Raw genomic sequence first — 144,179 nt, 5'->3', positions numbered from 1 at the left:
ATTGCTAAACAATTTGAAAGAGTATGATGAGATTTCAGCCACTCTCAATTTTTGTTTTATAAATGGAAGTTGTTGGGTTTTTTTTTTTTTTTTTTTTTTTTTTTAACATATATATATAAAAAAACATTGCTATCAACTGTGTAAGATGGTTTCATACTCCAACTCTGAAACAGAAAATTTGCTTTTTATTATAAATGAAGTCTCAACTCAATCTGAATTTAGTAATTTTTATAAAAGAAATATTTATAAAGGGTATAAAAGGCAAGTAAACAGCACTGGGTGTGCGGGGAGTCTGTGCTCTACCAACACGCACACATGAACATTGAACATTCTAAATATACAGAACATTGCTTTACATACTACACCTGAGGGCACCTATACATACGTACAATCAGGAAAGGTAACAAACAATCCTGACAATTCCATGACTTAACAGTCTGCATTTTCCATTCCTTTTCTTAATTACAAAAAAGTCTCCATTTTCCATTCCTTTTGAACAATATAACTTACTTTAAGTTGTCAAGCAACTTGGCCTTCGGGCCTTATGTATCCTGTTCTTCCCAGATCGAAGAAAAGCACATCCATCTCCTTTTCAAGGCCAATAGGCCTGGGTCAAAAGGCACGCTCAGGTCAACAGGGGGCGTAACAGCAAAGGCCCGCGATGGCTGTAGCGGTGGGGGGGCCCATAGCGTAGCAGTCGGATCAGTAAAGGAGCCCGCAGCTCCCTCACTATCTGGCAAACCACATGTTTCTGACTGTGATCCCACATGGCTCTTTAAGGCCTCAGAGATTGCTTGCCAGGTGCCGAGCAATCCCACTGCCACCTTGTCATTTTTAGTTGCAGAGCCACACATCTTGACCTCAGTTTGGTCCCATGTTTCAGGATCATAAACTGTCTGACTGTTAATAAGGAGAATAAGCTGTAAGGTTACCAGGACAGTCTTTGTTTCCAAGGACATATGATTCCCCATAATGCGCAGCTGCTTACCAGCGAGGGGCAGTTGTGTGCACAGGTCCGCTTCTCTCAGCTCGGGCTTCTCTCCAGCTCCAGTGCGCCCATTTCCAGCGACTTTCTGTACGAGCTTCTCTGAGTGGTTTGCTGTGTTTGGCAAAACTCACCTATCTTGATGAGGCAATCAGTGTGCCTGTTCCCGTCCTGGTCTCTGTTCTGCCAGCCTGTTCCTTTTCATTCCTTCTTTTTACTTCATTAATGACATAATTTCATCGTGTTGCCTTCTTTTTTTATCTTGCAGGCAGGCTCCCCTCTTATACCCTTCTCTGCACAGCAGTTCTTTTCAAAACAACTTTTCATTGGTCAAACAACTTTGAATGTAACAACAACAGCAAACACCCAGACACTTCCATGCCTTAACTGGAGAGGGCATGGCATTTCCTGAATCACCCTTCTTTGGAAGGTTGAGAGGAGTGAGGAGTTTCCCTCTAAAACTCCTCTTTAGAGGAGTTTCCCTCTAAACTCCTTTACATTCCTGATGGCCTCATCCTTAAGAGTCTAATGTTATCATCAACCATGGGGCTTGCCGACCCCTATGGCCACACTCCCAAATCTCCTTTATTAATATCGACCATTTTCTTGACACAAATTACCACTCCATACATAACACTTTTGATTTTAGAACTTAATTTGCACAAACTAATGACTACTCTGCTTTAAAAAGCTGATCATTATTAACAATTTTAACTTTTCTGCAGATTAACTGATTTCAGAAAAAGCTCATTAGAAATAGTTATTTCATATCAATATTGCATGTGCTTAATCCAAACACTCTGACATCATTCCCTAGTAAAAAAAAAAAAAATTCCTCTTACTGATAATTACTATGTCTTGGTATGGCTTAACACTGATAACACCACATAACATTGGATGAAGTAAATATGCATGCAGACCCAGTATAACTGTTTAAATAATTCATTCAATTCTGTTACCTTCTTCATTATCTCTCCATTTAGCTGCTGAAAAACACTAATATTAACATTTGTTTTCAAAAACAACCTGTATACGTCCAGATATAAGAAACAAAGCCATGCCACAAAGAATGAAGAGCAGTTCTATGGCTCTAATTAGTGCAGCCTATAAAACTAAAAGCCCTGCTTTTTAGGGCAACTTCAGAACCACCAGCACAACCATTTGCAGTGCAAAGGAGCTGCTAAAGGGGGTTTCAGACTCAGACTGTTATTAGAGCTTTATGGGAACATCAGAGGTACTGGTGCCACCTACCATCTTAACTGATGATACATGCTTTAAGTCAGTTTTATATTAACAGCATTTATTGTACTTACCTCCTCTCTGGGTTTGTTAAGTACATATGACGCTGTTGTGTATGAATGACATCAATATAACAGATTTTCACACATCTTTGAGAAATTATTTTGCTGTCTCTCCTCCAGCATGGCATTTTTGGGACATCCCTGAAGTACTGTTCTTGGAAGCAATGTCTCAGTGACCATAACCAAACACCAAGCAAAGAACATTTCAAAACATTTCATTAAATGCTGTTTCACTACTCCCCAAGCAAAGAGCTTACACAGAATGTTTTTCAAATGTTGAAAAACAAACAAACAAACAAACAAACAAACAAACAAAAAAAAAAAAAAAAAAAAAAACACCATACATTAACACTGACAGACCGACTAGGCTGAGTTCCATAAAACAACCCAAGGAAGAAAAGAAGTTAAAATTAGTAAAAAAAAAAAAAAAAAAAAAAAAAAAAAAAGTAAAAAAAACATAGAAAAAAATAGGAAAAAAAATAGAAAAAAAATTAGAAAAAATTAGAAATCTGACAACAGAGGGAGTCTGTTGGAGGGCCCCCGAGGTCCTCGGGGCCTGGAGGGGGGACGGCCTCAGGCTGAAGCTCCTTGCCATGGCAACACAGCCATGTTTGGCTACAGGTGTGGACCATCATCGCAGTGGCCATTACAGCAACCTGTCTGTGTCATAGTTGTCACCACCATCGTTGCCTTTCCGTCTGGGCCCTATAAATACAGGAGCCTCACCGCTGGCTTGCCACTTGCGAGGCGTCGGGGCTTTCTAACGCCAAGCATACACGGAAGCAACAGAAAGCATAGCAGGAAGACAGGTGGCTGCCCATCTTGGAGGGAAGTGACAACATGTTGTCAACATGCAACAAGATGAGAAGGCTGTGTTGTGGGTAGACAAAGCAGAACGAGAAGAGGAAGACCTGCTTCGTCACAAGAGCGATGGCCGGCATTCGTATCACCAGTGGCATGCAGAGCACGGCTGTGAAGACAACAGTGAGCAGCACGAGGCCGCAACGTGTCTTTTGGCTAAAGAATGGTGTGGGACCATGGCATGCCAAGCGTCGTGCGAAGCACTGGGGACACAGGCACGCCCATCTGCCAAACAACAGGGAAGAGCCCATGGAATTGGATCCACCATGAGATGAGGAACAGCCCATGGAGGTGGATCCACGAGCAGAGGAGGAAGAATGCATGGAGGTGGATCTACCACTGACAGGGCAGGCATGGAGCTACCCTGGTGTGTCTTTGACGACTGCCATGCGAGAACGACAAGCTCATCGCAGAAGTGCCCGGCCAGCTCCCTATGCACAGCGTAGCCTCCATGCCCACCATTTACTTGGACAGGACCACTGCTATGGACGTCTCATGGGCTCGCCTGCAAGACATTGCAGACATAAATAATTCATTTGTTGATTTGTTGATTTGTTGATTGTCCTGTGACACCAGTACACCGCTGCTGTACTGGTGTCACAGGAGGTGTCCCTCAGAGGGCCACCATGGGCCTGGGGAGGGGGGATGCTGGGAGGTGTCTCAGTCTGGGGATGAGAAGGCTAAAGAGAGGGTGCTTGAAGATGCAGCCAGAACCCCCGTGGCAGTGCCCAAAGCATAGCAGCAGACTGAGCACGGAAGCGAGAAGGGCAGCAGTTCCTCTGGAGAAGGAAAAAGCTTCGGTCTGCCAGGAAAGAGTGCTGGAATTCAGGGTTGGGGTCCCTTTGAGATGCTTCATGAGGAGCTCCTCCCAAGATGGGGCAATCTGCAAGAAAAAAAAAAAAAAAAAAAACAAAAAACACCACCTGGTAAAAATGCTCTCCTCTCCTATTTGGCTCTTTGGGGACTACATGCAGGCTCATCTCCCCTTCTGACTGTGGGAGCCCTGCTGTGCCATCCACCAGCCCTCCTGAAGAAGTGGCATCTTGTACTGGTTTTGGCTGGGATATTGGTAATTTTTTTCACAGTGGCTGGTGTGGTGCTTTGTTTTGGATTTTGGATGAGAATAATGCTGACAACACCCCAGTGGTTTAGTTGTGGCAGAGCAGTGCATACCCAGAGCCAAGGACTTGCCAGCTTCTTGTGCTGCCCTGCCAGCAAGGAGGCTGGGGGTGCAGCAGGAGCTGGGAGGAATCCCCCCCTCATCACCTGGTCCTGCATGGGCTCCTCTCCATGGGCCACAATGTGGAAATACACTCTGTCATGCTGTGGTGGTTCTGCTCGAGTGGGCAGCTGAGCTCCACCACAGCCGCTCTCTCACTCCCCCCTCCTCAAAGAGAAACGGGGAGAAAATATGGTGAAAAGGGCTCAAAGGTTGAAATAAGGACAAGAAGATCACGCAGTAATTATTGTAACGGGCAAAACAGACCTGGCATAGGGAGATAGTAAGATTTATTGCTTACAACAAGCTAGAGAAGTGAGAAACAAAGGAAAGCAACCAAAAGCACCTTCCCCCCCATCCACCCTCTTCCACCTCCTCCCCCCGAGCGGCGCAGGGGAATGGGGCAATGGGGGTCATGGTCAGTCTACAGCGCTTCTTCTTTGCCTCTCCTTTTTGGTCACTCTTGTCCCCTGTGCTGTGGGGTCCCACCCACGGGATGCAGTCCTTGATGATCTGATCCGGCGTGGGCTTCCCACAGGCAGCAGCTCTTCCAGAACTGCTCCAGATATGGGTCCGTACCACGGGGTCCATCCCTCAGGAGAAAACTGCTCCAACCTGGCTCCCCCACGGGCAGCAGCTCCTGCCAGGTCACCTGCTCCTGCGTGGTCTCCTCTCCCCAGGCTACAGGCCCAGAATCTGCTTGGGCAGGGGTCTTCCACAGGCAGCAGCCTCCGTCGGTGCAGGGCCACCTGCTCCACCGTGGTACTCCATGGGCTGCAGGGGGACATCCTGCTTCACCATGGTCCTCACCACAGGCCGCAGGGGACATCTGCTCCGGCGCCTGGAGCACCTCTCCCCCTCCTTCTGCACTGACCTTGGCTCCTGCAAGGCCGTTCCTCACTCCTCTCACTCTCCCAACTGCTGTGTGGCGCAGCGTTTTTTTCCCTGTCTTAAATATGCTCTCACAGAGGCGCAAAACAACATCGCTTATTGACTCGGCTCTGGTCAGCAGTGGGGCCCTTACCTAACATGGGGCAGCTTCTAGATCCTTCTCACAGAAACCACCCATATGGCCTCCTGCTACCAAAACCTTGCCACGTAAACCCACTACACATGGTACACCACGGGCTGCGGGGGAGACAATCTGCTCCGCCTGGGTCTTCTTCACGGGCCGTGGGGGGATTTGGCTCCAGGAACTGGAGCGCCTACTCCCCCCCTTCTTCATTGACCTTTGTGTCTGCAGGGAGGTTTCTCACTCCTCACTCTCCCAGCCAGTGTTGTGCAGCAGGTTTTGTTGTTGTTGTTGTTTGGTTGGTTGGTTGGTTGTTGTTTTCATGGATGTGCTCTCATGGAGGTATAAACTGTGTTGCTCATGGCTGGGCTCTTAGCAGTGGTGGACTGCTTTGAAGCCGGCTGAAACTGTCCCTTATCTGCCACGGCGCAGCTGCTGGATTCTTCTCACGGAGGCCACCACTGCAGGCTCCCCCCACTACCAGAACCTTGCCACATGAACCAAACACACTAGGGCAGCTAGTTCATTGCTGGCCCATAAAGTATCAGGACTTAAATTAACTAATGACACCTTAAATGTTGTGGGGGGAGGGTTGGGTGGAGGGACGTGGAAAGAGGGTTTGAAGAGACTGGGATAACAATAACAGTGCTACTTTTGGGGGACACCTAGTTGAGACTAGGGTTAAAATGATCACTGGGCACTTACTGTATGTACCCAAGGCAGGGACTAACTTGTTGGGAAGGGATTTGATGATGAAATTGGGCATTCAAATAGTAAATTGTTAGATCGGAGTAATGGTGTTATTAACGGAGTGCTCTCAGATCCCGAGACAAATATATATTTACCTTTGACTGGAAAGACCCTGAAATGGGGCGGAAACAACAATACAGGTGGACAGTTTTACCTCAGGGGTTTACAGGGCCACTGAATTTATTGGGGCAACTGTTTTACATCAAGGGAGTCACTGGGAAATTTAAGCAATGTATGATGCTGTGCTATGAAAATATGTATGTGTAGGAATAAATATACTCATTTAAAGAGTATGTAGGAGTTGTGTAGTGTGCCAAAAGGTAAATAGGAAAATTATCTGCAGTCAGCCCAAAGGGGGACGAGAACCAGGAATTCAACCCTTCCAAAATGTACAGGTAGATTTTACAGAACTCCTTAGAGTAGATAGATTTAAATACTTGTTATTCTTGGTTGATCATTTGTCAGGGTGGGTGGAAACTTTCCCTTCAGTATCTGCTACTGCAGTAGCTAAGGTAATTCTAGAACAAATAATTCCCATTATTGAAAATACTGACTCTGAGCAAGGAAGTCACTTTACTTCACAAATATTACAAGGGCTAAGATGGACTCTAGGAACTAAAAGGGAATTTCATGCTCCTTGGCATCCTTCCTCTCCTGGAAGAGTAGAGTGAATGGATCAGATAATAATTAAAAATAAATAAATAAATAAATAAATAAATACATGAATAAATTTAGTTCTGGAGACTTGACTCTCCTGGACAAAATGTTTACATTTAGTGCTTCTACAAACTCTAACAGCATCAAGAAAATATATGTGATTATCATCATATGAAATATTATTTGAATTGCCATACCTGGGCAGAGCAAAATTACCTCAATTCAAGACAAAAGATGCTTTTCTTAAAAACTACATACTCGGGCTGTTGTCCTCTTTATCATCTCTCCAACCCCACCCTTGGAAGTCCCGATCCATCAATTCCAAGCAGGAGATTGGGTACAGACATGGAGAGAACTGAAGCTGCAGCCTGAGTGGCATGACTCTTCCAAGTGCTCCTGACTACTGAGACGACACTAAGAACAGCTGAGAAAGGTTGGACTCATTATACCTGGGTAAAAGTATCAGTTAACCCTGAAACCCAAGAGACTGTCTTAACTAAGACTTTTAAGGCTGAAACTGTTAAAACTAACTATTGTAAACCTTTAACTTAACCTCAGAAGAATTCTTAATGAATTAATGAGTAAAAGGGATTGGATTACACAGCATTAGATTGTTTACAGGGAACACTCCCTGGAAGTGGGAGAAAAAGAAGGGGGGGGCATTTGATCCCACCAGAAGAATCCTTATTAGTTTGCAATTTTTATTGTTTTTATTAATTATCATTTTAAAATTATTATAGGGGCATGTATAGAGAGAGATGATGTATTTTAAGCTTATCTTAGTAATATCTGTTTTCAATGGATTAGTGATAGGATGGGGGAAAATCAGCATTTCCAATTAATCCAGAACTTCTCTCAATTTTATCTCAAAATAATTGTTGGATTTGCTCCCAGATGCCTAGAAATACTGAAAAGGCCCTGTCTCTGATTGCTATTCTGTTATCCGCGGCAACTGTGTCTGGATTCTCTAGATTTCTAAAAATGACAGAGCATACTTAGTCCCAGGAGGGAGCAGACTTTGAAGTTGAGCTCCCTACACATAATCCTGGCTACAGTATAACATGTTATCAAAGGTGCCTTTTAAACAACATTGATGTAAAACTCAGGGACAATACTACTGATCCTGGGTGTGGAAATATTATCCATGAAGTAGGGAATTATCCATACTGTACCAAATATGGTGGCGACAGGAATGCTAATATACATAATGCACGCCAGATACAACATGGGAATCCTGTAACCAGATGGCCTGTCCTGAATGGAAAGAGGTGGTATTAGCTACATAGCAATAAAACCATGAAGGTGTTGCCCTTATGATGGAAGGGATCTTGCACCCTGGGGGCAATAATTCCAAATGTAACTTTTATTGAAGACCCACAGAGCCAAAGCCCCCTTGAGACCCGACATAGAATAAAGAGGCCTTCCAATAACCCTGTAGTAAAAAGCAACAAGGCATTTTACAGTTTTGCAAGGTGTTTTTTACCTTGGTTAGGGGTGAGTGAATTAGAAAAAGCTATTGTAAATATCTCAGCTAAAATTGAAGAACTAGAAAATAACACTCTGGATACAGTCCAGGCACTACAAGAGGAGGTAACAAGTTGTTCAAAAATAATACTCCAGAATTGAATGGTATTAGATTTATTACTAGCCTCATAAGGAGGAGTGTGCACTGTAATTAATGCTAGTTGCTGTATGCAGATCAGACAGGACAAATTGAGACTGATCTCAAAAATACTTGGAAAAAAAACAAAAAAAAACAAACAAGATCCTACATAAAGTGGCTCAAGATGACACTTCCTGAGATTTGGAAACATTTGGGAGAAAATAACTTCTTGGTTACCTGAATGGAATTGGCTCAAGCAACTTTTTGTTGATATTATAATAATGATGATATTGTGTATCTGTCATGCCCCATGACATCAAAAGATAAATATTGCACCCTAATGTCGGAAAAAATCAAGAATGGGGGATGTGAAGAGGTGTGAAAACAACAATAGGAGTAAGAAAAGAAGAGGGGGAGACTGTGAGAAACAAAGTTGTGTTTTTACAGTAAAATATGTTTTTTCAGTGGAAAATTCCACTAACCTTGCATATTAAAAAGTGATTGTGCAGGCATGACAGTGGCACAGCAGTGGGGAATATGTTAAGCAGATAAGTGGAAGGTCCCAATGTCCCAAAATAAGGAGGATAGCTAAGAAAAACAGGATGAGCAGTGTGAAAACAGTAAAAACAAAAAATCACAGGCCCTCTAGTCATAAGAGAAGGAAAAAAAAAAAAAAAGGAAAAGGAGAAATTAATGGTTGGTCAAATAAAATTGTATGAAGAAACAGGGGAGGAATCCAGTATTGGGTAATAGGGAATATAAGGTTATGATATACTTTTACTGTGCGCTCCTGCTTGCAGGACACCCACTATAGCAATCGTGAATAAAATAGTTTCACATCCATAGTTTTTCATTCTGTCTGAAAAAAATTATTGAGATTTTTCTCACATAACTAAACCTATATTTGTTAACTGGACAAATGATAACTTATGCTAGATTTTGGTTAGGCTAATAGTAAAATCTTAGTTTCATGCATAAGATTTAATGCTTTTTGCTCTAAGCATAATTTTGAGTGTAATAATTTGTAATAGAATATTCTTTCTCAAAATAACTCTATTTAAATACATTTGTCTTTGGCTTTAATTTATATAAACCCAGCTAAAACAGAGGTTTTCTTTCCTGGCTTGCTTTTTACTATTAGGTTTGTATTTAATCACTTCAGTATATTTTTGTAACCAGTAATATATCTTTCCATAACAGCAGCAAGTTTATTTCTATATTTTTTTCCCAATGGCAGTTAAGGGGGTTAGAAATAATTAAAGTAACCTTGTCCTATGACTATCAGTATGGATGATTACAATATAAAGGTGCTAGGGTACGTGCAATAAGAGAGAGAAACCAGTAATTTCCGAAGACTGTACAAGATATACCTAAAATATATCATTCAGAAGGAAGAATAAACTGTTTACAGCGATGCTACACCTGCATCTTACAGAATGATATAGAGATAAGCCTTGTAAAAGGGTGTGTCTTTGGGGCCTCTGACAGTACAGACAAAAAATGGAAATACATTCATAGATAATTCAGATTGGCCTCAAAGTTGGTACTACAAAAAGGTTATCTAAGTTGCAAGGTCAAGGTGTCAATTTATCGGTACATTTAACAGCAACAACTGATTACTTAGTTGTAATCCAACTGATCATAAAGAAATTCACAGCTCATCATCAGACTGAAATAAAGAAGTGGAATACTACCTGCTGTGACAAACTGCTCTGAATCTACTTCCTACAAATATGAGGCCTTTTAGTCCCAAAATTTTCAGTAAATGTAGAAATCTGTATTTCTCATCTGAGATCTGTATTTCTGATCTGAGACCATCTCAGCATTTAAACAACATAAAAAGTCTCCGGAGACCATCTCAGCATTTAAACAACATAAAAAGTTCATTACTAGAAGCTGAATAAAGCAACTTCATAGAAAAATAACAGCTACCGTAAGAAAATAAGAATTCAAGAAAGAGTTGTTCATTTTTCCTATAGATTGGGCTTGCTATATGTATACCATGGAAGACCTTAGCAATAGAGACTAGATCTGAGACCACTGCAGTTCCTTGTGCAATGGCTTATGCTAGAACTTAACATCCCTTCTCCTACTGCAGTACAAGCCACGTTTCGTGAAGATGGCATATGCCATTTTCAAGCAATTATCCAACCACCATACCTTGACTAACCATGCAGGGCATCACAATACACAGTGGTTTGAAAAGGGTTTTTGGCAAATGGTCATCAGTTGGCTTTCCCAATGGTACCTGCTGTAGTTTTGGTGAGAACACTAGTCACAGAAGGTCCCTATTTCCAGTTGCAATGCCGTTTTTATTGTTTTATTTTACCTGATTTATTCATCACCACATTTTCTGAGCTGTAAAACGATGGTTGCGAGGGGATCAATACTACGCTGCAGGCCCGGGATAGCCAAGTGATCTTAGAATTTTATATTAAATATTTATATTTATATAAATTTTATATTTATATACTTCAGTATAGATAGTGACAATTACACTCAGAATGATGTGGCCACCTTCATTTGGAACCTCACTACCTCCAGATCTCATTAACTAGATGAGTATACTCTGATCACGTGTCATATGGGAAAGACTCCTTTATATACTAATGATATTTCTCAATCCTTATGGCATATTAGTGGAAGGCGTTGTAAAAATTGGATTCTCAATTTTCAATTTTCTGTAAGGCCTTTAAACATTGCTGACATTTGATCACCAAATACAATTAACAGCTCTCATGCCAACAAAAAAGCCCAACTGTCTGTGGTGCAAGACAATGTAGAGGCTGATAGAGGACTGCAGACATATTTGACATGCATCTGCACACATAGCAGATTGCATCCAGTAAAATTCAGGCTCAGGCAGCAATCAACACTGTATGGAGCCTTGCCAGTGCTTCCATGTCATGACACTCCACAAGCAGTGGCCTTTCTGACCATATAAATGCAAGAGAACTGCCTCTACAGAAATATCTCTAATTTAGGAGTAAGAAAACATGCTGTACACTTTCAGAAAAGATAAAAAAAGACCAAGAAAAGTAAATATGAGAAAATTAAGCAAAACAGGGCATGTAGAGTTTATATTCAGATTAAATTAATGTATGTGGAATGAGATAGGTTCGATGTCTTCGGTGGATTTCTCTATGGGTCTGACCTTGCAGGGATGCTAGCATTCCATCTTTACTACTTGCAAGCCTATGGGCCAAACATTTCAATTGCCAGATCCTAATTTTACTGCAATTCCCATGTTGTATGAACTTTAAGCTCCAGTTCCCCCAGCCCTGTAACTAGAAGAAAATCTGTGCGTCATTTTAGAAGTTCCCAGCTCTCACAGATTTGAAGAAAGGACGAAGAAATGTAACTCAAATGTGCCCTAAAACATCTGAGGCCATAAAACAAAACCAAATACAATTTGTTTGAAAATCATTGTATTTAAGTCAGTCATTATTTTTGCCTGTGCCACACTTGGTTTTATAAGCTTTGTATTCTACACAGGAAATTTTAATCTGTGCCCTGGAGAGCTTTGAAACTGCTAGACTATAAACAGAAATATCTGTACCTCACATACCCTATGTAGGTACGATGTGCAGACTCCTTGCACCTTCTACGCTTTTCTTTACAAGAACAGTTACCTGATTATTGAGGATTACAGCTTAGAAGAAAAGCAACACAAAACCTTCCTCCACAAAGTTATTTGGTTTCCTTCTTTTCAGTCATTTAGAATTTTAGAACAAATATTACATTTGTTTTCTAACTATTCCAGGAAAACATATTTTTACTTCAATGATGTACAGAGTTTGAATATATACATCCACACATATAAGCCACTTCTTTGTCTCCAGAGTAAAATTTGGATTATAAGCTCCTATTTCTGTGCATTCTGAAACCATAGGCTATTTTTCACATCAGAATTAAAAATAGACTTGACTTTGTTTTCTCTTCTCACCTTGAATGTGCTATTTTAGTTAAGGGAACAGTACATTTAGAAGAAAGACACAGCCTAATATGATTGCCCTTGATAGAAGCTGTCTCCTCAATGAGAAGCTGAGTTTACACACCTAGCTTTAATTATAATGCTAACGTGAATAAAAAAGAATCTTAACAAGTTACTTTTTTTCTATTTTTTTTAATATTTTACTTCTTAAAGCCAAGAATTTTCTTCTTTTTTGCAGAATGAATATATGTTAGAGTAGCATTACTGGTTTTGTTCTTAATAGTTACTTTTCTTTTTCTCTTTTTTTTGTATTGCTATCATCTCTTTCTTCCATCCAACTTGAAAGTATTTGAACCTCTATTTCACACTGTGATTAGCATGGAAATAACAGAATCTCTGGGATTACTGTTTGTCTTTCTCTTCTCCGCAGGTTAGTAAAATAGACATTGACCACCAGATTTTTGCCTGTAGCTTCGCACCATGGCACTAGTACCTGTTTTTCATTATAACAGATTAAAAGAACCTGGGAAAAGTCCTTTTCACAATAAAAACAGACTTCTTAGGTGGTCTTTTGCTGTTGCATAGAAATAAGTAATTTTATTAGCTTAAATTTGGGGTCTGCTGAAGTGAATTTCATCATGGAAATCTGTCACAGATCTTAATCTTGGGCAGCCTTAGCATCTGCCACTAATCCTCTATTTTATTGTTTCAGTTTTATCTTCCCTGACCTTGGCATTGAGAGGGTTTACACTGCACACTGAAGACACTTATTTTGAACTTACTCCAGTGTTTTTAGAGCTGAGCCCGGCTGCTGGTAATTCTCTGCTAATACTCCCAAAAGCATTACTGTGGACACTGACATTAGGCATGCTCCCAAAGAAGAACAGATGTTCTTGTAACTCAAAAATACAAAAATGCGGATTTGATTCCAACTGAAAGCTAAGATTTTCAAATTAAAATCATAGGAAACAATTCCAGACCATTTGCAATAATTACTTTCTTTTAATTGCTGCCTTCATAAGCTACAGTTTTCATCAAGATCCCCAAATAATTTTCATACAGCTGTTGTTGTATATGTGGACCTGAGTCCACATAGTGATATCACTAGTGTACAAGTGATAAGGAAAGTTTATTATGGTAGATGTAAACTTAGCCTTTTATAGTGCACTGTCTCATTTAGATGGATCTGCAAACCTTCCAAGCATGAGTGGTAAACATGGATCTAACACAAATGATGTAAAATCAGGCATGAGCTTCTTGAATCCTTACTACCAACATCTCACGTAGTTTACCTGCATTGACCTTGATCACACTTTCTCCCATAGTATTATTCCTTGCAGACATTTTGGACATCATTGTGAAAGTCATTGGTTCAGGTTTAATCTATTCTGTCATCAGTCATAAGTTTGCTATTTTTATTTCTGCTTCCTGTGATTTTTCAAACTACTTTAAAGATCTTCTTAACAACCCATAGAAAACTTCTATGTTGTTTCACAAGTTTTTAACTAAACATTTTAAGCACTTATCTATATAGGCAAGCTAAGCTAACACAGGTGGATGTAAGTCAACGTCTGAGTTAATGAATGCTGTGTCAAGCCTCATATGTGAAGTCCTGCTAAAAGCTTAAATTAATCTCAAGACCACACTAATGATAACATGCACAGCCTGAAAATTGGATCTGTCTCACAGCTGGCCTGTTCAGTGCCTACGAGGAAGTTTCTACCATTGTTCGTTGGGGACTACACATGGCAGCAAAGGAACAACCCAGTGCAATAACTGTGATGCTCACATCACAACTATACATAATAGCTGCATTCACAAAATGAACTGAGTTACTCTGTCAGTTCTTCAGAGTATCTAAATCTACAAATAAACAATTCTTTAGGGCATATTCTGAGAATCTGGTAGACTGATGTACATTAAAGTCTGAAAAGTGTTAGTCCATTCACCTTATGGCCTAACAATAGCGAAAAAGGCATTAAACAGGTCCAGAGCCTATTAAGTAACAGATCAAATTCCTAGACAGAAATCCAGAAGACCTATTCTCCATAATTTCCTAACTCTCTGAAGCGTCTAAAATGAATAATTGCCTTCATGTTCTGACAAATTCTTTGTTCACTTAAATCTCCTCATCTGAGATCTTTCATTTCCTCAGTGCTTTAACTGCAAATGGATATGCCAAAGAATACCACCACTGCCATTGCAGCTGCATGCCCCATTCTTTTCAGTGCTTCTCATCCATCCAGGGAAAGGTGGAGCACATTGAATGTTGGGAAACAGAAGGAGCAAGATAGGATCTGGTGCTTACATTTTCCTGTCAGAACCTTGCTCAGTACTCAGGCTTTCTAACTTGTCTTTTTGGGATATCTTTCCTGTTGACAGTAGATAGCAGATGATTCAAATGAATCTTCATACTGAATTTAAGAAACCTATTTCAGTGTGCTGGATCTGTCTCTATTATTTTTTGTAGGAAAAGATGTTCTTGTGTTTTTGTTTGTTTTGTTTTCTTTTTTACACATCCATACTTTCTGTACTCCCTGATAGGAAATTATGTTCAGTGTGCCCAATAATACTTGCAGAGATTGACAAATTATAAATGGCCATATTTTGTCCCTTCCTCCCCCCCCCCCCTTTTTTTTTTAAACAAAGTTATTTTGTTATTGTGGTGGGTTGACCAACTATGGCCAACAGCCAAGCATATACACAAACCTACTTGCTCCCACCACCACTGCCCCACTGGATGGGAAAGAAAATCGGAAGAGCAAAAGTAGGAAAACTGGTGGGTAAAGATAAAAAACAGTTTAATAGGTGAAAAAAAAAGAAGGAAAAAAAACAATGCAAATTACTCACCACCTCCCACAAGCAGACTCATGCTCAGCCATTCTTCAAGCAACGGACACTTTCGAAGCCAAACCTCTGCGTTTTTCCTTCCTCTGCCTCAGTTTTTGTTAGTGAGCACAACATCGTATGTTATGGAATATCGCTTTCATCAATTCAGTTCACCTGTTTTGGTGTGTCCCTTCCCAGACTCTTGCCCACCCCAAGTATATTCATTGGAGGCGCGGAGAGGGAAAAAGAGAAAGCTCGATGATGTGCAGGCACTGTTCAGCAATAGCCAAAACAGCAATGTGTTATGAACAGTCTTAGCCACAAATGCAAACCACAGGATCAGACAGGCTGCTATGAACAAAGTTAACTTCATTCCGTCCAGCCCCAAGACAGTTATTAAAAATGTCCGGCAAATGTATATTTTGGAAAACTCATTCACTGAAATTAATTAGTTTTACTATAAATGCTAACATACTTGTGCCTGGGAATTTTGATTTTCTCGTTTGTATTTTATAGCTTTTATAATCTACATGTTGTCAGCTCCTTTTCGATTGCACCCATGTATCTTGAGAGAAGCTAGCCACTGTTTGTAGACTACTTTTTAATTTTCAGAGTATTCAAAATTCATAATATAATCTAGTACAGTACAAAGAATAATATGGTAGCCAACAGATCTGACATTGTCGGACTAAAAAATCACTTTACGCTCATCTGCTGAAAAGGGGGCTCACAGATCAGTGTATAGCTCCATGTTTCAAAACTCTCTATCATGTCAGCAATTGTCAGGCAGTGCCTGGGAAACCAGGCACCAGGTGTTTCAAATGCAACTCAACGAAAACTAGAAGTAATGATCACTTGCCACTGGATGGTGTTTAGCTTGGGTTTTGTTTGCTGTCATTTGCACAATTATGGCGGTGGAAGGAAAAGTCAATAGTATATAATTCCTAATGGAAGGTTTAGCTTGTTTTTAACTATTGTATTTCCAAAGATGTTGTAAAGAATGACTGGGTGAAATGGAGGAACTGAGACAATGAATAGCATGGCATGCCATTTCTCATTTTTTCTCCTTTAGTAAAATGAGCTATGTTCTAAAAATTCCTCTTTCTGCTCTTCTCTGTTCATATCCACACTAGTTATAACAGGGTTGTTTGTTTGGTTGGTTGGTTGGTTGGTTTTTCTATTATTTATTTTAATCACCTAATTGCATACATGTTTTTCCACAGGAATCTAAAGAGTAATATCATATGAAATTTTGTAGCCAAAAATACAGTGGCTCCACATGAAATTGTTTTTTGATAAGATAGCTTCTATCTGTTCAGTCCACAGGAAATTATGTTAGCAGAAATTCTCTTAGGATAGAGAACCATTTTTTGTAACTTATACTAAACAATGTCTTGTGCTTATTTTAATAGGCAATTATATCAAATACATAAATCCTGACTTATTAGTGTTCACAGTTCCTGTGCAATAAAAATGTCCTAACTAAATTTTACACTGTTTTAGAAAGGGTATTTCTCAGGTGGCATATTTTCATTTCAAGCAAGTCTGGCTCTTGCACTCAATCAGCCATGGCCCTGAAAACTCTCCTGTTGCCGTAATACAATGTCCTATAAATCCACAATGGTAAACTAGTTAAAGCAGACTAGACGCTGTGCTACTTCCAGAATTTTTATTCTGCTATCTCATAAATTCTAACCATTCAGATTACAGCCTAATAAGAAACCGAATTACATTAAAGTCTAGATTGGTAACTAAATCATGCAGGGAAGAAAAAAAAAAAAAAGAAAAAAAAAAAAGGAGAAATTCTGGCTGGTTTAAAGAAGTAGAAACTGTAATTAAGCTACATCTGTTTTATAGATCTCATAGGCAGAGAAAACAATAAGAATATGAAAGGTTATAATAGTAAATACATCAACAAAAAGGACAATTTGTTACAAGATTTGATTAGCTAACATTAGTAAGTCACCGATCTCTCTCACTCTGCATACTGGATGTTTTATCAAAAATCAGACACCAACCAAATATTCTAAGATGTCTTCAGCTACTCAAGGCTTAAAGGCACCTTTCAGTATGTGCATTAATGCAGGAAGAGTACATCTACACCCTCTACATTTTGAAGCACAATTTGTATTGAAATGCTCCAATTCTTACTGGAGGAAGAGGCCAGGATAATTCTCATAATTCAGTTCACATTTGATGTCTGGAAGAAAGGGAAAAGAGCATCATGACTTCAAATGTACGTTTTTATTGGATAGCCTTGGGTAAAATGAGCAAAGGACATGATAGAAGCAAGTTTTGTGTGGAGGCAGGAAGTTATGATGCTTGAGGTCTCCTGAATATCAGCTACTGGGAAATGGCTAAAATTAAGATGGCTAAGAAGTTTTTACAGGATGACCAAGTTACTAATGAATCTCTATCAATAGAACTTAAGCCATTGTGTTTTCAATTCTAACCACTGTTATGAAGTAGGGACTGCCTTAAGCAAGTGCAAGTGCAATATTGAATATTCTACTAAAATTCATGTGCTACACCCTGTCAAATCCATTTTTCTGTTATTTGGCAGCTAGAGGAAAACTGCACACTCTCTGCAGTTTAAAACAAAACGTCATGTAAGAATATGAACATACATATAGAGATTATGGAGTAGAGAGTCAGTTGCCTTCGAGATAATTTGCAATTGTTTTCAATATCTTCAAGAAACTGTCAGATGGGTAGATCAATTATGTATCTGCTTTGAAATTAAATTTTGTTTAGAGACTGCTTCCTGACTTGAAGGATTTCAAAATCATTTTACGGGCACTTTTTTAATTAGTGAGAGTGTGAAAAAGACAAAGTAATAAACAAGTGTGATGCTGGCATGTAAAAACAAACAAAAAAAAAGTAATGCTTACCTTGTTCTCTGCTAAGGTTTTACTCTATACAGTACATGTATGTTTTCACATAAACCAATCCAAGAAAAATATACCTTCACTTCCACAGACAAAAGAATAAACGTACAGGCACTAAAGCACTGTGGGGTGTCTGTGGTGCATATTTTTGTTTCTTTGCTGGGGGCCAAGGGGGTGTAGTGGGCTACATTGTGATCTATCATTACTCCATTCTTTTAGCCCCTCTTATTTTGTAAATACAGGTACAAGAAATAGCTAAGAGGCAGTATGTACCCTAATTAAAATTAAAGTAGTTTCAATAAACTTCTTTCAACAAATATGTAAATACATAACCTAGATTTATCTACAATAGCATGTTTCCCTTCCTTAGTGTGGTCTAAGTGAGAAACAAAATAAATAAATAAATAAATAAATAATAACAAAGAAGTTTTAAATTCCACACATCCAGTTATGTAATTAATGTTTTGATGCCCTAAGGAAAAGGGTTCGTGCTGTTAAGTTCTGGCAGTGATGTGCAACACTAGGTTGCAATATTCATCATTCTTTCATCAACCACTAAACACAACGAATTTCAAGAAAAAAAATCTTATAATGCACTTATTTTACTTACAATTTATATCACATAATTGTTATTCTCTTCCTCAGTTCATCTGAGGACTCTATATGGGAATACACCATCATATCCAAATAGAGATACTAGTTCTAGTCACACTATAATGAAAAAAACACTCTTGCTTCCTTTTAAGTGAAATAGCCATATTTTCTCCTTTACTCAGCAGAATGAGCAGGTTTATTGCCAAAGCAAGCCTTTATCATGTTAAAAAAAAATCAAGGAAGAGTATATTAAGTCTTCTCTATAATTAAAGTTCAGGCAGTTTAAATCTAAAGCGTGAAGGAAAAAGCTAACATTAGGATTTAGAAATGTACTCAGTAACATTTTTTTCTGAGTCTTCACCAGCAAGTGCTCTAATCACACAACCCAGTTCCCAGAAGGCAAAGGCAGGGACTGGGAGAATGAAGAACCACTGTAGGAGATCAGGTTTGAGACCATCCAAGCAACCTGAAGATGAAGAAGCCCATGGGACCTGATGAGATGCACCTGAGGGTTCCGAGGGAACTGGTGGATGAAGTTGATATGCCACTGTCCATCATATTTGAGAAGTCATGGCAGTCTGATAAAGTTCTCACTGACTAGGAGAGGGGAAACATAATCCCCATTTTTAAAACGGGAAAGAAGAATTACCTGAGGAACTACAGGCCAGCCAGTCTCACCTCTGTGCCCAGAAAGATCATGGAGCAGATCCTCTTGGAAACTATGCTAAGGCACAAAGAGGTGATTCATTGCTTCACAAAGGGCAAATCATGCCTGAAGAATTTTTTGGCCTTTTACAACAGGGTTACAGCACTGACGGAGGTCGAGAGGTTGAGGGATATCAGGGAGTGTGAGCAGGAGATAGACTGGTGGAGCAACTCCCTTCAGGGCCTGAAGGACAGCTACCGGGTGAGACACCCCAAATGGGGGTGGACCCCCTACCCTGTTGCTGTCGGGCAGAGGGAGGGGACCTGGGAGTTGAGGAGGAATGGAAACAGGTCCCTGCTTGACATCACAGGCGATGCCCCCCCTACCGGCCTCACTTTCCCAGGTGCCCTTACTCAACAGGTTTGAGGCCCTGGAGCTTGAGAGACGGGTAGCTGAGGAGGAGGTAGAAAGCCTACCCAGGAGGATGCCTAGGGCAAGGAAGTCAACTCCACACCTCAGGACTGCCTCCACCTGGACAGAAAGAAGGGTGATTGTTGTGGGAGACTCCCTTCTCAGGGGAACAGAGGGCCCTATTTGTCAGCCTGACCCTACCCGTAGGAAGTCTGCTGCCTCCCTGGGGCCAAGGTCAGGGACGTTGCCAGGATGCTTCCCAATCTGGTACGCCCCTCTGATTATTATCCTCTTTTGATAGTCCAGGCAGGTAGTGACGACATTGAAGAGAGAAGCCTGAAGGCTATCAAACGAGACTTCAGGGGACTGGGACGATTAGTGGATGGAGCGGGAGTGCAGGTGGTGTTTTCATCCATCCCTACGGTGGCAGGGAGGGGTACAGAGAGGACACGGAAAACCCACCTGATAAACACATGGCTCAGAGACTGGTGCCAACACAGAAATTTTGTTTTTTTTTGACCATGGGGCGCTTTACTCGGCACCCGGCCTGATGGCCGCAGACGGGTCCCTGTCTTTTAGGGGAAAATGGATCCTGGGCCAGGAGCTGGCGGGGCTCATTGAGAGGGCTTTAAACTAGGTGAGATGGGGGATGGGGCTGAAACAAGGCTTGTTGGAGCTGTGCCAGGGGTAGTAATGGCAAGGCTGGGAGAGAAGGCAATGGCCCAGCTGAAGTTCATCTACACCAATGCACGCAGCATGGGTAACAGGAGCTGGAAGCCATCGTGAAGCAGGCAGGCTACGACTTGGTTGCCATCAGGGACACGTGGTGGGACCAGTCTCATGACTGGAGTGCTGCAATGTCTGGCTATAGGCTCTTCAGAAGGGACAGGCAGCACAGAAGGGGTGGTGGTGTGACTCTCAGAGAGAGTTTTCATGTCATGGAACTTGAGGATAGGAATGATAAGGTTGAGTCCCTATGGGTTAGGATCGGTGGGAAGGCCAACAAGGCAAGCATCCTGGTCGGGGTCTGTTACAGACTGCTGAACCAGGATGAGGAGACTGATAAGGAGCTCTACAGGCAGCTGACAGAAGTTGTGAAAACATCAGCACTTGTTCTTGTGGGGGACTTCAACTTCCCTGACATATCCTGGAAGCACAACACAGGCCAGAGAAAGGAGTCTAGGAAGTTTCTGGAGAGCGTGGAAGATAGCTTCCTGATGCAGCTGGTTAGTGAGCCTACCAGGGGTGGTGCCCCGCTAGACCTTCTCTTCACAAACAGAGAAGGACTGGTGGAGGATGCGGTGGTCGGGAGCTGTCGTGGGCAGAGTGACCACGAAATGGTGGAGTTCTCTATTCTTGGCGAGGCCAGGAAGGGGACCAGTAAAACCGCTGTATTGGACTTCTGGAGGGCTGACTTTTAACTGCTCAGGACACTGGTTGGCAGAGTCCCTTGGAAAGTGGTTCTGAAGGGCAGAGGAGTCCAGGAAGGCTGGGCGCTCTTCAAGAGGGAAATCTTAATGGCACAGGAGCGGTCCATCCCCATGTGCCCAAAAACGAGCCGGCATGGAAGAAGACCGGCCTGGCTCAACAGAGTTGCAGCTTGAGCTTAGGAGAAAAAAGAGGGTTTATAATCTTTGGAAAAGAGGGCAAGCCACTAGGGAGGACTATAAGGATGTTGCGAGGCTGTGCAGGGACAAAATTAGACAGGCCAAAGCTCATCTGGAGCTCAATCCGGCTACTGCTGTTAAAGACAACAAAAAATGTTTTTACAAATACATCAACGCAAAATGGAGGACTAAGGAGAATCTCAATCCTTTACTGGATGCAGGGGGAAACTTAGTTACAAGAGATGAGGAAAAGGCGGAGGTGCTTAATGCCTTTTTCACCTTAATCTTTAGCAGCAAAACCAGTTGTTCTCTGGATACCCAGAACCCTGAGCTGGCAGAAGGGGATGGGGAGCAGAATGTGACCCTCACTATCCATGAGGAAATGCTTGGTGACCTGGTATGGCACTTGGATGTACACAAGTCGATGGGGCTGGATGGGATCCACCCAAGGGTACTGAGAGAACTGGCGGAGGAGCTGGCCAAGCCACTTTCCATCATTTATCAACAGTCCTGGCTATCGGGGGAGGTCCCAGTCGACTGGAGGCTAGCAAATGTGACGCCCGTCTACAAGAAGGGCCGGAGGGTAGATCCAGGGAGCTATAGGCCTGTCAGTTTGACCTCAGTGCCAGGGAAGCTCATGGAGCAGATTATATTGAGTGTTATCATGCAGCACCTGTATGTCAACTGTATGAAGTTGGCCTTTAACAAGGCCAAGTGCCGGGTCCTGCACCTGGGGTGCAATAACCCCAAGCAGAGCTACAGGCTGGGAGATGAGTGGTTGGAAAGCTGCCTGGCAGAGAAGGACCTGGGAGTATTGGTTGATAGTAGGCTGAACGTGAGCCAGCAGTGTGCTCAGGTGGCCAAGAAGGCCAACAGCATCCTGGCTTGTATAAGAAGCAGTGTAGCCAGCAGGGCTAGGGAAGTGATTGTCCCCCTGTACTCAGCTCTGGTGAGGCCGCACCTCGAGTACTGTGTTCAGTTTTGGGCCCCTCACTACAAGAAGGACTTTGAGGTGCTCGAGCGAGTCCACTGAAGGGTGACAAAGCTGGTGAGGGGTCTGGAGAACAAGTCTTATGAGGAGTGGCTGAGGGAGCCGCGCTTGTTTAGCCTGGAGAAAAGGAGGCTCAGGGGTGACCTTATCGCTCTTGATAAGTACATTAGAGGAGGCTGTAGCGAGGTGGGGGTTGCTCTATTCTCCCATGTTCCTGGTGACAGGATGAGGGGAATGGGCTAAAGTTGTGCCACGGGACATTTAGGTTGGATATTAGGAAAAACTGCTTTACTGAGAAGGTTGTTAGGCATTGGAATGGGCTGCCCAGGGAAGTGGTGGAGTCACCATCCCTGGAGGTTTTAAAAGATGTTTAGATATTGAGCTTAGTGATATGGTTTAGTGGAGGACTTGTTAGTGTTAGGTCAGAGGTTGGACTCAATGATCTTCAGGGCTCTTCCAACCTAGATGATTCTGTGATTCTGGATAAGAGTAACTGACATCATCTACCTGGACTTGTGCAAAGCATTTGACATTGTCCTGCACTACATCCTTGTCTGTAAGTTGAAGAGACATGGATTTGATGGATGGACCATGAGGTAGGTAAGAAAATGGCTGCATGTTCGCACTCAAAGAGTTGTGGTCAACTGCTTGATGTCCCAGTGGAGACCGGTGAAAAGTGACACTCCTCAGGGGTTAGTATTGGGAGCAGCAGTATTTAATATCTTTGTTGGCAATGTGGACAGTGAGAGTGAATGCACCAGCAAGTTTGCCAATGACACCAAGCTGTGTGGTGTAATTGACACATTGAAGGGAAGAGATGCCAGCCAGAGAGACCTGCACAGGCTTAAGAGGTGGGTCCATTTATACCTTATGACACGTGCAAGGCCATGTATAAGGTCCTGCACCTGGGCTGGTGGAATCCGAAGCACAAATGAAAGTTGAATGGTGAATGGATTGAGAGCAGACCTGAGGAGAAGGACCTGGATGTGGTGGTTGCTGAGAAGCTTGACATGAATCAGCAATGTGTGCTTGCAGCCCAGAAAGCCAACTGTATCCTGGGCTGCATCAAAAGAAGCATGGCCAGCAGGTTGAGGGAGGTGATTCTCTCCCTCTGCTCTGCTCTCGTGAGACCCCACCTGGAGCACTGCATTGAACTTTGAAGCCTGTAGCATAAGAAAGACAGGAACTTGCTAGAGTGGGTCCAGAGGAGGACCATGAAGATGATGAGAGGGCTGAAGCACCTCTCCTATGAAGACAGGCTGAGAGAGTTGGGTTTGTTCAGCCTGGAGAAGAGAAGGCTCTGAGGAGACTTAACAGTAACCTTCCAGTACCTAAAGGGGGCCTACAGGAAAGATGGGGAGGGACCAGGGAGTGCAGTGATAGGAAAAGAGGTAACAGTTTTAAACAAAAAATGAATAGGTCTAGATTAGCTATTCAGAAGAAATTCTTCACTATGTGGGTCGTTAGGCATCAGATCTGGTCGCTTGGAGAAGCTGTAGATGCTCCCGTCTTAGAAGTGCTCAAGGTCAGGCTGGCAGGGGCTTTGGGCAACCTGATCTAGCAGAGTAAAGTAGGTGGAACTAGATTATCTTTAAGGTCCCTCACAACCCAAACTATTCTATGAAACAAATTCTTAGTCACTTTATTTTCTTCTGTTTTGAACTATGTTCAAACAATAAAAAATAAATTTAAAAAAGCCAAAATAAAGCCCTTAAGTAATAAATAAAATACTGTTCTTCTAAGATTATATTCTAAAAAAGCAGGTATAAGGAAATGTAGCGTATCTATATAAGTTATTTTCACTCTTACATGGTGCTGTGGGCATGGTTTGTGTTGTAAACTACTCAAGGCCAATATGTGCAGCTTCAACTTCAGACCATGTGCAGACTTCTAGCATCACTGAATTTCACCAAAGTAGTCACAGATCAGGTTTGAATCACAGCCTGTGTTACAATCAAATTTTGCTGTAAGCATCTTTACCTTGTCACTATAGTACCTTCATATTAAATCCAGCATTTATTTTATTGGGAAATAAAAAAGAAAAATGCACTCTTTGCCTTTGAACTGGTAAAATACTGTTTACCTGAGTTACTGATGCCAAAATACTTTCAGCCTCTCAAAATATTTTGTCTGCTTCCTAGTGTCTTGGGGAGCATGTATTCTTTCCTGTTTTGCAATGATTAAAATGAAAAATTTTCAGTGCCATTCCTGAAGCATACATTAATGTGCATGGAAGTAGCATCCTTTTATGAGTTACAGAGGTTTCCAGACACATTGTTAGCCATGCCATTAAGTAAACCTATGCTAATAATGAGCATGCATTGTTTTGTTAATTCATGGATTGTCTGATAGCTGGGCATTAGTAAACTTGTACTAAACATGTAGTTTATATTAGTAAACAAGTCAACTGCCATTGACCTCAGCAATGGTGAAATCATTATATCTGTTGCCAATGACCAGAGCACTCTATAGGATGTTCCTTACTATGAAGTAGCACAGAACTGGTATATGCTCGCAGTAAATTATGAAAATCAAAATACTAACATATAACAGCCCACTAGTTTTAGTTGGAAAGTAGAACTGGTATATTAAAAACAGTCTTCTTCTACTGTAATTGTATGTCCTGGGCAGGTCAGAACCCCTTGACTAATTAAGGAAAGATAATTTACCTGGGAAACATACTGCTTACTTCCTCTGTTTTCCTCTGGTTGTATCAAAGTTTTTATTCCACAGAAAACAGATTTTCATCTGTCCAGTTCACCAAATAAAGAAAATTCAAAACCTAACCCAAATATATAAATATATAGGATAGGATAGGATAGGATAGGATAGGATAGGATAGGATAGGATAGGATAGGATAGGATAGGATAGGATAGAACAGAATATATATATAACATATAAAGTTCCAACCGCTCAATCCTCATAATCTTTCAGAGCCTTGAAATAACTCCAGGTGCACCCAGCCTCCAACCTACTTTGACTGCTCCTAATTTATTCCAGATGCTTGCAAATAATATTTTCTTTCGTCCATCTTCTTTCCTTCACATTCAAGAAAAGGGGTTGGGGAAAGAAACCACTGCATTATGCCCATTGAGATCCCACAAGGAGAATACTAAAATGCTGACAAGACTCTAGATGCTTTAATATGCTGACTCAAACATTCGCCACACTTGCTGATGAAGACAGTTTCAGAAGACAAAGTAATCATTACAACATTCACATGGCAGGTAATCTGTTTCAAGTTTTATAACATGCATGGCATTGTTTTCATTCTGGCAAGTCAGTTGAGCTTCTAACAAATTTATGACTTGTTTGTTGATCTCAATTGCTCAGAGCTTGTGATTAATTTTGTGCTTGTGTAGCCTTTCTTAGTCTTAAAACCACATGAATATAGAACATTTAAACACTTGACATATACTGGTGTATTCATTTCCTTCCTCTTTTTGACTGGTTTTATCATGTGAGAAAACATTTGAAACCATTATGATGAACTATTACAAGACTTTAAAAAGTGATTTAGAACACCATTTTCCTTTTGCTTCAAAATTATTTATCAGCAAAAAAAGGGGCAATGGTACTTCATTGGATCACAGGGCTACTCTAAAGTATATAAGCATATGAACCTGTGGACCCTTATGGAATTTAATTAAGGTTCCACAGAACATGGACATTTTACCAAAGGCTTCCTGTAGCAAAGTTGCTATGACAGGTTTCAGCAGGACTTACTCAACTGTGGAAAAGCTGGATCAGACTTTGTATGAAAATTTAAACCTAGCTTAAGTCACTAAGAATGTTTGTATCATCTTCAAAAAGGTCCAGTAGAGAAATGAAATCCAGTGCATGTCTCTCTCGAGTGGTACAAAGATATAAATACTGTATTTCATTTCAGAAAATAAAAGTAAAGGTGATTCCATCTGTAAGACAGAAAAATGTACATTGGAGATATATAGGGTGCTATTCTAAACTAATTTTAATAGCAAATCTTATCTGATGTCAGCTCAAAATTTAGGATAAAGAAGTCCATTTCAGCAGCTTGCTGTACTACAAGAATTCTGAACATCAACTCTATGTTGTATGTTTGTTCAGAGAATAAAGTCATGAGAGAACAGAAGTATCTACAAGGGCACAGTTTCTGTATATAAACAACGTCTTTTAAAACCACTTAATATTTACCATCAAAAAACAGCAATGAATTATCATCATGCTTCCATCCAAAAAAAAAAAAAAAATTAAAAAAATCTGCCATGACGGAAGATCTGCAATTAGACTTCATCTGTATTTTGAAGAGAGAGTTGAGACTCTTATAAACAATAGCAAAGAGAAAAGATCTGGGTGGAATAATCTTAAATTATTTCTTTCAAATATGTATGTATTCCACAATAGAAGATTTAAGGTCATTTAATGTTGTGGATTTACTCTAAACTGGAATTAACTGGAATTATTATTATTATTTGTCAGAAGGAGTATTTACACACACACACACACAAAAAAAAAAAAAAAAGCAAAAAATGTAAGATAAAGAACAGTCTCTGCAAAGAAAATGAAATTAAAAGATCTTGAGTGAGTCCTCTTGACTTTTTTACCTGGTTCTAATGGATTAAATTTGTAAGAAAAATAAATTGGCTAGATTTAAATAGTCCAGACTATTCTAATTGCCTGCTCCAAAAATGTGCCCTTCCACTAACGGCTTTGTGTTTATTTTATCTGAGTGTATTTAGTCTTCCCTCTACCTAAATAAGGAAAGAGAAGAGCCATTTTAAGGAAGAAAATCTTAAAAACATAAATGCATAGGAATGAGCAAGTACTAATGAAACCTGCTTCAGGGTTAACCTAAAGTACACACATAACAAGTGAAGCCACTCTACCTCTCTAATTAAATTTTTAAATTGACTAGTCTTAATATATTGGTCAATCCCTTAAGATTTTAAAGTCACCTTCTAACTCTAATTGTGAAGGATCATTTACTCTGTTTCTTCCCCTCTGTTTAGAGCATGATAAATTATTCACCTCATAGTCACCACAAAAACGTAGCAAAGGTGATTAAAATCTGGGAAACTGAAGACTTTTCAATGGAATTGCAGTGGAATAGATTACTTCTTTGGGGATAAAAAGCAAGTAAATTGTTGCAATTGCCATTAAAGTATAAATTAGTACCTTATTGTCATTAAAGTATAGATTAGTACTGTATTTAAAGGTTAACTTCAGATTTATTTTTTTTTTCATAAAAAGTATGCAGCTTGGAACTGACTCCCTAATTAGGGCATTAAGACCCCAATGTAGTATGGCATTTCTGTATCTGACATATATTTGGCAATGTATGCATCTGGTCCTAGGCCCTATGGACTGCGATGGAAAGTTGAGGGAGTCAAGAAAATTCTGTACATATCTCAAAATCTAGAAGATTGAAAAGAATATGAAATTATGTAGCTTTTAACAAGAGCATATGATAAAGCCATTTGTAATCAGATATCTGTCATACTTAATTGGATGGTTTTACAACACTACTGAATAAACAGAGCTAGCTCAACACTTCTAAAAAGTGTGGACAAAATTGAAATTTTGCCATACCTACAATTTCACCTTTATCTTTTCAGAGACATCAAAGTAGCTATGGAGAAAGGACTGGCAAGGAGAACCAGCTGAGATTAACATAGTTTTAGTGGGCTATGACATGTTTCAGCGAGATTTGCGTATGCCAGGTGAGTGAGACTCCATTAACATATGATACCTTGCAGTATAAATTCAGGGAGGGTTTTATTCCTAGATCCCTTGCTGGTATTCAGCTTTCTATTCTCTCCTGAGTTTTCTCCAAATGTTCCCACTTCCACGCCCTATGCTCTCTAAGGTAACATCTCAGAGCATCTGTAGCTGTAAGGATCAGTCATGATCCACGTCTTCAGCTACATCGTATGTCCTTTTGACCTTTTCTCTTATTGAAGGTGTAGAGCAGACCTTTCAGAGCTGAACCCAGTCTTGAAGGAGACAACAGGAACTGTGACTGCCTTATCATATTCTGCAGCAATTGTAACATGAAGAACAACAGTTCCAGCTACATCTGGGGATAGACTAGGGACCTTTTAACCACTAACTCCCTAGAAACTCCTTAAGTGCTGACAAGTGTTTTCTTTACATGCTTGTTTAGGTGTACCTTCTGAGGAAGCAAGTGTTCACAGAATGAAAAAAGATGACTTCTTTACAAGTTAAAAAATTGTCCTTGTGCTTCTTTGGTTTCTCTATTTTTATGGGGTGTCACCTGGGAAACTTCAATCACACAAGCAAAATCAAAAAGATTATTTCTCTTAATAACTTGTCCTGGCATTTTGTTATGCCTAACAAATTTTTTAAGCTGCAGCCATGAATGCATTATTTGAATAAATGCGATGCTTTCTCCCAGGGACTGAAATGCTCTGTTTACCTCTAGGACCCATGAGCAACAAAGAGAGCTTTTGGAGAAGACTGGAAGTTGGCTGATTACATACACATACAGTAAGTATTAAAAAGGATGGAAAAGAGAAAGGATGGAAAGAGAATATTTGAAATACCAGACAAAAACCTTTCTGTGGACACTTTTTCAGAAATTGTCCACATTGAAATGGTAGGATACAGCATTTAGTGATCACAGATGCAGGGACTTTTGCTTGTGAGCAAAGACTGAAAGAAGTGGAGTCACTTCTCTAGAAGGCGTGATGATAATTTATAAGCATCAGATACTTCAAAGTAAGGAAATAAATTGTTTTTGTCCCATCTCCAGTAGCATTGTAAATCCTTTCTACTCTTTCAACATGATTATTTGTAAAGTTTTTCTAATGATAAGTAAGCACTGCTGTATGTTGGAACATAGGTATGGAATCTATGTTATCAGAAGCTTTGAAGAATGCTATAGATACAAAACATAAAGATGAGTTCAGCTACTCTGAGGCAAAAAGAAGTAAAGTAGAGAAGATAAAGCTTCCCTAAAAGGCAATATAAAAAAGCTGCTTTTTTTTTTTTTTAGGAAAAAAAAAGCAATATAGCTTCATAATGATGACGATTCTGCATAGAGTTACTGACAGAGATACAGCTGCGGCCATATACGAATCACAGCCAATTTTGCTCAACATCATCACATCTTAAACAGATGGATATTGCTGCTAGATGGTAATTATTTTTCCCACAAATTAAAACACTAGTTTTTCTTTTTAGGGTTTTCAGGATGCTGGTATATAAATAGTTAACTAGGAAAAAATATTCAAGAGAATTACTGTAGGGAAAAAACAAAAAACTTGCAAGCTGCATGAAGTATAGTCTTTTGCAACTACTACAATAGAGAATTTTTTTAAGAATGATCTCTCTCCCTAAAAGTACAATTTCTGTAATACTTCCGAGGACCTTGATACCAAGGACGTTCTGTTTTGAAAGTGAAGCAATGGCCATGGAAGTTAATTCTTGACTGTGGAGAATAAAAGTGGTAGAGGCCCCTAACATAATCACGTCATTCATTTGAAAACAATTGCTTTCAACTGGAGCTAAATATTAGAATAGGTCCCTTTCTCCATTAAGCCTTTTTTATCCCATCAGTCTAATAATAGAAGTGTTCTGGCAGATTCAAGGGATTCTTTTTCCTCCTCAATCCACTGGTGATATGAAGTGCACACATTTCATGGTCAATTATGTTTTTGTAGCTGCTTTTAACCTCAGTGTGCTAGTTCTTTCAATTTACACTAACATAACAGCTTTGGTAGGTCAAACTGGATCATGTTGCATCATACAAGGAGCTGTTATCCCACATATCCAGCCACAACTGTTACAAAAATTCAGTACTTTCTATTCCATGCAATACTTTAAGGAGTACTCAGCCTGCAACAAGGTTAAGAAAGCTAGAGTCCACCATTGCCAAGAAAAGGGAAACAGAAGACAGAAAAAAAATAAGTTTGGGAACTCTGACCCTTATATAATCGGAACCATTACATAAAGGGTTTCAGTATTCTGGTTCTCCTTCATTTATTATGTTTTAATCCAGCATTTCAAAAAAAAAAATATTATATTAGAGTAAGCACAGTAAAACTGTTTTTCCCCTGGAGTATGTACAGCTGTTTTAGTACTTCCATAGGAGATCCGAAGGAATTGTAGGGGCAAAGGATTTATCGTTAGGTTTATGCACAATATCTCCATTGACCTAAATATGGTATATACCTTAGTACAGAATTTATCTATAAAAGCTGACTTCAATTGCATTAATGGAATGAAAAATAAAATAGCATAACTCAGCAGTTGGAGTTATGGAGTTCCCAAGTATCTTTTTCTTGCTGTATCTTTATAATCGACTATATCATTTTTTTTCTTTTTCCTTTCCTTTCCTTTCCTTTCCTTTCCTTTCCTTTCCTCCTTTCTTTTCCTCTCCTTTATTTTTTTTTCCTCTTTTGTGCTAACAAAAGATAGTGTTTTAGGCAAAAGTTGAAATACATAGAAATATGTGTTTGATGATCAGGAGACTGTGTTTATGGACTTAAAACTATAAACCTGACATCACTGTGCCTTATTTTCAAATTCAAGTTTCCTCTTTTGACATACATGTATTTGCTCCCAGTGCAACATAATTAGTGCCAACACATAAAATTGTTTGAAATTAACCTTAACCTTTTCCTGTTCTCAATTATGGAAAGTGCTCTTTAGCAAGAGAAGCACTCTGCATTTGTCCCCCCTTTTGGCATATATTTTCCACTCATTTAGAAGAAGATAATGTCATTGTCAGAAAAGGTAATAACTGTAACAGAATAAAAATGATGTTAATGTATACACAGCAGTGATCGTTGAATCCTTTAAATCTGCCCAGTTTGTTTCCCAGCTGGATTCTCCTGCTAGAATATACAGCCATGCAGGACCATAAACCCATATAATTTGTGTCATATTTTCAATTAAAAATGTGCAGGAAATAAGCAGAAATGTTCAAGGAAATATTTAAGAGTTGACAGTTATACCTGGTCCTAGACGTATAAACATTATTTATCTCAAGATGAACTTCACAAAAATCAAAGAACTTCAAGTGTTGGATGATATGTTAAGCATGATGTATCAAATCTGTGGTACTGAAAGACTAAAAATACTCATATACTACAACAACAACTACCATGTGAAGAACTTGATGAGCAAATGGATAATGTTAACAAATCCTTGTTCACGGTAAATTAGTGGTCCCCACACTGACATTTTAGCTAGATTTCCTAGCATTATATAACATTATATATATATATATATTATCATTATTATATATATATATATATGTTTATTACTGGAAGAGATACAATATATTCAAAGTTGTAGCTCAAAAGCAGAAAGTTGCTATACCCTTCTAAGACTGCTTTCTATACAAAAATCATTTTCCTTTAGAAAGAATCACTGTATCAGTGCTGTGCAGAAATTTATTTTTATATAAGAAGTACCCAAGCAGATTAAAGAAATACCAGTATCTAAGATGTTAGCCAGCTGAAGATGTTATATTCATATATATATACAAATACCTACACAGATCCTCCACAGACTTTCACTGACAACTCAGTGTTGCAAAGACCTCATACCGACTGCATTTATATGATTTCTCTCCCTCTCTCATCCAGGATAATCCAGTTGTCTATAGCTGTAACAAAGAAACACTAAAGGAAATAAATTCCAAGTGCAGTTACTCATTATTAATCCACACAATTCCAAAGGCAAAAACAAGTCAGCACTGGACAATAAGAATTTTTAACAAGACTGTCATTCAAAAATTCAGTTTGCAAAACCATAAAGCATGATGGAATGGTCCTGGCTGACTTCCATGTTTCTAACTTTCTTTTTGATATGCTAATGTAAAAAATACAATTATGGACATAAATCACATATTCTGATGATACTATGCCAAAAAGCTAATGCTGGCTTCTGGTCAGCTGGAGGTGGAGGATGGTTTCTTGAGCAGCTTCTGCCAACTTTTGCTGATGCAAAACAGAAATGGAGCAGAAGAATGTGGATTTTCACAGGCTCAGACTTTTTATGTAATTGCCTGTGTAGATTCAGAGAGTAAGTAGCCCAGAAAGTTCACTGCAGATGGAAAATCACTACATTGGTTCTAAACCATAGAAATCATAATATCATATCATGGTATTATGATCATAGTTTCATAACATAGTTGAGGTTGATAGGGGCATCTGGAGAGAATCTAGGCCAACACTTGCTCAAATTATAGTCAGCTACAGCAGGTGTGATCTGCTGCACAAACTGCTGTGTCTCTTGGATAACCCCGTTAGCTTCCGCTAATACATAAATATATAAATATGTTTGATAATCCCTTGCTGAAAAGTAAATGTTACCAATTTGGCCTTTTGTGAAAGCTGACTTTTGAGCTTTATCTTCAGGTAAAAGAATCACCCATGCATATAAGAGCTTTTGAGACATAGATAAAGAATAGAAATAGATGGAAAGAGGATGATAGATTCACTAAATCCATAATGAATTCATATGTTGTATATTACAATACATTAATTTAGCTTTTGTTTTCCAGGGCAGATGCAATTCTAGCACCCATAGTTACAAACTCAAATATATGCACTTAGAAATTTTAGAGTAAGTTTCAAGTTATTCACTACTGGGCTATTTTCCCTTAACATGCAAACCCATTTTCTTAATTTAGCAGGCATAGTTTCACCGTGATTGTTGCTCAAATGCTGCTTTATTCCTGTTAATGAAGTTTAATTTATATAAATGATTTTTGCTGGCATTCAGCAAGCATAATGGCCTTTCTGCTGCTTATAAATTTATACAGGAAAAATACAAGGGAAAGTAGTAAAAAGAATATAGTAGTTAAATTTTAAAAAATGACAACAGTTAAATGTTGCTAAAACTGGAAATTATACAACTCTGATGGGTTGGCTTAAAAAGAGGACAAAAAAGGTTCAAGAACAGGAAACTAGTTTTCAAAATGAATGATCAGGAGCACTCACAGAAATAATCTAGCAAATATCATTAAATACAAATATTGCCTCTGGTTTTACTTGTCCTTGAGCTTCAGAGTGCTGGAGGCTAGGACAGGATACCACAGAGTACTTTTCACAAAGTGTCTGCTAATAAAGAACACTGACAACAGCTTAATGGACTAGATGAACCTTTATACTTAGTACAACTGTGTTTATGGAGGATATATTATGTGAGTGGACAAGCATAGGATCATTTAGATTATACCTGAAAATTGCCTGTTTATGAAATATTTGTACTAAAAAGGATTCTTAGACCTTCTTCATAGGACCCTGCAACAGACTGCATTTCAGATTTATGATTGGTGCAATTCAGATTACGTGTTTGGTGCAAACAACTCACCACAGTAGGCAAAACTGAGAATTAAGGAATGGCTTCCATGAATAAAGTGAACAGACAGAGATTGTTTTGCTATATTTTTCATTTGGTTTGGAAGAAGAGGTGTAATTTTGCCTTTTCCATAACAAAAAATATGTTATCAGAAAATGAAAACGTCAAATAATGGCATTTACAAGTTTTAATGAAAATCTTCATGATTATGATAAAAAGGGGGGGTTTGTGTGTTTGTTTTTCTTATTTTCAGGTCTTTCCTAAAGAAAACATAAATATGGGAGAGAAACTGCATTCTTCTCATTTTAATCATGTTCTCCTGATAGGAGAGCATAGGAGAACAGAGCATAAAAATTAAAATTAGTTTACTGAGTAGTTCTAAATTTAAAACAAGCAGGACAGCTTTATTCACCAAAATATATTTCTGGGCTGTGTCTGACCTGTGTTCCCTGCACTAAGCCTGATCCTGAACCTCACCTATGGGCTGATGTGCTGGCCCAGCCTCAGCCCCATGGACTGCTTGATGGTTACTGGATCTAATCTTAAAATTTAGAGTGACTTCTCATTTTCACTCAAACCTGCCTCATCACTGTGATCTGGACTCTTAGTTGGACCTGGCCATAATGGTCAGGTCTCCTGCTCCCTGTTTGGGGCAGTGGTCATAGAGGGCTACCAGCACCCTGATGAATAAACATGCATAAAATGATCTAAGAAGAAAAAAAAGTGTGTTCACAACTTTTTGTTGCAGAAGATTCTCACTGAACACTGCAAGTATCACGTGTGTTTAATGAGAAGATCCATGTGGACTACCTAATTAAAGTGGAAATGGTTCGTATGGCTATATTCATTTTTTTAATGTAAGAAAGAAAAGTGAGGGAGAAGCGAAGTATCCTCAGCTTCTGAGCCCACTCATCAAAATGTAGAACATGATTGACAATTCTAAATATAAATATTTGTGGATGTAGAAGATGTAGTTGAATAGTCCACTCTAGAGATCACATGTGCCACCAGTGTGATAGAACAGTCTTATGCAGGAAACACCTAGAGGCAAAGAAAAATGCCTGCAGGGGAAATTTAAAAACAAAAAAGTAAACAAACACACACAATAGCATAGGTAAATAGGAAAACAAGCTAACAATGCATAACAAAACCGTTTGCATTACTTAGAGCAACAGAGCAGACAGTAACTAAACAGAGGTGACCTTGTAGTTCCTTACTTTCTGAGATGTTCACATATATATGCACGCAAGCCTGCTGGCATATGAATAGCTCTCTGTTCTGGTGGAACTGAATGCAGTTTCTGCAGAATGATCAATGATATCTCTGCACACCGTTTAGATCTCTGCTTACATTCCACCTCAGAAGATCTAATTAGTACTAAACATGCTTCAATCAAGATTTAGAGACTTTTGCCATGGTTATATCTCTCTTCAAAACACAAGACAGGTTTCAGGCACTGGGTTAAATATGGGCTGCAAGTTTTGTCCAGCACCCAGGAAGGTCTTAGAAATATAAAAAGTCTTCCAGAAAATTCACTATTCCTTACCATTCTCCTAGTTTCCTAATTAATCAATGCATTTCAACACCACGAATCAAAGCCACGAAAAAGAAGTGACATGCGTAACTTACCTCTCAAAAAAAAGAATATACCAAAAGGGCTCACATTGATTTATTATCTTCACCTGTCCATGCAATGCTTGACATGCACACTTACTGACACTAGGGACTAACAAGTTCAAATAAATCGAATCACATGCAGACGTAGCCAGAGTGCTAACCAAGCAGATTGCTTAATGAGTCCTTGGCAGTCCTCTATGGGTGTTTGATGAGGAAGAAGTCTAAATCTCATTCATTGTAAGTTGATACAGGCACATTAGAATATGCTGATTTTGGTCCTGAAAATAAGATGTAGAGTGTGGAGCCATGTGGTGCTTTGACTATGTTACCTCTACAAATTTATGATCAGTTTTAATGTGGCTTTTAGCCCAGGTTCACATATTTTTTTAAAAAAAAAGAAGTCCTAGTGTTATGTTTCCATGCTTTGAAACACCATGTATTTATTCACAGTAAGAGAATTCCATTTTCTTTTTCTTTCTTTCTTTTTCTTTCTTTCTTTTTCTTTCTTTCTTTTCTTTCCTTCCTTCCTTCCCTCCCTCCCTCCCTCCTTTTCTCCTTTCCTTTCTTTCTTCTCTGTTTCTATTTTAGGGCAGATGTCTTTGCAATGAAGACATTTTAAAAGCTTATTTTAGTAGATCTCAATTTTTGATTATTTTCCTACTATCCAGCTTTTCTACATACTCATTTCTCACCTATCTCACACATAGTGGAAGGTGTTGTGAAGTATGCAATTTTTTTCCATCAGCAAAAGCCCCTTCTTCAGCAGCCTATTTCTGTGACACCAAACATGCCTAAACCAAAGAGCTCTAGACTATGTCATGTCAAAATGGCTTAACAAAATAGAGAATCACCTCAAATTGTGCTTGTGCTTCTATGTATGATGGAGAATATTGTTCTGGGAGAAGAATCTAAACTCTGGTGGTAGAACAACATCTGGCTAACGCAGATGTCCCACTGAAAGGATATAATACAATGTTCAAGAACTGAGTAGAAGTAGTTGTTTTCTTTAGATTTAGAAATGGAGGAGAAGAGACCTAAGACTCACAAAGATCCCTTAGAGAAAGGTGTGGAAAAACAAGACCGAACTGCAGAACAGAAAACAGTGCTAGAACTAAGGTAAGTTAGCACAACAATACGAAACTCTCTTCCAAATCTACATGCTCTTTTAGACACAGCCAACTTCGCAAAAAAAAAAAAGCAAACACTAGCACTGGAGCAGAATGAAGATCCACCATAATGAAATATGCCTCTATCACTGTTAGTAAAATCACATCAGAATTATGAGTGAATCCCACACTGGATGTCAACAAAAGGATTGGTTTTGGAAACATTAGATTTTGTTAGTTTCTTGAGGTATCTTTCCCACCTTTGCTACTTGTGAAATGAAAATAACTTTATCATGTAATACGGAAATCCTTAGGCAGAAAAAAGTTTCAATAACATTCCCTCTAGCATGCAAAACCTTTCAATTTCTTGAATATAAGGGAATAGAATATCAATCAGTGGATCACAAAAGTTTCTCTTACACAAAAGGATGAAAATTTGCCTTAGAGGGTGGCTGTTTTTTCTACACAGTTATCTGATAAAAATAAAGGAAAAATCTGTATACATTCATTTTATAAGAAATTTGCCACCAAGTCATTTTTTGTCTTTTCTCACCTTCTCTTAATGATGATTTCTTCAGAAGGAGTTCTGGTTTACTTTTGCATCTGAAATTCTTAGCTCACCGATTCAATATCTTAAATGTGAAATGAAGAAATACTGACACAATAAAGGTTTTTTATGTCAGCAGGCTTCACTGCTTACTATTTTAGACAAGACGTCTACGTGTTTACTTTTCAGTACCCTGTACTTCTGTTACACTGCCACATGATGGCCATTCATAAGGAGAGTATGAAAAGTCATCATGAAAGGAAAGTCTGAGACATGGTCTCCTCGACCAGACACTGGAAAAACAAAGAAGGACAGAATGACCAAACTTAGAATATCAACAGAGTAGGCCAAAAAAGCACATAGTATGTGCAGAAATTTTAGTAATTTAGGAATTCATCTTCATCAAGGATCTCCCTGCTTTCACAGTATCAGCAGTGTACCAGTGTGGTGGTTCCGCTCGAGTGGGCAGCCGAGCTCCACCACAGCCGCTCTCTCACTCCCCCTCCTCAAAGAGGAACGGGGAGAAAATATGGTGAAAAGGGCTCAAAGGTTGAGACAAGGACAAGAAGATCACACAACAGTTATTGTAACGGGCAAAACAGACTCAGCATAGGGAGACAGTAAGATTTATTGCTTATTACTAACAAGCTAGAGAAGTGAGAAACAAAGGAAAGAAACCAAAAGCACCTTCCCCCCCCATCCACCCTCTTCCACCTCCTCCCCCCGAGTGGTGCAGGGGAACAGGGGAATGGGGGTTATGGTCAGTCTACAGCGCTTCTTCTCTGCCGCTCCTTCTCGGTCACTCTCATCCCCTGTGCTGTGGGGTCCCTCCCACGGGATGCAGTCCTTAATGAACTGATCCAGTGTGGGCTTCCCACAGGCAGCAGCTCTTCCAGAACTGCTCCAGATATGGGTCCGTACCACGGGGTCCATCCCTCAGGAGAAAACTGCTCCAACCTGGCTCCCCCACGGGCAGCAGCTCCTGCCAGGTCACCTGCTCCTGCGTGGTCTCCTCTCCCCAGGCTACAGGCCCAGAATCTGCTTGGGCAGGGGTCTTCCACAGGCAGCAGCCTCCGTCGGTGCAGGGCCACCTGCTCCACCGTGGTACTCCATGGGCTGCAGGGGGACATCCTGCTTCACCATGGTCCTCACCACAGGCCGCAGGGGACATCTGCTCCGGCGCCTGGAGCACCTCTCCCCCTCCTTCTGCACTGACCTTGGCTCCTGCAAGGCCGTTCCTCACTCCTCTCACTCTCCCAACTGCTGTGTGGCGCAGCGTTTTTTTCCCTGTCTTAAATATGCTCTCACAGAGGCGCAAAACAACATCGCTTATTGACTCGGCTCTGGTCAGCAGTGGGGCCCTTACCTAACATGGGGCAGCTTCTAGATCCTTCTCACAGAAACCACCCTTATGGCCTCCTGCCACCAAAACCTTGCCATGTAAACCCACTACAACCAGGACTCCCACCTTTACTACTGTAAATGCAGAAATGCCAACAATGGGTTAAACTGTAAAATCCACACCATAACATATGTAGCGGTTTAAAAACTGGATGCTTAGAAAAAGGTATAATAACAGGTCAAACACAGTAATGATTTTTTCTCAGTATACTCTCCCAGCTTTCAAAAAATCAACAAATTTCCTAAGCTACAGATTACATCTGTGTTTAATATGCCTTCAGTAGGCAATCTCTTCCCACTTAGTTTCAGGGTTGAAAAACTCAGCACTGCATTGTGTTTTTTTAAGACTATACCACTATAAATTTTCTTAGTGTAGCAACACAATTTTTTAATTTTTTTTTAGCAGAGCAGTACATATGGTTGGGGTGGTGAACTGGGGGAATAAGGTCCATGACTGGGACAGGGCTGGGACTTCAAGGTGGCTCCCAAGCATTGGCAGGGCTCCCGCTGAGGTGCCTCAAGGCCAGGGAACTGCATTAAGGCCCTCAGCCCAGGCAGCCCAATCCCAGGAGAGTTAGGAGGGGGAGAACCCACCCAGGGCTCTGAAAGCAGCAAAAGGCAGCTGAATTTCTTTGATTCCTCTTGAGGAAAACTCTCACCTGCAGGCATTTGGTTGGAAAAATCTGGAGTGGCAACATGGATGGCATTAATCACTGACATCTAAGTAGTTGTGTAGGTAGCTGCTACTGTAGTGCACCTGTCAATTCTGTCAGTGCCAGCCTTGCAAATAAAATTTGTTCTGTAAGATGCTTGAATTTCATGTTATGTTTCTATAGGTCAGAACAGTGAAGATTAGGTCCTAAAAGGAGAATAAATTCATATCTTGGACAGTCACTAAACCTCAGATCACTCCAGCTGCACAGCACAACCCATATAGCAAACATGCACTGCCATTACACAAGCAGCAAAAAAGCCTCGAAGAAGGCTCAACAGAAGAATTTAAGTTGACTGCCTCTTTCAGTTGAGCTTTTGAGTTCATGAGTGAACAATAAAGTTGCTGTATCGCTTCCAAGTAATTTCTGACCTCGTACAGCACAGCAGTATTTACATAAATGAGTACCATCAATGAGTACCACAAAGTTGACTCCTGCACCACTTTTCATTGACTTGTGAAAGTTTAATTTGTTAGGCGGGTACTTGCAGCATTGTGAAGCAGCAGCCTTTCAGATCACAATCACAACTCATTTCTGAACTGGCACAGTCCTCTCCCTGATGGGGCCTGGCATGAGCATTTCTCTGAAGCTTCAAGTGCAACTCCATGAAGACCTCCTTCCTCAGATCCACACTTGGAATCAGTGCTGAACACCTCATATTGCTACCATCACATGGAACAACCTTGTTCTAACTCTTCCTCACTTGAAATCTGAAGCTATATGAGAAAGTCCAACATGTCAGCATCTTGAATGTAAGAGGTGCTCTCCAGGGAGTCCTCCTACCTCTTCGGTGCGTAAAATGAAGCACTGTCAGCACTCACAGGCTGCTGAATTACAAACATAAGTGGCAAAAATTAACTCTGTTTTGCTGAGATACTATGCAGTAGTGCATTAGGTGAAAAAAATGCCATGAAAAGTTAGGAAGCCTGAGTGTTGCTCTTAGCAAACTGAAACCTCAATATACTCTGCAAATTTATCAAATCTCTAGAAGCTTCTGAAAACATCCTGTTAATATTCTGCTTAATGCAACTGCATTAGAATGTTTTTGTATTATATTCCCAAAATTGCCATGTAAACAGTAATCACTTAATCGGTATTTTTTTGTGTATAATTAGACCAAGTTCTATGGCCCTCCTAATTTTCCTTAGTAAAAGGCTATGTCCTAATCCATAAGAATATTTTCTCATCTTCTGTTCACAGTAACATATCATCTTTTCCCTTCATTTTTCAAATTTCTTATTCTCTTTGTTTTCTTATTTTTACTTCCCCTTTGTTTCTTTCTAACGCTAACAGTTTGGTACTTTACCATGAAACACATAAGTGAGTTTACCTCTGAGGCAAAGGCACTGTTAAGTCCTGGCTGAGCTGTTTTTCTCTCAAGCCGTATATTTCTGAATAAAGTATGAAGAGTTTATTTGGTCTGTACAGATAGAGCATAATTAATTCAACATTATTATTATTATTATTATTATTATTGTACAATTAAACACAAATAGCACAGAATACAGAACCTTCATAAAAGCTTTTCCTAAATCTGACACAGTATTAAACTTGATTATTACATCACATTACATTATTTTGCTTTAAAGTCCCTAGTTGTGAGCACAAATTTGCCAAATCTCAATTTAACCCACACTGATAAATCAGTTTATCTTCAAATTAGATACTCTCATTTCAACTCTCAGTAGCTTTTTGTTATCTGTGATTAAATTCTTAAATTTTGGTATTTTCAAAATGCATTAGGCAAAATCTGTTTTTCCAGTGGCTAGCATGAAACTTGTTTTTGTCTCATGTCCTGATCATAACCACTGTACAAGAGAGGAAGAATGTCCATAAAAAATAAATGACAGAAGAAATAAAATTATTTCCATTTTACTCAAAGATTAATGTAACTTTTCCACACTGACCAAAACAGGAGTGGGGTCTGAAGCAGTATTTTACATGCTACTAACTTATTACATATGTCTGAGTTTTAATGGAAGAATCACATGTGCACGAACAGAAGAAAGGACTTCTGCCTGCTTACCTTCTTTGTGTTTTCACATCTGAAGTCCCCTTGGAAGGTTTCTAGTACGAGGAATCTGCTGAAACTGGTGCATGAAACTTGGAGAGGTGGTGTAAAGCTACATCATGTAGGCTTGATGTAACAGAGATCAGGATGTCACTGTGGAGGGGATCAAGAGAAAAAGTGAGCTAGCCTAGATGACAGCATATAAACATCAACTCCACAATGATGCTTTCAAGTTATACAAATAGGGCAAGATGGTATTAGTGAAGGCTAGAGCGCAGGATGATGATGTTAAAGCACAAGGTAATGAAACTTGCACTGGATTTGTTGTTGTTGTCTTAAAATGATGAAGGGTTCAAGACTCTATCATGAGAAAAATGCTAGAGAAGACATATGGAAAAACAAAACAAAACAAAAAAAAACAAGGAAGAAGGGAAAGGACGTCTGAAGTACAAGGTGAAAGGTGTAAGGAGGAATATCAAGAGACCAGAACATATAAGATCCCAGAAAAGAGGAAATTTAGGGAAAAACAGGTTTAAACCATCTATGTCAATATTGATGAAATAAAAAATAATAATAATAAAAAAAGATACAGTGAGGAGGTAGGAAGGTCAAGGAAAGGTGTTTTTGCCATCATTCTTAGTTTTCTTTCAGAAAAGTCGTGACTATCCCTTTCTGTTGTCTCAGAATTGTGACTCTTATCTTTTAGAAGTCCGTCTCACAATTTATTTATCTAGCAATGTCTTCTGCTGCACCACATTGCATATAGGGCTGTGCCACACTCAGCCTGAAATGTTGTGCAGATACTTGAACTTTCAATTTTTGATTGTTTCCATTATTTTCTCCTCATCTTTAAAGCATGGACTTTGATTAGATCTACAGATGTATTATATATCCTTCCTTCTTCATGGTCTCACTATCCCTTAAATGCTCTGAGTTACCAAATTTTGTCTTCAGATACCACCTAATGCCTCAGAATTATGAACTCGATGTATATGTTAGGGAGACAAATGACAGGTTAAAAAATAGTGTGCATTTTAGGAAACCTGAATTCAATCTTCGCTCGTATACTCTTGCACATTTTGGATGGGTAATGCATTTCCTATCATTTATTGCTAGGCTCTGTTGAAATGATAAGCAGTATTTGGAATATATGATTTTGTAATTCAGTCTAAGGCACTAAATCCAGACACAGTGGTGCAAGAATTGAACACCATAGCAACAGCTTTATGTACCTGCAATTTTTCATCATCTGCTCTGCTGCGCATTTTCACAAAATCAACAACATTGTTTTGGTGGTCACTTTGCCTGCTTCACTGCTGCATATTGGAAGATAAATCCCCATGCCTGCTTTTATTACTGGGTATTTTTAGCTAACTGTGTTGATTTAGCCTTAATTACTTATAAACTGTGTCAGATAGATTAAATATTTCCAGGTGTGTATTTCATTAAGTCTTTTTAATCAATTTTATTAAGGCAGTAACTCACCAAATCAGCATGCTTAATTGGCCAAATAAGTTATACACAGAGTGAGAATGGTGTCACACTCAAATGGAGGGTTGGGTAAAATAAAATCTATACTGCTGATGGACTGTATACTGTGAAAGATGTTGGATGAGTCACCTATACCTAAACCTATACCTTTTACTTTTCTTCTATGTCTTATCCAAAAACTGCTCTCAGATTAATCCTTTTTTTAAGGCTACATTCTTTCAAGCGGCAGGCCAAATGCAGGACTAACCTGTAATGGGTTTCAGTCCAATAGATCTCTTCTGTTCCAGTCACTGTGTCCAAAAGGTTACTGGGCTGGTATCAACCTTTTCTAACCCTACCTTCTAACTTAATGTATAGTATTTAAAGAATTCAACTGTCGTTTATTTGATCTCATGAGGGTTAGCCTACCATGGACAACAGAAAAACCTGGTCTGTGTGCTGATTGCCATTTCTTTTCCTAACTTTGTTGTCTTTGCACAGTTCTCTGGATTTTGAGAGGCCTCATTAGCCTCTTTTATTAGAATTAACACAATTTTGTATAGCATTTGGCTTAAGTTTTAAGTGCTGTTTCAAGCGCTGCGAAACACAGTGCAAGAATGGCTCTGTTCAAAATCATCTCAAGCAACCCTGCCCTCCACTCCATGTTTTTTTTTGCAGGGCATGTTGTGGGGACCCCCAAGCTACCTGTCTGTGGAATGAATTTGCCTGCACTTTTTAGCTTAAACTGAACACCACATGACTGTAATTATGCTTTAACCACATGCTTTGAAAAAATACTACAGTAATTTTATGGCTGTGTTAATAAAGTAGGTTAACTGATACACTGATTACAAAATCAGAATTTTGATGTTAAAAAAAAAAAAATCCATAAAATATATAAGAAAGTATTATGGGTTTCCAAATCAGTCTGTTTTTCATGAATGCAAACATTCTGGAAGTTTACAAACACTTTAATAGCAAACTATGAAATCCAGTATGTTTTCTCAGACTCCTGAAGTGCTCAAATAGCATTCTTGTCCAGAGCTATCAGCCTGATAACAAACATAGTATCTACAAATAAAAATGCTATTGCCGTGTCACATAATGCTGTCATATTATTTCCAGACCTCTAACAGCAGAAATCAGCAGCAGAATTGCAGGCCACTTAATCAGTGAGTAGGAAAGCTCACTGCACGCAGACGCCATCCCCCTGGTATAACTTGCTTTTCTCTCTCCATGCAGACAGATTCTGACACCCCTCAAACAGTATTCAGAATACTCCTACAACATTTACAGTTGCTCAGCGATCTCTCTGTCTCAACAACAGAAGTATCACAAACCAAACAACGTGCAAGAGTAATCTCCTGCACTTGCTGTTCAGATCAATATTCCAGCACCACTGCCTCTACTTAAAACCTGGAATATTAGTGTACATGCAGTAAATACTTCCAATGCTGAATGTGTGATTGATACTCTGATAAATTCTGTTTGTTGTGACACTACTGCCAAGCAGCAGTATTTGTGTTTTGTTCCAGCTTCATCAGAGAGTTTTACACAAACCCTATTTCACAGTCTTATGGAAAAAAGAACAGCACCAGTAATTCATTAAGAATTCCATTCTAATTTAATTTCTGTAAAGATAGACAAATTAGGATGAAGAAATTAATCTTTCCAAGAGACAAGAGTTAAATATACTGCTGAATTCAACAGTTTTATAGCATACTAGGAATGCTTAACTATTTTAACAAACAATACTTGAAATTAGCAGGAAAGGGAGAGGTTTTATTTATTTATTTATTTGCCTCTGGCAGTGCACAGCACCATCTCTGGCCTCTGCTAAGCCATCCATGCCAACTGTGATTCTTCTTGGCTACGGCTGAAGCTGAATGTTTGCCTTTGGAAAACAACACGCTAACCAAAGAGCAAGTTTTATCAAAGTATTATGAAAATAGGGCCAAGGGCTTTCCAATACTTTGAAAATTATGTTTTGCTTATCTAAACCCTTTTTCACTGTAGAGCTTTTAGTGTCATCTACCTGTAGCACAAGACCTTTAATCATAACAATATAGCAGTAATATTAACATTTTTGTCTATTACTCATTGATGTACACAAGCAGAGGGGGGTTGGCAGTAGACAAGCTTGAGTTCATTCCTCCATTTGTTTTATTTATTTTTGCAGTGTATTTTAAATGGATTCTCTCTTGGGCTTCTTGCTCCTGCAAGCAGTAAATCAGGCAGCGGGGCGAAAGAGCACTTGAAAAGATTACTGCACCAGTTGGGCTTAAACAGCTTCATCCCAGCAGGGCAAAGGGGTCAGCTCCACTGTAATGAACCCCGCAGTTAGGAAGCCAGTGTTTTGTGCTTTTTCACATAAATGTTACTTAAATATATGTGATATTATTATTCCTATTATGACTGTGTGATCAGACAAAGGCAATTCTATCCCTCCTGAAAAATGATACTCAATTTATTGTTCTTAATCCAGAATCCAAGGGTGCATGGCTACATAAAACTACAGAATAACTGCCTTCATGTTCATAGGACACTATTGAAGTTGTCCGTCCGTTTGTCTGTGTTCCTCCCAACCCCCACAAATAAAACAAACAAAAAATCAAAACCCGATACCTTTCAGTTTTCACTTACCTACATGGTGAGCCATAACCTCTCTGTAATTATGCTAAATCTAGAGAAGGGAATTCACACTTCTAAGGAACTGGATCAGGGGCACAAACAATGAAGCAAATCGTTCAGCATCACTAGTCACAAGTAAACAATAATGCAGTATTTACAGTCTAAATAATGGAATAGAGACAGCAGCCTATGTTACGTATTTCTCTCTTTAACATAAATTGGCCATATTGTCACCAGGCCAGAGTTCACTGCTCTTGAAATAATTGGATGCAAAGCGTAGATATTGCACCAAATTAAGTAAAACATGTAATGATCGCAGAAGTGGGGGAAATAGTTTGAAAATGCAATTGCAAATAGATTAAAATACTACCTCTGGTTGCAATTTGACATTTGTTACTATAATATTACAACGATATGTCTATCGTGAGTAGCTGGGGCACAAAGCCAGTCACATTTACATGAAAAGTAATATTAGAGTAATGGCTACAATGGGACATGCTAAAAACATCTCCACATCTACTTCTATGATCATCTTTTAGTTTTAAACTATCTACATTCATTTAAAAAGCATAATTATGTTATAATTAGATATTGATCATTACACATAATGCTTTCACACACAGGTGCCTAATTTTTTCTTTTTCTCTCTTTTTTTTTTTTGTTTTGTTTGAAGTTTCGCTCTAGTAAACCTTTAGAGCCAAATTTATCATCTTTATTAGTAGTTTCCCCATAACTACTCAACATCTCAGTTCAACAGATTAGAAAGGAGGCAAGAGGGAAAAAAACAATCACTAATGTGAGTCTAAATGACCAAGCTATCAGTGAATTCAGAATATCAGCTTCCAGAATAGTTTGAAGAAGCCTGTTGATGCTTTTTTAATTTTTTTTTCCATTTTCTTTTTCTGGAAAGCCTGTGAGAGACACGCTACCTGATCAGATGCACTTTTAAGGAGTATTTTTTATTTTCTTGTAATTTTATGACATTACTTCATCATGAACTAAATATATACATATACATATAATAGAAGGAGGCAGGTGAGAAGGACAACATAAAAAGAAAAGCAGCATAAAAATGTGTGCATGAAGCTATAGTGAAAAGACTGAGTATAAAGGAGGGAGATGACAGAAGTCAATAAGCCAATAGTACAAGGCAGAGAAAATTCTGCAGGAACTGTAGAAAAAACTAATCAGATACATAAAGCAGCAAGAAAATGTTTCTGATGATCTAGTTTTTGGCCATCACTCATGCCATTTGCTTTAAGTAAACTATAGGCTGAACTATTCATTTTAGCATTTCACTATGGCTCTCACTATTCAATTTTAAAAGCAGACTTTGAATGAATGACAGTATCATTAACATGTTACAATCAACTGAAAAGGCAGGAGATTTATTCTATTTGAGAAATAGTATGCATATATCTTAATTTAGCTCGTATAAAAGAGATGTTAAATAACATGAAAATAAATGTGAAGACTCATTCAGATTAAAAATCTCTTGTGCTGTATGTTACAATAACATAACCTGATGGATACATTAGAGTAAGAAACAACATGTGATGTACCAGTACCACCACTGCACAGTTAAAATATCACTATTATTTCATTAAGTAATCAGAGAAAACAAGACATCACCTAGGCCATGCCAGAGTACTCCAGATATCCCTACTTTCATTTTCCAGTGAAATGAGAATTCTAGTTTTGGGATCCTTCCTTAAAGGCTGTGTCAGAGTGAATACGATGGTGCTCATATCCAATTAGCTGATCATACATTGATGCAAGGCAAATATTTGTTAGCTGGCTTACACATGGCACCATGTTGGCCATTCTGAATCTCCCCTGGGGTTACACTAGTAAAGGCAGCGCTCCAGAAGTCCAAATCTGGGCCACGGTCTTGTAAAATAATCCTGCATATGCATCTGCTCCATCAATAACAACTCATTCCCTTTTTTTTTTTTTTTTATTTCCCCCCTGTTCCCCCCACCCCCACCCCCTGGAGTATTTGAATACTGCTGCAGAGTTATTGATTTATGTGTTTATTCTTGACACTGTGTTACTAAAAAAGCTGTTTCACAAATTGATTCAGTATCTCTTTTAAGCACTTAACTGAAGTTCTCTGAAGAGTTACAAAGCTTAAGCTGAAATTTATTAGTAGAAATAACAAAAAATGAACAGTCACTGTCACACAAGATTTCTTAGGTGCCTTGGTGAGTTCTGCTCCAATTCTCTCCTGAGAATCAAGCACTGCTAAAATCAGACATTGAAATTTTCCATTTTATGTTCCACTTCTGCATGATATGGTTAATGTTAGACTTTAAGACTACGAACTTCACAGTACCCTTTTATTGCTGCTCTGTGTCTTCCTGACTCCAAAATTCTCCTGGGTTTTATTAGGGTCTCTACATCCCTTAGGTTTTTAACCTCTTTTAAAAAGCAGCAGGCTCTTTCACCAAACACTGCTCCAGGATTTTTCTGACTATTTAATAGTTATTTGCTTAATATGACTCCTAGGTACAAAACATGCAAACAAAAGCACAATCTGCACTAAGGATATATAACTACTCCTACTTCCACAACAGCAGTGAGACCCCCAGCTTTGGAAACAGAGTATTACTGCTTGGCCAAGAAAGGCAAAAAAAAAAAAAAAAAAAAAAAAAAAAAGGAAAAAAAAAAAAGGAAAAAAAAATAAGAAAAAAAAATAAGAAAAAAAAAGAATAAGAAAAAAAAAAGCAGGACCAAGGACCAAGACTGAATGCTGAACAAAACTTTGATTTCTTCCCTGGTTGATGACTAGGAGCTACGTTAGGAGCTACGTGGCTATGTGAGGACAGAGGAAGAATAGCTCTTTGGACTTTAAAGGAAAAAGAGGAAAATGTGAAAGATACAAAAGGGAATATTAATGTCAACAGTTCCCTAGCACATGGCAGAATTTGTCATGAGCTACTTGAAATTCCTGGTAAAGGAAACAGCTGATCTTGTGCTGATAAAATATAGGCACTACATAAAACAGACATGGCATATTTCTTGGCTTCCAGTGGCATTTTCTGAAGAAAATACTAGGAAAATATCAGGAATAAAACAAATTAGCAGAATACCTTCAATGGTAGAAGAACATGGGCAGCTAAAAGCCTGACTAGAGCTGAAGCTCCCTGGAAGCCTGGAAATCAGAAGTGCATCTGTACCTGTCAGTATCAAGCATTAGCAAAGAGGAAGACTTTCAGATGATGGCTTAATTTCTAACAGCACCAGCGAAAAGTTCCAGAACTTGTAATAGCTGTAAGGAATTTTCAGTAACAAAGGCTTGGTAAACAAACTGGGAAGCTGTGTAGCAGAAATGAGACCAAGTATTTGAGACTAAGCAAGAAAATAAATACAGGAGAGAGGAATTCTCAGGAAATAACAAACAAATAAAACAAAAAGTAGAGTATTTTGACAATTTTGACAGATAGAAAGCTTAAGAACCAGCCTAAAGTCTTAAAGAACACAGGTATGGAGGAGAATGCTTGCAGAATGTTAGAAGATGTAGCAATCAGAATTTGCCATTCTTTATACCTGTGTTTATACACAGTGTCCTGACGCAAATAAAGAAACTGAGATACTACAAGGCTGAATATAGAAAGGTATGCCAACCAACCCAGAGACTAGTTAAATAGAACATGTAATAAGCACATTTTAGATAACGCTCAGCTTTGCCCAGCCAAAGAAGAGGGGAAGCAAAAATGGCAATGGTTGACCTCTCTGCATGTAAAAACATTGATATGAAGAAAAGAGCACCAAGAGTCTGAATAGCTTTCCATGGAAAGCTTAACACCTAGTAATTCTTAGCATCTTGTCAAGGATTTGTTCTTAAAGCATTCCATCTCTGTATGAATGTACAGTGATGACAACATCAGAAAAACGTGTCCACCCAATTTCAAAACTGAGACCCAAAGCTGCAAATCCAAATAGTCATGGATATTTAGTGTCTAATATCTATCTTAAACTTACATATTTTTATACCTATTTAGGTTCTTAAGTAGGTATTTCCCAAACAATCACTTTTTGATTTTGTCTTAGCCACCAGACTATCGGAAATTACATTTTACAACTGTAAAATAAGAAATTACAATTTACACCTGAGAGCCATTTTCAGTAAAAGAAAAATTAAAAAAAAAAAAAGAAAAAAAAAAAAGAAAAAAAGCCTTGAAGACAATTTGATCCCAGGTAAACAGGCTAAATAAAAGTGTTTTTTTCCTTTTTTTTTTCTTTCATCATGAAATCTCCTGTAACAGTTGTCATGTTCCTTCTGTTGTTTTCTCAACTTTCTCATAAAGTGGATTTCTTATGTAATTGGCAGCTAGCAGAACATTTTATACCTTTGGTTTTTAATGTCTTATAATTTAATATTACCACATTTTCAATCATACTACACTAAGGCATATCACAAAAGAACATTGATTAATAAATGAATGAGGGTTACGCTCATCATGCTGAGAATGTAACCACAGGCACTATCTTGATTGTGAAAAGAAACACATGGATTCTCAAAAAAAAGTAGTATCAAAAACCTATGACTCATGAGTTACAAAAATCACAGTAAACTTAGAGATAAAAAAAATATTTTTCATACTATCCAAGATAAAATGTTGTATTATTTTTATATAATTTCATATAAGGCCTGCTTCTCTAGGCATCTATACTATGTATTCTGAATAAGCCTGGGTGAAATTTTTCATTATGCAAAAGCTGCAACAGTCAAATTTCTATGTAAATCTTACAGAGGAGTAAGGACAATCAGGACAATCTCCTTTATCTTGTGTTAAAATCTGCAGAATTCCAAGGGAAGGATTACTGCACTTACATCCACTGCTTAATAGTGTGTTGTACTGGAGCTACAGGCAGATACTGTTATTTATTAAATCACATGGGAATTGCAAGTATTGAACTCCTGGAAGTCCCTTCACAGCATGCATATCTTAAGAGTGCAGTAGCAGATCAGCAGAAGTCTACCTTCTTACTACAGCCACACAATTCTTGCAATAAAGCCTGAACACACAGATGTCACAGAGGGACAGACATTTCATCTTAATCTCTGACAGCAGCATAAATGCTGGCATAAAGGATGCAAGGGGAGTCATTCCCCTTTGTATTTATCCAAATAAATATCCCCCTTATTTATCTAAATAAATTTGTTTCTTCTGCAGTTGCTGGGAATGACATGATCAGTGAAGGCAGAGCAGGCTGGTACTAAAATTTAATTACTCCTGTGGTGTATTCATGCAGCTATAGCTAAAAATATCTGAGCAGTTCCTGTCTCAGAAAGCTTTTCTCTGCCCCCCTGTGTATATAACTCCCCTGTCACTAGCAGGATGCTCATCGCTGTGTACATTAGCCAGAGCAGAACAAAATTTCAATATTCACCTTTGAAGGATTATTTTTGGCAGTCAGAGACAAAAAAAAAAAAAAAAAATGCAGTGGCCTAAAACGTCATGCAACTGGATGTGGAAAACATTTCCCAAAGAAGAATGAAAAGACTTATTCAGGGAAGAGTTAATTGTTTAACTACCACATAAACATAACACTCCTATTTGATTACTAAATTCTTTCCTGCTCTTCCCATAAAGAAGAAAGCAGCCTAGGCTGGAGACAGCTCACATAACTTTCTATTTATCTAGCTAAAATGTCTTCACAAAATGTTTCTCCCTTTAAAGCAAGGTTTATTTCATAGTATGATTGAACCTCTGCACAGCAGTGAGCATTCACACACTCACTACAAAACTCTAAGTAATATATTATGGGACTGTCACTCTAAGTACATTTAAAATGTACTGTGTTTACCTTACCAACAAAATCATTTTAGTACAGAAGTCATTCACATATACATTTCCTGTACAAGGAATTGTATTATATTCTAGCATTAATGTCCCATAAAGTTGTTACTGCCATAGGAATAGCAAAGACATTTCATTGCATTCAATGAAACATGCAGGAACAGATGATTAAAATGAAGAGTTGGAAGAACAACACTAATGAATTCATGCTTGTTGTTTGCTTCTGCCTAAAATATTTAATGGAATCTCAGCAGCAAGACAACAAGCAACATTTACCTGGTGGTAGAAACAAAAAAAAATGAGATCCTGACTTTGAAGTTAATGGCAAAACTACTATTAACTTCAGTTTGCTAAGAATTTCACCTGTCATGCTTCAACAAATGGTGGGAGGCAACTGTAGTGTTAGAAGGACATTGTCACACTTCCGCATTATAGCTCTTAGGCACTGAAAACATTTTTTTTTTAAAGAACATTCTTCAGTAGCTTCTAATCAAACTGTGTTTTCCAAGAAGCACAAGATTTCAAGCTCACAAGGGCTGGCAAATTTGCCCATGGGGAGTAATAATTATTATTAGGGAAAAAACAGATGTTGCCACTATTTTGTCCTGTACTGTCACAACTGATGACAGAACATATGCAAAACAAGGACTATGTCAGGGCAGAAAAATATAGGCCCTGCATATTCTAATCAACCACTGGAACACCTAGCACCTGAACATAAGAAACTCTTCTGTTTCTTGCACCAACTGGCAGGAAATTAGCATTTCAGCATGCACGTGTGCCTTCATGTTATAACCTCCACACTTGGCTTTGGCTTCCCGAATATTTACCTCTCAGCTCAATAAATCAGCTCAATGCTCCTGGAGTGTGCTTGGAATTTTGCCTACCTAACTTCACTTCTTAACTTTTCAATGAAAATTAGATTCAGTAACCCCATTTCTAGTTTTTTCTTAATAGTCTATTCATACTCCTTTTTCACTTCACTTATGTTCATCTCTCCCTTCTGATTCACTTACTCAAGGGTGAAATTTAGCTCTCTATATATCAGTCTGGCTCAGAAACTTGCATAACTACTTCATTATGTATAAATGTACAAAAATGTAATGATGTTTATGACACATTATAGAAATGAATTTTGGCAAAGAACACAAAATATTATTGTTTTAATACATTCGTTTAAGCAATCAAAACTTGCACCTGAGTGACCGAAGAGATTCTAAGACAGAAATTACTTTCCCTTGTGTGCATCACATTGAAACTGAACTCCGTATAAGCATCTGGGTACGGATTACTGTAGAACCTATTTCAAATTGTACATTCTTTCATTTAAAGTCATAAAGTCAATTCAAATATCTGTGTAACATAAGAGCTTTTAATGTGTAATAAGTACCTGAATATGAACAGCTGTAGGTCTTTGTGTTTTCAGCAATAGTAAGAAAGGAGATTTTAGTCCTTCTTATTGTACCTAAAAAGGGATTAAAGTTTGTGCATTAGATGCAAGAAATGACTGCATTTAAAATTAGCTTGTTTCATACCAGCTTCTACAGCCCTACCATCTGAATATACATAAGGATCAATTAGCAGTTGCATAAAAAAGGAACTGTTCTAAGTTTATCCCAGTAGCTCACATCTACACAATGGAGAAGAAAAAAAAATAAAAAAGCTAACTATGCGACCAAGATTTTACAGTAACTTGGAAAACATTTCAGCCCAAAAAAAAACACCAGTTACTTCTGCAAAAGACTTGAGAACACTTCCTTTCTCCTGGATTTATTTGAACTGAATCTTGGAATTGGAATAAACTAGTGCAGTTCCCATCTTTTTTTGGAGAAAAAGTGTATGCGAGGAAACCATTGGGTTTTCTCATACATCTCCCCATCTGGAGGATCAAGAATAAGATTGGTGTCAGGCTAGAAACAGCCATTCCCTACATCTCCTGTTTTCTACCTTTTTTTTCTGAGGACAGTGTAAATGATCTTCTGCATGCCTGGAACAATATGATAAGCAAGGAAAAAAGATCTACAAACTTCTTGCAAATGGCAGCATTGCTTCCTTTACACTCATCCTTTCATTATGTAAAAGGCTTATAGTAAGATGTGAATCAGTCTATTTCAATTAAAATACACTTAACATTAGCTCAGTAGATGTGGTGGCAGACCATGCTTTGTCATCAAAAATGCTGGTGGTAAATTGTTAATCTAAATTAGTGAAATTAGTCCATCCCAAGGAGTATGGGTTGCCTCTCTTATATGTAAACTCACCAACAGCACAGTACTTTTCTGAATACATACAGAAGGAAAATACAGTAGGAAATATTCTTTCTAAATGCTGAATTGCCTGAAGATTGCAATTCTACCATGTCAGAGTTAATAATCAAAGTAGTTTCTCAGAGCTGTAAAATGGAAACAGATGTTGGCACTTACCTATTTCATGAATTAGGGGTGATAGAAAAATGACACAACAAAACTGTTAAGTTTAAGATGTCAGTTTTGCAGTACTTTCTTGCCTTCTAAATATTAAACAGTAGTTTGAGGTAACAGGAGATTCTGTGCATCTTTTTATCATTTCCCTTTAGCTCTTTAGGTGTGAAGAATTAAAACTATATAATCAGAGGTATTAAAGATGGAAAAATTAGTGACTTTTATTTTTATTTTTGATATAAGTCAGCTTTGTTGGACTGACTTATAAACTACAGTTCTTCAGATCCTCTTTAAATCGCTTCCTAACTAATGATGCAGTTATTATGACATTTGATAAGCATCTCCTTACCAGCTACACTTCCCACAAACGAAGAACACAAGCAGAAGCTTAATTGTAGTGGCTTCCTGAATATTTACCTCTCAGCTCAATAAATCATGATGGTTCACCTCTTCCAAAATCAATAACTATTTAATATTCTATTAAGTTGATGGGAGTAAAAGAACAGTAAACCATGTTTCTGCTATAGCAATGTAATTAACTACGACAGGGAACAATTCCCCTTTCATTTTGAATGGCAATAAAGCATCCGTTATTCAAGGAGCTTGATCGTTTTAAAATTGTATATAAAGAAGTGGACCATACAAACTTGGACTTAACTCAGTTTTCTGAATGGAAAGTTAAAAATTTGTTAAATTATAACTTTACTACTATACTGCCATGTTACTTCTGAAGAAATTCTTATGTTAACTGAGAATGACTCCTGAGATGATGATAGCCAGCCCAACTACATAAAGTCAATGAAAGAAAACTGTACAGTTTCCACTTGTAGATTAATAGTGAATATGCTGTCCTTTAAGACACGGAAATTCCAGATGGCCTAAGCTCATTACATATTGGAGCTTCGGAATTCCTTAATTTATATCAGTTGTATTATTTTGATTAATCCAGATTTACTTTATCCTTCTTCCATTTGCAGATAATAAAGAAGACTGAGAAAAGGAATTGGTTCTTCAAAGAAGAATGAGATTTCAAAGAAAATGTTATGCCTCTTATTAACAGAAAGAAAGAAAATATTACCATTCTCACAGTTTCTGACTACTCTCAAATACAATGGTAAGAGCAGTGAGGAACAATATATTTTATTAGAGGATCATGTTCTCTTACAGTGAGAAGTTCTCAGATAACTTCTTGTATTGATCACCTCAGTAAACTGAGAATATAGTCATAGATACCGTACCAATATGGATCTCATTTTTGAAGTTGAGGTAGAGGGTAGAAGGATTTGGCTTTCTCCTTCTTTTATTCTCAAGAGCAGCAGTATCAAAGATGGAAAGGATAATGATCGCTATTTCTTTTTAACTTAATCTGCATTCTTCTTCAATTTGTTTGTCTGTGAGAGACAGCAAAGGGCCACAGGAGCCAGAATTAAACAAAACCCATTTGCTCCTGCAGACTTTATACAGCTGAATTAATTACAGACTGATTAGCTGCTGATTTTTTTCTAACCTATGACTCTGCTCAGGTCTTATGCATCTCTACCACTTTTCACTCTACAAACTCCGCAGATTTTGTTAGCATCTTTTCCAATAAAATCACCTCTTGAAGGGAAACTCCTAAGCACGTGAACTGGTAAACAGCTGATCAGTACTTGCAAAAGGTGCAGTATAGGTATAAATTAAATACCACTCAAATTTAATGAATTCTGGTATAGCAATTGCTTTAAAAAGAGTATGTAAATCCTTTGCAACTCAGTGAGGGTGCTTGGAAAGACCAGAGCTCAGTAATGAATCTACCTCAAAGCTACATCACAACAGCCCCATGCAATCCTACAGGCCTGGGGCAGAGTGGCTGGCAAGCTGTGCAGAGGAAAAGGATCTGGGGGTGTTGGTCAATGCTCACCTGAACGTGAGCTGGCAGCGTGCTCAGGTGGCCAACAAAGCCAACAGCATCCTGGCTTGTACCAGGAATAGTATAGGCAGCAGGACAAGGGGACTGTCCCCTTGTACTCAGCTCTGGTGAGGCCACACATCAAGTAGTGTTCAGTTTGGGCCCCTCAACACAAGGACATTGAGGCCCTACAGCGTGACCAGAGAAGGGTTACAAAGCTGGTGAAGAGCCTATAAAACATGGCCTATGAGGAGTGGCATAGGGAACTGGGGTTTTTAGTCTGGAGGAGACTCAGGGGAAACCTTATTGTTTTCTATAGAAAGGAAGTTATGGGGAGCTGGGGGTCAGCCTCTTCTTGCATGTAATTAGCAACAGGACTAGAGGGAATGGTCTCAAGTTGTGCCAGGGGAGGTTTAGGATGGAAATCAGGAGACATTTCTTCTCAGAAAGAGCAGTCAGGAATTGGAACGGGTTGCCCAGGGAGGTGGTGGAGTCACTGTCCCCAGGGGTGTGCAAGGAAAGGTTGGACGTGGTGCTTAGGGACATGGTTTAGTGGGTGATAGTGGTGGTAGGGGTATGGTTGGACCCCATGATCTTGGAGGTCTTTTCCAACCTTAAGGATTCTGTGATTCTATGATCTAGCAGAGAGCTCTAATACCTCTTGCTTTTAACACTGACAAAGGTGGGTGGTTTTGGATTGAGTCTTACTAATTGAATTATTAGTAATAATAATAATAAGCCTGCAGATGTATCTTTAGGACACTAAGCTGACACTCTCACTGTCTTCCTGATTAAGTTCATGTATTTCAGAAGAATCAGCCTTTACTGGGGAATTCTGTAGTTGAATTCCAAGCTGTTGAGAGGAGGCATCCTCATAAAGTGTGAGATTTGTGAAGTTCCCCTGCATTTTACCATATGAGGCATTTGTACACTGGTGCGATTAAAAATAGATCAATTCTGCAGTCATATGCAACCCCAGCACAAACACCGAAAATCAAGATTCAATTTCCCTAATATTCACTGATATACATTTTATGTATTTTTTTTTGCCAAAAATATTTTCTTAAAACAGCACTGAATTCTATTTTTTAGATTGAGATTTTTTTTTTTCCCCAGAAGTGTTATTAAAATGATACCACGAGAAGATTTGGCATGGTGCATAAATGTCAGTTAATAATGAGATCATGCACATTAATGTCTTTATTTATTTATTTTTGTAGTGACTAGGGGAAAATGAAAACGTGGAATGAATTTTTAAAGGTAGTACTTTCACAATGCAGTGGGTTGACCTTGCCAACACCCAGCTGCTCTCCCACTACCCTTCCTCAATAGGTCAGGGGGAGAAAAGATGGAAAGGAGGAGAAAATAAGATGTAAAGGATTGTGAGCTGCGACAGACAGGATGATCGCTTACAATCTCGGGCAAAACAGACTTGGCGTGAGGAACATTTGTTTCACTTTTTACCTATTCAAGTAGACTTGGAGATTAAGAGACAAAAATTAAAACAGCTTACGACACACATACCCATTCTCCCTAGGCCCAGCTTCACTCTTACATTCCTCAGTGCTGCAGAGGGTGGGCCAGTCCCTGAGCGCCCCTCTCTGCCTCCCAGCCCCAGGGGCTGAGGGAGGGAAATCCCTGCTCCAGCGCCGCCTCCTGCCCAGGGGCTGCAGGGGGATCTCTGCTCCGGCGCCTGGAGCCCCTCCTGCCCTCCTCCTCCTCCTCTCCCACGGGGTGCCAGCAGGGCTGTTTCTCCCCCTTTCTCCCTTTCTTTCTGCCAGCTGCCGGGCAGCGCTGTGCCCTCTTTCTTCCCCAGGCTGTCCCTGAGGCGAGGCGCCGCCATCTTGGCTGCTGGGCCCAGCCGTGCCCTGCCGTGGGGCCGTTGGGGCCGGCATGGGGCAGCCCCGGCATCGCCCCACACAGCAATCACGCAGCCACCCGAGAACCGGGCAGCATCTGGGCACACGCATCCGTTACACATAACTTACAAAGCATGCCTTGGAGAATACAAGGGTGTCGTATGACCATATTTGTCATTAAACTCTGTATACAGTAAATTTGGGATCACATCGGGTCGGCAGTGTTATAAATGAAGTCTCAACTCACTCTGAATTTAGTAACATAAAAGGATATTTATAAAAGGCAAGTAAACAGCGCTGAGCGCGCGGGGAGTCTGTGCTCTACCAACACGCACACACGAACATCAAACATTCTAAATATACAGAACATTGCTTTACATACTAAACCCGAGTATGCCTATACATACGTACAATCAGAAAAGGTAACTAACAATCCTTTAAGTTCCATGACTTAACAGTCTCCATTTTCCATACCTTTTGAACAATATGTCTCGCTTTAAGTTGTCAAGCAACTCGGTCTTCAGGCCTTATGTATCCCGTTCTTCCCGGATCGAAGAAAAGCACATCCATCTCCTTTTCAAGGCCAACAGCCCTGGGTCAAAAGGCACGTCCAGGTCAACAGGGGGCGTAACAGCAAAGGCCCGCGATGGCTGTAGCAGCAGAGGGGCCCATGGCGTAGCAGTCGGATCAGTAAAGGAGCCCGCAGCTCCCTCACTGTCTGGCAAGCCACACGTTTCTGACTGTGGTCCCACAGGGCTCTTTAAGGCCTCAGAGATTGCTCGCCAGGTGCCGAGCAATCCCACTGGCACCTTGTCATTTTTAGTTGCAGAGTCCCACACCTTGACCTCAGTTTGGTCCCATGTTTCAGGATCATAAACTGTCTGACTGTTAATAAGGAGAATAAGCTGTAAGGTTGCCAGGATGGTCTTTGTTCCTAAGGACCTATGATTCCCCATAATGCGCAGCTGCTGACCAGCGAGAGGCAGTTGTGTGCACGGGTCTGCTTCTCTCATCTCGGGTATTTCCAGCTTCTCTGAGCGGTTTGCTGAGTCTGGCCGAACCTACCTTCATGAGGCGATCAGTGTGCCTGTTCCCGTCCTGGTCTCTGTTCTGCCAGCCTGTTCCTTTTCATTCCTTCTTTCTGCTTCTTTATTGATGACGTAACTTCATCACATCGTGTTGCCTTTTTTTTTTTTTTTTTTTTTTAATCTTGAGGGCAGTTTCCCCTCTTATACCCTTCTCTCCACAGCAGTTCTTTTCAAAACAACTTTCCATTGGTCTAACAGCTTTGAATATAACGACAGCAAACACTCAGAAACTTCCATGCCTTAACGGCTGGAGAACAAGAAACCGGAGACTGCATGGAGTCCCCTGAATCACCCTTCTTTGTTCCCTCTAAACTCTTTTACATTCCTGATGGCCTCGTCCTTAAGAGTCTAATGTTATCTCAACCACGGGGCTTTCCAACCCCCATGGCCACACTCCCAAATCTCCCCCTTCTTTCTCCCCAATATCAACCATTGTCTAGACACGAATTACCACTCCATATATAACAGCAGTAACGTTACAGGTGTACACTGACTGGCTCACTGTGAAACATAAAATTGGTATTTGGGGAAATAACATGGTAGGACAAAGCTCTAGTTTCACAACAGAATGGGAAGGCAGACCTGAAGTTTTATGATTCAAGTGTAAGAATTTCTTAATTAAATTTAGTTTAGTTTTAGTTAAATTTAGTTTTTAGTTAAATTTAGTTAAAATTAGTTTTTAGTTAAATTTAGACTACTGTATGCAGTGACAAGTGTACATCCTTCTAAAATAACTTTTATAAGATTTGCAAGATATATTTCACACAAGCAACTGTGACTGGTTGGGCAGCATGTTAAGAGGCTAAATTCTGAATCTGGTTCATTGGTGAGAAAATAGACACAATACTTTGTCAGTGCAGTCACCTCTTACTTGCATAGGGATAAAGCAGGCCCAGGATTCCTGGTTTGTTTTAATACAGAACTGTCCTGTATGGCCAATCTTATGATACTCTGCTCATAATGCTTCTGGAATCTCTAAAGAAAAGGAAAAGTAAATGTAAAAAAGGTTTTAGCCAACAGATTGAATAATTAAGTACTCCTGCCAAAGCAGATGTTATTAAAGGCATCAATAATTAAATGGCAATAACTGCACTTATTCCTAGAAGAGAAAAATGTAAGAGCTATCAAACTGCTAAATCTATGGTGGAAAAAAAAAAAAAAAGTTTTAATACAATTATTATGAATTAGCAATTAATAAAAATCACTAGTTAGCATTATTATATTATTATACTCCAAATACTTGCAGAGTGGGAAATGAGAGAAAAGGAGTTACCAGATGCCTGCTCAGTGCTAGCAGCAAGGGCAAGAGACCAGACCTGGTGACCTGAAGGATGTCAGCATAGACCAATATGAACCACGCAACCTGCAGGAGGCCCTTATGGCTCAGGCTGCGTTTCTCAGCATGTGGTCTTGATGCTGTGATGCAGGGGTAGTTGTCCTGCAACCTATGCGGAGGTATTACTTAAATCAATTTAATCTGATTTAAAAGGAAATCGAAGCTACATAAATTGCAATTGTCAGTGTCCGTAGATTTAAATCTATTCCCTGTGTTATTAAGCAGATCCAATAAAGCAGATTTAAGGATTAAAATTATATACAATTAAATACAATTAAATACAGAGACTTCCCAAGTACCTTTATGAATCCTTTTTTTTAGTGTACAACAATTTCATAGCAATCCCACTGGCAGTAAAACTGACAGAGACAGTAATTAATTTTAACACCTTTGATTACTAAATTAATAATTTTCTTATTAAAACTACATAATCTAATGAATTTACAGTTAGTAATTCCACAGATGACTATAAATTTCCTGTTATTCTCCCTTCGTTTTATTTACCAATGTGTAAGTTTTGACTATCTGCAACTTTGCATATAGATCTTGATCTCAGTTGAGAAGCCACTTTACAAAATGTAAATTTGCTCACTTGTTCTTGAACTGTTTGTTGCCTTCATAAGAGATTCTTATTATTCTGTTTATCTTCCAGCTGCAAGCTGTTTGAAATTAAACCAGGTAGAAGAAGTTTCTTTGACTTGAAGCATTGCATTCATTCCTAAGGGAAAGCTTGACTCTTTAAAGCCTCAGAAAGAAGAAAACTGTTTTTCTCAGTTTAATTTTCATCAGAATATCTGAACTGGATAAGCTTTGAAAAAGGAACGTTACAGTTTCAGCAGTACAGCAGTATTATACAGCTTCCACTGAAATGAAAGCAAAAACATCTGCTATCTACCTATGAGTAGTAAGACATTCAACATGACAAAGAACATACCCTGAACACAGTAAATATCCTAAGTATATTGCCCTCTGAGATTCTTCTGCATGTTGCAAACAAGTTTCCCTTCTATGCACGTGTTTTAAAATCATTGGTTTAGAACAGTGCTGTCAGTATTGCATGAAGTCAAAGTCCTGTACTGTTTCTGCTCTGAGGTTTATTTGGAACTCACAGGCAGCTGGCTGCTCTCTTTTATTTATCAGTTCTTCAAGAGTACTCATTGAAGCACCATTCCTGTTTCACCCAGTGGTATAAGGTGCAGTCACCAAGGCACAATAAATCTGTCAACAAATGCTGGCATTTCTTCCTGGCTGTTCCTCTTTGTTTATCAAATAATCATTTTCAGTAATAAGGGAGCAGAGTGTAAACATGCTCCTCACTAATTTGCTATGTTTGAACATCTGATTCTTTAACATTGTGAACGGGAACCACTGATGAGCTTTGTGACTGCACAGTTTGGTTCCAATTAATTTTTTAATGAAACAAAAGTCAAGCCCAACTGTGACTTGTGGCAGGGTTTTGATTTCAGCAGTACCCTCTTACGTCCTCTCATTTGGCTAGGTTTCCCCCACTGAACATAAATATTGATAGTTGACAAGATAGCAAACACTAAGCAAGGCATGAAGTGTACCAAACAGCTTGCTTTTCTGAGTTGTCACTTTATTTATTTATTTGTTTGTTTGTTTGTTTGTTTGTTTTTAGGGGCTGCAGATCGGCAGTTTAGGGGACAGATCAGCAATTGAGCTTATCTTGAATTTTCAAGTTCATTCAAATCTATTTTCAGAATGAATATCCCAGGGTGATGGTAAGGCAAAGGAAGCAAAGTGTGCTTGCACCATCGAGCACAGTGCTTTAAGCTGATAGAAAATGTTTGAAGCTATTTAACTTCTCTGTAGGAGCCCACAAAAGTCTGTTGCTTTCTGCCACTAATAAATGCCATGGAGGCCAGTTGCTTTCAAAGCTCCCAATAAAACCCACTGGTGTTGTTTTTACAAGAACACAGCAGAAGGGAGGAAAACTAATTTAAGAAATGTTTGCAGCAGTGAAATAGTGCTCAAAGCTACAGCATTAATGACAGTAGTCAGTAGCAGCAGCTGAATGCCTGGATTTAAATGGCAATCTGCTTGGCTCTAGCAGTTTAAAAACAACCCTGATATTGAACTGCAACATCCCTTTTGTACACATACCCAACAGATTGGGAGATCTCACCCTTGGATTCTCAACTCTATAACCAATCAGGTTAGATAAAGGAAAAATAAAATACTTTGGATCCGAGGCTTGTTTTATTTAGCATGCATTCTGTAACAGTTTGCAACTAGAAAAAGAAAAACAAAACAAAAAACAGCAGTGACAAAAAAAAACAAGCAAACAAAAATCAAACAAACACGTAAGATTTATCTTAAGGAAATAGTTCCAGTAGCTGGGGACAGAGTCCCCCAGCCAGTATAAACTGGCTCAGCTCCCATGACTACAGCTGAAATGCACCATGGCTATTGAGCAGAGGATGGGGCTGCCTGACATTAGCCTCTTGAATTCATACCAAATAAGTGAAGTTAAGATTATCAGAAGTATAGCATCTACTTTTTTTTTGTATCAAAGTATCTGATTTTTTTTTTCTCAAGTTTTGGTAAAGAACGAAGGGACACTTACTCTTAATCCTTAAATAAAGATTTAGAAGAGTAAGTTTAAAAATAAAATTTGGAAGAAGTCTTGCCTGGAGTCCACAATTCAAAATCTGGATAAATTCCATAGAGTTCAAAAAATGATGGACCTTAAAGTTATTCTGCAATTCTGGGAATTTACTTATTTTAGAGATTCACTTTAAATGCATCCTCCTACACCAGATATGCCAAGAATGGAACCCTAGTAACTGAGGAACCAAATTCCCATGGAGGAACCATATAAAATCTCTATCTATAAAAGCTCCATCTAATTTTTCATAGCAACTTTTCCCCACACCTCACCAATACAAAACAAAGTCTGACCCTCATTTTGTTTGTTTGTTTGTTTGTTTTTTCTTCAAGTGGCAGAAGTAAATGATGGGATATGGAGGTCATTATAAAGGATTTATAGTATGTAGCATGCTTTTTCTATTGCTTCCAATTTGTTCCAGTGCACCTGTATGATAAGCTACAAAAAGACCATTCTAGATTACTGATTTCTGCAAATGGAGGTATGATTCCCAAAAATATGTTTTCTTAGCATTTTTAATTTTTAACCTCCCAACGAATGCCTCTGGAGACTACTCCAAGCATTCTACTGCTGTGACAATTTTTCTCACAGCACTCACTGTTTCCTCATTACTAATTTTATTGTGCCTACTTCTTTCTTCAAGTTTTATACTAGATAAATTTCCTTACTCCTTGGAGTTAACACTCTGAGAAAACATAAAAACAAAAGCAAACAAACAAACTAACAAACAAAAACCACATTTTTTCTTTTTAAAATTAATTACGTTTTGTAAAACATTCCCTCAGAAGTCACTCACTCAATTACCGAGCAGATTTTTGAAATTTTTGCTGCCTTGAATCTTTCAACGGATTTGGAAAAAGCAGTGTCTGCTTTTTGTTTGTTTGTTTGTTTGTTTCTGTTGTTGTTGTTTTTATTTTTATTTTTTCTGAAACATATAACAAAATCGTATTTTGTATACTCCTTCATCTGGAACTTTTTTGGTAATAGCATTTTCCAAGGGCTAGCTATATTTAATTTTATTTCAGGCCTCTTGTATGGGAGGTTATTGAGTCTTTCAAGCAGATACTTGAAAGAAGTGAAAGATAACTCACCTCTCTGTGTTATTAAATGATCAGCCAAACTTTCAACTCAGGTTGCTCACAGGAACATCTCTTTGTTTCTCAGCCTCTGATACCAATCACTGTCATTCCAACCAAAGAGTTACCATGAATTATCTTTTGTGTAAGTCATGTTTTTTTCAGTCAAAGAGAGATATGCTATGCTGAACCAATTTAGTTTCTGTTTTTCTGATCTTTGTTTGTATAACCCTGACTTAGTATTAATAGCGTGCTCAGCAGTATCTTTTAGCTTTTCTTCCATATGATAGTCCTAGTCACAGAAATACATGATTTTTTCAAATAAGTCTTCATTTATTAACCAGTCAAATATTAAAATATGGACATTAAGCTGGAAGCTTAGGTCATCATCCTAAACAGAAAAATACTTTATTTCTTTTATGCAGTCATTCTCCAAAGCACTGGTGTGATAACCATTGTTATTGAGACCACCTCTCTTCTATAGTGGGAAATAGGTTTTAAGAATTATTCGCAGTGTTTCCTTTGAGCCTCAGGAACCCATATCCACTGACCGCTTACTGTACTTCTTCCAACTACCCATTTTTATTGGTTTCTCACTATATTTTAAGGCACACTCCTAAAATCTACTACCTTGGTACTTCTGTAAACATTTACTTTAATATATTAATTATTCCAAATTAATTTGTATTCAGTTCTCTCTTCAAGATAAGAATATCATGCTTATATCTCCAATGAATTTCTGTAACTCTAAATGGTTCTAAAATCTATTTTTGTTTAGAATCTTTTTTATTGGGTAAGTATTCTGTCTTTATGTCAGTTAATCCATTTGTTTTGCAAGTTATTTATTATTATTATTATTTTTATTGCCATTAATACATTGCCCTGTATAAAATATATACATCAACGCAAAATGGAGGACTAGGGAGAATCTTCATCCTTTACTGGGTGCAGGGGGGAACTTACAAAAGATGAGGAAAAGGTGGAGGTCTTAATGCCTTCTTTGCCTCAGTCTTTAGCGGCAAAACCAGTTGTTCTCTGGATACCCAGTACCCTGAGCTGGTGGAAGGGGATGGGGAGCAGAATGTGACCCTCACTATCCATGAGGAAATGGTTGGCAACCTGCTACGGCACTTGGATGTACGCAAGTCGATGGGGCCAGATGGGATCCACCCGAGGGTACTGAGAGAATTGGTGGAGGAGCTGGCCAAACCACTTTCCATCATTTATCAACAGTCCTGGCTGCTGGGGGAGGTCCCAGTCGACTGGCGGCTAGCAAACGTGATGCCCATCTACAAGAAGGGCTGGAGGACAGACCCGGGAAACTACAGGCCTGTCTGTTTGACCTCGGTACCAGGGAAGCTCATGGAGCAGATCCTCTTGAGAGTCATCACGCAGCACTTACAGGGCAAGCAGGCGATCAGGCCCACTCAGCATGGGTTTATGAAAGGCAGGTCCTGCTTGACGAACCTGATCTCCTTCTATGACCAAGTGACGTGCTGGGTGGATGAGGGAAGGGCTGTGAATGTGGTCTACCTTGAATTCAGCAAGGCTTTTGACACCGTTTCCCACAGCATTCTCCTCAAGAAACTGTCTGCTCATGGCTTGGACTGGCATACGCTTCGTTGGGTTAGAAACTGGCTGGATAGCCAGGCCCAAAGAGTCGTGGTGAATGGAGTCAAGTCCAGTTGGACACCAGTCACTAGTGGCGTTCCCCAGGGCTCAGTACTGGGGCCAGTCCTCCTTAATATCTTCGATGATCTGGATGAGGGCATTGAGTGCACTCTCAGTAAGTTCGCAGATGACACCAAGTTAGGTGCGTGTGTCGATCTGCTCGAGGGTAGGAAGGCTCTGCAGGAGGATCTGGATAGGCTGCACCAATGGGCTGAGGTCAACTGCATGAAGTTCAACAAGGCCAAGTGCCGGGTCCTGCAGCTGGGGTGCAATAACCCCAAGCAGAGCTACAGGCTGGGAGATGAGTGGTTGGAGAGCTGCCAGGCAGAGAAGGACCTGGGAGTGATGGTGGACAGTCGGCTGAATATGAGCCAGCAGTGTGCTCAGGTGGCTAAGAAGGCCAACAGCATCCTGGCTTGTATAAGAAACAGTGTAGCCAGCAGGGCTAGGGAAGTGATCGTCCCCCTGTACTCGGCTCTGGTGAGGCTGCACCTCGAGTACTGTGTTCAGTTTTGGGCCCCTCGCTACAAGAAGGACATCGAGGTGCTCGAGTGAGTCCACTAAAGGGCGACAAAGCTGGTGAGGGGTCTGGAGAACAAGTCTTATGAGGAGTTTCTGAGGGAGCTGGGCTTGTTCAGCCTGGAGAGGAGGAAGCTAAGGGGCGACCTTATTGCTCTCTACAGGTACCTTAAAGGAGGCTGTAGAGAGGTGGGGGTTGCTCTATTCTCCCACGTGCCTGGTGACAGGACGAGGGGGAATGGGCTAAAGTTGTGCCAGGAGTGTCTTAGGTTGGATATTAGGAAGAACTTTTTTACTGAGATGGTTTTTTTAGGCATTGGAATGGGCTGCCCAGGAAAGTGGTGGAGTCACCATCCCTGGAGGTGTTTAAAAGATGTTTAGATGTAGAGCTTAGGGATACGGTTTAGTGGAGGACTTGTTAGTGTTAGGTCGGAGGTTGGACTCAATGATCTTGAGGTCTCTTCTAACCTAGACAATTCTGTGATTCTGTGATATATACGTGTATATATATATATATTTATAAAGCCTCCATACCTGATTTTCAAATCACTACATACATACAAATGGTTGCCTGGTGCTCTGAGAATATTAAAATCAGACAATAGAGGTGATACATGCTATAGCTTTCCAGACATCAGAAGGAAGGGAATGGGGAGAATATTCTTTCTGTATATAAGAAAGTATGTTCTACAATATGCTTTCCTTTAGCAGGATGAGAAAAAAAAAGAAAGCTCTCTTTAGCAAACACGTGGGAAGAGAGAATACAGATACCATGCCATGGTATTTTTTATTACATAAATACACTATGCCTTGTGGTAAAACTGTAATGGAAATTCCTGCTTAGGCAGAAATGAAATTTAAGTCTTTAAGGAGAAGTCAGGCCATTAACTCAATCACCAGACTCTACAGACACCTAAATTCAATTGAGCATTGCACAGACATTTTAGGTTGCACTGTACTGGCAGAACTCAGCACCTTTCCCTTGTAAAAACATTACTGTCTCATAGGACTAGATAATCAGAATATTTAATAATTATTCTGATTCTGATCCCAAGAGTCTCCCATGCTGGTTCTCATGGTGACAAACTTCAGAAGGAGGAATGGGAGAGGATCAAAGTAGAAGTCTGGAAGTGCAGAAGTCACACAGACCAACCTCCCTGTTTCAGACAGATCGGCTGGGTTTAAATGATGTACACAGAGCAAGCCAACACAATCTGTCCCATTAACCTAATCTGATCCTTTGGAGTCTGTGCAGCCAGCACACCTGTCCCTTTACAGAAGCAGGTTAGGGGAACAGCGTGATCTGTGTACTCCAGCTTCCACAGGCAAACACATCACTTGGAGAGTGTTCTGCAATGAAGGAGTCTGGCAATGTTTGATTGGCAAGATGAGTCAGGAGGTGTCTTTGCAGGAGACACTTAAAACCAGAGAGACAATCTTCCAAATTAAGATTCGGACCTAAAGGTTGACTATATAAGAAATAGCTCAAGCTATTACCACTTCTATCCAATTTTTGCCTCAGATGAGAATTGTCACAGCTGAAACCAGAACATTCAATCTCCTCATGGATACACCACTGATTCTCTACTATCTTTAGCCTGACACATCAAGGTAAAAATAAAGGATTTTGGTCCATTGTAACAAACCTAGTTGAAAACCGTGCTGTGTCAGGAACTGATCCAGTATTATAGTAGGTATGTCTGCCTTATTGGTGGGGACATTCATCAGAGAAGCAGACTAGATAGTACCAACTCTAAACCTGCAGCCACCTGATTGATTTTAGTCCACCATGACATGGGTGATGAGGTACTGCAACAGGTTGCCCAGAGAAGCTGTGGATGCCCCATCCCTGGAGGTGTTGGAGGCCAGGTTGGATGGGGCTTTGGGCAAGCTGGTCTGCTGGGAGGTGTCCCTGCCCATGGGGGGAGTGGGATGGGGTGGGGAGGGGTGTTAGAATGAGATGGTCTTTAAGGTCCATTCCAATGCAAACCATTCTGATTCTAGTACACTGTGTCACAGGCATTAGCATTATCACACACCTCTTCATACGCGCACACACAGACACACAAAAGCCAATGGGAATGTGAAATTTAAGTTCTTTATCTCCTTACATTTTAAATGCTCTTCTTTCAGACTAAAGGTTTCAGAGAAGTCTAAGGAAAGCCTCTGAGACTTTTTGCCTGTCTGGCTGCTATGTATAGGAAGGGTTTAGTGTGATTCAAGATTGTTCTCTCTGGGTAACTTCAACAGCATCTGTTGAAGACTAAGAACACATCAGCTTTGCTGACTAGAACAAGAGACTGAAAAATAATTTGCACTTGGCTCTAATCAAGGCCGATTGTAGTCTTGGTGACCTTGGGCAAGTTACTCAAACTCTGTGTTCTTCCTGCTCAGCTGTAAAATTAAGTCAAAGCAGGACTTCACTGGAAAACAGATGTTGCCTCAGAGTTGAATTTTTCTGGTAAATAAATTATAGAAGAAAATATAATAATTAATTAATAACTACCAGTCAGCACATAGTAATTATGCAGCCAGACCCATTATGACTGTACATAAACAAAATCAATTTTCATTACAGAATATTAATGTTATCAAGCATTGATAGAAAGACTTTAAATTACCAAAAAGCTTTTTTTTTTTCCACTGAAGCACAGACACTGTGTACCTTTATAAGCCAATCAAATCCTGTTATAAAAGCCATGTATACTGAATTTTAATACAAGTTTGAAAATGCATTTCTGTACTGTTTCATGTCTTTATAAAAGGGATGGTTTTATGAGCAATGAACATAGAGGAACACAGAGACAGATTATTGTGGTGGTTTTACTGTGCTGGGCAGCTAAACACCACAACCGCTCTCTCACTCCCCCTCTTTTAGATGGGGAGGGGGAGAAGTAAAGCAAAGAACAACTCATGGGATGAGATAAGGTTAATTTAATTAAAGGGAAATAATAATAATAATTAAAGGAAGATTATTATGAACTAAACAATTTATCTAAAGTGAAATAAAAAGGGAAAGGGGAAAAGGGAGGGGGAAAGGGAAAATAAAAAAGAAAAAAGGAGGAAAACAAACAAATGAAGGCTATGTGGAAGTGCAGAGGAAAGAAATTACTCTCGACTTCCCACAAATGAGCGATGATTGACCACGTAATTGAAGCAGGGCCTCAACGCACATAGCCGGTGTTCGGGAGGAGGACCGACGTTTTCCCAACAAGAGCCCACCCCTCCCCTCTTCTTCCTGTTTCTACCTTTTATTGCTGAGTGTGACATCATATGATATGGAATATCCCTTTGGTTAGTTTAGGTCAGCTGCCCTGGTGATGTTTCTCTTTTCACTTCAAGTGCAGAGTACAGCACTGTATGGGCTGCTGCCGGGAAAGTTAACATTCCAGCCAGACCCAGTACAATTATTAATTTAAAAATCAGATAATTTAAAGCATACGGTCTTTTAGGATATCAATTAATGTAGTTTTTCTGTTTTGTTTTGTTTTGTTTTGTTTTGTTTTTAAGTAGAGAAGGATTTGAAGTGAGGTTCTCTTTTGGAAAGGTTTCAGTGTAAATGAACATGACTTTTATGAAGATTTTCAAACAAGCATGACAGATGGAAATGTATTTTTCCATGTCCCCAAGTACAAAAAAAAAATAAACTTAAAGAGCTTTTCCTTTCCGAAGTTCCTCTCCTTTTTGTGAGGGTGAAGGAGAAGAGGAATGCAAAAATTACAAAGACTTTTTGCATCCATTCATACTATTTTAAGGGAATTGATATTGTAATGCATTGATTTTCTATTATTGTGCATTTTGGAGATTGGAAATCTATAGCAAAAGGTACAGGAAGATAATTGTGACATCACTGTGACTGATATTTTTGAAATTCAAAGAACAAGGAAATAAATAACAACCAAAATTAAACAAACAAAAAAAAGAAAATAATAAAAAAAAAGAAAATAAAAAAAAAAGACTGTTCTATTGCATTTTTTGTTCTCACATAGATGGGTCCAAAGTTCAAGTTTATCATGCCAGTGAAAATATTTCAGTAATAGTCATGATCTCTGATATCCCAGTCTTTGCTGACAGAAGTTGAAAGAACCAGTTTTCAGTCTGGATTTCAAGACAATTACACAGATATTCCTTGTTCTTTTTACATTGCAGAATGCATCCAATACCATTTTTAAAAGCCATTAAACCGTACTAAGCTTCATTGTGCACTCCTCACTCTTCAGTATCCCTACTGTCTTTTGTTTCCATAACAGGTTTTCTTCCTAAGACCATGGATTGATTCACTGTAGCTGCAATTCAATTGCTGTAGCTTTAAAGCAGGATGGAAAGCATATGCCTTCTAAGCTGCAAGACAAAAACCTGGCATTGCAGAGCTCAAATTGTAGGATTAGCTCTTGTTAATACTGCTTATTGATTTCATTGTAATTCTACAACGGGATTGGACAAAAAGAATGCAACAAGTCATCTACTTCATCCTAAATCTAAAATGGCACTAATTTAAAAGTAACGGAAGAGACTATATATTTGAAATGTGCAACATCTGCCTATTTCTCAGTCAGATGGATACGGAATCTATGGTAGATGTAGAAGGCTGCATTTGTGTATAAGTGGTCAGTTATACACCTTGCAATTCTTTCATCTTCCATGGACTGCACGTGGAAGGCAAGCACCAAACCAACTGTGTTTAAATCAATAAAAATAGACAATGCAGGTGCTAGAAATGCGATGTCATGCCTATTGTGTCTATTTCACACTGCAGTCAATTAAGTGTTAGAATGATCTTGATAATCATATTAGCCATATGATGCAAGCCATATATATATGGTAGTGACAAATGAACAAATCCTACTGCTAGGAACTTTTTTGCTTTTATGTGTCAGAAGACAAATCTGGAGGACTCTATATCTGGAATTCTAATGGATTTTTCAGTAAGTACTGATAACATCTCAGGTACTTCAGAAATGAGCAGTTAATGGGATTAATTTCCTCCCCTTCCACTTGAAATCCTGTAGTATCCCCTTGCTTCGAGAGGCTCAGTTCATGCTTAAAATCCTTTGGGATGAGTTGGTTGCTGAACATAACAGAAGGGGGTTGGTTGTCACATAGAAACTTAATTGTCCTTCAGGTAGTGTTATTCTCCAAACTGAGTAAGTATCTATAGGAACTGTTCTGTGTTTAGAATTTAGAACAGTAGGCAAGGTGCCAGAAAGAAATACAGATCTGTCATTATGTTTAAACCACTTTCACTACCAAAGAAGCCCTGGCAAAGCCACATTTGTTTAATGGCATATTATGTTGTAAGTTTCATTGTCCTATATGTTTTCATCCTTCAACATTTTTTGCTTCAAAAGTACCTTCATGATCTCTCTCTCTCTCAAAAAAAAAAAAAAATAAAAAAATGCAGAGTACACAAATAAGTCAAACTAATATTTTTTTTTCTTAAAAAAAAAAAAAAAGAAAAGTTATTTACCAGAATTTTTACCAGAATTCAGCTTTATGCAATGTACTAGAGGGTAAAACCTATGAATGTGAGCATAGGTATGCACGGATAAGTACACACAGATGACACAGAATCAGTTGAAACAATATTCAAAAATAAACTAATTAATGCATAAAATTTGGGCATGAGCATTAAAAATAAATGAGTAAGTATATATATATATAAAATAATTGTAATTCACATCACCAGGAAAAATCACCTAGCTGGACTGCTATAATTTTTAAAGTTGCATAGTTTAATGCAATATCAAACATTTCAATTTGAAGGGAAGTGATGACAATCCAAGTGCTAACTCAGAACAGTGAAACTGAATTTGTGCAAGCTCAGAAAAGTCCAAAAACTTCACTAGTCTTTGTGTAACTACTCTGAGGAAAATAAATAAATAAATAAATAAATATATGAGAAAGCAACATGGAGAAGGTGCAAAATCTCAGTAAAATCAGACTTGTGCTATGTATCATCAAATGGTCCACACCTATGTTTGGCTAGAATGAGCAGCCATGTGGGACCTAATCTGCAGCTGATGGCGAGCCAAAGTGCTGTGCAGAATGAATGTGAGTAATGCTGGCAGATAGCTGCCTCTGAAAGTGCTGCATTATAAAGAGGAATATGGACAGGATAATGGACTTGGGCCAAAAGCCTTGAATATCAGAGAGTGAGTTAGTGACAGTGCAGTCAAGTAGGGAAATAGAAGCAGCTCAAACCATACAGAATAAATAACATAGGGAGTTTTACTGGATATAAATATCAAGATTAGTATATAATTTATTATATTATTCAAGACATTCCACTAATCCCTTTATTAGAATAGGATTTTTAGACAGGAGATCAATTTCTTCTTTTAAAAATGTACCTTTCATCTTCAGATACACAAAAATTATTTTCAAAGGCACTTGGCATGCAAAAATTCCCAGGATTCAATGCATGTTTAGTATTCAATTCATTACACCAATGCCTCTAAATTTGGTACACAGGATAATACTCATTTCTTAAATGAGTCAAGCTCCAGTGAAATTGAAAAGAGCTACATGTATTCATTTGCATCCAGAATGTAATGGATAATTTGAAGATGCTAGAATAACTTTGATGTGTTCAATATTACACAAAATTTGAAAGTTATTTTCTTTTTGCTATGCTTTATGGCCAACTACCATATTTTTCAGCAAGAAAATATGGAAGCAATCTATGCCATCAGATATACGGATATTTATTTGTAAACATCTAGCAGAAGCTGTTTGGCAGGAATATAGGCCAGGGTCAAATTTAAGGAGTCACTAACAAAACACATCCAGGCAAAATTGGACTGAACTTTCTTGTGCTCATAGAAGTAATAGTCCTTACTCACAAACAAATTTTAGTAAAGAAACTAAAAATATAAAGAGAATAAACAGGTTAAGATTGAATTACTAAATCATAAATATTTGTGGACTTCCACTCTGATGAGGAAACTGCTCATGCAGCTGGCTTTCCTGCCTTTTTGCAATCTCTTCTTCACTCACTCTTTGATTTACTGTAGACAACGTAGGCACAGTTCAAGTTGTTTCCGATTATGTCTTTTGTAACATTTAAAATATTTTAATTCTTTATTCCTGCTGTACTTCACTAGCCAGTCCCACAATAATCCCACTCTCTTAGCTGCCCTTGCTGTTCCTCACTCCTCCTTTCTCTGTTAGCTTTTATTCCTAATTAATTCAATCTTTCAATAGTTTATACTCTTCTAGTTGTTTACAAAATATAAGTAACACTGAGGACTTCTATATCCCTTATATATACATAAAGCTGTTAAACGGATTTTTCCACCTCTCAGATCACAGAAAACCTTTTAACAACTGTTTCTTGTTTACTTCATGCAGAGTGTTAAAGGAAGACCCCCAACACCCCTTTTCTTTTTGATTAACTCTTTTTACATTTTGCACTTGCAAATGAGTGTACTAGATAAGAGCAGTTGGTCCACCACAAAGCTTTTAGACTTAGTTAACCAATTTCTTTATATTATTAAGACTTCAAACTTTCTCTGCATGATGATCTCCTCCCCCTTTCTGTGACATTTTTCTTTTTGCAAACCGACATGTCTATCAAGAAATGAAAGCACCTAGCCCACAACCTACCCCAAATACACAATTATGTGATGTGCCAGCTCTTTCCTCTTGCTTCCCATCCCTCTGTTAGATATTGCTGTTCTCAATGTCCTTAAAGTTGCCTGGCATCCTAAAGATGAGGGAGATGTTTTTCTGCCACCAGGCCTGCATATAAAATATTGAAATTGAATAGCAAGAAATGTAATAGTGAAATTCAGGGCAGATAAGTTAAAATTTGACAGCAGCCAATAGTTTTTTCTCAGCTCCAAAACATTTATGATGCAAGGATTCTAAATGAATTACATGTGATTAAAACTACTTCATAACTATTTCAGTGATGAAGTTCTTTATGTCAAACACAACTTTTGAACAGAATTAGTTTCTAATTCTGAAACTCACATTGTTACAAAAGTATGAGTAAGCATGTTCCAAATTCCAGTATGAGTCTATAGTCTGCTGGTAATTGGACAAATGGATATTTTACTGTCATCTATGAATTCATGTATCTGTTTTCTTCTTCTTTTCCCTAAAGAGGTAGAAGTGTCTAACTTGATTTTTTTTTTCTGTTGAAGTAGCAAACTCTACCTGTTGTCTTAAAAATAACGAGGAAAAAAAAAGTATTTACAGTGTTTTATTTCAATGTATTCTAGTTGTATTATTATTAATGCAAAAGACAGACTAGCAGACATTTCTCTATGAGAGAAGACAAAAGAAAAAAAAACACACAAACAAAGAAAAAAAGCAGACTTCAGTTGTTTAAAAAGACTTTCTAGTTAGAAACTATTTTGGGAATAATTCTATTTTCCTTAATGACAATCATATACATTAAAAATTGACAGTATGGCAGAGTGCTCAGTAAAACTCGGCACAGTATGGCAGCGGAACATTTTGTGATCTTCTATCAATTTGAACCCTACTTTTATTCCGTACAGCTACTCCCAATACACAGTAACACAAAATTGGTACATTATGTTTGTTTGTACCTTTAATAAATAAAATTGTTATGGTATTTTTTCCTTCCAAGCAAATGAAAGGCCTCTGAAATTCAAGGTTTTGTTGGACTTCTAATGAAGAATGTCAGCTTTTGTAATTCATCAACATGCCACAGAGAATCAAATGGCTTTAAGATAAAATGCTTGAAATGAGTATCTGAAATCATGAGGTAATATTCAAGAAGCAATAATCAGTATTACCGTCTTATTGTAAGCTTGAAGGGTTATTTATTTATTTCTTTATTTTCTTGTATTGCTAGAGCTTTAAAACAAACTGTTTAAAGAAGGAAATAAGACAGACTAAGGAAAAAAACAGCAACAACAACAGCAAACAGCAGAATGCAGCAATTGGGGCAACATTTTCTGTGCTACCACATTGTTAAATCACATTTATCATCAATTAAACTTTACTTCTGTATACTTTATTTATTTCCTGCTGATAAACCTTACCAGCCTGATTTGGAGATAGGTACTGAACTGCCTTTTACTGTATTAGGAATTCCCTTGAGTGAAAATATGATGACTGATGTGGAGAAGCAGTAGCACTATTGAGGAAAATTTTGTTCTGTCCAGATCCCCTAATTTAAATGTATTATTAACATATTTATTAATACTCCAAATTATAAATGCTCCATGAGTTGAAGAAACTTAGAGTTTCTTACACATGGAGAATTTAGTTAACAGTTAATCAATGTTAAGAAGAAGGAAGGAGGAAAGGAGGGAGGAAGGAAGGGAGGGAGGAAGGAAGGGAGGGAGGAAGGGAGGAGAAATCAGAGGGGTAACAGCCCAATGTAGTTTCCTGGTTTCATACATCCTGTTTGCAAGATACTTCACATGAAATGTTTGTCCTCTTACTTTTCCAGAAAAATACGTGAGCTGGGACATGACAACTTGAGGAGCACAGTTAAAGAAACATACCAGCTTCAACAGGTACTTCACAAAAGAGGCATGGCTTCAGATGATTCCCTACTTAGAGTGTGGACAGAAAGCCAGATGTAGTCATGAAAGGAAAATGGAGATAAACCTGTCTTTTGAGAAAAGCAGAATTTGTATGCACATTTGATTTTAAAAGTTACCATTTAACTATCAGAATATTTTCTTAAATGGTGAGTTTTCACAAAGGAAATCAATGCACAAATATAACAATGCATATTTATGACACATAAGAAAGAGATATCCACATAATATTTTAAGTAAAAAAAGAGAAATAGAATATAGGGTACATTAAGTCTGTATAAAATATCGATCTATTTAGAAATAGTGAAATTCAATAAAATTAGAGTAAAACATGCCATAATTTAAAACATGCTTAGCACAACACTTAGCACAACATTCAATTCATCTGCATAAATCAACCTTAAGTTGACTCTGTAACAGGGGAGATAGAGAGGAGCAGTTAATTGCTCCTAACAAGGTAACCAAACTGTCTTCTATAAAAATTATTTTACTCCACTGCTGCTTACTGATTTGTACATTAGTAAAGGCATGTTCAATAACTTCTATTGTTTCTTTTACTGATAAAGTATCATAGATGTATTATACTCATTATGTTTAAATAATATTTTTAATTAATTGTAAGGCTCTTTACTTCATAACTGAAGATTTTGAAGTACTTTTACACCACCTCTTTCTTTGTTGTTACTCCTTTTGTCTACGGTTTATTTTTCTTCCTCTATTTTCCTTAAGCAACAAATGGTTATAAGTAGTACATAACATAAAATGTGAGTTTACAGTTGTAGAGATAATGCATAAACAAAAGGACAGGAAAACTATTATTTTTTAACTCATAATACAGCATGTTCTATTGCCTATATCACTACTAATGTTATACATAAATATGTAATTTTAAAATATGCAGTCCAATTTTCAAGATGAATGCAATTGCAAAAGAACTAATATCATCTCAAACTTAAGTGTTTTGCCTAAGCTAGTCAGCCAAGCTCCCCCTATCAACAATCAAGAAAAACAGGCATTTGTAGAGTATATATCTACCTTTTCCTACTGATTACTGAGCAAATCTATGTGCCAAAGTTAGAGGATGTTAATAGCAGCTTGTAGTTCTAATCCTCACTGAAAACAGATTTTTCTTTCAGTCAATATGGTTGACAAGTTTTCAAAACATGCTAATTTTACTAACATTTTGTACCTCTAGTAGGTAGTTCAAATAACCAAAGGCTATCAGAAATCTTTCTTTCTCTTTACCTACATACACACGAGAGAGACAGAGTAAAAAGTCTGTATATACATATGTATATACAAACACACATATAGGATGCCTACCTGTGGTAGGTGTTGAAGATGTGTTAGGAAAGCATACCAAAGTTTATTTTAATGTAGTGAATAAGTCTGTCTAACTATACATGTGTTTATTTATTTATCTATGTTTAATGATCTTGAAAGAACCCCAGGGCTTAAGTTACATTTGGGAAAAGAAAATGTGATTTGATTTTTTACATTGAGCTGGTTTTGATAAAAATAATAATAATAATAAAAAAAATAAAGAGAATAAGATGTGGATTAAAAGGCTTCAGAAATAATAAGACCTCTGAAAATTCTGCCAGTCTTAGCTTAAGTATCAATAAAATACCTATTTACACACTTGATATTTGCCAGAAAGAAATAAAACAACAACAACAACTAAAACCCCAACCTACAATAAAAATAAAAAATAAAAAATAAAACAATCCTTGGGACAAAAAATTTAGACATTTGCTTTCTCTCTCTTCTTTTGGAGAAGAAGAGTCTGAGAAATAATTGATTCATCCTCCTCTTATTGCCGGCTCTCCAGTTGTATTGATCTTCCTTGCCCTGAAGTTTTTCCTGGTGAGCAAACAACAGACACTTGACTTCCTGTCTCTTCTCTTTCCTACTATGAGTTTGTTCTGAATCCCTGGTGGGCTGAGACCTCCTATTGACTTTAGATGGGAAATCTTCTTATAAATGACTGCACAGGTGTGAACTAAAATTTTTCTGCTGGGTGACTCTCTGCCACCAACAATTTGTCTAATTATATGCCTTAGCCTCTCCCTCTACTGTCCAACAAGTATGTGCACTATCTCCAAAAGTCAACATAAAGCTGTCTGTAATTGTTCATTTGAATGGAGCATTCCCTTCTATCATTGCTTACCCTTAAAAATATATATATATATGTATATATACATATATATATATATATACTACAGCACAAAGTAGTCTGCAATATGTAAATTATTTTGTACAGGTAGAGCAGAGACTTTAGTGCCTCTTGTTTCCTATATTGCTTAAAGCAAAATATAAACTTGGATCTGCCTGTTACCATTATTTAGAAATTTTCTTCAAAACAAATTGAGAGATATGTAATTGCAAATTATTTTCTCTTTATCTTGAACAACACCAGAAATTTATGTAATTACTTATTTCACATCTGCGGTTACTTCAGGGCTGCTTAACATAGACTGTTTATAAGTAAAGACTATTCTAAAATAAAAGTTGTTTCTGGTAACATATTTATGTTCCTGTGAGATTAGATGTCACAGGTTTTTTTTTAGATGAAGAAGAAATAATGCAGTATTTCAATATTGCAAAGTCTGCATTTAGACAACTGGGAAAGTACAGAAAAGAAAAAGATACCAAGTTTGCTCCTGTTTGGCTCATAGAACTAGATATGCATCAAGATATGAACTTGATGTTACATACCAGGAAAGAGCAGAATCACCGTCATGTTTCTTTAAGGTTGCAAACAATCTGTTGGTCAAACTGTTTAGAAAAGTCTGGAAAGCTATGTAAGAAGTGGTTTATTTATACCAGGCCCACAGAGGTCATTGGCATAAGGCTGTTTACTCCTAGAGGTTATTGACTCTCAGAAATGCAACTGTGGCTTCTGTGTGGTGACAGAAGCATGAACTATTGCTTATTCCAAGTCAAAGCAAATCTATCCACCTAACATATTAACTACATCACAAGAGCAAGGTGCCTCACAACAGCAGTGGTAAACTAGCAGTGGTTTAAAAACATCTATTAACAGACTACTTTTAACAATACTCTGTTTACAATATGCCCTGTTATCTTCCTTTAGATATCAGGTGAAGAAAGCATTACAGATTGGTAAAACTGATCAAGTATGAAATTCCTATGAACTTAGAATTCCAGACTCAGATAACCCCAACTTTCAGAATATACAAATCCAAGGTTACCTCAATTTAATATTCCCTTCTGAATAATCTATTGTTATGATTATGGTTATATATGACTACTTGAAAGGCTATGTATTAGGAATTTTATAGTATGCCACTTAGAAATATGCATCATCAACCTCATCTTCAAATTTGGCTACACAAAGAGCTGTCCTGGGTCAGATTAAAGATCCATTTAGCCCAGTAACCTCTCTTTGATGCTGGACAATGGTATATGATTATCTAAAACTTATGAAAAATCAGAGTATGCATAGGTGGATCTTTTCCTTCCAGTAAGATGTGATGTAGTATCTTCCATCTATTAATTCCATGCATATTTTGTCCAGTTATTTTGGACGGCCATCCTTTTTATTCCTGCCCCTGGTCCTGAAATGTTAAGCTATTTCTTCAGATATAATTCTCTGCTAAAGACTTTGCCTTTATTGTTATCAAATAACAACCTATGGATTTAGAGTCCTGCTTCCAGACTAGCCAGATTTCTCTCACCTAGTTTTCATATTGTAGACCTGTACAAGGAGTCACTATTCACTTTTCTGGGTTTTACTAATTATAAGATTATTTCTACAGGAATAATAGATAAACAAATCATTATGAGATTTTTGATGAGAGAATGCTTTTCTGTATCATCCTTCCAGGTTTGTTTGTAATTTACTGGTCCAGACACTCCTGTACAACAGCTAACTTGTTCTATATTATCAGCATAATTATTTTGCAAAAGGCTGTCATAGATCATGAAAAAAATTTCTTATACCATCAGCTCTTTAGTCCAATCTGAGGTACTAGAAGATGCCATAACTAAAAGAAATGTACACAGGTGAGCTTAAAATTCTCTCTTTCAGCCTATTTTAGCTATAAAACTTTTGAAGTAATGAGAGGAAAATATGAAACTTGAAACTTGGTGTAAAATTGAAGAAACAGAGGCATATAAATAAGTTGAGATACAGGAATATTTCTGCAAAAAGACTTATTTTATGACTTCTGTAGGCCTGCTTATTTTTAAAAACATTTTATGGCCATTCTTAAATAGTAGAGATGACAACAAGAGCTGTATATAAATACATGGAATGGAGAAAGACATTTAGCTGCTTCTGTCACATTCCATTTTGGGTCAAAGATTTCCTGAAAGTAATATCTTGTCCCTAGACAAAGAGATTATTTTCTGAACATAGCATATGTATTATTAAATTTAGGTTTTCCTTAGAAGTTCCTGATGAAAATTAAATTAATTCTTATGATGAGATCATAGATGGCAACAGGCCATCTTTGTACTGTAATTTTTTTTATTTTTTTTCCCCCTCATATCCACAATCATTTTTAAATACCTCACAAGAAAGAGAGAAACTTAAAAAGTCAAAACAGTATTTCTGAGTTTTAAAGTGGATGTTTTGATAGAGTCTTTGTGGAAAGTCTCATACAGTCAGTCCAGCAGTTTTGGGAGTCCTTTTTGGTAAGTGCTGAGATCAAATTACCTTTGCAATTTGATTGCACTTCCTTCAAGGTGGATTGAAGCTTTCAATTTGAGGTTCAGGGAACTGCGACCTGAATTCTGAAAGTAATTTAAAGAAACTAGATTAGATAAAGACAAATCAAGAAGTTACGCACTGCAGGTAAAGGTATAAGTATTAAAAGACAGTATTAGCTTTCCTTTGATATTTATCATCAGAGATTTTCAATACAAATTAATTATCTAAACAAAAATATTGTTTTTTTTCTTATCTATTCAGATATGAAAATGATTTTAAGATAATTTTAAACATTTCTTACATTTATTACTTCAGTGAAAATAGATTATTTAGAAAAGCAAATAAATAAACACCTTTAAGATATCAAAATGTAATTTAGAAAATGTGTAGAAGTTTGGGGTGTAGGTTTACTGAATTTCTATCAAAAAAAGAATCCAAAAGAAGGTGGAAATGGTTAGTTACATTATTCATGAAACTGACAACAAAATGTTGTGAAAAGTTTTAAACACATTTTATAATAATTATGTTTCAGATAAAGACTGCACTTGAATCAAGACCTGATGCCTTGCCTTGGTCAAAGTAAGCACTTCACTATACCACATGCTCTCAGGCAAAACAAATCTGCTACTGTCCCTGACCCTGCCTATGCCAAAACTGGAGTGCTGCAATGACTGGCTATAAGCTCTTCAGAAGGGACAGGCAGCACAGAAGGGGCGGTGGTGTGGCTCTCTATATTAGAGAATCTTTTGATGTTGTGGAACTCAAGGCTGGGAATGACAAGGTTGAGTCCCTGTGGGTTAGGATCAGCGGGAAGGCCAACAAGTCTAGCATCCTGGTCGGGGTCTGTTATAGACTGCTGAACCAGGATGAGGAGACGGATGAGGAGTTCTACAGGCAGCTGACATAAGTTGCAAAATCATCGGTGCTTGTTCTCATGGGGGACTTCAACTTCCCTGACATTTCCTGGAAGCACAACACAGCCCAGAGAAAGCAGTCTAGGAGGTTTCTGGAGAGCGTGGAAGATAGCTTCCTGACGCAGCTGGTTAGTGAGCCTACCAGGGGTGGTGCCCTGCTAGACCTTCTCTTCACAAACAGAAAAGGACTGGTGGAGGATGTGGTTGTCAGGAGCTGTCTTGGGCAGAGTGACCACGAAATGGTGGAGTTCTCTATTCTTGGTGAGGCCAGGAAGGGGACCAGTAAAACCGCTGTATTGGACTTCCGGAGGGTTGACTTTGAGATGCCCAAGACACTGGTTGGTAGAGTCCCTTGGGAGGCAGTTCTGAAGGGCAGAGGAGTCCAGGAAGTCTGGGCGCTCTTCAAGAAGGAAATCTTAATGGTGCAGGAACGGTCTGTCCCCACATGCCCAAAGATGAGCCGGCGTGGAAGAAGACCAGCCTGGCTCAACAGAGAGTTGCAGCTTGAGCTTAGGAGAAAAAAGAGGGTTTATAATCTTTGGAAAAGAGGGCAAGCCACTAGGGAGGGCAATAAGGATGTTGCGAGGCTGTGCAGGGACAAAATTAGACAGGCCAAAGCTCATCTGGAGCTCAATCTGGCTACTGCTGTTAAAGACAACAAAAAATGTTTTTATAAATACATCAACGCAAAATGGAGGACTAAGGAGAATCTCCATCCTTTACTGGATGCAGGGGGAAACTTAGTTACAAAAGATGAGGAAAAGGTGGAGGTGCTTAATGCCTTCTTCGCCTCAGTCTTTAGCAGCAAAACCAGTTGTTCTCAGGACACCCAGTACCCTGAGCTGGTGAAAGGGGATGGGGAGCAGAATGTGGCCCTCTCCATCCATGAGGAAATGGTTGGCAATCTGCTACAGCACTTGGATGTGTGCAAGTCGATGGGGCCAGATGGGATCCACCCGAGGGTACTGAGAGAACTGGCGGAGGAGCTGGCCAAGCCGCTTTCCATCATTTATCAACAGTCCTGGCTCTCGGGGGAGGTCCCAGTTGACTGGAGGCTAGCAAACATGATGCCCATCTACAAAAAGAGCTGGAGGACAGACCCGGGTAACTATAGGCCTGTCTGTTTGACCTCAGTGCCAGGGAAGCTCATGGAACTGATTATTTGGAGTGTCATCACGCGGCACTTACAGGGCAAGCAGGCGATCAGGCCCACTCAGCATGGGTTTATGAAAGGCGGGTCCTGCTTGACGAACCTGATCTCCTTCTATGACCAAGTGACACGCTGGGTGGATGAGGGAAAGGCTGTGGATGTGGTCTACCTTGACTTCAGCAAGGCTTTTGACACCGTTTCCCACAGCATTCTCCTCAAGAAACTGTCTGCTCATGGCTTGGACTGGCGTACACTTCGTTGGGTTAGAAACTGGCTGGATAGCTGGGCCCAAAGAGTCGTGGTGAATGGAGTCAAGTTCAGTTGGACGCCAGTCACTAGTGGCGTTCCCCAGGGCTCAGTACTGGGGCCAGTCCTCCTTAATATCTTCGATGATCTGGATGAGGGCATTGAGTGCACTCTCAGTAAGTTTGCAGATGACACCAAGTTAGGTGCGTGTGTCAATCTGCTTGAGGGTAGGAAGGCTCTGCAGGAGGATCTGGATAGGCTGCACCGATGGGCTGAGGTCAACTGCATGAAGTTCAACAAGGCCAAGTGCCGGGTCATGCAGCTGGGTCGCAATAACCTCAAGCAGAGCTACAGGCTGGGAGATGAGTGGTTGGAGAGCTGCCAGGCAGAGAAGGACCTGGGAGTATTGGTTGATAGTCGGCTGAATATGAGCCAGCAGTGTGCTCAGGTGGCCAAGAAGGCCAATGGCATCCTGGCTTGTATCAGAAACAGTGTGGCCAGCAGGGCTAGGGAAGTGATTGTCCCCCTGTACTCGGCTCTGGTGAGGCCGCACCTCGAGTACTGTGTTCAGTTTTGGGCCCCTCGCTACAAGAAGGACATCGAGGTGCTTGAGCGGGTCCAGAGAAGGGCGACAAAGCTGGTGAGGGGTCTGGAGAACAAGTCCTACGAGGAGCGGCTGAGGGAGCTGGGCTTGTTCAGCCTGGAGAAAAGGAGGCTCAGGGGTGACCTTATTGATCTTGATAAGTAAATTAAAGGAGGCTGTAGAGAGGTGGGGGTTGGCCTGTTCTCCCACGTGCCTGGTGACAGGATGAGGGGGAATGGGCTAAAGTTGTGCCAGGGGTGTTTTAGGCTGGATGTTAGGAAGAACTTCTTTACCGAAAGGGTTGTTAGGCATTGGAACAGGCTGCCCAGGGAAGTGGTGGAGTCACCATCCCTGGAGGTGTTTAAAAGATGTTTAGAAGTAGAGCTTAGTGATATGGTTTAGTGGGGACTGTTAGTGTTAGGTTAGAGGTTGGACTCGATGATCTTGAGGTCTCTTCCAACCTAGAAATTCTGTGTGATTCTGTGAAAACCCCAATAAGCTTAGATTTGACTTCTGCCAGCAGTAGTTTTCACCATTTGGACTTCTCTTACACATCTGTTCCCTCCCCTTTTCTTTTACCAGTCTGTGGGAAGAGAACTTAGCTCAAAACCTGGGAAAATTAGAATCTCTTTCCTTCAGGTCACCAGAATAATGCTCATTGCTGTTGTTCAAATCTATTACAATGATTGTAAGTCAAATTAAAAAATAGAATTTTAGGTCTTCATCTCAATATATTATGTATATAGGGCTTCAATTTTGTTACCTTCACATATATATTCATAGACAGGTAATACACATTTTGACTGTTACATCCCCATACCATATGGCAAACAGCAGTGGATGCAGCCCGCCACCACTCTGGACTGGTCCAAAAATGTGAAGATGAAAAACCTTTTTCCACTGTTTTGGTAAATCCATGCCTAATGTAACTTTGTAAATATACAAATAAAGTAAGGGAAAGTTGTGGAAAAAAACAAACAAACAAACAAACAAAAAAAAACAAAAAAAACCACAGAAGTGAGAAGATACAACAGACTCAGTCTTGACACCATCTCTGTATTACTCTTATGCTGAGATTAATACACTGGTGTTTCAAGCTTTTTGCTCCAACATCAGATGAACTGAGATGAAAACAGTGCTGTAACATACGAGAACAGATGCCAGCAGTTAGCTTAATACTTATTTCTTTTTGACTTTTTCACTATTTTCACTTTATTGGAATTTCTTTGACCTTGTCTTATTGTTCTCTACGGGTAGGTTAGTGATATGGCATGTGCATCTAAAGCATGGTATCTGGGATTAATCTGTTGCTCTACAGTACAAATAACTGTCATGTGATGCACTTCACTGGTTTTATGATGTTTCTCCCTGCAGGCTACTCTGAAATGGTACAGATTACCTTGATGCTTCCGAAAGGCAGCTCAGTGCAGGACACCACTTTCTAAGAGTCTCTGTTATGCTGCTCATCGGTCATGCTGAGAAAAATCGATCTGTTTATGCACTGCCCTTTTGCTCTTAACCTAGTCTGAAGGAAGGAAAAACATGCAACCTATGGATTACTAGCTAATAATAATTTTTTTTTTTTTTTTTTTTTAAAGCTAACAAAAGGCTGAAATAAAAATGCTATCTCTTTCTGAATTATACTGGAAGTTAGGAAAACAGAAGACAAGGTATATACTTTTGTAACCAGCTATTAATTACACATACAAATAGTTCCAATGTATTTACAAGCACACATATCAAAGGCAGAAATGGATAAAGTTATAATATTTTAACAAAGAATTTTAACTTCATTTGAACCCAAAGTGTTATACAATGCTTAAACTATGCTTGGAAAAATGCAAATCATGCATAAACTGATACATTTTTTACCTGTAATAATTTATTCAGAAAAAAGTTTCATAAAGTAGTGTGCACAGACAAAAAAAAACATTCTAAATAATAATGTGATTGCCTTTGTATATCATCTCTGTGTCTATGGAAGTGAGGAAATTTTTTCACCAATAGTCTTCCCTTTAATTATTCCCCATGGGTAAATACTGCTTCTGGTAAGAATAGAGATATGCAACTTCAGATGTTTGTTTCTACTTGTGTACACATATGCATATGTGTCTTTTGATGCTTCTATAAGATTCAATACATGTAGGAAATAAATGGCTATGTATCTCTCTCATAGTATCTGATATAGAGAAATGTTAGTATTTCTATTCTATAAACTGAGCTGAAGGACTGGCAATTAAATGTCATGCTTGAAAAAGTGATTATGTTGATGAAACAGTGGTAATGTAAAGACTTAAATCATTGGAACTGCTTTTCTCTTTATTTACCTGAAGTCTGGTACAAGTAAATAACTGAGCCTTCTTTTCAACATTTTTTTCTTCCCTTTTCTAAAAAGATAGTTGTAATTTATCATTTGTCTCTGCCACTAAGGAATGGAATAAAATGTCTCAGTTCACAAAGACTTAATACCATCCATACAAAACAGGCGTACATGAGTAGTTGCAAAACCTGCTACTGAAATTTAATATAACTAAAATTTTCACTGCTACATGGAATGCACATGGATCTGAGAAGACTTTAAAATACAGTATTGGAGCTAGACAGTTAGATCTACATGTATGTAAAAATAAAATAAACCTCCAACAGACTGTGTATGAAACCAAGTACTGAAAAAGGTCAAAAAGCAGGACTTACTATATGTAGTTTAGTTTCAACAATCAGGGCACATTTTGGGTACTGTAATAACATACTCTTTCAAACACTAGTTCTCTTAGTAGCACCTTCAGCTTCTAGCACATGTATATGTCATTCTTTCTGGCTCTAGTTTATGAAACTGTCAGTTCCTAACCTAAAGTTTCTTAATTCCACTAGTAGGCAGAACTAACTACCTGCTCTACCTCCTCTTCAGTCAGAAAGGTGCTGGTCTTTTTTCTCAGACGCCATCTGATAGGACACAAAGAAATGGCCTCAAGTTGCACCAGGGAAGGTTTAGATTGGATATCGGGAAAAATTTCTTCATGGCGAGAGTGGTCAAGCATTGAAACAGGCTGCCCAGGGAAGTGGTAGAGTCCCCGAACCTGGAGGTATTTAAGGTAAGTGTGGATGTGGCACTAAGGGTCTGATGACAGGTCTCAGTGCATGAGGTAGATGGTTAGACTTGATGACCTTGAAGACCTTTTCCAACCTAGATGATTCTATAAATCTATAACATTAGCAACAAAACTGCTCTGGTTTGTGAATGCAATTCAGAATCAAAATTAATTGAATTTTTATTTTGTAGGCTGAGTTAACTTTCAGTCCTTAGGTTTCAGTACCTAGCTAGCACTCACAGAATGACCAACTCCAAATGTAATATCAAATAATGATTTTTTACCCAAAGATATGTTGTTTACCAACTAAAATTATAGGTCTGAATACCACTTGTGGTAAGTAAGAGTTCTCCTATATTTTATTATGTCTTTCTTGTTTCAGAGTTGGATTTATGAACAGTACACTACATGTGATTCTTAAATTTGTGAAACATTTTGATGCTTAATAAAAATAAAGTCTTTTTTTTTTTTTTTTTTTTCTTTTTGCACCAAGATTAGCTGTTTTAAAATTTTATTTTATTTTATTTTATTTTATTTTATTTTATTTTTTAGCCTTGGCATGTACCTATATGATTAACCAGTAAGGATTAACTGTGAATTGAGCAGACAAGGGTCCCAGCAATCACCTTCTGTGCTTCAGTTACACTGAGCCCAAAGTGAAGTTAATGACCCCAACCTCTTTTGCAAAGTGCTTTGATGAGAAGTGCTGTTAATATGGGAACTAGTAGCAACTAGGAGCAATTTGAGGAAATTAATATCAGAGAAAAAAAGTTAATATCAGAAATTAATATCAGAGAAAAAAAGTTTTATTCATATATTTGTGCTTGCTTTTCTGTGTAGGTAATTAGATTGCAAGCTTTTCTAGACTGACACTGGCTTTTTGCAACAACAATCAGCATTTCTTTCTCAAGAAAGGCCTGATGTTTATGGTAGAAGTTTCTTGTAACTAGCAGTGTTCCTCAAGGGTTGGTGCTGAGTCCGGTCTTGTTCAACATCTTCATCAACGACCTTGATGAGGGAATAGTGTCCACCCTCAGCAAATATGACAAAGATACAAAGCTGGGAGGAGTGGCCAACATGCCAGAAGGCTGTGCTGCCATGCAGCAAGACCTGGACAGGCTAGAGAGATGGGTAGGAAGAAACCAACTGAGGTTTAATAAGAGCAAGTGTAGAGTCCTGCACCTGGGAAGGAACATGTATCTTACATGTATCAGTACAGGCTGGGGGATGACCTGCTGGAGAGGAGCTCTGAGGAGAAGGACCTGGGGGTCCTGGTAGACTACAGGTTGGCCATGAGCCAGCACTGTGCCCTAGTGGCCAAGGCCAATGGGATCCTGTCATGCATTAAAAGGAGTGTGGCCAGCAGGTCAAGGGAGGTGATCCTCCCGCTCTACTCTGCCCTGGTCAGGCCTCACCTGGAGTACTGTGTCCAGTTCTGGGCCCCCTGGTACAAAAAAAGACAGGGATCTCCTGGAAAGAGTCCAGCAGAGGGCCACAAAGATAATATGGGACCTGGAGCATCTTTCCTATGAGGAAAGGCTGAGAGACCTGGGTCTGTTCAGCCTGGAGAAAAGAAGACAGAGAGGGGCTCTCATCAATGTTTATAAATACCTAAGTGTGGGAGACAGAGGGATTTGGCCAACCTCTTTTCAGTGGTCTGTGGGGACAGGACAAGGGACAGTGGCCACAAAATGGATCACAGGAAGTTCCACAACAATGTGCAAAGGAACTTCTTCATGGTGAGAGTGATGGAGCACTGGAACAGGCTGCCGAGGGAAGTTGGAGAGTCTCCTCTGGAGATATTCAAGGCCCATCTGGACGCCTACCTGGGCAACCTGCTCTAGGGAACCTGCTTTGGCAGGGGGGTTAGACATGATGATCTCTTGAGGTCCCTTCCCCCTTAATACAGTGATCTACTTGGATTCACTTTTTATGTTTTTACTCTGCACAATCCACTGCCCTTTATGGGCAGCCAGGGACAGCCTGGGCTGGGGTTTGTCATGCAGTAACAACCACGTCGGCTCACAATGTCACTGCAGACAGTACTGCACAGCCCCAGCTCAACCACAGAGTGAGAGGCACTTACACCTGGGCTGCTGGGGCTGCCAGCACCTGGTTCTTCAGCCTTCTTCTTTATATCTGTGATCTCTCAGGACTAAACTTCAGAGATACACCATATCTTCTTCACTGAACACCTCAGGTAGTCACTTTTCCATTGATTACAGCCATCCGAGCCCCCGGAACATCACCACAGCTGTAAATAAACATTCTAAACCCCAGCACAATCATAAATGATACAGGTAGAGCACTGCTGTGCATTTGCAGTGCTGGAGTTATCCATAGTGACAAGACCACTATCATTCTCAATTTGCATGATAGATGGGTTTTGCTAAAAATGCCTATGACTATTAAACTAGGTTGTTAATCAGGGACACAGATAGTGTTCCTATTACTCTGGTTAGTGTTAATAATGTCTGCAGTAGTCCAATAATATAATTCCAGCATTACCTCTTTACACATTTGGCTGTAGGTAATTTATGGATAGTACCAAGTGATATATCCTGTAGCTATGAACTCAGTAACTACCCATAGAAAGTTTCTTAGCAACCTATATGAAGCAATTTCATAGCATGCTACTGTGATTTAAGACCACCTTCATTAAAGTCTGCTACTTTACAACTGGAATCTTTTTCTGCAATCGATACATTACCACCTAAAAGCAGCCTCACATAACACTCTGAGTTATTTATAGCTTACTAGCATTTTTTTCTGTCCCAGCTTAAAAAGTGTGAGAGTCACAAAGATATGTTCCAATGGATCAAAGCCTGATGCTCTTACTCCTTTTTCTTTGCGCAATCCCCATGGTCGCCTGGGCCTGCCCCAGTTACATGGTCTGCTGGGAATGCTTTACTAGGCAAAGATCTCCAGAGAAGAGCTCTCTGATTTTTTTTTCCTTTTCCCCTGAGTACTCTTAGTAAGATTCAACCCCAATAAACTTCCCACAATGGAGGGAGTAGAAGACCATCATTAAGACAAAGCATAAGGTAGCCTTAGCTACCCAGAAAGGGTAATCTAATGGCCCTTTTTATGTGAAAAGAAAAGTTCAAAAGAATTCTCTTAGGCTCTGACTCTGGCTTTTTTGTCTACAGTTGAAAAATAGAGCTGCCACAACTTTTCTTGTAACCTTTATAACTCTCTCAAGTGCTACATTTAAATTTACATACCAGATATTACATCTTATACGCTGTGATGGAAATAGCCTATGCAGTTAATGTTTTATCATTACTAGAGATAGTTAATTTAACCTATAGAAGTTCACTCAAAGTGAACCAATTTAGTTCAAGCTTGCCTCCATTTCCCAGATGCTTCAAACACACCTTTTAGATGCTGAGGAAAGTTCATTTAAGCCTCCAGAAGACATGGCTATGATCTTAACACCTACCTGAACTGCTCATTTAAGTGTGGATCCTGCAGACTGCTTGAAGTGCTCAGGCAACAGTAACCCACTCTGAGCTGCTGTCTTTCCCAAACATTTCTCAGACCAACCACACTGGCCTGAGAATGGACTTTGCTGAGTAAATCCAGAAACTCCAGGAAGCAAGGGGTTTTCTGCACGTGCAGCCTTTAAGGGATTAGCTGTATCTTCCAGCATGCTAGAGAGGCTGTGCTGCAAGTAGCATCTTGCTACTACAAAAGGTAAGATCTGACAAGCTAAAGATGAGTGCCAGATAAGCAAGGTCTTTTCTAACCTCATGTAATGTTTGTCATGTAGATGGACTTCAACGTTAAAAGAAACTATGGAAGTTAAGAACCCATGTAACTTTAAAAATTAAAAATTCATGAGGCATACAGGTAGATGAGAGAAAATTACAAGAGCTACTCTGTGCACTGAAACAATTGGATATTTTAGGACATTCTCATTAAACTTCACTTCTCAGAAAAGCAAATGGATTTACCAATAACTACCAAGAATGACTCTAAGTACTATACGAAATTATGAAAGAAAACAGTAGGTAAAAAAACCTCCAACCTATTGCAAATGTGATAGTTTCGTTGTCTGTGCTTTTTTTTATTTTTTTTTCTTTGTTTTTGTTTTTTTTTGAGAGGGTGAGGGTTAAATGAGTCTGCTAATGATTGCTTGGAAACACTAATTCTGATCGGGCCTACATTACCATATGGATGAAACAGGTGTTTGCTAAAGGCAGCAAGCAATATGGGGCAAGAAAATTTTTAATGGCTTTTGCACACATGAGTGAGCGTGGGACAAGTGGGTCAGCAAAACCTTTAAATTTACCAATGGCAGCAAAACAAAACAAAACCAAAACAAAGCAAAAAAAAAAAAATGGGCTAACAAAACATGGTATTTCTAAACTTAAATATATCATTGCATTGTGTGAATATCTAGCAGTTCAGTTTTTGCTGTCTGATGATTCAGTGGCAAAATGCTGGTTTGAGATGGGATGCTGAATGTTCCAATTATACCAGTCCAAAACATGAAGACTACATCCTATCAAGAGAAAGCTAAAAAATACAAACTCCAGGCAAACACCATGCAGAAAAATACAGAGCATTATGTTTTATAATGCAGTGAGTGTTTGTTTTTAGCAAAAATATTCCTTTTCAGGACAGGTTGCTTAATGCATTTCCCTAGCTGGCTAAACACGCAGTGATGCAATTTGTTAATTTGTTGGCTCAGGAAAACAAACAAAACTTTTTTTTTTTTTTTAAATTCCCTGCTTTTACTATAGCATAAATGCAGTAATGTTAGAAAATATCAATACAGTCTCATAACATACTCCCTGCAATGACTATGGGTCGTTTATGAACTTCAGAGAATAATATTTTACAGCTGTTAGTATAGTAATGATACAGATTATAAATTACTGAGGCAAAATATATTATTGATATTGCAGTGCCTTGGCAGAAAATCCTCTCAACAATGGAGGTTTTTCTGTTCATGGTTTGAATATTTTCTGTGCTAGAATTGTGCCTTTATTTCTCAATCAGTGATTGGAAGGAACCTCCTTGTACATTCAGCAAACTGAATCAAACAAAAGACTGATTTCCATGGGCCTTTGTTTAGTTCTTTCTGTATCTCTATGTCTATTGTTCCTTTCCATCCTGATGCTCCCACCACCATCTACTCCTTCCTATATTTTTGACACATCCTGCTGAATCCAGTATTTGTTTTCTCTTCCTTCCAGCTCTACAATTCTCTCACTTTTAGATTGTCTGACATTGTTTCTGAGCAGCCATCTTTGATCAAGTCTTGACAGTTTGTTAGACTACCCTTTCCCCATTTTCCTTTCATGATTCATGGGACTAATTGGATGTAACCTGTGCTCTTCCTTACAATAGTTCAGATAATTCAAGGGCTAAGTTTCTGGGGAACTGGATCCCTTGCTTCATCTATCTGAACTTTTAACAAACAAGTTTTTGTTCTCATTTCCAAAGTGGCAAATTTGGTACTAAGTAACTTTTGAAAAATTAACTTCCTTTAGAAGAGCACAAAGTTAATTCCATTGCAGAAGAAAGGCCTCATATCATACAAAAATGGCTAGGGAAAAAAAAAAAAAAAAAAAAAAAAAAAGCAGTCTCTCAATTAAACACTTCTCTTCTAAAATGATTTAATACAGACAGAATGAAATGAATAATGACACCCAAGCCACTTCTTTTCATATACAGAGAAGCCTCATTTCCCCAGTCAACAATCTCTATGTTAGTTATTTACTGACCCAGAACGTAATAAGCTATTTATTTCCTGTTAAAATGTGGCTCAGTATGCCTGAAAAGAGAAAGAATGGAGTTTCATGTAGGTGATAACAATTACCATTAACAGCTCCTGTGCAGGAAAAAAAAGTATAAATATATATATCTTTTTTTTTTTGGTCAAAAATACTGTACATCCTTTACAGCCCTTATCTCCTGCACATACAAAGGCTGCTTGTATTTTATTTCAAAACTGCTGGGAATGGAGAAAAAGAAAGTATTCCCTCATTCTTATTTCTCTTATATTTCACAGAAATCTACCTTCTGACTGAAAACCTATTTCTGCCTTAATTTAGATATCATTTGCCAACCTGTTTCAGAATTTCTCACTATTCTCTGTAAGTAGTAAAATTAGGATAACAGAATGAAAGGTGAAGCTGAATTTAAAACATTTTGTAAAGGATATTCCAGGGACATAGGAGGCAGGAAAGGGCAGTGATACAAATATTGAGTCACCCCAGAAATAAGATTCTGTGATTGAAGAAAACAATATAAGATAAAACATTTGGATCTCCTACTGAGAGCCAGATGGGACTCACTGACTGTGGTGATTGGTGAAAGTGAAATTAGGTAGATAAAACTGACCTGCAACTGTTCTTTCAAAGGCAAACATCTGCCTGAGGTTAAAAACGACAACAATAACGAGGAAAAAGAAAAAGAGAAACAAAAAACCCAAGCATGTAACCAAACAGAAGCCTCCTCCACACACATACATACTGCATCCAACTCAGAACAAATTAGATAAAGCTTTCCTGTGGAGCTGCCTGCTGCTTCCATCCTTTATTGGGTGGGTAAGAACATGTGTGATGATCAGTGGGATGTTTACACATTACTATTTGTTTAGAAAACAACAGCAACAACAACAACAAAACCAAACAACAACAAACACAATGACACATAGAGAAGAGGAAGATAACTTGTGAAATCTGGTTCGGGTTTGAATATACCTGAACAAAATAAGACTATCCTCACTTAATAATTTCTGACATACCACTAAGTCAATAAGCAGGGCTGTTATATTAAACTAAACAGAAGTGTTAAAAAGATCCAAACTTATTTTGCTAAGTCTTTCAGACATTACAGACAAGAGGAGCCAGCTTTCAGACATTACAGACAAGAGAAGCCAGACTCCCCATTTTAGAAATGAGTTCTCCCCTTCAGAGCTTGGGAAGAAGTATTTTAGTGTTGGTCTGTACATTTTTTCCATTCAAGGCTTGTCATATAAGACATAAAACTAGCAGAGAGTATGGTTTGTAATGCAGGACTCCTCTTGCAGCACAGTCTCCCATTCTCTCCCCTGGAGAGGCAGAAGCCTTTACTTGGCTCTACTCTTTTGTTCTGAGAAACCTTGCACTCCTGATGCCCACTCAAACTCCCTGACTGTGTGGATAAAAAATGACCCTATTCAATATCTCCAGTTGAATGGCTACAGTATCTCTTCCCCAACCTCCTTGTTCAAAGTGAAAATGTCACCACAGGTGGTTTCCGCCTGCGGAGCACAGTCCAATCCAAGAAGTTGAGCTGCAACATGAGCATTGCCAGCTGCTATAAGTGGAAGAGGTGAAATTTAAATAAGCCTTTAATCTCTCAAAGGAGAGCTGAATATAAAAATTTATGCCCTGTATTTTAAGAAATGGCATAAGCTATCAGTGTACAATCCTCCTAACAATTCTGATATGTGGTTATTTTGTGCAACCAAGTTGACTGGTTAATTTCCTCCGGAACCCATAAGAATGTTCCTACTGAATACCCTGCCAAGGTCCCACTGAAAATGAAAGCATGACTGGGCTGAGTGCATTACGTTAATCTATGGTAAAAGTGTTCTGTCCTTCAAATATAAATTAATCTAAAGGTAGATACCTCCAGCTATACCAGAAATAAAATATCATAACAACTTAAAGAGCACCAAGGAACAGTGTCACAAAGTTAATAAACTAACCAAAAAAAATCACATACAACAAAAAAAAAAAAAAAAAAAAAAAAGGAAGAAAAAAGATCACCACAAGTAAAAGGTCCCTTTGTTTTATTTCTTCCTCACATCAGAGAACAACTGCATCAAATAACTTGAGCTGTGACAAATCTTATTTTGTGTCCTATTAATAGGTACAAGCTCCAATCAAAGACAAACAACATGCTGTGTCATTATTGCTCTGGCAAGCAATACTCTTACTTAAATAGTTAGGTCAAAAGAAAATCGGTCAGTTTTCTTTTCCCAGCATTTCTTTTCCACTTTGTACTACTCTGACAAGTCCCTTTCTCCTATTGGAGAGCTTTTTTTCACTTTCACTAGAGATTCAACCTATTGAAAGGTACATGAGGGTTAAAAGAAAGTGGGAACATGAATAATAAACAGAAGGGAACAGGTCATGTACACGAAAAGAGACTGCTGAGGAAGGGCATGGTGATGAAGAGGCCTGCACTTGGGCAAGAAAGCAAGGAGCAGCACTCACCCTGCAGAAGTAATCCATGGTGTCAAAAACTCCTGCCTTTTGGCAGAAAGGGAGCATCACAGTAGAAAATAGCTGGGAGGAATTAATACAGGGCAGTGGTTCCTGGCTCTCACAGGCTTGCTGTGCTCTCTAGCTTACACTGTCATTTTTGGTCCCATCCTTATTATGTTCACCACCTCTTCGAAGCCACTTCCCTGAAGCACAGGGAAGTGAGACCTGATCTCAAAGCAATAAGCACCATTCTCAAACTTATTAAATAAAGCCCATTGCTTCACAAATTGTCAAAATACAACTCAAAAACTATTCCACTTCAGAAATGTTCTTTAACTTTTAGTTTGCTAATAAATAGCCATCTTGTACCCAACTTTTTCATGGCTTCCCTGTAGATGACAAATAATATCCGACTGATTGACTAGAAATGGTGGCTTAGTTGTTTGTTGGATTCCCACCTACATCTCTTCTTACCATCTGTATCTGAAAAATACAGTTGTTGTGATAAAGCCTGTTTATTGCTATAATTTATATAACTGACTGTTTATTCAAGAGTAGTTGATCATTTATTCTATTTATATCCCATTCTCATTCCTTCGTAACTGCAAGTAATATTTTGAAAGATCCAAATAAATCAATGTAACATAAATTACTTACATTACTATTGGTTAAGTATGTCTGATTTCAGTTAATTCATAATTAACATTTCTATCTGAGTCATAATAGTGTGTACAGGGAATATCTGAACTGCAAGTAATCAAGGGAGTTGCAATTCAGCCTGAAAGCCTCATGTATAGGCAAAATACATACAAGAAGATTTCATGATATATGATGATGCACCCAATTCTTAATAGTCAATATCACACAGGACAGAGAGCAAATATTCTTCAGACTTTTGATGATGACATTTTCTGATTTCTTCAATTTTTCCATACCACCATATGCGTAAATTTAGTGTTTGCATCCCTTCAAAAAAGGCATAGATAAGGTACCCAAAAATCAAGGTAGGAAATGTTTTCTATCCATGTTTCCCTTCTTTCTTGAGTTTTGGCGAATATTAAGTAAAAGGAAAATAAATCAAATGGAACAACAGTACATGTATCAACATATTTCTGCTGAGAACCACACACATTTAGAGTGTTTTGGTATAGTAGGAAAAGGTAAGATAGAAATCATATGTTCTAGCATATTAACAGGAATATGAGTCATTATGAGTTTACAGTGAATAAGGTATCTGTTTACATAAGAAACATGCTCAGATGAATGTGTAATTTCTGAGCTCTTGCTGAGATATTAGAGCACTTTTCAATTAACGTAATCAATACATGGCAGGAAATGGCAACACTTGAAAAATCATTATTCAGAGGTTAGATATACAAAATGAGCTTTACAAGAAATGGTACTCATCTAATATTTTCGATCCATCCAAAGTACTAATTCTAGAATATAGTGCTATCACTCACTTCATTACAACTACAGGAATCAATTAGCATAATGTCATCACAGCTCATCCTTCTCTTCTTTAGCTGAAATTTCAAATTATTAATTGACTCATGTGCAGTAGATGGAACACATAATCCTCTGCAGACTAGACGCACCAGTTTCTCAAAAAGAAGCTGCACCCTAAGCTGCCTAATGGCCCTTGTCGCTCCAGCAGGTAATTAAAAGGCTTCCCACTTTGGCAATTAGCCAGTAGAAAAGCAAACCAAATGTTCCACTTCTAAAATAAGGAATGAAGCTCACACTTTGAAGAAGGAATGATAATATTTTGCAATTCCATAACGCCCTTTCTTTGGGGATTTTAAATAAATTAATAAGCATTAATTAATAGGACCTTGTACATTCCCTGGGAAATACTTATGCTACCCATTATAAAACAGAACAAAAATGAATGCATTGCCTCATTTTCCACAGGATAATTCTTCCTAGATGCCTCAGCACTTGAGAATTTAACCAGATTAGTATTTGGGGAAACTTGAGCTTTTCTGCATACACTAACACAAAAGTTATTGTTAATGCTCAGCATCACTGAAAGTCAGACTTTGTATGTATTTTGTGTGACAACCAGAATTCATGCACAAAACTAGCATCACATAAGAGTCAGAAATTAGTCTGGTGCAGACAAAAACTTGATACTAATGCAGATACTATCATAGATAAAATTATTAGATTGCAATGATGTTTTATTTGGTGTACATATGTACATATATATATTAATTAGCTTTTGGGACACTTCCAATTAACTTTGTATTAATAAAATTGAAGAATAACATGTATTAATGTTTTGACTCATCATTTGATCAAATTATGTGTTCCAGCTATTCAGAGGAATTCTGTGAAAATTTTCCATTCTACAACATTATGCTGAATTTCAACAATTAACAGAAATAACATCCATGACTATAAAATAGCAAATGTGTTATAAAAACTCTGCAGTGGAGCTTTTATAACTACTGACATGGTTTAAATTCTATTTTTACGTGTTACATTTGTTCTTTGGGTAAAACATCTAATAAATTTTAAATTGCCGGTTATGGCTGTATAAAAAACAGAAAACTGTAGAGAGAGAAAATATTTTGTCAACACACTATCAACCAATATGTGGTTCTCCTTGAAGAACAAGGTCCCTTGAAGAAGAATAAAATGAATGAAACGGAACAGTTTAGCACAGATGTAATCTTTATCTCTACGAAACAGTCATTTAAAAACAAATATGGTTTTAACAGATTTCTTTAAAGAGTCTGCAGTTCTCTTGGAAAGAAGATTTTCTGTTCAGAAAGCATACTTTGTCTGAGTCAGTCACATGATATGGTATGAAAAAAACCTTTTTTCACTGTGTCCATTGGAGGGTGAGCAGTGAAACAGGGCTAAAGATTTTCTTAAATATATTTTTTTCCCTACAAGTACTATAAAAACTTCCAGATTTCAAAAAAAACCACTTAACAACTTAACATTGGGGAAATGTTGGAAAATGTTCCATCAAATGTATCCAGCAGCATATTAGCAATAGTAAGAGTTGACAAAACTCTTCAAAACCTTTTTTGAAGTACATAATTCTAGATATCATATACCTTAATGTAAATATTTGCAACAATAATTACTTTGATAAGTATGATATTAGAAAATTAAATCACTTCTATTTAATGCAGCAAGGTTAAATCTGATTACCATTAATAGGACATATTTCACAACTGCTACTAGTTAAAGAATTTCTTAAATATCATAGAAATTAAAAACAACAGCAACAACAAAAAGCAGGATGGAATATGCAGGAAAAAACTGAAGGAGAATAAAGACAGTAGATATGGGTTGCAATAATAGATGGCATGCTAAATATGCAGTATATATAAGAGAAAGAATACAACTAGGTATTTATTTTTATCATCTCAAAGTACGGAACTTAACTTACATAAAATGTTGAACTGGCAATTGAATATATGAAAACAGAATGCGGTACAGACAAAGTATCACATTCATATCTACTTTGTGTGTGGATAGATATTTTCTGTCTTTCTGGGTAGTAGATTATACCATCCAAAGGTATCTTTTTTACAGGGCTTAAAAGCTTTCTAAAAGTTTTGTGTGGGTTCAGAAGAGCTGGCCATTTGACTTGAAGGAGTTAGACTTGATGATCCTTATGGGTCCCTTCCAACTCAGGATATTCTATGATTCCATGATTCTATGTTTAGCATGCTCTATTATTGGTCTGACAGACTTCTGTATGCTGCAAGATTTCCCAGAACAGTTGTGATGTGTTAGGGCCTTTTCCTTCCTATCTGAAAAATCATTTTATTAAATCACCTCCCAGGTGTTATTTGCCAATTAACCTGATGCATTTTTTTTTTATACTACTGACCACATTAAATGCTCATTTTTATGTCTCCTATGCTTCAGTGTATGTGCAGAGTGCTGCTCTGCTGATTCCAGAGATGAACTATCTGGTTTGTTCCTATTTACAAATACTTTTTACATCAATTTTTAATACAGACAAATACAGACACATAAGCAAATTCTAGTCCAAATAATGAAAAAGAAATCCTCCAGGGCAGTGAACAGCAATGCTAGTATAATAAAATATGGAAGGCAAAATGAGTGGAGGAGTAAAGCGTAATACCTAAGGGTGGTAGCAGTGCGCTAAATATGATTACTTAAAATGAAATAAGGGTAGTAAGAAACAAACCTAAAAGCATAGAGATAATGAAAGTTTGAGTTTCTCAAATAGAAACAATATGCATTCAGCTCTTAAAAAAATAATAAAAAATGTTTATATAGCCTTTGTATTAGGGAATAAGGTTCAGTAATATCTTGTAAAAGTTTCCACTGAAAGTGTTAGGTCAACTATGGCTTTTGTAGTGGTAATCAGCAGAAGAATTATCTTTTAATACATCTGTAAAGGGCCAAGAAATCTACAAACTCAGCAAAAACTGACACTAATAAATACAGCTATATTTGTTTCTCCTAAAATTTTTGTGCCCAGCACTGAGCACTTGCATATAAAAAAAAAAAAATCTAATACTGGCACATGTGAAGGGAAACTGATACAATAACTGGCTCATCTTCAAGGCAGAACTTTGACAGAAAGTTAGTCTTGCTCTGTAAGCTTATTCCAAACACCTGCAAGCATTCACCTACATGAGTACATATATACATATTTTGACCAATTTTCTATTTTATGTACATATAAAAAAGTATTTCTATTACTTATAATGGGCAGAACTCAAGGACTTTGTAATACCAGAGCAGAACACATAGACATAGTGACTTCCCAGTACAGACCTGTTCTCAATTTGTTCTGACTTTTTTCATTCTGCAAAGATAACATACATGGCACATATGGCACTCCTCAAAAAGTAAGTTTAAATATGATTATTATCACAATCTACCACAGCTTTGTGATGGACTGTTTTCCTGGATTCATAATTACCCCAAACTCTACAATGATAAAAACATTATTCTATTTTGTCTTCAAGTGATGCCTCCATTACTCTCATCAGAAATCTACCACAGTAAGGACTAGTACACTTGTCCCTCACAAACTCCAGTAACAATATGTATCAGTGGAAAAAAACTTTGCCTCAGAAAATTCTGACTTTGTATCTCAGAGTAGTTCAATGTGACATGGGCACTTCATCAAAAAATTACAGTTAGTGTAATTCTCTGGCTAGTGTGAAGGCTGGCAAAAGGTAAACTGCAGATCTGCCTTGTGAAAGCCTTCTGTGCAACAGTGCGGCCTTTTGCTTTTTGCGGCCCTGTCTGCTGTTATCTTGTATAATGTAAAAGACTGAATTTCTGAACTGGCCTCGGGAAGGGAAGGGAAGGGAAGGGAAGGGAAGGGAAGGGAAGGGAAGGGAAGGGAAGGGAAGGGAAGGGAAGGGAAGGGAAGGGAAGGGAAGGGAAGGGAAGGGAAGGGAAGGGAAGGGAAGGGAAGGGAAGGGAAGGGAAGGGAAGGGAAGGGAAGGGAAGGGAAGGGAAGGGAAGGGAAGGGAAGGGAAGGGAAGGGAAGGGAAGGGAAGGGAAGGAGGAGAAACGGTTTGCTGGCAACAAATCTCAAGTGAACAGGTCATTCAGGCATCACTTCAGGACCAGCTTTTCACTTCCCCTTTGGAACTGTCTGCTGAGCCACAAATAGCTCTACCAACTACTACCGATCAATTAGCTGTGCTGATTAATATATAACTAATGCTTTCACCAAGGCCTTCATGTCCTGTCCTGCCTTCATGTCCTGTCCTGTCCTGCCCTGCCCTTCCCTGCCCTTCCTTTCCCTGATGCATTAAACCAATGCAAATTACATCTATTCACTATTAACTCAATATGGAATTTTCTAAGTAGAATTAAAACAAATGACAGAATGGGCTTAGCAAATCAAATTGCTAGTAAAAGCCTAGAAGAAATTGCATAGGCATTTTTTCTGTTAGGCAGACACAGTGTTTACAGCCTCAATAATATTTGATAATTTTTTCTTATTAAAAAAGTGTGTTTTTATTAACGATCTAGTCCTTTTTTTTTTTTTTTTTTTTTGTCTGTTTATGTTTCCTAAACATACTCAATGTCAACTTTTTGTTTTTTCCCAGATCTTAAGCAAGAAAAAGTTTGAATGAGATTATTTTAAGAAGGCAACAAAAATCTGTAAATTTTAATGGTAAACATAAATGTTTTATAGCCCACTCCATTAACTATGCCTGCTTGTTTACTGAGCAGAAATGCTGTAAAGCCTTTATTTTTTTTTTTTTTAGTCACATCTTCAAATCATGGAATTGGTGTGAAAAGTACTCAACATCAAGGCTATGTATATTTTAGCAGCTAATGTGGAACAGTAAGAGCAAATTTGTAAAGCAAAATAGTTGACATGGAGGACTATCATCCACACTATACAAGAATGTAGGTGGTGCCCTGGTTTAGAATCATAGAATCATTTAGGTTGGAAAAGACCTCTAAGATCATCTGGTCCAACCTTTAATGTAGCACTGCCAAGTCCCTAACCCCATGTCCCTAAACACCCCATCTACGTATATTTTCTGAAGACCTCCGGGAAAGGTGACTCAACCAGTTCCCTGGGGAGCCTGTTCCAATAACTCATATCCCTTTCAATGAAATTTTTTTTCCTAATATCCAACCTAAACATTCCTGGCACAGCTTAAGGCCATTTCCTCTTGTCTTATCTCTTGGTGCATGGGAGAAAAGACCAGTTTCCACCTTGCTATAGGCTCCTTTAAGTTCATAGAATCATAGAATATCCTGAGTTGGAAGGGACCCTTAAGGATCATCAAGTCCAACTCTTGACACCGCACAGGTCTATCCAAAAGTTCAGACCATGTGACTAAGTGCACAGTCCAATCTCTTCTTAAATTCAGACAGGCTCGGTGCAGTGACCACTTCCCTGGGGAGCCTGTTCCAGTGTGCAACCACCCTCTCTGTGAAGAACCCCCTCCTGATGTCAAGCCTAAATTTCCCCTGCCTCAGCTTAACCCCGTTCCCACGGGTCCTGTCACTGGTGTTAATGGAGAAAAGGTCTCCTGCCTCTCGACACCCCCTTACGAGGAAGTTGTAGACTGCGATGAGGTCTCCCCTTAGCCTCCTCTTCTCCAGGCTGAACAGGCCCAGTGCCCTCAGCCGTTCCTCGTACGTCTTCCCCTCCAGGCCTTTCACCATCTTCGTACCCTCCTCTGGACACTCTCAAACAGTTTCATGTCCTTTTTATACTGTGGTGCCCAGAACTGCACACAGTACTCGAGGTGAGGCCGCACCAGCGCAGAGTAGAGTGGGACAATCACCTCCCTTGACCTACTAGCGATGCCGTACTTGATGCACCCCAGGACACGGTTGGCCCTCCTGGCTGCCAGGGCACACTGCAGGCTCATATTGAACTTGCTGTCTACCACGACCCCCAGATCCCTCTCTTCTAGGCTGCTCTCCAGTGTCTCATCGCCCAGTCTGTACGTGCAGCCAGGGTTTCCCCGTCCCAGGTGCAGGACCCGGCACTTGCTCTTATTGAACTTCATGCGGTTGGTGATCGCCCATCTCTCCAACCTATCCAGATCCCTCTGAAGGCCTTCCCACCCTCATTCGAGTCCACAACTCCTCCAAGTTTGGTGTCATCAGCAAACTTGCTCAAAATACCTTCTATACCTACATCCAGATCGTTTATAAAAATATTGAAAAGTACCGGCCCTAAAATGGAGCCTTGAGGGACCCCACTGGTGACCGCCCGCCAGCCTGACGCAGCCCCATTCACCATAACCCTTTGGGCCCTGCCCGTTAGCCAATTGCTCACCCATCGTATGATGTTTTTATTTAGCTGTATGGTGGACATTTTGTCCAGTAGGATCCTATGGGAAACCGTGTCAAAAGCCTTGCTGAAGTCCAAAAAAATCACATCAGCTGGTTTCCCTTGGTCCACCATACGGGTGATCTTATCATTAAAGGAAATCAGGTTAGTTAGGCAGGACCTACCCTTCACAAACCCATGCTGGCTGGGACCAATGACTGCATTGTCCCCCAGGTGCGCCTCAATAAGTTTGAGAACCATCTTCTCCATGATTTTACCAGGCACTGACGTGAGACTGACAGGCCTGTAATTGCTAGGGTCTTCTTTCTGACCCTTCTTGAAAATCGGCACAACATTTGCCAGCTTCCAGTCTACCGGGACCTCTCCAAATTCCCAGGATCGTTGAAAAATAATTGAGAGAGGTTCCGCGATGATGTCCGCCAGCTCTTTCAGCACCCGGGGATGAATCCCATCCGGACCCATGGACTTGTAGGGATCCAGGTGGAGTAGCAAATCCCGCACACGTTCAGGGTCGGTTGGGAGTTTGTCATCCCCACCGTCCCGGTCCTCCAGCTCAGGGCACCCTGGGTCCCGAAGCCCATCATCAGCATTGAAGACAGAGGCAAAGAAGGTGTTAAGCGTCTCTGCTTTGCCTATGTCATTGTCTGTGAGGAGTCCTTCCCTATCAAGGAGCGGCCCTATGTATTCTTTAGTTCTCCTTTTTCCATTCACATATCTAAAAAAAACCTTTTATTTTCTCTCACAGACACAGCCAGCTTCAACTCTAGGTGTGCTTTAGCCACACGAATTTTCTCCCTACAAACACGAACAGCATCCCTGTATTCTTTCCATGACACCTGGCCCTCCTTCCAGTAGCGAAACACTCTCTGTTTCCGCCTAATCTCCATCAGAATGTTCCTGGTCAGCCACGCCGGCCTCCTGCCCCGCCTGCCTGACTTGCGATATTTAGGTTAATTTTAAGTTAATTGTAAAGCCAGTAGAGTTTGTTCCTGTAGACTGAATGTCCACTCCTGGATGCAGTGTATCAGACATACTCCTAACGCATATCTGTGGTTTAACATCATCCAAGAGAAATACATTTCATGGACTCCAATACCAAACAATTTTAAAATCAAAATAATGCAAATGGATTTAAATCAGATTCACAGAGGTAGAAGACTCCCAATTGAGACCCAAATACTTATGCAGTCAAAGTGGTAAGAGTAAAACCTGTAAAGTTTTCAGACAGACTGAGCATTCAGACAGACTAGTACAAGTTACAGGTTTTCCTGCATTGCTCTGCTGATGGACATTTCTCCTTATTGGAAGGATCACCTTTAAGGGAAAAAAGATTTATGTTCAGCTTCTGGTTCTCATAAAGCCAGACTCAGAGGCCTAAAGGTAAAATGTTCCATATATCATTCCCCTCCAAAGTGGTGCATTTTAATGAACCAAATGTAGCAGCTGTTTTTAATATGCAGGTATCTAATCTGCTTCTTAGTGGAATGTCTTCTTTGGCCACTCCAAGTCCTTATGGTTCTGCTGTCCTAATGCATCAAAAGACACCAGGGATACGTAGTATAACAAAGGCTTCTATTATAAATGATCATGATTTAAATTTCACATAGTAATACATTTTTTATGTAATTATCTTCTCTACTTATCCTAGCACTGTAGACAAAACTGAGACTTCATCTCAGTTTTGATGACACTGTATTTCATCTAACACTTGAATAAAACTTATGCCAATATATACTTTCTCTCAGCGTTATAACTTTTCAAGCTTCTTATATTCCATTAAGCCTTCTATTAAATATGACATCTCAGCTTTATTCAGATCTCCCTTTCCCTGCCTTATCTTTAATAGCTGTATTAGACTTTTATTCCACCAAGGAACAAGGATTTTATTACCTTTCAAGAAAATGGATTAAAAATATTTTTATTAGCTTCTCTTACAGCTTCATTCACCTCATTATTAATAAAAAGTCAGCATCATCATTTGTATATATCGTTTTCAACTGCCTATAAACCTTTTCCCTCCATCCTAGGTGGAAATCTACATAATCATGTTTTAGAGAACAAGTTGATTTTTTTTTCTTCCCGCACTCTCATTCAAGTAGCTTGTTTAATGGAGGGGAGAGAGGCCCAATAAAATTACATACATATATTTTTCTAATGGTTCTGGCTTTCAAGTATTGTGTCCCTGTGTTTCAAAGAAAAATGAAGTATGACATAAGGCAGAAAGTAACATTATGCTGTTGCATTGCTGCTTACATTCAGTGTGTTTTCATATGTCTGCTCCAAGTGTAGATAGCTAGAATAATTTCATAACCACTCTATTTCTCAAAATCCCTTGCCAGAAAACTGTTGCAATTTACTGGACTCTGGCCATATTGTTTTATGTACAAAGTGAGCCCTGAAAAAAATATATACACAGATGGTTAGAAATAATGCTACTGTAAAATCTTTATCTACACTGCCCAGATCTTCAATAGGCACAATCTAGTTAAAGGGCCTTATCTCTTTGTACCACTGTCAACGCTGTCTATACTATCCTATTAATTTGACAAAATGCCATTAGAAATTGTGGAGCAGTAATAACAAAAGAAGGAAAATAATACAAATCTTCATTCAGCTGAAGTGAATAAAGAAGAATTTCTTATGTCAGCTTCACAGCAGGTACCTGATTGTTAATTAATATCAAATAATTTGGAGGGAAGTGCTGATATTTCTCCACACAACCACAAAGATTTCTTTTTTCCATATCCTGAATCTCACTTTTTGGAAAAACAAAAGCAAACAAACAAACAAACAAAAAACCAACTTGTTTCAAAACAGATTGTTAATTAAGAAATCAGAACATCACATTTTTATTGCTCATCAAAGTTGTTTTTTTTTTTTTTTTTTTTTTTTCACATTATAATGTCCATTAACAAAGAAAAAGATGTGAGAGAGAACAACGCTTAAAAATATAGGCAGATGCCACTGAATATTGCATTTCACTTTTGAATTGTTCTTAGGTACAAGGTTCAAGCTATGGGGGATGTTTCATAAGCAAAGTAGTATCAAAATAAATAGTTAATATAAAATCTGTTTCCTCTAAATAATTACACCGTACAGATTTTCAAACACCAGTGAAAAAGCAAACCATCTTGTTTTCACCCCTTACTGTTAAGACATCTCACCTGATATCTATCAAAGTTTATCAGAGCTGGTAGCTTAATTGCAGTTAACTGAGGGAGTTTCCTTGACATTAAGGCTCACTCACAAACACAGGAAAACAAGGAAAAGGGGAGTTATTAGAGTTTCAAGCCAACTCAAAGTACACCTAAGAAACTTGATTTAAAAATCAATGTTTTTGAGATATAATCCTTGGTTCCCTTTAGCACAATTACATTGTCATTTTCCTTATAGAAGCCTACGCAAACATCCCTACTTGTCCCAGATGAGAATCATACTGTGCTCCAGGAAAAATATTACTTTAGTGATCCCTATTCATCTCAAAACTGTACCACACAATTGGTAAATATAGCTTGACATCACATTATGTATGTAGGGAAAGTGAACATAAACACTGTCAATGTAAAATTGTAACGCAGCTGTGAAGAGACTATTTTACTTGTCCAGGCTCAAGGTGAGTATCTGTGGAAGAGACTGTTCTTGACTATCAGACCATCCTTTCTCTAAGATGTTCAGCAGCAAAGAATTAGGTTTAATTAGGTGCTGCCTCTCTCATGCAGCACCTAAATACAAGTATAGTATTCCCTAGATTTTTATTTTTTTTTCAAACACGGAGACAGTATACATATATGCACAACTTCCTTGTGATATTTGTCAAGAAGGAATAATTCTATGGTTAAATTGTAAATGCTGAAAAGTAGTTAATAATTACATTCACAGAAAAGCTAATTTCACCATATTTGAATCTCTACTTTTCTTCACTTTTTTCCTGTTACATTAAATAAAGTTAACTTTATGAAAAGGTAGAGAGTATTGAGGTAAATGCAAATATCATATTAAGGTGCTATGAAAATTTTGCTTTTCTTTGATACTCTGTAAAAAAATCCCTGACATAAAGATGAGAAATTATTTTTTTTTCAATAAGAACTGTAAGGAAACAATTGTTTTCTATAACCATCATTTTAAATGATCAGTAAGCCATATTTGCAATGTATTGCTAATAATATGGCATTGTGTTTGTTAATAATTTTCACAGACACTTGATAGTTTTCCCCCAAGAAAATTATTAAAGCATTATTACTACCAAAACACTGTAACTTGGGACTTGTAGTAGTGCTCTTGCAGTGTTTAGGAAGAAAGGAAGCAGTGATGTTCTCCACAATTCTGTTGACGTAAGCAGAGATAAAATAAAAGCTGCTATTCACTATTTGTCTACACACACACACACAAAAGGAAATAATGACATTATAAATGAAATGTCTAGTGTATGATGAAGAAACATTTATTCTACTGTATTTTCATTGCCTGTATGAATGTGACTGTGTGACTGTATCATTTCCAAATCAGTTGTTTTACAGATTTATATTAATTTCTAAATTCTATTGCACAAATTTATAAAAGAAAAAAGAAAAAAAAAATAACACAAACACAAAGCAAATTTAAATAATTTTATAGTTTAAATTAAAAAATGGAAAACCATGGGTTCAACTGGGAAAATTCGCACCTCAGGCCTGGGGCACTCGCACACCAGCTTCCCTAACATTCTCTTGTTCCAGGTACAAAGGGGAGCAGAGGTATTCCAGACTTGTAGCCCTATATTTTTTCAGTAATGTCAAGTAAAGTTTATGTGGTAGTATATTAAACTTTATTTTTCTTCATCTGTAACAAAGTTCATATTTCAGTTTGTTTTGTGTACAGTCACAAGTATATCCGAGAAACAGTTCTTTCTTTTTAGGTAGGCCACAAAGGACCCCCTTCCATTTGTCCTTTAAGAAATTATTTAAAAAATATGCTTTTTTGTTTGTTTGTTTGTTTGTTTGTTTTTGGTAGCTGTCCCCAAATAATTCATGGAAATTCAGAGAAAAGCTGAGCTTAGACATGTCTTTCCTCATCACTATTTCCACTACTATTAATAATTTATATTATTTTTTCTTTAAAAATATATATATGTATATATATATTTATCAGAAATGTCTTTGAAATTTCTTTCAGCAAAATATCTTATCTGTAAACAACTGTTTCTCTTCTGAATTCAATGTGCATAGTTTGAATTTCCCTTGACAGTTTATCATTTGGAAATTCATTGTCATATGCGGTATTATAATCACCATCACTGTGGCACTTTAATTTTTATTTTAGTGCAATTGCTCAGGCAGATAACATTGTTAGTAACATTAGTGCACAAGAAGAAGAAATTACCTAAGAGTGAGCAGCTTAGTCATGGGAAACTTAAGTCATACATGGAAATCTTTGCAAAGATGTATTAATTAAAGTAAATAAATAAAGAGAAAAAATATTGTTTCCTTTGAGCACATTCATCCTCTTTTCCAGTGATATTCAGTGGGAAATTTGCTAACAATGTAGGTGTTCATAACATCTAAGCTACTAATGATGAAATCTAAAAATGCAATGTTGCCACGACCTGTGTGGTTTCAAAGATAAGTCTTGTTACTGTTCCTTACACATGTTGCTTGAAGTATTTGAGAGTCTTATGAAGTTAAGTCACTGAACTCAAAGGTTTAGTAATTAATCAGAGATTTAGTCGTGGAATAAGTAAGTAAAAAGGTGATAAAACTTATATAAAGATAAGATAAAACTTATATAAAGATATAAAAATAAATTTCTAAGCAAAATAGACAAGATGATGTGTCAATGACAGTACACTGGGCACTGGAGGGCTTCCTCTATTTCCTCTCACTCACTGGCCCAATGAAGCAATGTAACTCCCTGTATCTGTTTCTTTCTTTGTTTCACATAATGTTTATTTAATTTATAACAAACTGAGACTAAGTATTGAAATAAAAGATTAAACAATCTTTTCCCTAGCCAAGTCAAATACATTAACATAAACATATCAAAGCTAAAAAATCATAACTGTCCTTCAAACTGCCTATTATCCATATTAAAGGTGCTAGGGATGGTATCCCAAATGTTTTGATTTTTCTCTTGTAAGTAGTTGCACAAAGACAATTCTGTACATTAACAACAACAAAAGTCCATATAAATACTGAAAACAGTTAAAAGGGTAAACACATTTGTGATGCATAAGCAAATTCGGTAAGGAGGTCATTATGGATAGTTAACAATATTCTGTGTCTTTGGGAATTGGTACAGCAATATCTCCAATGTAAATCTGTGGTTACTGAGAAAATAATAAGGGCAAGTGGCAGTGGCAGGGTGAGGCGATGCGAGGAAATTTCTGACCCCCTTTTTCAAAGGGAATATTTGACAAGTATGGTAATAATGGGTAAGGGTAAGAAATGATGGAAAATATTATCCAAATAAAAGTAAAAACATAAAGATGTTGATGTAATGATGTAATTGCAGATTCCTAAATATTCCTGAACCAGAAGATATAATTAACACTAGACATGAATTTACCTCTTAATTTGTGTTTTACTACTCAGAACTGGGTTTTGCAAGTTGTGGCCTTTGCTGGGAAGGCACTATCGTAAGGAATCCAGGTTTTGATCCTGGCAGATGTGTTTTCTTTAGTAGCAGAGTATGGATTAAGAATTGAAGAAAGAAATGTAAACAAAGGATGTCTAACTTGCACCTAGATAAATAGCCATCTTTTTAAAACAAATTTTAACTGTGTGTTATCCCCATTTTGATCACTTTCTGGAATTATCCTAGTAAATAAAGTTTACTGACAGGAACTTTGTGAAATATTAAATTTCAAAGTCAAAACATACAGCTCTGCCAGAAAAGTAATCCCTAGATTTATGTTTAGACAGTATCAAAACAGATGAATAATATGATCAGATTTCTAATCTAAGTTATTCATACTTCACAAGATGATTATTAGACTTTGTATCAAACCAGAAAACTGTAGTGCAGTTTCAAACGATGTAAATATATACATATGCATTTTTTCTTGTTATGTGATAGATATTAAATAGGGAGAAACTCAGTCTGTTTTATTTACATCTTCATTTCATAATTAAGGAAACTAGCCAACTTGTGAAACATGCATAATGGAACTAACATATTTTCATAAATATCAATGAAATTTTACTTTTATTTATTTGATCCAGTTTCCCCTTAAATAATGTTAACTCTTTATAAGCAAGTTGGTTTTACCTCATATTGTTGGCCACCAGATGACATTTCAAATTGGTTACAAATTTACCCGAGTTCAACTTATTTTATTGAGTGTAAAAGGAAGACTAGAAGGCACATGATGAAAATCAGATCACAGGTCAGAGAAGAGAACTAGGAGCTTGGGAGGAATATTAGGACTAGGCATCCATCAGAAGTGCAGGTGGGAAAGGCTGAAAAGGGGAAAAGGTCTGTGTTCTGTGACTGGGGTCAGAGAATGGGAGGAGAGAACTCGAGAACAAGCAACACTCCCAAATGTGCCAAATACCCAGCGTAATAATCAGGCAAGTAAGTTAGTGATGGGAAAAGCTGATATTGTAGTCTAAACTGACAGGCAGGTGAGCATCACGCAGCTGTTCCCTCACTCCTCTCTTGCTACTGGTAGGATGAGATAAAGACAGTTTAATAATATAGAAAAGGAAGGTATAATAATAAAAATAATGACAATATAATACTAATATTATTGTTATTAATAATAATATGCACAAAGCAAGTAATGCACGATGTAATTGCCGCTGACTGATGTCCAACCCGTCCACAAGCAGTGGCCTCCCACCTCTGGCCAACCCTCCCAGTTTTGTCACTGAGCATGATCCCACATGGTATGTGTGGAATATCCCTTTGACTAGCCTGGGCCAGTTGTCCTGGCTGTGTCCCCTCACAGATCCTGGTGCACCTCCAGCCTCCTCCTGGCAGGGCAGCAAAAGGAGATGAAAATGCCTTGGCTCTGTGTGAGCTCTGCTCTGCAACAAGTAAAACACTGATATGTTAGCAGCAATATTTTTCTCCTAAATCCAAAACACAGCATCATACCGGCCACTATGAAAAAAATTAACTGTCCCAGCTGAAACCAGGACAGCAGATAATGGGGTAGACAGGAGAAGGTGCTAAGTAGGATGAAACAAAAGGGATCAAGTTTGAAGGGAGATCAGAGTCTACTTTAGAGCAAAAATTGACTGAGATGTCAAAAGTATCTACGAAAAGTGTCTCTTTCACTCCTCTTATGATATATACAGAAAAAGACAACCTATAAACATCTATTATTAGATTACTCCACTATCTCAAATAACATCCGGATGTTAGACCTGAAGAATTTAGTGCTAGTGATAGCCCATATGTATTTCACTTGTTATTTCTATCTGAAAATACTTTAAAACATTTACAAATATACTGAGGGGTTCAAAGTTGAGCATTTAGACATAAGAAATGCCATTAGCAAGGTTTTCACAGCAACAGCAAGACAGTGGTGCACAAGAGAAGCAAGTCTATTAAAATTAATATCGTGTATCCATTTCTGCAACTACGTTGTGCTTTCATTGAATACAACACTGTCACAACAAAGAAAGTCAGAAAACTCACAGCAATAATGTTCAATTAAAAAACAAACAAACAAACAAAAAACAAACAAACAGAAAAACAAACATAAAAATGAGAAAGGTGGTTAAAAAGAAGCTAACAAGAGTCTATCTTTTCATGCAGCGTGAAAACCGTCAGAGGAAAATTAATTTCATCTGTCAGAAAAGACTGCAAAGAGCAACAGGATGCCAACAATGTAAAACAACAGTGTGTGGCTGAATTTTTTAGTCTGAAGGCAGGAAACACTCATCCTAAAGACAAAGCTGCATCCACATGAGGAAAACAAAAAAGATAAAATAGTAGCTTAAACAAAAAATACACTACTATGAACAAAAATAAAAATAAAAATGACCAACTTCCAGAAGAAAAATAATAAGAAATCATTTTACAGTACAGGAGGAGCAGAAAGGGAAGTACTCACGTCTGAATACAGAAGGCCCATGGGAAGATCTGTCTTAAATTAAAATCTTGCTGATAAAGGTTATTCAATGGAAGTGAATATGAACTGTAGTAACTCATGAGGATCAGAAGATAATCAGGAAAAATTCCTAAAGGACAAAATACTGACTTCATATGAAACTTCTCTCAAAACTGCTCAATGCTCTTTTACTGGAAGACAGGTGATGGGTTGTCAATTTTAGAAAAGATTCTAGGCAGCTTTATGAGATTTCAAACCATTAAGTCAAATATCTGTAGTAAGCACATTAGTAGGAATAGTATGGAATGGGGTAATACTGAGGTAATAAAGTCTGCTGACAGTACTGAATTCGAGGTAGGAATGATGTTATACAAACACAAAGAATTTGTAAAAGAATCTCATTATACAGAAAACTAGGCAGTAAAGTCACAAATCAGTTTACCATAGATAGATGTAAAGTGTCATGTCCCAAAAGCAAGAACCCTAATTCAGAAGGCCCCGGTGCACTCAGAAAGGAAACCCTGAGCAGAAGGTGAAAGAATGTTAGACACCATCCAGGAAAGAACAGAGAGCAAAGGAGGGAACAGTGCTATTCTGCAATTATACATGAACTTTCATATTGAATACCTCTTTGTAGTTTTGCTCCTTCTATCTCAAAAAGAATATGGTAAAACTGGGGAATGCCCAAAGAAAGTAACAGGTATGGAAGTGCTGTCTGTGGAACAGGTAGGCTAGGGTGCTGCTACTTAGAAAAACAAAAGATGACTAAGGGGGGAAAAGGCAGCAGTCTATCAAAGAATGAGAACTGCAGACAAATTATTTTCCAGCTCTGATACAAACAGCAGAGGATATTATGTGAACTGAGAAAGTGACAGATTCAAAACATACTGAAGGGTATGATTCCTCACATAGGTCTAATTAAGCCATGAATATCACTTCCACAAATTATTATGAGTACTGAAGAACTGAAAAAGAAATTAGATAAATCCATAGAACATAAAAATTCACACACAGATAGCTCTGGCTCATAAAGTTCCTAAACTGAAAATCACCAGTGGCTAGTAGGGTGTCATTATGTAATTTCTTAGTCCTAATGCTCTTTCATAAGGATCTATTTATTGTTATGTTTGAAAATAGGATTCAGGGCTTGTTGGACATCTGGTCTGAACTGATATGATTACAACCATGTGCTTATGTCCCAGTAAAGCTATAAGGTGCAACCTCCCTTTAATTCTTTTGTGCTTATTTATTACAAACAGTATTGCATACAACATTGCAGTCTTTAATAGGTCCTATTCTTTCCATTCCCTCTCTTTCATCCAGTAAGTTGGATGGATGTCCTTAATTAAACAAAAATAAGATATGATCTTGTAGTTTATCTTACATTTTGCCCTATTTCTGGACCTATCATGTGCAGACAGACAGGAAGTTAAATAATTAGCTTTGGAATGCTTAATCTACTAATCTTCTAACAACAGTATTTTTCAAGTGTAATTATAAAATACTTAACTATCTTTCTGAAGGGGGAAAAAACAAAGGGAAAAGCAAAAATGAGAGGAAAGTATTCTTACTTGGTATACTCTCTTCAGAATGAAATATTACAGTCTGAGTCTTATTGCAGGGAAAAAAATAAAATATAAATAAATAAATAAAAAGGCCTGTTATTTGAAAAGGGATTTTCTCTCAGTCAACTGTTGTTTGAAAGATGAGAAATTACATTGCAGTGGTGTCAAACCTAAAACCATTAGCACTCCTTTTCAGTTTCATTACAGTGCTAATCAGAGTAGATAGCTATAAGGACTGATGTTGTTCATAGATGGTTTGTAGAACAGAAGTAGGAGATATAGGACCACTTGCACTCATCAGGTTAGGTACATTTGTACAGTAAAGTGCTGTAAGGTAAACAACAACAACAACAACAACAAATAAATAAATAAATAAATAATAATAAAAGAAAACAAACACAGGTAGGCAGAAACTGTAAAAGGACAGTTTCATTTTAGACACTGAATTAAAACTTGCAACCTGTGAAGTTATTGACAAAATGCTAGCAAGCTTTAATGTGGCTGGCAGAAAGAGAACAAATTACTGGATTTTCTTTGTACTGGAGAAAGGAATAAACAATTCAATAAATGCTTCCTAATTAATGGGGGTTGCATATATCAGCTTTAGCCAGTTGATTCCACTGGGATATGCTGATGAAAAACTGGAGTGACATAAGAGTGAACCAGACCTTTAATTTGTATCTTCATAGCAGTACCTTAATCAGAGGTATTTTATGCAGTAATTTCTTCTCATAAAGGCCTTTTCAAGATTCAGAGGGTTTAGTTGCTTAGTAGCCCATTTATGGCCTCGCTTTCAAAATGTTATCATCAGCAGTCTTTTTGTAGCAGCATTTTGTAACACTTTAAAAATCAAATAAAAGTTAATATTTAGGCATATTGATATCTCTGTCAGTTACAGCATGTGTTTTCAAAGATGTTCAAAAGCTACTAACTTTTGTGGAAATCGAAAAACAAAACAAAACAAAAACCTATAAACTGTGTCAATAATAAAAGGTGTTCTGTATATAGGTGGGATTCTTTCTACAGAGAACATCACATGCTGGAACCCGAGATGATCAGGAAGGTAATAAAATAGCTCCACAGCAGCCAAGACTTACTTTTCCTACAGTGTGTTGAATTTTTATGTAATAAAATGCTCAGTGAAATCTTTTTTTCTCAGAATAAATTGCTAGTAAAATAGAAATACTTTGACAGACTAGCAGAGGTAAATACATTAAATTTGATTAAAAATTCCACAATGACCTATTTTTTCAATTACATCCCTTACTTTTGTGAGATTAAAGGTCTGCACCTTATTACTAGTGCTCATGCTGATCTTTTTTTTTTGTGGTATTTTCAGAGACAAGTTATTCTGCATGAAAAGTTCTACCTGTTCCCTCTGGAAAAAGATGTGACATGCATGTCATGGATTCTAACACCTGTCTATCAAAGTAAGATAATATAAGGTAAAAAGTCTTTTTTTTTTTTTTTTTCCTTTCTTTTTCCCTTGAAATTCTAACATTACTGAATTAATTTGCACATTGAAAGGATGTGAGAGAAATTGGTATGGAATACTCAATACAACTGATTAATGAGGTTAAGGAAAATATTTGAGGACAAGTGAATCACAGTGACATATCCAAAATAATAAATTATGTGTCAATATAAGAATTATACTCATTTTAATAATATTAAATAGAGAAACTTTGAAAACCTCTATCAGGTTTTGTAATTGAAATACTTCACTGAAAAACAAAATAAAACAAACCTTTGTTTTGATTTTGTCTTTTATTCTGTCTTCTAAGGAAGGAGCTGTATTAGTTTAGAAATTGAATGCATTACATGTAGTTTAGAGGTACTGTGCAGGTAGCTTCTTAAAGACAATTCTGTCATAAATAGATCCATATTCAGATGTGAAAGTAAGTAGTATTAATCCTATACATCCTTTTTTCAAAAACGTAAATGAAGTTGTTCTCATTTTTATATGTGCTTGAAATTATCCTAAGAAATCTGGTTAGGCAAACTGTGCCCCTTTCAATTGACTGCTCCCACACAGTAATTTTTCACACATATCAAAACCAGAGAACATCTACTTTATGAAAAATGCATTTTTCCATCAAAGAAAATTATGCTTTCTGACCAGCATCATTTACAATATCTCTGAGTGAATCTACCAAACACTGACTTTTGAATAGAGACTGCCTTGGGCGGTATTCCATAAGCAAAGGTTGTGCCTACATAACATAATAATTATGGCTTTTAAGTAGTGCTCAAAAAAAAAAAAAATTAAAACATGGGATACAAATGATTAGCTATGACTTGAATGTGCCACAATATTAACCTTCTTAGGGTATCAAAATAATAAAGGTTTTCAGAATATTAGCTTCCACATCTGTGTGTGAAACAAAGTTACAGGGGAATCCCCTTGCTTAGATATGATACAATGATATTCCATTCACTATAACAGAAGTTTTACTCTGGTCTTAATAGCAATACTGTTGGACAGCATGGATACTACTACACAAGTTTTATGGTGATGGGTACAGATGAATCTTCCAAATAATTGTAATTTTCTCTTGCTATTTCTTACTATATGAATTTAAAACTAAATGTTACTTCGCAATGTTTTCTGTTATTTTCTGTTACAGCCACCTACTGACAGTTCCAGTTTGCACCCCTCCCTCTCCCCCCCTACTGTTTTATTTCATACAATATAGTGTAACATAGTCCCTCTTGCATTGTTTCTATAACGAGCTATTAAATTCCTTCTCATTAAAAGTAATTTTTAGTCCTTTCTCTTATATTTCACACTTTTGTTCCTACTTATTCCCAATCGTTATTTTCAGCAACATGATCACTTTCATCTGAGTACCAATCTCAAAGGGTACTTAGTTTATAATCTAATTAATTATTAGGTGAGATAATTTTTATCCAAAGTTAGAATACATGAATGTTAATGTTTTCTTGCTTTATTAATCATACTCATGTTTTGTAACTTTGAAGTATGAACAAGTTAGTCATTCAGGAAAGAAAAGCCTGTAAAACTTTCTTAGTCTTTCTTCACTCCTGTTTTGCCAATGCATAAGAGATCAAATTTAACCCAGGTTTATAATACTGAAAGAAGTATACTTGTGTTGTAAGAAACTAGTAAAGATCGAATCCTATATATTATTCCTTCTATTCCATGAATTATATATGTGGTTAATTTTGTCATAACATGTTTGAATGACATTATAGATTAAAGAACACAAGGCATGGAATTTTGATTCAATTAGAGTTTTCCCTTCCTCCTAGCCAAGCTAGGATTTTATTACTAGCTTATCAAATTATATAAACTACAGAAAACACCAGACTTGTTTTCTGCTTTCATTGCCTCATTTTTGCTTCTCTCAGGAAGTTTGCTGTGTAATCTCTCCTTCCAATCCTTTCCAGCATTTCCATTTTGATTTCCATGTTTTCTATCTATAGTACACTTGTACTTTCTTAATGTAATCTTTCGATTTAGAGATACTTTTTCTTACATATCCATTTCTTATAAATGTATATACATATAAGTGCATGTATATAGACTGATAAAAATAAAAATTACCCATACTACTAGATGTAGTTATGCTAGAATTAAACTAAATTGTCTAATAGAATTATTATTTTAATAAGTGTTCATTTTGCTTTACACAGTCATTTTAGTTTTGAGATTTTACTAAATGTGGAATGTGCATTTGGTTGGACAACATGTTTAAAGGTTGGACTAGATGATTTTAGAGGTCTTTTCCAACCTGAATGAGTCTATTATTACTACGTTGGAGGGAGGCTTGCCGTGTTCCTAAGCTAGCTTAGATATTTCTCCGAACATTATTAAATTAATCTGCACTCAACTTAAAGTAATTGCAGTTTTGAGAGGAATAAACATCCCTCCCATTGGGGATGGAACTTAACATACACTTGAGGAGTTGGAGTTTAAACAAGCAGGAATGTCAGACCAAGTATATTATTAAAATAAAGGGCTTTTGAAGTGATACTGTCCAAAATATTTGTTTCTTAAGGAATCAGTAGTGAAAAATGAATACAAACAGTAATATCTCAATGTATTAGGTATTTAGTTTGTATATTTTAAGTATTTTTAATTGCTTAATATCTTAAATAATGTTAATTGCTTCACCTGGACAAATTATATCCTTTATGTTTTTCTTTCATATGCCAGATGAAGTCAGGAATCTGGCTTAGAAATTTACTCAGTTTTAAACAACTGACATAATATTGAAAGGAAAAATAATTATGAAATTATTCTGGAAGGCATCTATTACCAGGAGGAATATGCAAATATTTGTCCTTTTAAAATTTATTTATTTATTTATTTGTGAAAAAGAGAGAAAATACAGCAGCTTGCTCCTTCAGAATAAACTTGCTGTAAATGGTCAGATGAGTGGAGCACAGAAATACATAATCTGGAACTGATGTATATGTAGTGTTGAAGAAGATGAATGTTCCTATAATGATTCATTGAAATATATTTTTAGTAATTATCAATTCTTGTGTCAATTTTACAAATAGATGAAAGTAAAGGATTGGATTTTTATTTTTCTTTATGAAGATATTAAACACCAGCAGTACTATTTATCTTTACACTTAAGTATCAAATGCTTAACATCTGACCTTGAAATTTCTTTTGCAATTATGTTTACATGTGAATGATTTTCTTCATATCCATTCATACCTAGATTCATTCCAAAAAACAGAGCTGAAAATATGACCTTCAAGTTCTGTTTACAAGTACTTTCCAGTAATGGAAGTACATTTGGTGGTTTTGTGTAAAGTGGTATTTTTTGCAACAACACTATGATTATTTTTACTATTTAGTTTTAGAGGCATCAGTGATCTATGATCAGATTTTATGTCTTGATTCTTGAAATTCAAGTTTAAGCATGAATAAAACTGTTCATATGTGAATAAATTTACAAAACAAAATTGGAATTTACAGATTCAACAGACAAAGAGAAATGTCATAAAAGGTTTTTAGTTTATGTTTGATTTGTTCCAACTAGCCCTTAAAGCTTTTCAAAATTTGCCTTATCTGAACTTGCTTGAAAAAGTAATTATTCTTGTCTACAAAGTTAAGATCCTTTACAGTGTACATGGGATTTATGTTATTAAACATTGTAAATGAAAACAATCCAACACCAAATAGTCAACTTGGAATGTCAAATGGTTTGACATTTACCCAGGTATTACTGCATATGAAGACAGCCATACAGTAATAATATGTAACTCCTAAGGAATTTTCCAACTGTGAGTTAATATACAGGTCAGCTATTTTTTTTTTCTAAAACAACAAAAAAAATCACTTCTTTGTTCAAAATGTCCTTTTTTTTTTTTTTTTTTTTTTTTAATCTTTTCAAAATCAGAAGACTTTCAGCAACAAAAAAATCTGCCCACAGAGAATGTTAGTGTCACATGTATATGAAGTGGGAGTTTTTCACCCAAGAATCATTGGCTACTGACCAGGAATGAGATTAAGAAATACTGCTATATGTGGTCTTCTCATCAACCCAAATTCATTATGCTCAGGTTTGTTTTATTCTCCTGCTCTCTTTATTTATTTACATGCAATAGGCCAAGACCAAAACACTTTGAGCCCAAACTAGGTAACAGATTTTTTTTTTTTTAATTGCTTAATAGTTGTCAATGTCAGCCACTCCTCTCTTGTGAGAGAGAACAACTCTGCACAAGAGTTTCACAAGACTTCACAAGCAAAAGTTGTTTTTTTTTTTGGTGTTATCTAGTGCAAAAGGTTTTGATTGGATGATTGGCAGTAAAGAGTGAGATACAGATATCTGAAAGAATTTAAACAGTAACATCTTTTCCTTTATCTGTAATACTATAATTGCAAGTCAGACTGCCCCATCTCAGTAGAAGAATCTCTTCCCTACCAAATTGTCAACATGCATGCATATATATGTGAATATATATATATATATATATATATATGCATGCATATATATGTGAATACATATATATATATATATATATATATATATATATATATATATATATATATATACTTGTATAAATATCTGCACACAAATCTGGATTTGCCTGTTTTCCTATTTTTATTACAGGTGACAGAGCTACAGTTATTTGGCTATAATAAAATTTTACATCATTAGGATATAAGTCACTAGGCTTATAAGAATGCTTAAGTTTCTCATAAATTTTAAATACTTGCAGCACCAATGCAAGGTCAAAAGTCAGCTTACAGAACTAAAGGCCTCAAAAATTCCTGTGGGGCCTTCCTTGCTAATGTCAGAACAGCTGGATCCGAAGTCCTCAAAGACCAAATTGTTCCAACTCAATCATTCTGCATCCTTTGTAGTAAGAAGAGAAAACAAGATTCAGAGCCTGAACTAAACTCTTTGAGTAAACTGAGAAGAATCCACTCCTAGGGGTGTAGTACTGGTAGTTTTCTACGTTTTGACCTTTTGAACAGGATAGAATGCAATCTCTGTAAGTTGAGATAAAAATTTATAGCCTACCACCTTTAAGTATTCATCAGTCTGTTTTCAGCTGCTTCTGAAAAAGAAAGGTACACAAAGCATAAATGTTCTATATATATGTTTCTAACTTTTTTTTGTTTGTTTGTTTTGTTTTTTTTTTTTTTTTTATGAAACATGACATTTAATGAATGAGTGAATACTTGAGCTGCAGTAGATGAAAGTGTACTAACATCAATTTAAGATGGTCCCAGCTAAAATTGTGCTAATAGAAAGTGATAAAAAAATCCTTGGTTGGACATTATATTAAAAACGCTTCAAAGAGATTACTTGAGGGAATCCAGTTGTAATGCTTTTCCTTTTGATAAAATTTGATAAGGTCATTTGGTGCCAAATTACATATTACCCTTAAGCAAAATTAAAGTTTTTGACACAGGGTGGCAGCTGAGAAATGAAAAGCTCTTTGAAAGGGTTTCCAAACCTGTTTAGGAATATTCTGAAAATTATTTTATAACTCAGTTTTTCTTTGCTGCCCTAGGGATCTTATTTGCTCTACCTAAAGTAGCCTTACCTCAATAGTGCTAACACAGCAGTGTGTGCTTGTGCTGAAATAGGCCCTGTCTATATTAAGGATTTACAGGAATAAACTCATTTGCTGGAAAAATTTGTGCTAACAAAATGCATCTTTATTAAAATCAAAGCAGGACTCTCTTTTCAGTAAACAAAATAATAAAAGAAAAATGTAAATGTTGGCATTGATGAAATGGATACTCATTGTAACGTTTGTCAAAAAAAACCCTTCTGTCTACCTGGGCTTAAAAAAAAACAAAAACAAAACCAAAAAAAAACAGGTATTATTAAAACATTACCTTCTTTTTGTTGTTGAAGAACCAAAAGATGAGGGCTCTATTCTAGGATATTGCAATCCCAGACATGAGGACACACTTGGAGAAAAACTCATTGAGAGACTGAGAGCTGCTGAGAGCTGCACTGCAGTGAAGGACTTGGGGGTTCTGGTGGACAAAAAGCTTGACATGAGCCAGCAGCGTGCACCTGCAGCCCAGAAGGCCAACAGCATCCTGGGCTGCATCAGCAGAGGTGAGGCCAGCAAGTCAAAAAAAGTGATTGTCCCCCTCTGATCTGCCCTTGTGAGGCCAACTTGGAGTACTGCATCCAGGTCTCGGGCCCCCAGCAGAAGGACATGGACTTCTTAGAGTAAGTCCAGAGGAGGGCCACGAAGATGTTTAAAAAGCTGGAGCACCTCTCCTATGCAGAAAGACTGAGAGAGCTGGGGCTGCTCAGCCTGAAGAAGAGATGGCTCCAGAAAGATCTCATTGCAGCTTTTCAGTACCTAAAGGGGGCTTATTAAAAAGATGGAGAACGATTTTTTACTGGGGCAGATAATGACAGGACAAGGCGGAAAGGTTTTAAACTGAAAGAGAGGAGATTTAGACTAGAGATTAGGAGGAAATTCTTCACTCAGAAGTTGTTGAGGCACTGCCACATGTTGCCCAGAAAACCTGTGGGTGCTCCATCCCTGGAGGTGTTCAAAGTCAAGTTGGATGGGACCCTGGCCAACCTGATCTAGTGGGTCACATCCACTTCTCATTGTGGGTGGGATGTGGGGGGGTGGAACTAGGTGTTATTTAAGGTCCCTTTCAACCTGAGCTGTTCTATGATTCTATGGTAAATAGAAGGAACAACCTTGGAGCTCTCCAATCAAACCAGAATATATAAGAATGAAGACACTACATGCTAGATCTGTAAGATTCCACCATCCCAGCACAAGAAAAAACTGAATGTGTCTATGATAATAAGTGCCCTAACCATTAAACTACCAGGGAAAAAAAAAAAAAAAAAAAGAAAAGAAAAAGTATCACCACAGAAATTTCCTTGTATCATTTTTGAAATGAAAGTTATCTGCTGCTATTTTATTCTCTTCAAATAGTCTACCTGTAAGACACTCAGACTGATGTAAGGGGAAAAAATCAATTAGCTAAGTGTTTCTCATCTCCAAATTTTTGATTTACAATCTGTCTTCATTGTCTTTCAAAATACTTCTGCATGGAAGACAACATTTCACTTATTCAGTAAAAATAAGGACTTCCATCCAAATGCAGATTGAGATGCTTTGCAGATAGAAAAATAGGCACAAAATAATGTTTCATGTGCCAAGAAAAAAGGGAAAAAGCATTAGCTAAAGATGTATTAGCTTCTAACTCTTAGTATCATCACTCCATATAAAAATGATTCACCCATACTATTTGTCTGCTACAGACTCATTTAGCAAGTGGTCTACAAAGTGTTTTCTATTAGTTGCAAGATACTTCAACTTAAAAGAAGACATAAAACATTGTTTAGTTGACTTTTATGGCAAACTTAATGAAACTTTCTAAACCTTTGCAGATAATATTTTACAGAAAATGGATAACAATGGCTGCATGTACAAAAAGGTTGCAGGATATACAGGACACAATAACATTTTCAATTATGGAATATACAACATTGTGTTCCAACGATTGTAGATTGTAAATTAGAACATTATTCTGACTGGCTGGTACTGTCCACAGGAGCTAAAATAGACATCCAGTGTAAAGAGCTTATGTTTGTCACTTTGAAGGTGTTGTATTTAGTCTTCACTAACCTAAGAAAAGGGGGACAAAGGAGTACAGAAGTCTTCTCTTTAGTCTAGCCTAAAATATAGTTCAGAGCTGTTGAACATCTCTTCCAAAAATCAACTCTTGTTATATCCCTTTTCCCAAAGGGAATTAGTTTCCATTGGGAATTCTCTGGTGAAAACCACACTTCATTTCACAATATTTTTTATTTTATTTTTTTTTATTTTTTTTATAGGAGCTGAACAAACTGGCACTAAAAAGAACAAGGATGCAAGGATGCAAAATGATGCAAGGATATCATTTTTAAGAGTATTATGCATGTTGCATGTTTTTCTTGTAGATGAAACATCATGGCAGCATCCTCAACATCATTACCCATGTATAAATACTTTAATCAGGTTTGCTACTGCACTGGTTTGCTCCAACACTAGAAAAAAGGCGGTCTGCAAAAACTAAGCACCAAAGTTTTGTCCAGTGATGAGAACAATATGAAAACTGCCAACAGATACAGTCTGACCCAGACTCAGAGAGCCAGGAATTATAATATTCACATTATTGCTTGATGTCCAAAATAATAATAAGCATCATGAATGAAATAGTTGTGGAGTATATGAAACAAATATATGTATGGGGACTTTTATTTCTAAAGTATTTCAACAATGCACTTGAGTTAGGAGAAGCTGCTCTTTGTGTCACCTCATGCCAACGTTAAGCTCAAATTCCAGTATGAAGTTCAAAAGTTTCCTGGCAGGAAATTCTTTAGATTACCTGTTAACATTAGCTGACAAAAGACATGGCTGAGGAGTAACTGTTGTTCAAACTGTTGTATGAACTGTTGTAAGACTGCCATATTTTTGCTTTTTTAAGCTGAGAGCACATCAGTTAGATGGTAGGTGGCCCAGCTGCTTCCTATGGGCTTGCTTCCTATGACCAAGATAATTAATCATTAGTTAACTTAATGTTATGTTTGACTAAAAGTAAGGAGGAGGACTGACTCTGCTGTGTTCTTGCTCCTACACGTTGGGTCAGGTACACCTATGAGGAGGTGGAAGGTGACTGAGCCTTCCTTGGAGAGCAGTGGGATCTATCAGACAGGACCACTGACCATAATAGACAGGAATTTTCTATTGTGGCAGCAGAGCAGCTATGAGGCAAACTTACCTAAGAAACCCTTGATACTTTATAAATGAGAGCAAGTTTGGATGCTATTTGTCCAGTTACTTTGTGCAGGGCTGAGGCAGAAGGAGGAAATAATTTTCAGAACCTGTATCCACCCAGCAAAACTGAATTTTCTTTAACAAAAATAAGTCCCATGTAGACTATGTCATAATATAACATCATCAAATACAAAAAAAAAAGCTCTCCAGTGTCTCCTGGTATCCTTCCTTCACAGAAAATGCCAAGTTCTCCCCTGAGATCCCCTCTTAGAGCACAATAAATTGCAATTTATTGTGCAATCACAATGCAAATTCCTATAAAACCAAGTATGCCAAAGTATGTGTAGTCTTAAATTACTGAATTTAAAATAGCAAAAATATTTATATTATGTTATTTTATCAACTTTTCTCATTTTCTTCAATCAGCACATAGTGCTGTACAAACATGTCAGGGTAGCTGGGCCTGTCTATGCAGTCTGTCATCTGCAGGTAGCTTTCTTGTTCCACTTACACTGTGCAGATCATTTGACAGAAGGCTGCCTGTTGAATCTCAGCTTTGCCCACAAAGCCTGTACTCAGAGTGAACCAGACAAGCAGAGAAGTTCTTTTTAATGAACTTGCATATTGCATTTTGAATAATTTGAGCTTTTTTTTTTTTTTTTTTTTTTAATAATCTATTTTTGTAGTACATTCCTAACAAGCACACAGGGACATGGTGATGCGTCTGTGAAATATTGGTAGTTCTCCATTCTCTGCAGTTCACTCCAAAGAGGTTATCTGGCTGGATATCTGCAAAGTTTCTCTGGAGTTATAGTTTACTAAAAGATTGTAGGAAGCATAATCCGACTACTATACGGTGCCGACTACTATGGTATCCGACTACTGATATGGTGCCAAGGAACAGAACAGTAGAAACCTCATTGGCAAAATGCTGAACTGAAAATCATAATCCATTTGATCCTTAAGTAGGTAACACTGAAAAATTTAGCACTGGGCATCTTAGAGAAGAGAAACATAAGCAGTTTTCTGACACACGGACATTATGCAACTATCGCATTCCTAGTAGACACTGAAAAGCCTCTGTTCTTCATAAATTACTCTTAGATTTAGGGAGCATATAATATTTGTTCTTATGTAATGGGATAATTCTGAAAATAATGGTTTCTTGCTTAACATGTGACACTTTTTTGTTTATATATGGATGATAAATCTTTTTTGTAGTAATGCTTACATAGTTTTATCTGTAGTTCAACTGCTAAGAAACAAAGCAGAATAAGGAACAAACTGTTCATGAGATCACAAATGAAAAAATGGGATACTGGAAGAAAAATGTTCTTGTGTTCCTTCCCTTTCTAACTCCCTCTTTTCTTTTTTTTTTTTTTTTTCCAAACATTCCCAGAAACACTGTCTTCAGGCATTCCAATGATTTGTAATACAAAAAGACCATCTTCCTTGCTACATTCATATTTAATAGACTCAGCAATGACAAACATGCAAAATGAATGATTTGAGTCTAGATTATCAGCATGAATCACAGCATGTGGAAAAAAGGTTTAATTGGTAGCGCTCTCTTTCTGACAAAAAAAAAAAATCAGAGCAAACAAACATATTTGTCAAATATGGGAAATATTCCATATCTTCAGAATACTACCCATTTCTTATGTTCATTTCATGCAGCCATTTAAAGAAAATTATTTCTGAAATCATGAAACTGACTTGACATAACAGACTAAAGATTAATTAATGACAAATCTAAACAAACACTATAGAAAGCAAGCATAAAGGCCAATAACTAAAATGGGAAAGACTTGTAAAGTTTGAATGACAGAGAATAGGGAAGAAAGGCTGATGACAGGAAAACTACACTAACAAGGATCCTGATCCTTGGAATCATAATGGAAAAAGAGTGCATCACATAGGAAGATACAGTATTGACTACTCATCCCAGTGCTGTTGGTCTATATGACTCTCTGTGAATATATGCACACTTGTTTTACCTGCATGTCATGTACATACTGATCTGATCTCTTTTTTTTTTTTTTTAGTTTTATTTTTACTTTTTTTTTTTTTTTTACTTTTTTTTTCTTCCTTTTTCCTATGAATTAAAAGAAGAGTTTTTCTGTGTGTATTTTATAGATGGGGGGTGGAGGGGGGAAGGAGGCAGGAGAAGACCTATTTGTTACAATAAATAATATACATATCTTGTGAACTTAGATGAAGTTCTTCATCTAAACCAATGAGCTAGCTCCTCGTTAACTACACAGAACAAGTGTTGTTTCCTGCAACAAACAAGAAATTGAAACAGAAAAATATAGAAAAATACATTTCTTCAGGGGGGACTTAAGACCTCCAATGTGTGAAAAACTGGAGAACTACTTCCTTTTTCATCATGCAAAAGGGAGGAACTACTTGAAATCCTACAGTGATTCTGCTACAGTGTAAAAGGCAAGAGACAAAGGTTTGTAGCAGTCCTGCTAAAGTATTCACTGCAGAAAAAAAATATGAATAAGACTTTGTGAAAAGAACTAACATAGCAGTGAAGCTAATAAAGTCAGTTATACTTCATTTGTATCATTTTTTATTTTATTTTTTTTCCTGAACAATTTATTATTTCAGCAGGACTAAACATTTATTTAAGTACATGGCTACGTTATTTAGTGGTCCATGAGAAAGTTGAATCTACCATAAATGAAGTTTTTGAAAACCCCAGAAAGAAGACTAATGATTTTTTTTTATTATTATTTTATAATACACTTCAATAATAATAAAATAAAATAAAATAAAATAAAATAAAATAAAATAAAATAAAATAAAATAAAATAAAATAAAATAAAATAATGGAATAAAATTTTCCAGTTGGAAAACTTCTAAAAGATTTTTTTCCCCTAATGATAAAGTGTTGTTGATTTTCATATGATCAGAATGACTGATTCTTCATTCAGTGTGTTCATGTTCAGATTGTTATATAACTACTCTGTGGTATCGCTACAGGCTACTGTATGTACAAGTATTCCAATAAATACTTGAAATAATCGATTACAAGAAAGTTATATATAGAATATCTGTATTAAGTGGAAAATTAATCAGTTGATCAGTTGTCTGATCGTCTTTACTACATTGACAAATGTAAGAATGTTATGTCCCAGACAATACAGAAAAAAAAATATAAATATATATATATATATACTTTTGATAACCCCATTACATTAAAAACCATCATTAAGGACCACTTAAACTTTTTTTTTTTTTTTTTTTAAAAAAAAAAAAAAGATTATTTCAAGAACTTGCAAAGAATTTGAGGGTGTGGATTAATTTGAAACTATATTTGAAGAATGTACTTGAAATATATTCTTGCTAAAATCTATTGAAACTAAAAAGGTATCTCAGACTACACTGAATAAAAGGAAGAATTAAATATTTTTAAAATGTATAATGACAGCTCCTCATTATAAAGACAGCACGGAAAAAAAAGAATAAATAAAACTCAGTTCATATCTAGTAGCTGATTTCAAGTTCATGAGACTAAGTAGGCACAACAGCTATCCACAAAAGTGGATAAGTCAATGAAAAACAACAGCTTGGTGCTATGTGAATCCAGTGAAACCCCTGAAAAGATTTTTTTCTTTCAGCTTTAATGAGTCTATAAAAAGAGTAGAGTGTATTCCTCTGGATTTGGATAGACTGTCTCACATTCTCATACTCTTGGCCGTCCACACAGTCCTGCCATTTAACTGTTGACTGCCTGTATTTCTATCATATGTTCAAGCCAACCTTAGTGTTTCCAAGAAAATAACAGCAGAATGCCATGTTTAAAAAGTCACTGTATATCATCAGTAAGAACCATTGTTCCTTACAGCATTGCTTCTGAAACACAGGAACACAGGAGTTTCTGGAGGATTCCAATCTGCAGAAGTGTGATTTCAGAAAAAAAATATTTTTCTTTTTCAGATAACTGTGATGACATTGAAAGGTTGCTTTAACAAAACAAAAGAAACTCTGAAATATTTCTAAAAATTATGATCTAAATGCCAGACTTGGTTTTGAGTAGATTGGTCCTCTTTTACCTCCCTTTGGTCCTCCCTTTCACCTGTACCATTGTATAACTAGTGATATAAGACCCATGATGTTGCCTCTATTCCTTTATTAGATGGCATGTACTATTACATTAAGGTGATTTTTTTTTTTCCTGTTTGAAAATTATTCCTTCAATTCTCACGAAAAATCACTACAAATAATCAAAACAACCTGTGTTTCTGTTCAAAATAGTTGCAAAAGGATTTAGTAATCTAGTTTCACTTGTACACATAAAACTTCACTAACAGAGTTGGTAAGACAGCAGAGTGCAGAATATCATATTTGGATATTTTAATGCAATCACAAAATTGACAAGAATTTGAAGCGGAAAAACAAAACAAAACAAAACAATGGACAGACCATCTTTGCTTAAATGAACACATTCAAACAAAACACATTTAAACATTTTTTCCTGCATTTACAACAAATTAAAAAAAGAGAGAAAGAGAGAGAGAGAGGGAGACTTTTATATCTACAATATGTATCAACTACAAAACAGAGTTGCATAGAAAGTTGTTGTTTATCAGCCTGGAAACTGATTGGAAAAATATAAAATATTTCAAAACTGAACCTCCTATTTAAATAACCACAATTGGAAACCATACATAATAATATATGATCCTGATGGGCAAAGTATCAAAAACTGAATAAATATTCCAATATATTTTGTATTAGATTACAATAGTACCAAATACTTCTGTAGAAATTCTCTCTTGGCCTACTTTTTAAAAATATTCAGACTATTGTAATTTGGAAGATTTTTTCCTCTAATCCTCCATCTCCCTTTTGATCTGCATATGCCATTCATTTAATGACTCATAAGCTTCCTTTTATTTGAATATATAAAGTCTTTCAAATACTGAACCCACTTCCTCTGTTTATATTTTTTTTTCATTTGACACTGCCATGCTTGAATATACCATACTGTACTAATTTTTGAATTGCAGTTCTGTAACCAAAATCTCATTATGAAAAGAGAAGAAAAAAAAAATCAGGCAATTCTTCACAGCGTTTCTACAAATCCTCCAGAGCCTTTACTAATATTTCAGTTGCTTTTATTTAGTAGCATCATTTCAGGAATGATGACATAAAAAAGGCATTAGACACAAGATAGTCAAGTATGGAAATGTCCAGTGTCCTTGAAAACTGTTGGACCAGTCTGCCATTCATCTTTTTGCACTTTGTGATTTATTATTTCTGTTTTATTACTGACTATTAAAGTTGGTAAACTGCATAAAAGCATAGGCATTATGAAAATATAGAAGATGCCAATCTGTGCCTTGAAATACAGTTGCATACTAAATAACCATTTAAACACATACAAGAATCTGGATGCTATATGAGTGAATATTCTAATAGATGGTAAACATAGGCACACAATAAATACAAACATACAGTAGTTTGGGGGATAATCTGAGACAAGGGTAAACAATGAATATTATAGCTTAATGAACAAAAATAGTATACTAGTACAAAATCAGATCTAGCTTAAAACATACTGCAAGTCCTTTATTAAGGAGCAAATTTTCCTACTATAACTGAAATAGTCAAGATATTGCATGTACATACCAGACATTTCTACACAAATGAATATCTAAGCCAACTTCTAGAAAGAAAAAACCTTCTTTAATCACAGAAGAGTCTGCTGTGGATATCTGTGACCATTATTGTACAGATCTAATGCAGAATGAAGATTCTACTGTATATTCTACTGTATAGTTTAATATATATAAAAAAAATAAAACAAAAATAAAAATAAAAAACTTGTGACAGACATAATCGTCTGCTTATCTAGGGTTTCCATAGGCATTTTGAACCATCTAAAAGAGCAATGCTACAGGGATATGTCTTGTAGTAAGCTCAATTGCAAAATCCAGAATAACATAACATAAAACAAGATAAAACATTCTATATAGAAAATGCATTGAGTTATATATATTAATTATATATATAACTAAAACTAAAACTAAAAACTTAATAACTAAAAACTTTCAGCAATTTTCAGCAGAAAACAGAACAAGAAGAAAAAAAATGCTAAAAATTATGAGCAAATGTCCATTATGACATTTTCTGATTCTAACATTTCATTTTAGTCCATCTTTCTTTCTTTTATAATGTCTTCTCAGAGATGATCTTTAAAATTTTTTTAGACTCTACATGTTAATTGATACAAACCCAGTGCCTCTTACTGGATTTTGTTTTTCTAGTTAACAGGTGCTAATCGTTAAGACACTGTGGCACCTAAATTGAAGGTGTTTAAGTCCTTCATTAGATCTAGTCTTATTTCTTGTTGCATGTAGGCTTTATGTCATTTGTGTAAAGGTTTTCTCCAGAGGGGAAAAAAATCTGTTTTTGCTGTCATCCGCAATTTAAAAAGCAGAATTGCATAGTAACTTGTGCATTAATGCCAGGCTTGAGGGATATTTGTATGAAACCTTGAAATTAAACCCTTCAAATGAACCTACTAATCCTATAGAAAAGACAACCGTGTATTCAGCTAAATTTACTATTCATGTCATAATGATTTGTGGACAAGTTACATCCCATGTATTGTGTTATCATGTCTTTTTGAAGATGGTTATTTGGATTAGCTATGCAAGTGCATGGTTATTTCTCATAAGATGCTTAGCAAGAGCTATCCTTTAACTCAAGATTTCCTCCAGATGTTTGATCAGAGACCACGTTTCTTTAGGCAGATGACATCTAAACTGCAGCTTTTTCTTCAGACAACTGGAAGGGATCTTCCTTACAAAGCTTATTTTAAATATTTTTCAGTATTATTCCTCTAAACCTGTAAACCAATGTTAATTCAGCATTATAAATTCAAATGCAAGCTATGTAATTTTATACAAGATTTTCTTCAAGAAGATTTGCAATAAGTAGCTTGTTAAACAGCCTAGAAAGTTTTACTGACAAACCTAAGAGTTCTTGTTAGCAGTTAATTCTTTTGAAAGAAGTAAAATAAGGTATGGATTTGGAAGACAGCCAAACAGAGGAAAGCAGACAAAAAAAGAAAAAGCTTAACAATGATATGTTTAGGGACCCATCTAACTCTAAGCTTTACAAATTGTGACAATGAAATCTGTCTTACAGTTGACACTAAACGTGAACAATGAATGTTTTGTTTGTTATCAGAATGTCTAAGCAGACTGAAAGTTCCAAAGGGCTTAATGCCAACACAACTACCAAAAAAAAAAAAAAGGCTTATAACATTTTTCATTTTATTTTTCACCTAGGATTTCCATATTTTTGTTGTTGTTGTTATTTTTGTTATTATTATTTCATTTAATTTAAATTCTCAGCAGACATCATGATAGAGGAAGACCATCTAAAATTTCAGATATTTTATGTTGTTCTGTAGATGTGACATACTCACATTATGCCAGTTAATGAGCAGAACACAAATTGCTGTAATATAATTTCACTTGTTACTATTACGGTTGCTTTAAAATGGTCTAATTTACAGAGATCACTTAAACAATGATGGCTGCCATACAAAATAGCATATAGATATTTATGCTTGCTAGGATCTTTGTTCCTTCATTATTAGTAATAATGTATTTATAAACAATATAAATGCTTTATATTTGATATAACCAAACTGAAAAAGGAAGCCAACAGTAACACGAAGCCAAAGAAAGACAAATAAAACATCTCAAAGGTGCAACACACTCCAAAATGAAGAATGTCTGACTTTTTGCCCTAAAACACTGAAGCTGTTGCCCATTTATGCAGGCAGAAAATTCTGCCATTTTGGTTTGATGTCAATTTAGTCCAGAAGAAAGATCATTAATGGACAGTCACACCCTAAGAGGAAGGAAGAAACTGAAATGTGTGAAAGTCAACTAGAACTGCCCTAGTAATCTGATTAATTTTTAGCTATTGCTAAATTTCTATACTGTTACAGGTAAACTGACTTAATTTGTCTGAGATTATGAGACAATATATCCACATGTCCATCAGCAGGAAGGATGAAGGAGACTCAAGAAAGGGAGAAAAAGAAAATCAAAGAGAACCCTGCTTTCGTTTCTTGTTGAAATGATCACATGCCATGCTGTGCACTGACTTTAGATTGTTTAGAACAAGAAAAGCTGTTATCTTCAGAAAACAATCCAGAGCTTTTAAGCCTTTTCCAGAAAGAATGTCTAATGTCTTCCTGTTTAGGAGATCCTATATGGGATTTTATTTCCAGGACTTTTTATTTAAATTCAGCCTTATACATTCTTAAGATTGTACTTCACCAAGCAAAAACCAAACACAAATAATCCTTTGTTTTTAGTTACAGCAGTAAAAACATCTAGAAGTTAGGAATAATTTATGTTTATAGGCCTAACTGCAGTAATTCATATTAACTACCAAATATGTCAAAAGAAACATATAGAAAAAAATGAAGTTTATTCAAAGTTTGATGCTGTCTTAAACAGTTCATAACATAATTATTTACCTAAGCGAGAGTCAATTTAGCAGTTATAATGAAGATAAAATTAAACAGAGTAACTAAATATATACTATTTTATTCGCTCTGATTTTGCACATGGAAGAACAGGAAGTAAAAGGCAGAATTGAGAAAATTTGTGATCCCACTTGCATAACTAAACATTTAATTGCAATACCCCATGGTAGTTAAGTATCATTCACACTTATTTAGTCTGACTTCAAAGCAGACTCTGAGCAGGAGATTTGCACAAGGTACAAGCTATTGCACAAATTGCTTTTACAACATATGGTTGCAACAGACAGACATGAGCCTCAGTCATCAAGTATTTAACTACTTTCGGGAAAAGACTGTAGTATCCAATATTGCAAAGCCACAGATTCTTACTTGTCATTTGCAGTAGTTGACGCTTCAGAAACAAGTGTTAATATTTGACCAAACAATTCCAAATTAAATTAATATTAGCTTAGAAAATCTATTGTATTTCCATTACTTACTTCTAGAAGGAGGAGATAAGGGTGCACTCTGAAAATGTAACCAAACAATTTACTACAAGACAATTGAAATATTTAACATTTGTGCAAACACAAAAAATAAGTAAGATTGCTCTTTGACACACCCAGAGCTGCAGTGTACACAGATGAAAAATCATTTAAGGAGGCAGAAGTGACAAAATTCTTAGCAGTAAACTAAATCAGACCTTTACATCAGCAAGGTAATGCTTTCCCATCCATCTCGAGACATAAAAATTCTGCCTTTTCTACCCAAATCTTGGTCTCACAATGATATATTTCTCTTTCATATTAGAGAAGTCGTCTTGCTCCATACTCCTACATTAAAAAACATAGTCCAAGACTCAGCTTGATAGTTCTCTCATTTACCCATCCAGACACCTCCTTTTCATATCTCTGTCTTCTGTCATTGTTCTAAATGTCAGCCCCCAATCCTGACTTTCAAAAATCCTATGCCTTCATTAATCAACAGTTAATCAAACAAACTCACTGAAGTTCCCTTGCACTGTTCCTATTACAATAACAGCCATACTGGTATAAATCACTTAAATGATAAATAAAATTAACAAATCCCAATGTAGCAGCCACCATATCCAATGCAGTAGCTACTGCAGTGCTGCTGATATGCAGATGCTTAAGGAAGAGAACAATAAAAGCAGCTATAGCAGCTATGGCACTTCCCCTTTTTACTCTGCCAGACTCTGTTCAGAAGCTCCCTCAGTTTCAGTGTTTAGTAATTAACAATGGATTTTTCTTCCAAGAATTAGCCCAGTCTCCACTTGAAATTGCAAACTGTCAGCAGTTGTAATATCCTGTGAGGAGTTTTATGGCTTAATTACCCATTACTTGAAGAATGTACCCATTTTTTGTTGTTGCTTTTTTTTTTTCTGGACTTAGTTCCTACTTGCTTCATTTGATGCTCTCTGCTTCTCACACTGGAAAGACGGAGCACGTGATCCCTCTCTATTCTCTCCACACCCTGATGATGCTGGAGATCTCCACTATAGCCTCCATGGAATCATCTCGTTTTCAAAAGAATCCTGCTTTAGTCATTCCAAATACAGAAGCTTTTTTGTGCTTCTTAGTGCACCCGCTGACCTGAACCTTTTCCTGTTCAGCTACATCCTTTCTGAGATGGACCAAAACAGCACTTACTATTCAAGCATGAAGCACTGATTTATACAGTCATAAGGTTGTTCTCTGTTTTGCTCTCTCTTCCTTTCCAAGTAATTTGTGACCCTAAATTTGACTGTTCATTTTTGACAGTTACTGAGCGATTAGTTGACATTTCATTGGAATTATTCATCATAAACCCTGAATCACATTACTTAACATTAATAGTCAGTTAGGAGTATATTTTTTGATACGTGAGTCTGTCATTGTTTATTCCCCTTTGTCTGTTCATTACTTTCCCTTGGAATAGCAGAGGCCTGGTTAGGCTGCATGACAGTCAAATACACATTTTTCTATCACACAGGTGGGTGGTTGCAGTTTATCATGATCTGGCTAATGGTCTTCTAGTCTTGTGGAGTCAGCTCTCTTCCTAAATACCAATGCAGTTCTCATGGCAGTTTTGCAGCTTGCAACAAGTGACTGTGACTACAAAGCTAACAGTATAGAAAGCCGTAAGAAGTAAATTTCTATATTAACTTTAGAGTCTCTTGCTGCTGTGTGAATACAACAGCTCAAATTGTTTTCCCTTCCAGAACCACCCATACCTCCCAACTGATCTTAAGACAATCCAAGATGAAAAAGGATATGATTTACCAGCCACTGTTTAATGCACACAAAATTTATGTGGAATGATTAACCTCTCTCTGCTTCTTTGAAACACAGGTGACATGATGTTTTGGATAATTTTTGGATAATATTTGGATAATAAGTTCTGTGGCTCACACATTACTTGCTTGAGGAAAAAAAAAAAAAAAAAAAAAAAAGAAGGACCTATTTCCTCATAATATTTTCTGTTTATTTCTATTTGGGACAACTATATAATGTGAGTAAATTTTAGCATATTTGTTGATCATGGCTAAGATATAGAAGGATTTATAAAGCGATCGATTATCATACAGGTATGATGTGAAGATGATCTACTAGAAAAGGTGTTATACTGCTACACCAAGAAGCAATTAAGCAATTGTACATAAGGATTTCATTAACATATAACCAAAAATTTGTGTAAATTTTTCCTTTTTTTTTTTTTTTTTTTCAGTGTTTCTGCTCCATAATATTTTTGAAGCTTTGATATCCAAGGTCTTCCAATATGAAATATGCCAAATTTGAAGAAATTACTGGAGAAATTCTACGTAGCCTATTTCTTCTACTTGATCATATGGCAGGCTAATGACAATGCCCAAGTGAGAGAGGATGTTGGTCGCTACATTCTCCATACTACTGGTCTCACTGAGTATGTTACACAGCATGTGTTAGAACCAGTGTGGCATTCTGCCATATGCATCCCATGCACTACTAATGATGTTTATAACAGTTTAAGAAAGAATAAGTTAAGAAATGAGCTTCCAAATGAAGGTAAACTGGTTTATTTGTGTATGATTAAGGATTGAATAGAGTACTTCTGCATAGAGGCAAAAAGCACTATATAAATATTGCAAAATGTTTCGCCCTCACAAAGAAGTATATGTGTTACAAATGTGGTCTCACATGATTTCGTGTTTGGACTTTGTACTAAAGGCATCCAGATGGTGTAGAAAGAGATTGTTCCAAAAAACATAACTGGCATCCTTTCTGTCAGTGACAGCTTCCAGTTACTGCTAGTTGTTATTTCCTTACTCTTCAACAAACAGAGAAAATTTTGTGACAACACTGGAGAAAATTAGAATCTTTAAGAATTTATGATATGGTAATCTTCACCTTTTTTTATCCATCTGAGAATGTTCCCTTTGTAGTTACAGAGCAGTTGTCACTACATATTGCCCTTTTTTACCTTCCCCTTTCATAAGAGCAGTTTCTAAATCTGTCTGCTCCCAAAGAATATTCCTTCAGTCAGGATAAGGAAAAAAATGGATAAGATTACACTCCTGGACATATATCCTTCTTTTTATTACATACCTTCATTGTAACTTCACTGGAATCATTATTATTGCCTCATAAAACATGGCAATGGCACCATTATTGCTTCTACTCTACAAATGTTGTAGATGTTGATAGCACAGAGAATAATGAAGACATAGACTCCAACACACTAAAATCAATTGAAATGCTTTTAAGTTAGCTGAAAAGCAAGCATGTAAATTATTACACCAGATATGGAGCAGTTTAAAAGCTGGCTACAAAACAGTGGAAGGTCATCCATCCATATTCCTTTTTTTTTTTTTTTTTTAACTTTTCCTCGGTAACTGAATTATGTTTTCAGTTGTATCAAGACAGAAGTTTTATTTGGAGTCTCACTTCAGTTTTTGGATAACTTCAGACCTTTAGGTCTGATTTTGTAAAGTTTTACAAATGTCTTAAAGGTAACAGATAAACAGTCTTAAATATAATATATAGTGCTGTTTGTTTTTTTTTTTCAACTACTGAAAATAAGATTAATCTTTATAATAACTGGCAAAAAAAAAAAAAAAATATTTGACATACTACAGATTTGAGTGACTTGGTTCATATCAAATAACTCAGGTTATTTGATTTTTTTTGCTGTTGATTCACAACCTGGTGTGTATCCACAAAGAGGATTAAGGAACTGGAGCATCTTTAAAAGTCTGAAAGAGCTGGGAATGCTTAGCCTGGGGAAGAGAAGGCTCAGAGGGGATCTTATAAATGCTTGAAGGCAGGGTATATAAATACTTGAAGAGAAGGTGAAAAGAGGATTGAGCTGGGCTCTTTTCAGTGGTGATCAGCACCAGGACAAGAGGCAATGGGCACAAACTGGAATATATGAGGTTCCCTCTATATAACAGGAAGCACTACTTTACTTTGGGTGTAATGGAGCACTGGCACAGGTTTCCTAGAGAGGTTGTTGAGAATAGCTCGTTGGAGAACTTCAAAAGCCCCTAGAACATGGTCCTGGGCATCCTGCTCTGGATGGCTTTGCTTGAATAGGAAGGTTCGACCAGATGGCCTACAGAGGTCCCTTTCAACCTCCCTGTCATGTGATTCTGTGACTCTGTGACTAGATCTAAACTTCCTGGCTTTTTCTATACCTTGGATTCTAGTATAGATATTATACCATAATGCTGTGTAGTAAAAACACAACATTCAAGCTTAGGCTTACTAAGTTTGGCTTATTGATTCATTGAGAAAACTTTCCTTAAGTAGGATCACATGAAATACGTCTTACTGTCAGTTTCATTGCCGTGTTCATTATGCTTGACAGGTTCTGCTTAATAATAATCCTCAACCAAGGTGGCAAAAGTTATAAAAAAATGAGAGTTTTGTTGGCAAAAGTATAAGGTAATAACTGTACAATACATATAACTGTGCATAACTCATTTCAGTGACATAATTCTTTTAAGTTTTGGTTACATGATGTTTGCCACTGAAATAAGCTGCCTGCTACTCATAGGTGTTAACCAGGGTGTGTACAGAATGTTCCACAAAAAAAGCAGATTAATTATTTTGTTGAATCTTCAAAAAAAAAGAAAAAAAAAAAGTACAGACACAATTTTTTGTCTCTGAGCAACCTTTAAGTAATTGTGTTCAAACTTTTTTTATCTTTTTTTTATTTAATTTATTTATTTATTTATTTATTTATTTATTTTATGTGCTGTTTAAATTAGAACAGGCTTCCTTCTTCTTTCATTAATTGATATTGCAATTATTATTTTCCTAACCTTGAACACTATAAGTCTTAAGGGTTAAAGCTTACCTGGTCTGCAACAGATGAGCTTTAGGGAAGCAGAAGAAGGAAACTGAATTCCTGTTCTTGGAATGCAGGCTCTCATAAAGCACAGCCAAGCAAATACCTGATCATAGGAGATCCTGTTTTGTGCTTCTACTAATTCATGTACAGGTTAGGTGTGACACTATGCTGCCTCAGCACTGTAAGGATCAGTTTGTCAGAAAATATGGAAACATGTTGTAGTTGCACCTGAGGCAAATCATGTTATGGAAAAGTAAGCCTTCCCTTTGGTAACTTTTCAGATTGTACCATGCTCCTGAATATATTTTAAAAGTGTCATCTATCACAGATGTCATCAAATAACTGCCATGTGATCTGTTCCGCAGACTCCATCCGTTACTGCTTACTGGCAGCAAGTAAGGTTAGGAACGTACTCTGTTTTAGCAGGAGAACTTTATGGCATACCCTTTACTTCAGTAACAGACAGGATTTTTTTAGTTATGCTGCAAGGCAGAACAATGTGCTGTTGGAAAACCAGTCAGATATATTGTAGGATGTTGCTATTCTTACTCAAAAATTACATTAGTTCTTTATTCCATGAGTCGTACCACTAAACATGATGAAATCACACCTATGCTAAAGAGCTCCTCAGCATGAGTATGAGAATCTGGACCCAATTTCTTCCATCTGCTATTTCAGTGCTTCAGCTTATGAAGTGTACATAACAATTGAGAAGACTTCAGCAAAACATGAGTTAGAAAACAGTAACAATCAAGGGCTTTTGAAGGAGATGACATTAATTTATCCTCTGAAAGAGGTAAAAGTCACTGTTTGGCTGACACACAACAAAATATTTTCTCTAATCAAATGCACCTGTATTGTCTCTTACCAAATTAGGCTGTCAGATTCAATCTTTTGGGAAGGTTATATGTATTGGCAGTGAACTAATGTTCTCATCACTTAATAAAGGTCAGGCCTTTTTATTTAACCGACGCTATTTATCAGATTCTGTAGATGTTCATCCACATTCTAACGTGCACTTGAGTGGCAGCTTTACTTACACTTGCCATTAGCTTATACAGCTGTACAATAAAAGCATTACATTTTTATACTGATTCACTGAATAAGGAAATGAAGTCTTGAATATGTCATCTATTTATTATTTTGGTCTGACTAAAGCAAACTGAACAATGCATAAGTTGGAATACAACACACAGACTTTTCAAAATAACAATTTTCATGAAAATAGGAAGTTTTTCTTTTCACTCAGGAAAAAAAAAAAAAAGCAATTTTTTTTTCCCACAGTCACCATATCAGGCAATTTCATTCATGCTTATAGAGATGTATTTTTGTAAAATCAATATATACTTGCATCCATCACAGGCTAAGATAATCACCTGGAATGAAGAAACTACCTCACAAATATTTATCTTCTGATTTATGCTTATGTCTTTAAACCCCAGTAATATGAAGATAAAAGCTTCACTCTTATTGTTAGAAAAGGCTGCAAATCATGAGAGATTAAGTGTACAATTTTGACAGATTAACTAGGATTAATTCCTAGTCATTGATGACACTACATATTGTTAAATCTAAATGTATGTTTATGTTAAAAAATAATTTTGCTTCACATACTATTTGTGGTAACTATTAACCATCAAGTCTCTGTGAACTAGACTGCGGACAAAAACAGTGATGTTAGAGAAAGGACAAAATATTACACATACAAGCAGCTTTTCTCTTTGCTTTCAGGAACATACTTATTCCATGAGAAATAAACAAATGCATTTGCTGGGTTAGTTATTTGTTTATTTATGTTGTTCTAGTAGCAAATAATACTTTTGGAAATGCAAGTAGTGTGAAGTCAGTGGAAATTTACTGAGCAAAGACTTTTAGGATAGAAGTATAATTTGTGATTACCTGAGCTACATATTTCTTGAATTTATAAACCCCACATTGTACCAAGCATATATTAGACAGTGCTATTCACATACTGTTAATTATTATGCAAGTCACCTGGAAATGACTAGCATAAATATAATTATTTCTTAAAATGAAACTGCATTTAAAATGTGTCTAATTTTATTTTATTTATTTATTTTTTAAAGTAGTTCAAGACATATGTCTCCATATCATGTATTTTCAGCTTTCATTTAGTGACTTTCTAATCAAATCACTTACTTGTGTATAGAAGCCGTCCCTTGAAGCAAAGCCTGATTCACTCAGTTCCACTCAAAAGCATGCTATCATTCTTCATCACATGCTGTAGATGCTGGCATTTGTCCCCTAATAAAGTCAGTCTCAAACAATCTGGAAAGACCTATTTTAATTAAGACCTTTACTGGCCAAAAACAAACAAACAAACAAACAAACAAACAAACAAAAAACACAGCGACGACATTAACAACAACAACAAAAATCTTCCCCATGTCTCCCTTGTCTCCCCCCACATACCAAGAGTACCAACACCATGAGGAAAGACTCAGTAAGTGTATTTCTAAAATCAGATCTTTTTGGTGTGGGTGTGTAGATACTTTCTTTCACTGATAAAGAAATGTACAGGAATCAAACCCACAACCTTGGCATTATTAGTCCCACACACTTACCAACTAAGCTAACTAACCCTATAGTATTGCATGTTCTTCCTCTGTTACTAGTGTGTATTTTCTATTGACATTTTATGTATCACAGGTTCTCAGGTTGCTTAGGAGAAACTGTTAAATGTTTTACTTGGGGCATAATGTACTTCATAGAGAGGCATTTGTCTTTTATATACCTGTAAGACATCACATGATCATTTGTATTACAGTATCAAAAACACTCATGAAAATTATGTAAGTGGGCACTGGAAGTATATATAAGATGCAAAACAATCTTTTAAGGGAAAGAGACAAGTTAAACATTTTTAGATCTGAATAGAAATGAACTTCAGAGGTACATCAAAATTTATAGTTGGATCAACATTTTCCAGGGATACAACTTCTATTAAAACATAAAAATACTGTTTATAGTTACAGTGTTTCTATTTCAAATAATCAAAATTCCTATTTTTATACAAATTTTGCAGATTAAAGTTCTCTAGCAGAGCATTTGATACTGTTCCCTACATAATTCTCCTGGAGAAACTGGCCTCTCATCTCTTGGATAGATGTGCTGTTTGCTGGATAAACAACTGGCTGGATGGCTGGCTCCAGAAGGTCCTTGTGAATAGAACTAAATCCAGTTGGCAGCTGGTCACAGGTGGTGTTCTCCGAGGCTCAGAATTAGGGCCAATTCTCTTTAATATCCTTATCAATGATATTGATGTATTATCAATATCTTATCAAGATATCAATAAATATCAATGATATGATGATGATCGAGTGCACCCTCAGTAAATCTGCAGACAACACCAAGTTGGTCAGGAATGTTGGTCTGCCTGAGGGTAGGAAGGCTGTGCAGAGGGATCTGGATAGGCTGGATGGATGAGCCGAGGCCAGTCTCATGGCATTTAGCAAGGTTTGGTGCCAGGTCCTGCATTGGGGCACAACCACCCCATGCAGCGCTACAGGCAGAGTAGGAACAGACACGCTTCCAGACAGGAAGTGTCTGGAAAGCTACCCAGCAGAAAAGGAGCTGTGGGCGCTGGTTGACAGGCAACTGAATGTGATCTAGCAGTGAGCTCAAGTGGCTGAGAAGGTCAATGACATCCTGGCTTGTATCAGGAATCTCATGGCCAGCAGGACCAGAGAAGTGGTTTTCCCATTAGGGAACAGGACTGATGAGGCCTCACCTTGAGTCCTGTGTTCAGTTTTGGGCCCCTCACTATCAGAAGAACATCGAGTTGCTCGTGCATGCACAGAGAAGAGCAATGAAGCTGGTGAAGGGACTAGACAACAAGAGTTATGATGAGCAGCTGAGGGAATTTGTTTCTTTAGTCTGGAGAAATGGAGGCTGAGTGGAAACCTCATTGCTCTCTACAACTACCTGAAAGGACACTGCAGTGAGGAGGGTGTCGGTTTCTTTTCTCAGGTGACAAGGGATAAGACATGAGAAAATGGCCTCTAGTTGCACCAGGGAAAGTTTAGATTAGATGTCAAAAGAATATATTCATGGAAAGGGTGGGTAGGAATTGGAACTGGCTGCCCAGAGAAGGGATAGAGTCCCCATCCCTGGAGGTGTTTAAGAGACATGTGGATGTGGCACTTAGGGACGTGGTTTAGTGGTGGACTTGGTAGAGTTAGGTGATAGTTAGAGCTGATGATCTTGAAGGTCTTTTCTTCCCTAAATGATTCTATGATTCTAAAATCATTAAATGAGTTGTCTTTGCAGATATATATGCAAATGTTCACATGCTTTATAGACTTAGGCACACAGACTGTGTGTCTGAGGTGCAAGCCTGTATTCCAAATACAATCAAAGAGTCATGCTAATGGGGCTTCTAATTCAGACACATACAATAGATGCCTTATAGTGGACATTAGGAATAACACCCATGCCAGCAATGGGGATGTTTTTCAAGTAGATGCTATGTAGAAAAATGGCAGAATATGACTTAAAACAAATCTAATTTGTATCAGGTCTAGGTTAGACCTAAACTATAATATAGGCACAGTATTTAAAATAAATAAACAAACAAATAAATAGAAAAATAAAAATAAAACCTAAATACAATACATTACCTAAAGTAACTATATTAGAAATTGCTTAAAATGTGTCAAGACTAATGATTTTTTTCCCTCAGAATACTACAAATGTTCTGAAAGTTGCATTAAAAATTGATCAGCTTTTAAGAATCCTTATGAATACTTGCCTTTGTTCTTTAACCTGTGAGGAGCTCAGCAGTTTCTTGAAAGTTCTGTTACTTTTACTAAATCAGGTCTAGAATATATAGCGCTTCATAAAAACCATAGTTTTAAAAATGATTCAAACTTAATATCAGATAAATTAACTTATACCTGGTTTATTCCATTATTCTAAGCCATCCAATGAAAAATATGCTTTTCATGACAAAATGATTTTTGATCTGTTCACACAGGAAGTTATATTGCTTGCCATTCTCCACACGGGTAGATGCTTTGAAAAACATTCTGTACACTTGAATTACTCTACAAGGAACAACATATAGCCAAGTAAATAAAGATAACTTAAATGCAACTATTTACTAACACTGCATTGTAGTAATAATCTTTTTGACGGATTGTTGATACTTATTAAGCTTTAGGAGAAGTTCAGTATATTAACTTAAAGTGCTTTTTCTGAGAATATTTATGCAAACAAAACACTCTGTTCATATAAAGCAAACACAAAAGACAAATTCACAGAGTAAAAATGAATTAAATTCCAAGGTAGAGGAGCAGTCCTATAAGTTTTGCAATTATTGAATTCTGTTACAAATTTATCTTTGGCAGCTGCTGATTAATGCTTCTTTACACAGTCACTGGAATACCCTGTGTTTTAAATTCACAGAGGACTGACCCAAGTATAAATACACTTAATTTCAGTCACTAAGTCACTAAGTAAAGCTCAGACAGCCTAATTTTCAGTCTTTGCACAATAAATTTAATATTACTAGGTAAAGACAGAAGGGGAAGAACAGCATTTTTAGCCCCATCCCACCATTGATAGATTTAGTCAGACCACCACGTCAGTGCATCTATACAATTTACTTCTGGAGTTTTATTGGCAGCAATCTATTTTCTGTATCTAGTGCCACAAACTGTATTTAGTAGAATGTAATTTCAGTTCTAGTTTAGCTATGTTGTATATGGTTTCCATATACCTTTCTATACCTTTCTAGCTTGGATGAAATAGTTTTTCTTGGTGGTGGTGGTGTTTCTGTTTGTTTGTTTGTTTGTTTTTAATCAGCACAGGGAAGAAATTTCTACAAATCATCTTAGGTATTGGTAAGGAATATGGTGGGAGCAAAGTATATGAAGGAGAAGAAAAATGAAGAAGTGGAGTTTGGACAATGTGACTGGAAATAAATATGAAAGAAAGGTCTGGAAGGCAAGTGAGTGGAATAAATAAATAAATAAATATGGACTGACTGTGTATAAATAACTGAGATTTCCTCTCCAGGTGCCTACCTGTCCTTGTCAAACTATGTTTTTGCCATGACAGTACTATGGTCAGAGAGAGAACTCCAGGACACAAAGTACAAAGATTTAAACAATACACTTTTCAGAAACCCAATGTTAACAATGGAAAGTTTTCAGGAAGGAATTTGTTATTTTATGTTTGATACTGCATTCTGTGAATTATATTGATGTTTATTTCCAGCTCCTTTTATAGACTAGCTGATAAAATCTTCTGTTAATAAAATTCTGTGGCTCTCTACAGAGTACTGTGCTTGTGCCTGAATTCTGCTTGCAAGTAAACTCTGTGTCTCCAGAAAACCACACTTGAAATTAACAAGGCAAGAGGTGAACAAATAATCATGGTCCTCCACCATAATAAACTCCTAAGAGCATTTTACTATGATTCTTTCTGCCTTCTGCTAAGAGTTGTGTATGGAAGCTACCATCTTGAAAGTACTCATTTGTCATATACTAATTGCTTATTCTTGAGCAAATCTATGCCCACATTCATACTCAGATCAAAAAGAAAAATAAAATTAATAATGGAATTAGAATAAATATGTTTACTGTATTTATGGGAAAGAGGATAGGATAGGATAGGATAGGATAGGATAGGATAGGATAGGATAGGATAGGATAGGATAGGATAGGATAGGATAGTTCAATTGAAAGGGACCTCCAAAGGTTATCTAGTCTGACTGCCTGTCCTCTTCATGTATAACCAAAAGTTAAGGCATTGAGGGTGTTGTCCAAATGCCTCTTGAACACTGACAGACATGGGGCATCAATCACCTCACCAGGAAGCATGTTCCAGTGTTTAACCACCCTCACGGTAAAGACATTTTTCCTATATCCAGTCTGACCCTCCCCTGGCACAGCTTTTTGCTGATCCTGCCCGTCCTGCCATCGGTGACAAGAGCAGAGACTGGCACCTCCCTCTGTGCTTCCCCTCCTCAGGAAGTTGCAGAGAACCATAGGGTCACCTCTCAGCCTCCTCTTCTCCAGAGGAGACAACTCAAGTGTCCTCAGCCTCTCCTCACAGGGCATGTCTTCCAGACCTTGTACTAGCTGTGTTGCCCTCCTCTGGATATTTTTAAGGTCCTTCACATCCTTTTTGTATTAAGGAGACCAGAGCTGTATAGAGGTGAGGTCACACCAACAGTAAATACAGAAGGAGAATCACCTCTTTTGACCAGCTGGCTGTGCTGTGTTTAATGCACCCCAAAACTCAGTTTGCCCCTTGGCTGCCAGGGCATGCTGCTGGTTCACATTGAGCTGGCTGTCAGCCAGCATCCCCAGGTCCCCAGGCTGAGCTACTCCCCAGCCACTCATCTTCCAGGCTGTGCCTGTATCCAGCATGTACATCATTACAGGTGCAGAACCAGATTTTAACCCTTGCTGAATTTCATGCCATTGCTGATTGTCCTATGCTCAAGTCTATCTAGATCTCTCTGAAAAGCCTCTTGTCCCTCCTGGGAGCCAACAGCACCTCGCAGTTTAGTGTCACTGGCAAATTCACTGAAGATGCATTCCACTCCATATCATTGATAAAAATGTTAAACAGTTCTTGCCCTAGAATTGAGCCCTGGGTAACACCACTGATGACCAGCCACCAGCCAGAGGTAACTCCATTCACTACAGCACTTTGAGCTCTATTGTTGAGCCAGTTCATCATTCAGCATAGCATGAACTGGTTTATCTCGCAGTTGGACAGTATATCCAGAAGGATGCTGTGAGGGATATTATCCAAGGCCTTCCTTACTAAGATCCAGAAAGATTAAGTCTGCTGCCTTCCCTTCATCTACCAAGCAGGTGACTTTGTAACAGAAGACGATCAGATTACCAAGGCAGAACCTCCCCTTCAATGTTGACTATGCCTGGGAATAGCTTTG

General features: G+C 37.4%; 2 long non-coding RNA genes across 4 annotated transcripts; one reads left to right on the top strand and one right to left on the bottom strand.

Moving 5' to 3' along the window:
- Positions 1-37,545: 37,545 nt before the first annotated feature.
- On the bottom strand, positions 37,546-58,581 carry LOC106016342 (uncharacterized). 3 transcript variants are annotated; one of them, XR_011807780.1, is made up of 5 exons: positions 57,547-58,581; positions 52,296-52,370; positions 41,013-41,150; positions 40,317-40,406; positions 37,546-39,813 (listed from the first exon to the last, which is right to left on the bottom strand). It is a non-coding gene; the product is annotated as an uncharacterized lncRNA (long non-coding RNA). The 3 variants fall into 3 exon arrangements; XR_011807781.1 differs by lacking the exon at positions 57,547-58,581 and adding an exon at positions 56,738-57,513; XR_002400993.4 differs by lacking the exon at positions 57,547-58,581 and adding an exon at positions 52,853-53,014.
- A 16,154-nt stretch (positions 58,582-74,735) lies between these two features.
- LOC140001733 (uncharacterized) lies at positions 74,736-84,687 on the top strand. Its single transcript, XR_011807244.1, has 3 exons — positions 74,736-74,888; positions 80,126-80,172; positions 83,861-84,687. It is a non-coding gene; the product is annotated as an uncharacterized lncRNA (long non-coding RNA).
- Positions 84,688-144,179: the final 59,492 nt, after the last annotated feature.

This window comes from Anas platyrhynchos, chromosome 2 (genome assembly GCF_047663525.1).
Source record: "Anas platyrhynchos isolate ZD024472 breed Pekin duck chromosome 2, IASCAAS_PekinDuck_T2T, whole genome shotgun sequence".
Classification (NCBI taxonomy): Eukaryota; Metazoa; Chordata; class Aves; order Anseriformes; family Anatidae; genus Anas; species Anas platyrhynchos.
This window is presented reverse-complemented; position numbering and strand designations above follow the sequence as displayed.